This window comes from Emydura macquarii, unplaced genomic scaffold, assembly GCF_026122565.2.
Source record: "Emydura macquarii macquarii isolate MOO-44397 ecotype Brisbane River unplaced genomic scaffold, CSIRO-AGI_Emac_v2 contig_3671, whole genome shotgun sequence".
In the NCBI taxonomy this organism is placed as follows: Eukaryota; Metazoa; Chordata; order Testudines; family Chelidae; genus Emydura; species Emydura macquarii.
The window spans coordinates 5,704,409-5,848,587 of NW_027133808.1; the positions used below are offsets into that span (position 1 = coordinate 5,704,409).

Below are 144,179 nucleotides of genomic sequence, written 5' to 3' on the forward strand. Positions count from 1 at the left end.
AAAGAACATGACACTGCATCTGACACAACCAGGTTGAGGGAATGGCAGCCACAAGGCATGAAGAAAGTTCTTGCATTCAGTGCAAGGATCGTTTCCTGGATGCCACTATTTCTTCCCGTCATGTTTGCGCCATTGTCGTATCTTTGGCCGCAGCAGTCCTGAAGCTTTATTTTATTCTCATTCAAAACGTTCATAAACAGTTCTTCTGCTTTTTCCAGTACAGTCATCCACATATCAGAAAAAGATAAAGTATTCCTTCACTTGGATACAGCCATCCTCATAGTCAACAAATCTTACTGTAAATGACATCTTTTCACCGTGACTAATGTCAGGAGTGCAGTCCATTATTACGGCTTAGTACTTTGTTTTGCCGAGCCGCATCAATATGTTATCAGGCACCTTCTTTGCCATAAGGTCAATCAATTCGTTTTGAATTGTTTTGCTGCAGCAATGGTCCATAGCTTCTTTACGAACTCCTCGACGTAGGTGCTGATGCATGACATTGTCATATTTCCCAAGGAGCTCTACCAAACCGAGGAAATTACTGTTATGCTCAGTGAACAACTTATACAACGAGTCCCGGAAAGCCAAATTATTTTTTGCAAGGAAAAGGGTAATTGAGATCAGACACCCGAGCACGTTCCTCCAGTGCTGTGTTTCTACATTAATAATGCGCTGGTTTTCTGCATCTATGCATTTATTCAGTTTGAGCCTGGACTCGACCTCCTTAAAATGGCTGGGTAACTTTTCATGTTGCTTCAGAACATGAACTAATTCATGCCAGTAATTGTATCTGGAATGCACAAGCTACGATTTTGCATTCTTGTCATATTTTGCAATGAAAACAGAACACTTTGTCAGTAGATTTCAAGTAAACTAGCCAACGCCAATTCAGTTCTCAATATTCCCAACCACTCTTTCTCAGTGTAACTTTGAGAAGTGTTGCTTCTGCTCATTTACTAGAACCATCATATCCTCGATTTTGCCCGGCCCATTCAAAATTGTATGATCAATATCAGCAGAGTTTAGGATTGCCGGCCATAAAGTGGGATCTGATGTATTGATTTGTGGTGTGTAATTTTTCTCACTGCTGTTTCTGGCATCATGCGAGGCTGATTCTTCTTTATCGTTTCTCTCCTTTTTATATAAATCAGATTTTTCTTTATCATCACTCTCCTTTACACTACCAGGAAAACTGCACAATTCTCCATCACTTGTCTCACATTTCCAATCCTTATTTTCAGGTAAATCTGCTAATTCCTTAGTATAAGGACTTCCGTCATTTACACTTCACTCATCAATTTATTCTGCACAGGGACAATCACTACTGCCTAAAGCCCAGTCTATATTGTTCTGTTTCAGATATTTTCCAATCAAATTTCCCCTTGCTGCAAACTAGATTGTAACTGAACTTTTCACTTCCTATACTGAAGAAGCCTTCAGGAGCATCTTTTATTTTCTGTGGGGGAAAACACTATTAGAGAGAGCAAAAGTCTATGTTTCACAGTCTTAGAAAGTTATCAAACATGGCGTAATAAGCATGGCAAAAGAAATAACGGTATTTCTTTTATATTGTTGCATAGACAAGTGTTTGATAGATATCTCTGGTGCATCATTAAAAATGTCCTTTATTGTCACTACTTACAGTCTTCAAGTCTTAAAACACAAATACACTTTCACAATTACACAATAAAACAAGGTTCACAATGTCGCAGCTGGGGTCTCACGTCACTTCAGTTCATTCTTATATCTCACTGACTGACTGGCGATGACCCACCCCTTATATACCAGGAGGACGTGGCTGAGAACAATCTAGGAGGTTTGAGGAAATCTAGGAGGTTTGAGTTCTCAGAAAGTCTGGAAGGTTCCACGAGATTCTGCAAAGGTCTAGAACATTCTAGGAGGTGAGTGAAAATTGAATCCACATACGGAAACATTTTACTTCAAACATTCCAGCATCCTCCAAGCCCAGCACCCCAGGTGGTTGCCTGGGTCACCTGCCCCTGCTGGTAAGGAAGGAAACACTGAGGAAGATGCGCATTGCATCCTTCTGGCAGCAGAGCCAACTGACAGCCCCATGTGACAATGGGAGCCACCAGATGAATACACATACAACTGGCAATTGGTAGCACAGGGGAACCCCCACGATTTGCCCTAGTCCCCTCACCAATATACCATTACAGAAGCATGCTAGATGCTTCACAGGAATAAGTGAAGGCACGGACTCTGCCCTGAAGAGCTTATAGGCTAAATTCAGTATGATACAAAAAGAGAGGATCATAAATGCACAAGAAAGGGGAGGAAGGACAATAGCAAGGTCACACAGATAGTCAGCCATGTAGACAGCTCACTGGTTCCATTAGTTGGTTTATTTAGCTCATTTCTCATATGTGACATGGCAAAAGAGAGCTTTTTTTAAAGGGATTTGAATGAGCAGTATAGTCTGAGATCTCCTCCACCTCTCTTCCTCACAAGGGGTACCATGGAGGCCACTGAAGTGCCTGCTTGGGGAAATGAGGGAATCAAGGAGGGAACTGGGAGCTATGGAACTCCAGCTGTTCCATATCCTTTACCATGATAGCCTGGCTGATCAAAGGGTATTATCTGGCTAGTGTGGTGCTCCCCTTCTTAGGAATCTGAAGCCTCTGCAGCCCTTAGGGCTTGGGCCACCTGTCTGTCTCATGTGATTAGCATGGCTCTACAACAGAATTCCATCTGTAGTGCAGGCACACACATACACGGAAACAGCTCAACCCCTGACTCCCTCCTGTCCCTGTCCCTCTTCCTGCTCCTCTACAGCATGGGTTACTGAGCAGTTCTAATGTCCAAAACTAGCAACAAAAATAATGTTTTAAGCTATTGAACAGAGCGGGGGGGAGGGGGCAGGAGGGGAGCAGAGTAATCTGGCTCTGTTGATAAAATGACAGCAGGTGAATTACTGTAAACAAAACTTTAAAACATGCTCCTTGCCACCATCTAGTGGGTGGCTGGACATTTTATTTACTACAATAAATTACTGGGCTATCTTTTGGCAGAAGACACAGTAACACTTCACAAGACTAACAATAAATAGCTAATCATTTGTCCTCATAAATAGCTACTCTACTAATAGATTCAATAATATAAAATATGTAAAACTTTTGCATCATAAATACTTTGCTAAAAGCATGGCCTCTGTTTTATAGCTTCATACTATCAATTAAAAATAAGAACAATGTTGGAAACAGCTGTATACATTCATACTGGTTTTCATTGTTTCTCTGAACACTGCTTTCAGTTAGCCACTAGCATGCAATAAAGGGCTTCTTTTCATGTTCTTAATTTGCATTTTAAAAAGAGGGAGAGATTTAGGCTGCTTGTGTGACGTGGGCCAGATGCTGAAGTTCTTGCTATGTTCTTCCTGTGGCAATGCTGTCATTGAAATCCTGATCCCACTGAAGGACACTGGGAGTTTTGGCATTGTTTTCAAATGGGTCAAGATTTGCCTCACTGGGTCACTTGCCGGTATAAGAAATGAGTGAAAATGGAGGGCCAAATTCTGAGGTCCTTACTCACTTTTATCTCCATCCTTAATCAGGCAAAACTCCCATTGGCTTCCCAGAAGAAAAGCTGAGTAAGGACTTGAGGTTTCGCCTGTTTGAATCTGAGCTGGGTAATGGCTTTTCATGTACCCAGTAGTAACTGAAATCAAATTGGGAAAGTTCCCACAGAGATTGAAACGTAGATTAGCTTTGATAAATTTAACTTTGATAAACTGTGGTCCATCTCATTCCTCTCCTTACAGAAAAAATCACCTAGGAAACAGGAAAGTCTGCAAGGAAACAGAAAAAGACCATCAGCCAGAGCATCCTCCCAGGATCAGTAGGTATCACAAGCAGGTGATTCTTCAGCCCCTAATATCTGTGGATCTCTTGTTAAGCACATCGATAGCAGGGGATCTCCTGGAGCCCAGAACCAACTACTTTGCTTTTTGAACTGCTTCTACCCAGACGGTTCAGCAAGGCAGAACAGAGACATGTCAACGTTTATGTGGTCTCAGGCTGAGTTAACTATACAGGTTAGTATATTCTACCTCCTGCCCCATCTCAGTCGTCCTCTTCCATCCCCAACCCACCACCTTGCCACAGAAGGGCTTGCATAGGGACAGATAGGGTGGCAAGGCCCTGAGGCATCCAATCCATTCCCTTGCAGAGAATCTGCCATATTTCCAGAGGGGATGACACTCCCCCTTCCCCACTGTCAATAAGAGGTAAATTCCAGCAAAATGACGAATACTTCCCCTTCTCTGCATGACTTTTGCTCATTTTTTCTACTTAGCACTTCACACTGTAAGATTGCTGTAGCCCACAATTCAAATATTATCAACTCCACACAAGCATTGCCTTCTCATTCCCTTATTTGGCTTTGGAGCATAAATGCTTTTGAACTGCAATCGGGGATTATCCATTTTCTTTACACATGTACATTTCTTATATGAATGCAGCCCTTTACCAGTAAAAATTTGATTTTTCCAGTGATGCTTCTGTGTGTATAATCTTTGTTGATGTGGCTATTGCTAATAATTAGTGACTGGGCTCAGAACTGTAAATTTGATAGAGAAAGTAACAGGCTGAATTCAGAGATATTGAAATTGTTTTTATCATCAGTTAGTACTTCTATCCTGTAGTCCTAAATCATAAAATCCAGCAGGTGCTATCCTAAAAGCCATTTAGAGACCAGATTGTAAAAAGTAGTAATCTGTCACTCTGGGATAAGGTACCCACAAATCAGGGAGGCAATGAACTTTAGGGTTACAAAACAATGTTAATGTTGCATTTTAATAGCACATTTAACCACTGTTTAAATCTGACTGTGAAACACTTATTCATGTTGCTGAGCATTTACTCACACATGTATTGAAATTGACATCAATGCAATTTCTCTGGGAGTAAGTTTTAACCAACAAAAATGGTCCAATAATGAATTCCTACGTGCATATTCTTATTGTTAACATATGACTTCATTGTACTTGGCAGCATACACTCTCAGTTAATACTGAATGAATTTACTGTATTTAGGCTTTCATCTTTATATACAATGGACCCCAGGTTCTTGTATGGATAAGGCTTTCTGTTACCCCAGTCTAGAACACTGATGCAACAATGAGGATGGTTTAAATGCCGAGGTGCACAGACAGATCTGGGATTCTGACACTCCAGACTCCTCCCAAAGTCATATAGTGTGTGAAATGACAATGATACACTCTAGGGAAGATCCAAGAAGTCAAAATTCCAGATCTGATTTCAAAAACAGAAATTCATTTATCACTAAATAAATATCACTAAATAAAGCTTGGGACAGCTGTTGTATCTGTAGCTGGAAAAGATATAGTGGGTCATCAAACAAAAGAAATTTAACATGCAACTATTTATTCTTAATTTAATTCTTAAGGGATGGGGTAAAAACTATTAGATGCTAATTAGGTGGTACTAGTAATGGAGCTCTGCTTTATGTCTAGGTAATGAACTTCTGGTAAAACATAAATTCTAAGGCATTTACTGAAAACGAATACAGAGCCAACAATAAAATGCTTTGTTTCGGTGTAGTAGAGATAAGATGATACTTAGCATTTATATAATGCTGTTCATCAGTAGATCTTAAAATGCTTTGTCAAAGTTAGTAAGCATTATTATCTGCACTTTATAGATAGCAAATCTGAGGCACAGAGAGCAGAGGTCATAGAGTGGGTTAACAGCAGAGATGGAACAGACCAAAGATCTCCTGACATGCAGGTGAGTGCACTATCTGATGGACGATATTGCCTTTGTGTAAAAGGAAGAAAGGTGTGCATCCCTCTTTTCAAAGATTCATAGAGTTTAGGGCCAGACCGGACCATAAAATCATGTAATCTGTCCTCCCATCTAGCATAGGCCATATTATTTCATCCAATTCTGTATTGAGCCCAATAATTTGTGTTTGACAAAAGTATATCTTCCAGAAAGAAATCCAGTCTTAATCTGAGACTTCAAGAGTTTGAGAATCCACCACTTCCCTTGGTAGTCTGTTTCAATGGTTAATCATCCTCACTGTTAAAAATGTGTGCCTTATTTCTAATTTAAATTTTATTTGTCACATTTTAATTTCCAGTCCTGGAGTCTCGTTATGCCTTTCTCTGCTAGGTTAAAAACTCCTTTGGTGCCCATATATTCTTCCCGTTAAGGTACTTGCACATTGTAATCAGGCCACCTGATGATATTTTTATTGATAAACAACCAATGTGTCAATAGCAATGAGGCCACCACTGAACAGAGACCCATCAAACTCTTTTATGACACTGCTGGTGCACTGGAGTGATTTTCAGTTGTTGCTCACTGGGCTGGATTTTAACCACAGGCACAAAAGCAAGATGCTCCATGTGTTGTTACTGTACCCCACTGGGCCATCTAGTCCCTTTAAGAGTTTCCTCAAGAGATTATCCTATCAGGAGAGGGAAAGACCGTCCCTTCCCACCCCTCCAGCCACCAAAAATGACCTTCTTCTGAGGTAATTGTAGTCATTGCTCACACGGCTGAGGTGACAAGCAGTGTGTGAGGAGATGGGGAGGAGTTAGTGGGCCTTTCCTAAATCTACAAAATTAAAAAATATTGTTTGGTTTCTTTCTGAGCTAGATGAATAAGACCAATTCTTACATTGTCTGAATTGGCTTGTTCATCCTTGTTCTAATTCTTTGAAAATTAGATACAGATCATGATGCACCATCTGATAATAACACTTGCTGAACCTAAGCACAAAATAATCGTTCCAGAAGGAATTATAAAAGTGGTGGGATGGAGCAGACTGAGTTGCACAAAGACCTTTTTTATTACTGCAGTCAAGAGCTATTACATTTTCCCCAATATATTTAAAGAACCACTACTGCACTAAGGCAAATATTTAAAAATACACTTCATGGAACTTACTGGGATAAAATAATTGAATTATTGTCTGTGATACTAAATGTCTTGGTATTAGTTTTGTCTTCCTCCCGTCTCCTTTTTTCCCTTCTGTCCCCTTTTTTTTAAACCAGTATGATATGCGTTATTGTGATATATCTGACTGGATATTGTTGGTTTGACTTTTTGTGGTTTGCTGTACATTGTAATATGTCTATTATTTCCTACCATGTAATGTGTTAATAGAAAAATATAATAAAAATACTGTTAAAAATGCATTGACATTCTCAGAGTTGTACAGGGATTTAATCTCAGTTCTGATTAAATCTAATTTATCTGTAATGGGTATCATAAAGCTGCAAACCTACAATACTCTATATTTTGAACATTTACCAGACAGTACTAGACAAGCCCCAGCACTTTTTCTACATTTCTTTTCCCATTACTGTTGATTACCAAGATATTCATGTATAAATAGAAGCTGTCTCATTTTTGATTGGTCTATCCCTTCAGAATGATTCATTCATTTGGAAAAATTACCTACTGAAATTACTCCCTCATGTTATACCAGGACAGAATGTCATTGAATCTACAATCTTGTGTCTGTGACATCGTCATTGCTGCCACAGTCGTGAAATGTGAGGTCACAGACACTGGATAGTGGTATTACTGAGGATATGATCTTGTGAGGTGCAGAGACAGTATCTCACAAGATTGGACTCAAAATGAATCATGCTGGAAAGGAGACTTGAGGAAAAAGTGTGTATGTAAACAACTTGGGGCACAATCCTGTATGGTGATAAGTGCCTCCTGCAATGTGCTGGTCACCTTTTACCATCACTGAAGTCAGTGGTAGTTGAGAGTGCTTGGCAACTTTCACGGTTGGGAACTTGATCTGAGGCAAAAAATGTACATAATTGTAGGGGGAAGTGAGGTTGGCTGTAGCAGTTTAAAGATACAGAATGAGTTACACAATTTCTCTAATTAGTGAGAGCCCTAAAATTCGACTGAAAACAATAGGTAAAGGAAACGCTGAGTTCATTAGCCTTAGGATAGGAAGACATCTGTATAAAAACAACTGGTTGCTTGAACTACAAGAGCACTCCCACCACTTGCTAGCACTGATACAGCTGTATTGATGCTGGCCCAACGGTGGAAGAATTCCCTAAAATCCTCACTTCACTTGGAAGGGAAATATTACAAGAATGAAAAACAGAGGCAATGGTACCCCTCAGGAACCTCTTATATTCTGAGTCTGCCTGAAGGCTTCCACAAAATGTTCAAAGAGCCAAACTGCTGAAAGCTCTCCAGCATATTTGCCTGAGGGGATGGGATTGGAGTGTGTCTGTGTTATGTTTATTTCAAGTTGGTAAAGTGAAGTGTCTCTTTTTGGTTGACATGAGTTAACTGACTTGATGATATGTTTTAAAAAAAATGTACATGAACCCAGAAACAATGGCAATGGGTTGGTCTTTTTTTTAATACATCAAGTTAAATAAATGCTAGATATTGTTGATACTGACTTGGCTTCAATTTGTGCGGCACTAAGCTACTACCATTCTAATTATTTTCATTGACCTAGCTTGTTATAAAATCTATAGCAGCCCAACAATTCCACAGATGATTTGTTGGCAGAGGGCTCAGAATATAAATAATACTGAGAATGAAAGCTGGTATTCACGACAGCACCTTTTTCCATGTGCTATAATGTCACCGCCTGAGTGTATTTGGCAAAATCTATTTTCAACCACGAAACTTGCTTGCAGTAATTGCAACAGAAAATGAGTCCAACTATAAAGTGCATGCATAACTTCTACTGAATATGCGTGAAGTGAAGAGAATGCCTTTGAAAAAAACGTGCCGGAAATGTTTTAGTATCTATTCTTGGTATTCAATTATATAGCTGTTTGCAGACTTGGCAAAGAAGTATAAGTATCATTATCTCCATTCTACAGATGAGGTATGGAGTCGCAAACAGCTCTTAGGTTGCTCTAACTTGGGATAGGCCGTGAATCAGTCCCCAGTGACCCCAGGATAGAGAACCCCCAAGCAGTTCCCCTTCGTCCCTGAGCCAGACTCAGAACCAGTAGGAATGGATCTTACCATAATACCCAGAGGGTCTATCAAACATTAAATAACTGTAATATGTTTTTTTAGCTATAAAGGTCAAGCAGCCAGCATGGCTGACCAATACTCCTGTGACACAGGATAAGCTCTTCAGGGCACAGGCTGTCTTTTTGTTATATGTTTTCACAGTGCCTAGCACAGTGGGGGCTTCCTGGAGGTTGCACCATACCACAGTACAAATAAATAATTAATAGTAAGTTGTATATTCAAAATAACCTGTGGATAAGACATTGCTTGGAAGCCATACAAGCTGGTTTTATTCCCAGCCCTGCCACTGATATGCTGTGTAATCATGGGTAAGTCACTTTATCACTCTATACCTCAGTTTCTCCATTTGTAAAATAGGGATAATGGTACTTGCCTTTCTTTGCCAAGCTCTTTGAGATTTGTGGATGAAAAGAGCTACGCTATATCTAGTTCTTTTAAGCAGCCATAAATTACCCTTGAGCAAGAAAGTAGGGAAAGAGTAATGGTATTTACAAGTAGCCACTTTAATTACACTGCATAACAACTCATATGCACTACATTCCATAGTGCTTGCATAAGCAGACACAAAAATTTACTCATTTAATTACTGTATTCAGATTTATAGCTGTACCTACCTAGAACTCGAGGTGTATTACAAAATATCCATAAAGCACAATGATTTTAATAAAAATAACAAGACTGTCACAAATGCTGACGTTAGGGAAAGAAGCTTAAACACCTTCCTTTTACTTTGTAGGAGATTGTGCTGTCTGTCCTCCACTGGTGCTACTCACTGCCCTGCCTCAAACAGGATATATATCAAACAGAGGCAGGTTTAAAAACCTTCCCTCTGCTCTTTGGGAGAATGCTTTCAAATCCGTATATTTTGATTTGTGAGTTTCTAACTGGGTTTTTAATATTTTCATAGTGTTTGTATGAGTCATATTGCTGGTTTTTTGGAATTAAGAATTTTGAGCCTCTATTTATTTTTAACTATACTGTGGGGTATTTTATTATATTTATTTCTCAAATACTCCCTTATTATTTTTGGGCTGACCTTAAAAGACAATTTTTTTCTAGGGTTTTGTTTTGTTTTTTTTTTTTTTTGGGGGGGGGGGGCTCCAATACTGTAGCTTGGCAGGGGCAGAGATCCACTAGCATGGAACAAGATGCAGGACTGGAGCCTTAGTTTGTAATATAATGCCTAGCAAAAACAGGGAAACAGTCAGTACCAAACATCATCCTTCTGGCATACAGCAGTCAACATCCACTTTGATCTGGTGCAAATGGAAATACATGAGGTGCAGAGCAATAAAGCATCAGGCACCTTGGCTAGTCATGGACTTCCGTGCCATGGGAGTTTCAAATGGGTATCAAATGCTACCAAATCATAAGTCCCATTTCTCACTCACTTTGCATTGGTGTAAATAGTTACACATGGTGCACAGCAACAGTGAACCAAGCCGAGAACCTCCAATTTTGTAACACCAGAAATGTATGGAAGGCCAAGTGGGTTTCCTTGTTCTCTTCTCAGTCACAGTGCTCTTCCAAGAAAGCAGTTTTAATCTCTGCTGGACAGAAAACTGTCCTCTGTCCATTCTGTTCCCTCATCCAACACAGCTTTGGAGTGCAATCAAGTTTCAGTCAATTTTAGTTAGACAGATATAGCAGCCTTTAAAACTACCTGTATAAAAGAGACTATTAAACTGGTGGGGAAACATAATGATTTACAAATTATTTCTGACAGCACTGAGACTGTAGTAGGTGTTTTGATGAAGGATAATGCAATTCTTCATACAAAATTTAAGGTTTAGAAAATCATTTTAAATTATATAATCTTAGAATATTCGGTCTTTCTGAGACTTTAGATGATTCAAATCTCTTCCTCTTATTGCTTGAAACAATTTTGGGAAGAAAATCTGATCCCTTCTTTGAAAATGATTAAAGCACTCCTTTTTCCATTTAAATGTTCTCCTCCTTTATCTGCTTTGTTTTAAACACTCATTGTTATTTTCACTTCAATATCAGCCAGATGAGGTGAAATGGAGAAATAAGGGAAAAGTATCTTGATTGAGTAAAACTTTACATTTAACAATGCTACCCAGATGCACAGAAAGAAGTTGCTGATGCTTAATTCTGAGTTTTTTTTATCAGATGCTGTAACTGCATCAGTACTTCTCCTGCAAAGCTTAGATTTACTGTAGATGGGAAGAAGTTTGCCTTTTTTACTTTTGAGAAAGCTAAGGCTTGTTTTAGGCTATGTCTGAGTAATGGGAAAAAAGGGCAGAGTGTTGAGGTTCCGGGTGCTTCAGAGCACAATATCATGGCAAAGTCTAGCTGTCTGAATTTCAGAAAAGTATTTTGATATGCTGTGGTGTTTTCATAGTATATTAACATGAATGCATTTCCTAATCTCCCTGTAGAGGAATGTATTTCTTGCATTTTCTTATTACTTTTAGACACATTTGGTAGTTGTTTATATTTTGGTTTTGTATTTAAATATAGTATCCAAATTAATTTGAGGACTCAAGCCCCAATCCTTCAAACACACATTTAATTTTACACTTGAGTAGTGCCACTTCAATGGGTCTGCTCATTCACATAAAGTTCAGCATGAATGGAACTTCAATATCAGGGCCTAATACTTGACAAGTGATATTTTTATTATTTCCTTTTGAATTTTGTCTTTACAAAAGTATTACTAATCAATAGGAGTTTATTCCTGACTGCAATTTTAAAGGATACTGAATATATTTTTTAAATGAAATAAAAGACAGAGTGCCCAAACATTATATAATAATATACTATAAACACTTTGTCATGTTTAGAAAATACTCAGAAGGCATGTTCATTGGAAAGAGAAACTACTGCACTCTTATTAACTGCAAAAGCACCCAATTCAGATAGCGTTTCTTCAAGCTTTTAAAAACATGCAAATCATACGGTCAGAAACTTAATATATTATTAATATAACATAGTCATGCCCATACTAACATTACATCCTCATATTTGCATAATCATTCCAGTATGAGTAACATGATACCTATCCTTAATAATATCATGTGGTTTGCGCACTTTTTTTTCTTACAAATGTCTTTGTTCATGCCAGTCCTGCAACATTATATTTCTAAAACAAAGATGGTTTACCCAGTTAGGAAGATCAACTTAACATGCTGAGAAAACTACAGAGTAGGTAGAATCTCACTCCAGACATTCTCTCCCAGAAATTGCAGATTTGTTTTTGGGTTTTTTTTAAGTGTTGGGAACAACTGTTTTAAAATAAAGCAGTATAGTAACAACACTACTGTGAAGCCAATGAACTGGAGAAAAATTATGCAAATATAATTGATTTGAACCAGATTTTGAAGGAACTACAGAATTAACCCTTTATGAAACAAGTATTTGCTCTGTGACTCATCTGATTAATTGAAACAGAACAAAAGGTCAATGTGATGCATTACAGATGATGAAATAATAGGACTGAAGAAATATACCAATTAAAATATTCTGAAAACAAGAAGAAAGCAGGACTAATATGCGCTGGCCAGAATCTGAAGTGGTGTAAATCAACATACCTGTATTGACATAAATAGAGAGAAACTGATTTACACTAGCTGAGGATCTGGCCAAGGGTGTGTGGGTATGTATAGGTGTGTGAATTTGACCAGAGCTGATAAGACTTACATTGAACAAATGAAATTCCATTTACAAAGCATGGATTAAAGATAAGCATGGATTAAAGATGCACAGATGTATCAGAGTTGTGAGCAAAACAATATGGCAAGATAAGTGATGTGAATAGCCCATTAGTAGACAAAAATAGAGCAGCAAACAATAGTGTCAAATCCTCTTTAGAACAATATATAATATAAAATGACTCAATTGGTATAAATCTGCCAATTTTGAGAATTTATCCAATGGGAGAAACTGGAAATCACTTTAGCACATGATTAAATTCTATTGACTTCAGTGGGACTTAAGCATGTATTAAACATGTGTTAAACATGTCCTTAAGCCTGCTTCCTGAATAGGTGCCTTGGATGTCATTAAAGATGAAGTTGAAGATGTCTATAGGCAGTATGTCTTAGATGAGTGTTGGATTTGGAGAAGAACAGAGGAATAATCTACAAATATTTGAAGTGGCAGGTGGGAGGAGGAGAAGAGGCACGAGAAGCGCCTGGCGTGGAGTGGGGTTGGAGCGTGGGTCGGGCCTCAGGGGCAGAGGCCAAGTGGGAGCTTCTGGTGGAGGCTGTTTCGGGAGGCTAAGCCTCCCCAAGTCTCTTATAGCCACCGCCCATAGGCATACTCTCAGAGCGCAGAGCTTTTTACTAGCACACCCACCAGGGAAAGGAGATCTCATAGTCCAGCAGCCCAGCCCCTGGGAACAGTGCTGACCCCACGCACTTCCAGTGTAGCTTAAACATACCCTCTCCCAAAACCGCACCTAAAGGCATGAGCCTTTTGGTTTACAGTTTACTTTTTCTAGGGCACATGAGAGGTGTAACACATAATGCAGACTGCACAGAATTCTGAAACACCATTGCTCTTTTTTTAATAGTACAAAAAATGCACAAACCTATACAAAAATAAGAAATCTTACACACATTTACCTGCTTCGGTTTCCTCACCGCTATGGAGCATTCTTTGGTCTGAGGTCAGGATCCTTTTGCTGGAGCTCATGACTTGAAGTCTAAACCCTGGAACCTCTCTCTCCCTAGGTCAACTTGCTTTCTGTAGCCTGGGTGGTCTAGGAGATAAACCAGCCCCCACCACAAAAGCATGACCTCCCTCCCAAGTCGCTCTATGTGAGTTCCTCAAGTTTATATTTCCCACCAACAACACCTAGTTGAATTGCCCACTCTCCAAACTTCAGCTCCCACAGACAAGCTGCAAGAAATGGCTTCTCCCAGCTCCAGCCAGCCTCCTCAACATATTGACAACTCAGAGTACAGATATTCTCCATTGTATCTAGTCTGGGAGAGACAGGGAGCCTTGTCTGCAATGATGGATACACATAGACATAGACACATTCCATTGTACAGAAATTTTCATGACTTCATCATATCAACCAGAACAATAACATGTACAGACAGATTCCCTAAATTGTCAAAGGCACCATCCTGCATTTGCAAAGAGATGAAATGAAGGCTCAGATAGGCCTCTTCCATCTCTGACATTTTTCATTCTATGATTCTCCATTGTGTTGTGGGAATGCTGCATAGATATGTTGGAAGATTGCTAATTGTGCCAAATCGTTTCATGATTTTGTGAGGCTGGTAGCACAGATGGGGTGATCTGAAGTTTCAAAACAAAGCCTGCTGCTTTGCAAACATTGTCTATCCATGTCTGTTTTCCCTTCCATAAAAAGGGTAAAAAGTTTCTAAAATTCATCACAGAATCATAGAAATGTAGGGCTGGAAGTGACCTTGAGAAGTCATCAAATTCAGACCACTGCGCTGAGGCAGGGCAAAGTAAACCTAGACCAGCGCTGACAGGTGTTTGTCCAACCTGTTATTAAAAACTTCTAATGATGGGGATTCCACAACTTCCCTTGCAAGTCTAGTCCAGTGCTTAACTATCCTTATAGTTAGAAAGATTTTCCTAATATCTCACCTAAATCTACTTGCTGCAGATTAAGCCCATTATTTCTTTTCCTACCTTTAATGGACCTGAAGGACACCTGGTCACAGTCCTCTTTATAACAGCCCTTCAAATATTTGGAGACTTTCAGGTTTCCCCTCAGTCTTCTTTTCTCAAGACTAAACATACTCAGTTTTTTAAATCTTTCCTCATAGGTCAGATTTTCTAAACCTTTTATCATTTTTGTTGCTCTCCTCTGGACTTTCCAATTTGTGCACATCTTCCCTAAAGTGTGGCGCCCAGAACTGGACACAGTACTCCTGCTAAGACCTCACCAGCACTGAGTTGAATTGTACAATTGCCTCATGCGTCTTATATACAATACTCCTGTTAATACGCCACAGAATTATATTAGCTGTTTTTGCAATTGCATCACATTGTTGACTCGTATTGAATTTGTGGTCCACTATCACACCCAGATCCTTTTCTGTAGCGTTACAAACCAAGTATTATTCCCCATTTTGTAGTTGTTTGATTTTTCCTTCCTTAAGTGAAGTATTTTGCACTTATCTTTATTGAATTCCATCTTGTTAAATTCTGACCAATTCTCCAATTTGTCGAGGTCATTTTAAAATCTAAGACTGTCCTCCAGAATGCTTGCAACCCCTCCCACCACTGAGATTCATGACTGAAAAGTGCTATATATGAGAGAACTTCACTAATTTGCCATTTGGTAACACAAGCACCTTGGAATTTCCAAACCAAAATTGTGCACCACTGCTCTGCTTTTACAAGGATTTCATGGACAGCTGTAGAGGTCTCATATTATTATGACTTCACTATTTTTAGAAGATACTAGAACATTAAATAGTATACTTTGATGTATAATCTTAACTGCTTGAAATGAAAGTGCACTTGTGAAATGAATACATAAAGTACATTTTATGATGCATTTTCCTTGCTTTCCTTTGTTCACATGGGCCCCAATTAGTTCACATAGGCACTGTTCCTAAAAGGGGCTCCACATGGGAGACCCCTGTAACAACAGTTTGCCTGCACAGTTGTTGGCCCTGGTGGAGCTCATGGCAGGATTGGGGCCTTAATCAACAAATACAATAAGAAAGTTAGGAGAATGCATCCCGAAATGTACTAAGTATCTTAGTGCCTGTGTGGATCCTGTTAGTGAAATTTGGTAATTAGCAGATGTCCCAGTCAGTAGTGTAAGTGGGAAGGAAGAGAGCGAAGCATTTTACTAGCCAGGATGGAAGATGCTTTCGCAGAGGTGCCAAGCCAAAAATAAATAAATAACTAAATAAAAAGAGCAGCACAGTAGTACCGCAGGGCACTCCCTAGAAGCTGGTGCCCAGGGCAACTACTCTGATCACTTGTTCCTAGAACTGGCTCTTGTAGCCAGTTTCTTCTGTATTGTGATTTTAAGGGGTTTCTAACATCGTCTCCCAAAGGATTACTGTATGCCATGATACAGAAGAAAACTTATTTCCAAGGGGAGAGGCGTGTTATGAAGCAAAAGGGAAGGAAACAAACGATAACTTTAACCCTTTAAGGGCCTTTCAGATTGCAAGCTCCTGGGGGGATGGGGTGGGACCAGGCCTTCTCATAGGTGGCACCACTGTTAAATCTAAACATAACACAAATGACAGCCGCGAGTCAATAACAAAGCAGGGGGGAGGAGGGGGGAGCAGCTCAACGAAAGTACAACAGCCAGACGCCCACAGGGGCACACGCGGCACAGACCCCGCACAGCCAAGTGAACGCGGAGCAATGTGTTGCAAGCAAACGGGCCTGCGCAGCGCTGAGCGGGCAGCTACAAGCAACGCGTTCGCGCGCTCTCCTTTGTGTGTATGGCGCGCGCGGGGACAGGGATTAAAGGAGGGGGAGGAGGCTCCGCTCCGCTCTGAGTCTCCTTCTGGGCGCCGCCGCGGTGCCTGGCGGGCGGGCCAGCCCAGCTCTCTTTAGCTCCTCCCACTCCGCCCCTCCCTGTTCGCTCCGCGCGACGCGTCACAGCGGCCGCGACCAATGGGCAGAGCAGGGCGCTGAGTCGGGGCCGGGAGAAGGCGGGGCGGGGCCGGTGGCGAGCCAATGGGCCGTGGGAGGATGATTCCAGGAGCAGGAGCCCAGGCAGCCCCACCCCTCCCCCCGCAGCAGCAGCAGCGCAGCAGCAGCTCCCCGGCGGCGGCCGGGCGCAGGGGAGCGCGAGCGAGCGGGGCGCAGTTTCGCAGCCGGGTGGGAGCTGCTGCTGCTCTGGCTCCGTCTCCTTGCAGGTAAAGCTCTGCGGGACACCCGGGGCGGGGCGGTCGCTCCTGCCCCTGCCCCGCGCGCTGGAGGAGGCGGTGGCAGGGCTGAGGGCTGGTCGGGGGGCGCTGTAGGGGCAGGTGTCCTGTGCACCCTGTAGGTGTCTGGGCTGGGGCGGGGGATCCCTCACCAGAGCTGGCTGGGGGTGGCTCTGTACCTCGCTGGGCAGGGGGCGGGTTTGGCTCCCTGACTTCTACTGCAGTGGGGGCGGCGGCGGAGGCAACACAGAAACATCGCCGGCGTTAGTAAGAGACCCTGCGTGCCTGTGCTGCTGCTCCGCCCAGGACAAAAGAAACACACGGAGCCGCGGAGAGTGCGTGTGACTCGCTCCGCTTGCAGCGCTCGGCTGAAAACGTGTGTGGAGGAGCCGGCTGCCCACTTGCCAGGAGCGCTTCTTTCTGCACCGATCTCAGCCCACCCTTCTCCCCGCTCCCCTGCTGCCGCCTTCCCCAGCTGAAGAGTCCTCCTCTCCCCTGAGTACAGGCAACAGCGAGCGAGACCTGTGCCTTCCCCTGCTGTGGAGCTGGAAAGTAGGATTAAGTTTCTTGGTCCCCTAAACAATGCCCGTGGCCAGTTCTAGTCCGATAGCGGGGCTGTGTGTGGATAGCATTTACTGTCGTTCTCGTGCAGGCAGAATCCTCAATTCCTGGTTTTCTTTAGCTGCATAAACAACTGATCGAATTTGAGAAGGCACCGCCTCATTAATTCACAATTATCGAAGGAACCCGGTTTTGTTAAACTCTAGCCGTATGTTTAGCACGCTGCCAGCTAGTGGAATGTGTTATCTGTAATATTGAATACACAACTTCCCTTCTACATCTAAAGGATCCCCCCCAGACTTATATTTTGTTAGGCACCATGACATACCAGACCACAGTGACATCAAGATATGCGTTGTGAACATACCAAAAAGAGAGCAGGTGTTGTCCGACCCTACGTCCCCTGACTTCAAGCACACAGTTAGGTCCTGTTTAAACAAACAAAAGGTGTGTGTGTTATAATATTGTTTCTCTCCTTATTTTGGGAACATCCTTGTGTGGAACAATTCTGTCCCTGTAATGAAAAGCCACGCAGATTGACCTATCCTATATATAGGTATGATTAAATAATGATGATGATCCCAAATATAAAGGGGGAAGGGGGGAAGGACAGCAATACATGGGGAAACTTTCTGGGAAAGATGAAGTCTGAGTAGCTGCTGAAATCTGTTTAATTAGGCATTTCTGTAGCGGCCATCATAATATGTAAGCTGTTAGTAGCCATGTATGTGCTTCCTGCTGATTAAGGGTCACACTTTTAATCATTCATTAAATTGTAAACCAGGAGTGGGTTAGATTTGAAAATCTTTGTTTTTTTTGTGAGTGGCCCATTCTGCTCTGCTAGGTAGCATTTTCTGAATATTTTCCTTTTTCTTTCTTTCTCAGGTCCATACCACTCCATACTTGCATCTCAACAGAATTGGGTACCACAACAAGAGGGCTTGAAGGGCACACTTCAGGAGGGAGAGAGAGGGAGAGAGTGTGCGTGCGTGTATGTGTACCTACACAGGTTAGAAATGTGTAGAGGCTGTTTCAAGGAACTAATGCATTCCGCTAGTAACACTGACAAACTCTGCAAGCTGAACAGCTATAGAGCAAGGAACTTACCAGTTCTGCTGAACAAGCTGGCAGAGCTTGTATACTCCACATGACAAATAACTCTATACTTCTTTCCTTCTTAAAATGCATAAAGCTAGGAGACCAAATGCAAAAACCAACCACTAAGATTCCCCAGGTAAAAACATAAAGTTAAGAAATGCTAAACTTAAGGTTTTGACAGCAATAATTAAATTGGGTTGCAACGTGCATTTACAGTTCTTTTTCCTTGTTAAAGATGTGTATCTGGTTATGTGCTTATTTTATCTTTCTGTTAGTAAGATGTATATTATAAAATATGCATGATGTGCTGCATGACCCAGCGAACTTTGCTGTTGGAATCTTAAGTTTGTGTTTAGAGTTGCCAACCCTCCAGGATTGTCCTGGGGTCTCCAGGAATTAAAGATTGTGATGAAATCTCCAGGAATACATCCAACCAAAATTCTTGACTATGATTTTTAAATGCCAATTGTAGGACCTAGTTCTCTAGGAACTCTATGCATGTGTTTCCTGTTGAAGTCCATGTGAGTTCTGCAGATGGAGTCCTTGCAAAATTAAATCCTTCATGTTGCATTAACACGGTTGTATTTGGGTTTATTTTGCCCAAATTGGTATAATCATGTACGTAGTATTCATCATCCTCAAAACAATTTTGTAAACATTTACAAATCCTCACAAGGCATTTGTTTTTATGAAATGGGAATAATTATCCTTTTTGCAAAAATGAGGAAACTGTCAGGATTATAACTCAACTCTATGCTCAGACCATAGTCAACCATGCTTGTCTACTTTTCTCAATACTTTGTATTTTGTGAAATACAAAGTTATGTTCAAAGAGGTTTTGGTAACATTTTTAAAATCTTCCTTTTTACCTTAAAAGGTTTCAGATTTACATGTCACTGGTGTAAAATATTATGTTTTCCTATGCAAAACATGTCAGTATGATTTTCATTTCCTTAAGCAAAGCTAATGGTGTTTAAGTGTAATTGTACATTGGATGTTTTTCAGATTTGCAGCCAACATAATGCTGGAGCTCTACGCTTTGAACAAGCATTTCACAGAATGGCACAGTCAGAATTTAATTTGGATCATGAAATATCATGGTTTGTCCTTCCCTCTTATTGGGCTAAAATTATTGTTGGACTCATTTCCTGCATGTGTTTTGCTAACAGCTATGATGGAGATTTTGTCTTTGATGACTCAGAAGCTATCATCAATAATAAGGTTTGTGTTTTTTTCTGACTTAAATTGTAGTAGAAAGAAATTAATTGAAACTGATACCGCCAACTTAATGATGCTCAAAATGTGAACCTCACAAAATAAGAATTTTGGGTTGAATTTCTCACTCCTTTACCCCTTCTCTTTGTTAAAATTATCATCTCTTTCTGAAAATGGTTTTAAAAAGTAAGCCACTATTTATGTAAAGACTGCACAAAACCTATGCATTTACTGCTTTGTTGCAAAGCAAGCAGAAGGAGCACAAATAATCAAATGAACTTCCCAAAGCTGTATTGACTACTTGGTTTGCTGTTAGTGCACAAACAAGGAAGCAGCAGTGAACAAATTAATTAGCCCTGACTTAATTCTCTTTAGCCAATTGAGATCCATTGGACAGACAGCTCTGATGATACAAGATACAGTAGCAGCACCTTTTCCAAATGAAATGTGCTTTGCTCACTTGTGTACTGAAGGTGAAATTGGCTAGATTTGCACAATGTTTGGGCCTGACCCTGAAAACACTGGTGCACATGAGACTACTTATTCCCATTAAAGTCATTGGTGATTAGATCCATAAAGGGGACTTAGGCACCCAGTTAGATACCCAGGCTCCGCATACATTGTATGGAGAGAGTTAGGTACCTAAGGAAGGGATACACAGAAACCAACAAGCTGAGCAGGGAGCCACCTAAACTAAGCAGTAGAAAATGCCAAGGAGAAGGGCAGGGCTTAGCCCCACCCCTCAGAGATGGTTAGGCTCTTAACTCAGGACTGGAGAGAGTGCCTTCCTCTGACAAGGATTCACAGACATGAACCCTCTCCTGGAACTAGATGCCTAAGCCAGGTCAGTCTTGCTTGTGGAAAAAACAGGGCGAGAGAGTGCCCCGTGTCCCATTAATGCCGATGCCCTTGTGATCAAGACACTCACCTGGGATGGGTTCAAGTCTCTGTCCCAAATCAGCACAAGTGGGCATTCAAACCTGGGCCTCCCGCATCTCAGGTGAGGACTCTAATTATTAGGCTATTGGGTGTTAGGAGACATGCACACAACTGCAAAAAATCCTGACCTGTCCCCCAGCTGTCCTTTTTTGTGGCACCTGATCTGCTAGGCATGGTCTGAGCAGACCTACTGGATCGGTCCCCACAGACAAGTTAGGTGTGGGAACACCTAGTTTAAGATTTCTACCAGGGCTTAGGCATGAACTAGAGAACTGAGCAGCTTAGCATCATCAGGTGGTTTTGTGCATGCCCACCAGCAAAATCTTAAGCACCTAAGGGACTTTACCTACAGAAACTTAGGCACCTAGGGAATTTCAACACATCCAGGGTTAGGCAGCAGTTGAGTGGGGTTTTGTGGATCTCAGAAATAACAATAATGTAGGATTTAGGCACTCAAAATCCCTTTGTGGATCTAGTCCTGGGAGTTATACCATTGACTTCAGTGAATGCAGATTATGGACCTTAGTACCCAACCTAATATCCACTGAAGTCAGTCGGAGACTTTCCATTGACTCCAATGGGTGGTGGATGGAAGCCAGCTGAATAAAATTACTTTTGTGCAGAAGTGCTTGCAGGATGGACTGGTGGTGAGTTTCACTCAGCAAGGGTTCTCAAGGTTTTTCATAAGGTAAACCCCAGCCTAACGATTCATGTGAGACACTCTATCGCCCTTTTCTTACCGTTAATGATCACATAACATTTCTGTGGCAGCTACAACAATTGTTTGAGTAGAAAACAATGTTAAGAAAGTATTTACTTGTTCTAAATCACTGTTTAATACAGTGAGAATCTTATACTTTTTGAAAAAATATGTAGCCAATCATTGCTTAAATCCCATAGCCAGTTTTCAAGCTACATAACTTTTAAGTATAAAATCCCTAAAATAACTGTTTAGAGTGTGATCCTGCAAGTTGAGTGTTTTCAGTTCCTGAGGCGCCTCTTAAGGAGGCATGTAACAACTTGCGAGACTGGGCCTTTATTGGGGGCCTGGGCCTTATTTGAGTCGTCCTAGTCTGATCTAGGAGGTATGAGTGGTAGAGGTGGCAAGAAAGGCACATAGAAGCAAAAAGAAAAGGAATGGATACAGAAAGTCTGTCTCACCAAATGCTTCTCTTTCTTGACACCAGAAGAATGAAGAGAAGAATACCATAGTGGTGGTCCAAAAACCTTCTGGAAATAATGTAATCTACAGTATTTTTTTTTTTCACAACAAAAATATAGAGGTAGCCTACCACAATTGGCCTTTTATCATCCCACCAAATTGTCGTCCAAATTTGTAGTGTGCCTGAGTAAGGGTGTGTCTATACTCATGGCGGCAAAGTCACCACTGTCAGATGGATCTTTCTGGATCGATTGAGCGGTCAGTGTAGACCCGCTCAATCGATCAGGAAGTCGACGCAGTAAATCCACCTCCTCAAGTGGCGTAGCGCTGCGTCGGCGCAATGCAGTGAAGACTGCGCACAGAAGGGAAGCACAGCAGTTGATGGGAGTTACGCAAACTACTTTGCGTAGCTTGCGTAGCTCCCGTCGACTGCTGCTGAATTTCCAGGTAAGTGTAGACCAGGGCTAAGTCAGCCCAAGGCCCTAAGCTAGAAAAATAGGGGAGAAGTGTCTGTCAAATTGCAAATGAATGTAAATACATAGAAAGATTTTAGAGTGCATTGTAATTGTAAAATGACATAGCTCCTGAGAAAATCTGGTTCTGCAAAGTTTTATATGAGGGATAATGATGCAATTTTATTTTCTTAAAAAACTGACATTTAAACCCAGGGAATAGTGGATGTAGTTGTTTTTTTCAATGTCATTTCCACACTTGTAATCTTTCTGCACTCTCTCCACATTTACCTGACAAATGTTACTGTTATAAATTTATCAATACACACACGCAAATAAAAAAGCTGTGCTAAGATTCTGGTTGTAGGCAAGGAGAAAAAAATTAAATCAATTGCTTAAATAACCTCATTTTTCTTATACAGCCTGACTTGAAAATATAGAGACAGATTGGAAAATAAATTCAAAGTCTTGTCTACACTACAAAGATATGTCAACCTAGGTTAGGTCGGTTTACAGCCATTGCACTAATTACTGTGGTGGCTGACGTCTACAAAACCTGCCTTGAGTCAGTGGTGCTCGTCTTCACCAGGAGTATTTCCACCGACCTAAGAGAGGCAGTGTGGGGAGCTTAGAGCCCAGTCTCTCAGCTCCGCTGGCAGCTCCCTGCTAGGAGCCTGTGTAGGGCTTTTCCCCTCCCCGTTTCTGCAGGGAGCCAGGGGAAGCTGCCTGGGGGGTTCTCCCCAGGTTCTCCAAGCCGAACCAGCTGAGCCCTGAAATTGACAAGAATGACAGACAACAGCTGATGTAAGGAATGCAAGTGTCTTCATTGACACTGCCTCACCCTAACTACACCTAGATAAGCCCAATATCTCTCCTTGAGGTGGTTTTATTATGTCGGCCTAGCAGGGCAGTTATATCAGTGGGAGGAGCATTTCAATGTGTATGTCTCCACTGTTTTGTCAACAAAACTCTGTAGTGTAGACCAGCTCTAAATATTGACACATTACTTTAGAAATTGAATGGGATTTTGGTGCCAGTGGAACTTTTAATAATGGGGTTAGAGAAATATATAGAAATATTAAACCAGTACCAAAAATGTAGAGATGAGGGGTTATGAATTGATGGTGAGTGAAAGCAGCATAATAAATGCTGGTTTTATTAAGCAAGATACTGCATATTTTATTTTCATTTTGTATACGATACAGCAGATGAAGGCATTTTGTGGATATGTTGAGCATTGCTTTGCCAGTGTTTTCTTGGGTACCACACTGTGACCCTTTTGTTAACTTGAAACCCCCCTGCTTCCTGTTTTAATGAAAGATATGTTGTTAGTTGGCCCCATGCCTACCATATCATGGAGCATTCAGTTATTAGATTTTATTGGTGTTCAAGGCAGTTTTCCAGATGCTTTCTTGTCATTTAAAACCACGTTTTTACTGGTGCACAACAATGATTTTGTCTTTATTTTTTTGGCAAGACAAACAGTTGGGTTAGCAGGAATTTCATACACAATGCATCTTTTCCATAAGCCATTATGTAGAAGAACTGACCTTTCTTCAAGTAATGCACCCTGCTGTGCTTAGGCTGCTGCTAATCAAATATTTAGGGATTCCCTAGGTATCCACTTTGTTTTGATGGAGAAAATCATACATAACTTTTCAAATAGATGTGAAGCTCTTGCAGTGAAGGAAAAACACATAGTTCCTTTTTAGTGTGATCTCATTAAGGCGAACAAATTATTTTCTGTAGCTTTCTCCAAACTTCCAATGCTCAGTGAGTAAATTCACCACTTTTGAGCTCTGGAGAATTCAGGTAATAAGAGAAATTGAATCACAAGGTATTTCTGGATATTTTGCTTTGCCAGCTTGTTTCTTACTGAAGAAAAAACAACTTTAGATTAAATTGTGCAAATTATTTCCTAGCTGCAGTACTTAAAGACCACGCAAGACTATTTTATAGTTTGTTCATAAAATAGCATGTGATGAAGTTGAGTACCATCTCCCATTGTGATTAAAATCTATTTACAGCACAAATATATTTTGTACTTCTTGTTATTGACATAAGAGGTGGTATTCAAATTGTATTGCTTTATATTTTAAGGAAGATATTAGGCGTTCTGATGGCTTCACTCATTCTATATACTGACAAGTGCATATGGCAAACAATTGCAATGAAATGGAAAATCAGGCTCTAAGTGACTTGTAGTGGGACATGAAGGAAGTCTATTGTGGAGCTGAGAATTGAACTCGAGTCTCCACAGTCCCTATCCACCGCCTTAATCACAGGACCATTCTTTCTCTCAGGTCTGGGAATGCAATAGAGTTGCAAGTCAGTGCTAAATTTGGCCCTATGTAGTATTTAATAACCCAGAGAAAACTTGGAATCATGTGGTGGTGGGATATTTCTAAGGTATTGGGATTTTTGGTTTAGTTTTTGGTTGGTTGGTTCTGCTTTTTTTGTACCAAGTTAGTTGAATGTGAAACAGTGATTGATTGCACTCTTTGTATCAGTTCTCCTATGGAAGTTATTGTTTTTGGTAGTGATATCTCACTCTTAGGTGCTTTCATGGCTTTGTATTGGAATAAGGGCACATTTTGTTTTCCTTTATACCCCATGAGGTTGCATAAATAAGAGCAGAATTTTGCACATTGTGTGTGTGTGTGTAGGAGGGGTAGGGGAGCTGGGTGGAATGTGTCCTTTTCAGTGCAGCATCTTCAATTATTGATGAATATAAAGTATGATGTACTGCTGCATAGAAATTTTTCAGAGGCTGTGTAGATGGACATCTTTTTTTTTCTTTTACATATTTTTTATAGGGCTGTCTTTATGTCGATATGGGTTCTTCAGATTTTCACATGGTCCCCTATGGCACTCTTTACAGTTCAAATCGTCTAGACTACTTCCTTATTTTACGTATGATATTAAGCTAACTGTATGCTTCCACATTGTAATTGTTTCTTAAAAGTGTGATTTTATTTTTCCTTCATGATGGTACCTAATAAATTCCTTTCCTAACTACTGCTTTTAATCTTCTTGTGGAATAGTACATAGAGAAACTTGCTTATAGGTTTAATATGTCAGAAAAAAAAGTGCTAGTTGAGTGGTATGTGAAAGTTAAGGAAGCCACCCAACAGGATTTGAAAAAAAGCTAATCGCTGGTTGCCATCTTCAGTCTATGCCATATATCTTTCTTGCTTTTATTAATTGTTCTTGCTGGTGCTAGTGGGGAAAAATAGCAATTTACAATAGCTTGTGCTTGTCCTATTTCCAAAGATTCTAAATAAGAATCTAAAATAAGTTATTGTACAAAATATTAATATATTTTTAATATATTTTACACTATAGTCATTGGGTCAGAAATCAGCAGAGCTCCACTGAAATTCATGAAACTGTGCTGATATATGCCATCTGAGGATCTAATCCCCAATAATTAAAGGAATACGAGAGGGTATTAAAAAGGCTAGGGACTGTCAGGTTTTCAGTAGACAAACACTAAAACACTTGATAGAAAATGTTGTCTATAAAATATGCTTTGTATGTAACCGTTCTCATTCCAATTGCTCTAACTAAACTGAAATGTTAATAGTGTTGGTGCTAAATGTGTTTTTTCAGGACCTCAGGGCAGAAACTCCATTTGGTGACCTGTGGCATCATGACTTTTGGGGTAGCAAACTCAGCAGCAATACCAGCCATAAATCATATCGACCACTTACTGTCCTAACTTTCAGGTGAGACCTCGTGTTTTGTCCGTAGTACTGGGTTTGGGGGTTTATTTTGTTAGCTGACTTTTTTCTTTAGAAAATAAGAGACTTTGAGGGAAGTGAAATTTCTGCTATAGTTTATTTTGCAGTACAGCTATTACTTTGCTTAACACCAAAGACCTGACCCTGCAAGAAACTGCATGCCGGTGAGCTCCCATGTCCCACTGCTTGTTGCAGGTTCGGAGTCAGGGTGAAGTTCGCCCTTATGCAGAGGGCCAGCACAAGGAACTTAATTGATGCCTAGACCTTGTGTTGGTGCTCTGCATAAAGGAGAATTCTGCCCAGTAGGAATAAAAGTGGAGCCCTGATAGATGAGAACATTATTCACAATTGTTTATATAATTAATTATATAATACTTCCTACTTAAATTTACCCTAGAGTCATGTTTAATATATCAAGAAAAGTATCCCCACCTCAGATTCTGTAATTGTCTCCTTTTTCTTTAATCATTGTCGTGTCTGAGCAGTTTCCACAAATTATCTGTTTAAGGTCTGAAGACCCTTCTGTGATCTAATCCAGTTTCCTCATTTTCTCTGTTTCCTCTTCCTTTCTTTTTCTTATAGCAAGAGGTGCTGTGATATTATAAACAGCAGAAATGTAGCTGGAGCAGTATATTCTTTTCACCAGAACCGTTTGGTGGAAGTAGACTGACCTGTATAAATCTTGTTTCTTATACATAGCTTTGTTTCCTTTTTAATCTATGTGCCCGGCTCTCTGTGTGTTTATCAATCTATCTTAAGTATATAAAATATCAATAATCATAGCTTCTAGGTGCTAAAATGCAGTGAGATAAGAAGCATAAAACTAAACAAAAATGGGCTCTACTCTCATTTTCCTGGTGTTTGGTTACTTTTTGGTTTCTGACCATCCACCCGAACCTCAGCTTGGCAATTTTTTTTTTAACTATTTCCCCTCCAAAATACACACAGTTTTAATGTACTTTCCTGCTATATATTAATGTATCTTTATACAGATACTGTTGCTTTCTTATGATAGTTGTACTAGAGTCAATATGATTCAGTGAATAGAGCACAGGACTGGGAGTCAGTAGACCTAGGTTCTTTTCCCTGCTCTGCCACTGACTTGCAAAGTAATCTTGAGCAAGTCACTTTGCTTCTTTGTGCCTCTGTTTCCCCTCCCAGCCTTGTTCTTATCCTTTTAGATTGTAGGCTCTTTGGGGCAGGGTCTGTGGGACTATCTCATGAGGGGCTAGATTGTAGAAGTTTACACAGTTTACAGCCTATATAAGGGGTGGCATGTAGCTGCACTGTCCTAGGAGCAGACCAGGGACCCTGAGTTCTATCTATGCTCCCCAACTGCACTGGGGAAGGAGAAAGTTACTTCACCTTTTTCATGGAGTTGCTTACTGCATGCTGTGAGCCTGGCCAGCCCCTCCACCTGGTGAGTAAAGGGGGCAGAGGGAGGGAGCAGGGAGTATTGGGCAAGTATTTCCCAACTCAGTTTGTGACTCTAGCTGTAATGGTGAGAGCAAGGGCTGAATGGGACCTTACTCCTGTTCTTGGTCAAGGAAGGGCTGTGACCATCTAGCTCTGTGTGTTTGTACACTTAGCATAATGCGGGCCCAATCCTTCTAGGCACCACTGTAATACAAATAATGTGAATGGCTGGGTTTTTACAAGCCTATTACAGGCTTCCATATATTGCATAATGTGTTTTAAAATGCTTGCTTTCCTCTTAAGGCCTCTGAGGTGTGTTCTGACTCCAGTAACACCCTGATTAATTTAAACAGAAAACGTATGCACAAGTATTTAAAAATCTGAAACCGTAGAGGAACACACAGAGGTGGCCAGAAAAATGCTATTTCCTCAAGCAAGAAATTGGCTTTCCCTAACTCCCTTAAGACTTTGCTTTTATGTATATTACACATTTAGAACAGGTTAGATCATCATAATGGACTTCACTTAAGCCAGATGCAGGTTGGCTAGACATGCCAGGTGAAATCCATTATCTAAATTAAAGTTCTGTATGTTTTTAACATGTTGCTTATGTTCTACAGAAAATGGTGGTACACTTTTTCCCCTTCAGCTTTCCTACCCAGAATAAGTTCCTACACTGACCCTTCATCCAATCAACCTGGCTACAACTAATTCCCTCTTCACACACCTCTCCAGCCTACATTCCTGACCTCTTTCCACACACCCTCATTAGTTGTCCCCAAAAGAATGCTGCTTCCACTTACACCCTTTAAATAATAATTAATGTTGTGCCTTTTCATTGTGCAAAATCCCAAAGTACAACACTTAACTGTATGCATAGAGCATCATTAAAATGCAGCTGCCACTGGGATGGAGTATGAAAACCCAGCGATGAGTTGGCCATGCAGACTGTAAGGAAATTTTGATCAAAGATCCTGTGACAAATCTTTTTTTTTTTTTTTTTTTTAAAAGCCTGAAAGTTTCATGAGTTCTATCTTGGAGTGATTGCTCATATGCATTCCAATATAGGTGTGTGTGCACCCTGTGCACAGATTCCCGGAACGTTTTCCCTAGCAAGCCCTGCAGAGCCATCTTAGGCGCCCCCTGGAGTGCCGCGCTCATGTTGCATTCGTACCCTAGCTGTTGTTGATTCTTCTTTGAAATAATCTAGTGTTAAGTAGTAGTTAATAGTTGTTAAATAGTTTAGAGTAAGTACCCCTAAAGGGTTTTTTTTTCTCAGAGCTATGCCTGGCTCTACAGGCTTTAAAAGCTGCGACCTCTGTGCTAAAGCCTTCCCTATTAGTGATCCTCCTAACCGCTGCCTCCGATGCCTCGGAGAGCAGCATAGAAGAGACAAGTGCCGGATCTGTAAGGCCTTCAAGCCCCGGACGCAAAAAGAGAGAGACGCCAGGCTGAAGGCCATCTTGATGGAGTCAGCGCTCCGGCCAGCGTCTGAACCATCACGGTCCCTGACGGCACCGAGTGTATCGCTGGTGCGGAGCGCCGCACCAGCACCGAAGATGAAGGTGCCTAAGAAGAAGACGTGGTCTGAGGCCGCACCCATGGACTCTTCCCTGCTACCAGGACATCCGGGAGCGATTAAGGAGATGCCCCAGCCATGTGCCGTGGAGATCACTCCAGCACCGGTGTCTCCACGCAGGGAGCCTCCCCCGACTCCTGGGTGTGGGGGAGTGCCCCTGCAAGGGCCGTCGACACCAGAGGCGTTTACTGTGGCACGCGCCCTCATGGCCATGCCCACGCCTTCGTCCCCCCCTCAGCTGAGGGCTCAGGGACCTGCATCTCGGGGCAAACCCGCGCTGGGTGGCCCCAGTGGGTGGAGATGTCCACAATCCATGTCTCCCCCCAGACGGTCACAGAGGGTGGAGAGCATCGGCTCCCCTCTGAGCTTCGTCTCTAGGTCATCGAGCACCCTGGAACCATGGGCGGTCGCGAGGCGGGCACCGGGGTCATCAGAGATCCAGCTCCGACCCCAGCAAGGACTGCAGTTTGGGCTCGCATCGGAGCCCATCGCGGCACCGGTCCAGATCCCTGTCCTGCAGCCGCAGCTGATCCAGGGACAGCAGTCCACTACCATCAGCACCGACGGCACCGGGGATCCGGGTACCATCCTCCGCACTGGTCCCAGAAATTTCGGCACCGATGTCCTTCGTGGTCCCGCTACCTGTCTCGGTACCGACAGTATCGGCACCAATGGCCCCGGCACCGGCAGTAGTGCGATCCGGATCTGCTCCACGCAGCCATCACCGATGCCGCTCCCGCTCTCAAGGGGGCAAGCGGCGTCACAAGACATCTCGGCACAGGGGCAGGGCCACGACCTCTTCATCTTCTTCTACGGCCTCGTCCTCCTGCCTTCGGTGCCGGTCGACGTCCTTGTTGCAGAGCTGCTCTCCATGCCGGGGTGGCAAGTGACGTTCTGGGGGCTCAGGTGGCCGGCATGCTGCGGCGCATCAACCACAACCTGTACCGGTACCGGGATGGGGCCAAGGACCGTGGCAATGGCCTTATTGTGGGCCATGGAGTGCACAAGTGGCTCAAGGCTCTGCTTCGCTGCATTCCTCGCGGCTCCGCCAGCACCCCTGTTGCCCAAGCCAACCCAGGGGCATGATTTGGAAGGAGACTCAGACCCTGAGGAGGGACCCTCTACAGGGCCCATTCCTCAATCCTCCTCCTCATCTCCAGATGATGTTGCGGCCAGGGATCACAGGGCTCCCCTGTTTGATTTCCGGGCCCATCAGGACCTTCTAAAGAGGGCCGCTGAGAACTTGGGCATGGAATTCAAACTCATGTCTGAGGAAGAGGATCCCCTCTTTGGGCCATCAGGGTCGGCGGGCCCTTCGCGAGCGACCCTCCCCGTACATGACAAGGTCATGAAAATTGCCAGAAACCTCTGGCAAACCCCGTCCTTGGTACCTCCTATGTCGAAGGGGATAGAAAGGAAGTACTATGTGCCCAAGGAGCCCTTTGAGTTCCTTTACAACCACCCAACGCCCGGCTCTCTAGTGGTTGATGCAGCCAATCTGAGAGACCGCCAGGGGAACCAAGGGAATACTCCCAAAGATAAGGATGGGAGGAAACTAGACCTCTTTGGGAGGAAAATCTACTCTACTGCAGCCCTGCAGTTTAGAGTAGCAAATCATCAGGCTTTGTTGGGGAAGTACAATCTTAACCTCTGGTCATCGCTGCGGAAATTTGCATCGGCGTTACCACCCGACCAAGCAGCGGTTTTTGCCACGGTGACACAAGAGGGAGAGGCTGTGGCGAACTCGGCCCTGCAATCCACCAATGACGCGGCGGACACAGCTAGCAGGGCTATGGCTTCAGCTGTCGTCATGCGCCATTGCTCCTGGCTCCAAGCGTCAGGCCTGTCACAGGAGGTCCAGCAGGCCATACAGGATCTCCCCTTTGACTGCACTGGGCTATTCTTGGGGAAGACCGATGAGAAACTCCATGCCCTAAAAGACTCTCGGGCTACCCAGAAGTCCCTAGGGCTGTATACCCCCCCAGGCCTCGAGACGTCAGTCCCGGCCTCAAGCCCAGAGGCAACCGCCCCCCTGACCCGCCCAACCGAGGAGAGGTCGGGAGCGCTACCGGGGGCCAAACAGAGGAGGCCGGAAGGGTCCTCTGCTGGGGCCCAGCAAGGGCCTCCTAAATGGGGTAATTCCAATAAACGTTTTTGATAGTGTGCACGAGGGTGGCACTCTTCCTTTTCCCCTGGATCTTAACCGACCGTTTGCGGAAAGGATTCGACCTTTCTATGCAGAATGGGAAGCCATTACTACGGACCGTTGGGTCCTGGAGGTGATTTGCCAGGGCTATACCCTCCAACTTACGGCGCCCGCCGGCTCCCCCCCCCCCGGGGACCCTGCCCACGAACAGCTCCTTGTGCAGGAGGTTGATTCCCTCCTAGAGCTTGGGGCGGTGGAAGAAGTCCCAGTGACTGAGAGGGAGAGGGGATTCTATTCAAGGTATTTCCTGTTCCCCAAGGCCGGGGGGGGGGGGGGGGGGGCTTAGGCCCATCTTAGACCTACGCCGTCTGAATAAGTACATCAGACGCATCAGGTTCCGCATGATCTCCCTCGCCTCCATCATTCCGGTCCTAGATCCAGGGGACTGGTACGCTGCCCTTGATCTAAAAGATGTGTACTTACATATCTCTATATTACCTGCCCATAGGAGGTTCCTAAGGTTCATGGTAGCAGGGCACCACTACCAGTTTTGGGCCCTGCCCTTCGGCCTTTCCTCAGCACCAAGGGTCTTTACAAAACGCATGGCGGTGGTGGCAGCCCACCTGCGCCGCAGAGGGGTACAAATTTTCCCCTACCTGGACGACTGGCTGATCCGGGGCAAGTCCAGGACCCACGTAAGGAACAGCCTATGGCTTACTTGCGCAACATGCACCAGACTGGGGCTGCTCATCAACGAGCAGAAATCCACACTTACCCCGGTGCAGCATATAGATTTTATTGGAGCCACACTGGACGCTATACAGGCCAGAGCCTTCCTCCCACAGCCTCGGTTCGAGACAATGGTGGCCATTATATCCAATCTCCACAGGTCACCCACGACGACGGCCAGACGCTGTCTGCAGCTGTTGGGACACATGGCAGCCTTCACGTATGTGGTGAGGCTGGCTTGCTTCAGGCTTAGGCCTCTCCAGGCGTAGCTGGCCTCAGTGTATGCGCCAAACAGACATTCTCTAACTAGAGTGGTCATGGTTCCCCCACAGGTGCTGTCATCCCTCAATTGGTGGAGGGACCCAAGGGAAGTGATGAAGGGAGTCCCGTTCAGAGACTTGGCCCCATCAGTGACTCTCATCACAGATGCATCCGATGTGGGATGGGGAGCCCACATCAGTCACGACCTGGGCACCCAAGGGCTATGGTCACCCGAGGAGAGAGCACTGCACATCAACGTACGCGAGCTCAGAGCAGTCCGGTTGGGCTGCAAAGCCTTCCTCAGCTTCCTGAGGGGCAGGGTAGTCCAGGTCCTCACGGTCAATACGGTGGCCATGTTTTATGTGAACAGGCGGGGGGGAGCGCGCTCCTCGGCTCTTTGCCAGGAGGCTATTTGACTCTGGGACTTTGCTGTGAGGCACGATTTTCATTTATCGGCCTCTCACCTCCCCGGGGTCAGGAACGACGAGGCGGACCGCCTCAGCGGACCGCCTCAGCAGGTCATTTTCACCCCGCCACGACTGGTCACTGCACCAGGATATAGTGACTTCAGTTTTCCAAGAGTGGGGTGTTCCCCAACTAAACCCGTTCGCGTCGGCCTGGAACAGGAAATGCCCGAGGTTTTGCTCGCTTCGGGGTTGCAAGCCGGGCTCCCTGTCCGACGTGTTCCTTATAGACTGGGCGGGGGGTCTGATGTATGCATTTCCCCCCATCCCGCTCCTGCCCCAAGTCCTTCTCAAAATCAAGAGGGACAGAGCGGACATCATTCTGAGCACCCCGGCATGGCCGAGGCAGCATTGGTACAGCATGCTGCTCGACCTCTCTATCACCGTGCCGATTCTGCTACCCAGGCGCTACGACTTGCTCTCCCAGGACCAGGGGCGCCTGCTGCACCCAGACCTGGACTCCCTCCATCTGATGGCATAGAGACTCTGTGGCTGATGGAGGTAGAGAGAGCCTGCTCCTTACAGGTCCAACAGGTTCTGCTGGGTAGCAGGAAATCGTCCACACAGGTTACGTACAGGGCCAAGTGGAGGCGGTTTTCCTGTTGGGCGGAGTCTAGGGGTATACCGCCAAGTTTCTCACTTATACAGGCGATCTTGGAATACCTGCTGCACCTTAAGCTTCAGGACCTAGCTCTGGCTTCCCTGAAGATGCACCTGGCAGCCATTTCGGCCTTCCACCAGCCGATGGAGGGGCGGTCCCTGTTTTCCCAGCCCATGTCGGTTAGGTTCCTTAAGGGGGTGGAGAGGACCTTCCCTCGGGTCCGGGACCCGGTACCGCCCTGGGATCTCAACCTGGTCCTTACCATGTTGATGAAACACCCCTTCGAGCCCATGGCCACATGCTCCCTACTCCTCCTGTCTTGGAAGGTAGCCTTCCTGGTGGCCATTACATCGGCTAGGAGGGTCTCCGAGATAAGGGCTTTGACCTCGGAGCCCCCCTACATGGTTTTCTATAAAGATAAGGTTCGGCTGAGGCCCCACTCGGCATTCCTGCCGAAGGTGGTGTCTCAGTTCCACTGTAATCAAGATATCTTCCTCCCTGTGTTCTTCCCTAAACCACACAGTTCGGAGGAGGAGCGGAGGTGGCATTCGCTGGATGTCAGACGAGCCTTGGCCTACTACATTGAGCGGACCAAACCCTTCCGGAAGTCATCACAACTGTTTGTGGCAGTGGCGGACCGGATGAAAGGCTCACCGGTCTCCACCCAGCGAATCTCCAACTGGATTACCACCTGCATCAAAGCCTGTTACGAGCAGGCAGGGGTGCCCCTTCCTGGCGCTGTGAAGGCGCACTCAACCAGAGCCCAGGCCTCATCCACGGCTTTCCTGGAACGAGTGCCCCTGCAGGACATCTGCAGAGCAGCGACCTGGTTGTCGGTCCACACTTTCACATTGCACTATGCCATCGTGGAGCAGGCGAGAGAAGATGTGGGTTTCAGCAGAGCCGTGCTGACAAGAGCAGGTTACCGATAACTCCTACCCACCTCCAAGGTATGGCTAATTAATCACCTATATTGGAATGCATATGAGCAATCACTCGAAGATAGAAAACAAGGTTACTTACCAATAACTGTTGTTCTTTGAGATGTGTTGCTCATATCCATTCCAAACCCACCCCACTGTCGGAGTAGGCGGAAAGAAGGGACTGGGGACCCACGGGGCCAGCAGCGCCCTTTATACCGCAACATGAGCACGGCACTCCAGGGGTCGCCTAAGCTGGCCCTGCGGGGCTTGCTAGGGAAAAAGTTCCGGGAATCTGTGCACGGGGCGTGCACACACCTATAGTGGAATGGACATGAGCAACACATCTCGAAGAACAACAGTTACTGGTAAGTAACCTTGTTATCTTTAGGGTCAATACAAGTCAATTAGGATCTGTGTGTGTGGGTGCTGTGGACTTTTTAAAAACATTTATTTTAAGGTTTAATCGGAAAGAACTCACTTTATATCATTCTTCCTGCTAACACTCCCAGGAACTGGCATGAATACACACTAGCTCTGAACCTCAAAGATGCCCTCGAGGAGGTTGGGATGCTTTTCTGTAGGACTCTCCAACTTTCTAATTTTACACAGGGTTCTGTGTCCCGTAGTGGTTTACTGAAATGCAGCATGCACCTTGAGAGTTGTGGCACTAATTGAAAAGCAGCCACAGTCGCTTTGCATCCCAGTTAGGATCTTGTAAAGGTGATGGGGGTGCATTAAAGGGTGACTGCTGCCAATAGGACTGTTTTGAGGGTATTGGTGTTCTTTCATATGGCAATCCTCTATCTGGAAAAGGATCGGGGCCTGGTAGCTGCAGGCTATGGGAAGATTGGAGATAGAATCATATTAAGGTGGGTTTGTTAGATATTATTTAAAATTTACTTTTCATATTAAGCTTCTCATGTAAAGGCTATTTCTCTTTCTTCAGGAGCGTTTAATTTTTCTTTGTGTCTCTCCAAGCTCTCCTCTGACACCTAATCTCCATGTTCTTGTTTTTATGTAGAATTAATTACCTTTTTGCTGGAGGCTTTCACCCAGTTGGTTTTCATGTCATCAATATAATGCTGCATTGTGCTATCTCTGTATTAATGATTGACGTCTTCTCGATATTATTGGGTGGGCTGCAATACAGCAGTAAAGGAAGAAGGCTAAACCTTGCTCCAAAAGCATCTCTTCTAGCTGCTTCATTGTTTGCTGTGCATCCAGTGCACACTGAATGTGTAAGTACCTAATGCTTAGATCTTGTATAACGTTTTATATCTCCAAAATTCTTGACCAACGCTAATTAATCATGAAACACCCCTATAAGTTACACACTCTGTATCGTTGCTCCATAGAGTATCTATTATTACAGCTTTGCATATGTTACATTGAAAGTTGTGTAATATTATGGTTAATATTCTCACAAGTTAGTGATTTTACAGGACTACATTATTTAGGACAATAACATTAAATTACTTCAGTACAATAGATAAAGAAACATACTATTGTTTCAGGCTGTCCCTTTTTAAGTAGTCGATAAAGAACACAGCATGTTCAAGAATTTCATGAATAGTAGAGGAGAGGCACAAATAAATTGAATACAAGTGCTTAAACACTGTTAATTCCTTTTTTTCTTTTTTGGTTTACATGAACTCAACTAAGAGTCAGGGTGTTATATATTACCTCTGTGTTTGGCGCTGGTGCAACCACTGCTGGAACACTGTGTCCAGTTCTGGTGTTCACAATTCAAGAGATGTCGATAAATTGGAGAGGGTTCAGAAGAGAGCCAGGCTAGTGATTAAAGGATTGGAAAACATGCCACATAGCGAGAGATTCAAAGAGTTCAATATATTTATCTTAACAAAGAGAAGGCTAAGGGGCTGATTGATCCATCTATAATAAAAATACAAAACAAAAAATTGATAATAGGCTCTTTAATCAATCAGAAAAAGGAATAACAAGGTCCAGTGGCTGAAAGCTGAAGCTAGATAAATTCGGCCTGAGCTAAGGTGCACATTTTTAACAGTGAGGGTAAATAACCGTGGATGTTTTTCTAAAAGATAGGCTTTAATTCAACAGTAGCTATTGGACGTAAGCAGGAATTAATTCAAGGAAGCCTATGGCCTGTGTTATGCAAGAGGTTATGCAAGATTAGATAGTCACAAATGGTACCTTCTGACTTTAAAAATCTATGAATACTCATAATCCAACAGGAGTCATTTTAATTGTTTCTACGCTGTAAACTACTAAAGAGTTAGAATTAAAACTTTAAGTTTCTGCCGTAGAAGTAAGTGTTCTAAGTTTGGTACACGTTATTTTCCATGTATAGCAAAGCATACTTCACCACTTTGAGCCACATCCTTGGCCCTGTTCCATCCCTTTTGTACCATGCAGGTGGTGAAAAAGGGAGGGACAGCTGTATTCAACAGCCTGCTGGGGAATTGCTGGCATGTAGGGGAATCCTTAGGTGGCAGAGCTCTATATCAGCTTCTCCTGCCTCCCACCCTTAGTAGGGGGTATGGCCAGAGCATTCTGCATTTCGGTAATCTAGGGAACTGTGGCTGCCAGTGTAAAGTTACAATGGGATGAAAACGGCTCCTGGCTTCCCTGAAGACCAGATTTAGGGCAGAAGGGTCATGGAGAGCCCATCTTCTGTGCACCTGGGAATCTGACATGTAAAGTGAAATCTTAATGTGACCTGAATCTACTCCTTGATAATATTAGCTATTTATTTTTCTTCTCCTTCTGCGACTCTGTAAAACATCTTTATTGGGCCCTAAATGTTACTGACTAAGGCTCTGATTCCACAAGATAATCTGCATGCGCTCAGCAGTCTGTTTGCGTGTATGATCTTGCAGGATTGGGGATTTAAAGCATGTAATTTGTTTATATATAGAGGAGAAGAAGAACCTAGCATGCTGCATGTACCGCATGGCTTTTCTAAGATCAGATGCTCGTAATCTGTTAAGCAATGAATGGTAAATCATTTACACCAAATATTTTTAACTGTAACAATCAAGGCATAGTGTTGTGTGCGTCCAGCACACACACACGCATGAGTGTCTCACTCCTCAAACAGCGCTTCTCATGATTCTGAACCTCAATTGCTTTGAAATCAGGATAACCCATCTTTGAAATTAGATGGCATGTTTTGACATATGGTAACTGTGAAGAGTTTGTCAGTTTCCTGTTTCAGTGTGCGGTATGTACAAACACAAGGTGTCTAAAAGCTTTCATTTGTAAAATGGATATTGAAAAATTTAGTCTTGGAATGTCTTAATATAAAATTTGTCATGTTTTTTTGATGAGCAGGTAGGTAAGTACTGCTGCTGTATAGTTTTCTTTTAAAAAACAAACCAAAAAAAGTGTTTCTTCTTCTTGTTAACATTTGAATGATAAAATATTGCCTGTTGCATGGAACTTTGATAGCTAGTTTGATTGATCTTAAAATTTTAAAACTCTGTGTGTTACCTTGAAATCAGAGGTTATGGGCCAGATCCTGCACCACTGCTCTACACAAGTATTGCTGTTGAAGTCAATGATACATCAGGTGTTAGGGGGATCAGGTCCTTTGCTGAAACATGTTGACATTTATTTCTAGAATTGCCTCTTTTGTGGTGTTAGTTGAGAACGGTTCCTGAAACAGAACAGCATTTTAACTTTCGCTTTCAAAGTGCTTTACAGCTATTGAGTTAATCCTCACAACACCCCGATGAAGTAGGGAAGTAGTATTATCCTCACTTTACAGAGGGAGAAACAGAGGCAAATGTTAAGTGGCTTGTCCAAAGCCACACAGGGATTCTTTCAGATCTGGAATTAGAAGTCAGCTATTCCTAACCCTCAGCACCTGAATCAAAATCTCGTTTAAGGTCAAGGGGAGTCTTTCCATTGACTTCAGTGTGGCTTGGATGAGTCCTCCAGGAGTCCCCCCACTGCACTTAAATCACTAGACTTAATTCTCTTTAAGTGATGCAGTTTACTCAAGTCAAAATAGCACAGGCTTGCTTCAGAGTCTGCATTTCACTCTGAACCCTGTGCCTTACCCAAGAGAAGACTAGGGAACTCCACTGAGGCAAGTAAGAGAGGAATTCACCTCTTTCCCTTCCTCCCCCAAAAAACAGCAGAGTAGCAGCATAGCCTGAGTAACCTCTGTAGCCCTTGAGGCCACTCCCTAAAGGGGGTGGAGGGAGAAGAACTGGTGGGTTCTATCCTACTTCCAAAGAGCTTCTGTGCACAGCTGCTCCAGAGGCTCCAGCAAAGTTGGACTCATCACTATAAAGACTTGAGCCAAACCCGCTGAAGTCACTGGAAGGACTCCAGGGCTTTGGATCTGGATCTAAAGGTGCAGATCCCTGTGTGGGTTCTGACATTAGCAGAACTGTTAGTGAGACTAGGTGATTTTTTGGAAGGCACCCCAAATATAACTGATTCAGATGATATAAGAAATGTGTGTGGAGAGTGGCTGCAATAAGTGGAGCCCAGCTTATTCCTTTCAATGTGAACAATTGGTTCCCTTTGGTTTACAGGTTAAAGGCTGTTCACCAGGCTTGAAATGTACTCTTCCAAAAGCCAAGATTATTCTTTCAGTTACCAGCTGTAGGTTTGTTAGGGCCCAAAAGTTGTGTCCAAGAATTATTCAAGCATATGGTCTCATCCATGGCAGTCTTTTCATTTACTTGAATAGGCTTTGGATCAGGCCCACAATCCCCTCTTTAAAATATTGTCAAATTTTCAGTGAGTAAAAGCCAAACCATCTACCAGCTTCTTCGGTCACCAAACAAATATTCCATTGAAATCCGGGGAAATGCCCATGGTTTTACAAAAATTATTAAAACACTTTACAAAAATAAAAAATGACAGTGATATGTTCCATTTCATATTTTCAATGAATTATACTTGTACGTTTCCTCACATTTTCTTTAAAAACATTTTTTTGGTAATAAACAAAAACAAAGTAAATCCTTTTTTCTTTTCTTTTTTAAAGGTTGCAGGGATTGTTGGCAGAGCAGACCTGCTGTGTGCCCTGTTCTTTTTGTTGTCTTTCCTTGGCTACTGTAAAGCATTTAGAGAAAGTAAGCATTATGTTTGCCTCTTTTATATAATATATTATTATTTTATTCACCACTTCTGTACATTACAGTAAACTAAACCATCAGCTTGACATGAGCTATTGCTATTGAAGATCTGTTTTAACAGGTACAGGTCACTAGAGGAAATGAGAGAATTCAATATCTGGATCCTGTTGTACATTAGAGACACATTTTATGTAACAGATTTGTTTTGAAATCAGCCTTAGTTTTTATGGCCATAGACTCTAAGATCAGAAGGGACCAATATGATCATCTAGTCTGACCTCCTGCACAACGCAGGCCACAGAGCCTTACCCATCCACTCCTGTAATAAACCTCTAACCTATGACTGAGTTATTAAAGTTCTCAAATCATGGTTTAAAGACTTGAAGGTACAGAGAAACCACCAGCAAATGAGCCCCATGCTACAGAGGAAGGCGAAAAACCCCAAGAGCCTTTGCCAATCTGCCCTGAGGGAAAATTCCTTCCTGGCCTCAAATATGGCAATCAGTTAAACCCTAAGCATGTTGGCAAAACTCACTAGCCAGACATTCAAGAAAGAATTATTTGTAATAACTCAGAACCCACCCCATCTAACATCCCTTCACAGGCCATTGGCATATCTACCACCAGTAGTCAAAGATCAGTCAATTGCCAAACTAGGCTGTCCCATCATATCATACCTTCCATAACTTTATCAAGCTCAGTTCTGAAGTCAGCCAGGATTTTTGCCTTCACTGGTCCCCTTGGAAGGCTGTTCCAGAACTTCACTCCTCTGATCGTTAGAAACCGGCATTTAATTTCAAGTCTAACCTTCCTGATGGCCAGTTTATATCTATTAACTTTTTTGGCCACATTGGCGCTGAACTTAAATAATGCCTCTCCCTCCTTGGTATTTATCCCTCTGATGTATTTATAGAGAGCAATCATATCTTCCCTTAACCTTCTTTTGGTTAAGCTAAACAAGCTGAGCTCTTTGAGTCTCCGCTCATAAGGCAGGTTTTCCATTCCTTGGATCATCCTAGTAGCCCTTTTCTGCACCTGTTTCAGTTTGAATTCATCTTAAAAATGGGTGACCAGAACTGCACACAGTATTCCAGATGAAGTCTGACCAACGCATTGTATAACGGTACTAACCCCTCCCTATCTCTACTGGAAATACCTCGTCTGATGCATCCAAGGACCGCATTAGCTTTTTTTATGGTCACATCACATTGGTGGCTCATAGTTATCCTGTCATCAACCAGTATGCTCAGTTCCTTCTTTTCCTCTGTCACTTCCAACTGATGTGTCCCCAGTTTATAGCAGAAATTCTTGTTGTTAGTCCCTAAATGCATGACCTTGCACTTTCCACTATTACATTTCATCCTGTTTTTATTACTCCGGTTTACAAGGTCATCCAGATCTTCCTGTATGATATCCCGATCCTTCTTTGGATTGGCAGTACCTCCCAACTTTGTGTCATCTGCAAACTTTATTAGCACATACCCACTTTTAGTGCCCAGGTCAGTAATAAAAAGGTTAAATAAGATGGGTCTCAAGACCGATTCCTGAGGAGCTCCCCTAGTAACCTCCATCCAGCCTAACAGTTCACCTTTCAGTATGACCCATTGGAATTTCTCCTTTAACCAGTTCCTTATCCACCTTTCAATTTTCATATTAATCTCCATCCTTTCCAATTTAACTAATAATTCCCCATGTGGAACCGTATCAGATGCCTTACTGAAATCTAGGTAAATTAGATCCACTGCATTCCCTTTGTCTAAAAAATCTGTTATCTTCTCAAAAAAGGAGATCAAGTTGGTCTGGCACGATCTACCTTTTGTAAAGCCATGTTGTATTTTATCCCAATTACCGTTAACCTCTATGTCCTTAATTACTTAATCTTTCAAAAAATTTTCCAAGACCTTGCATACTAGTGAGGTCAAACTAACAGGCCTGTAGTTACCTGGATCACTTTTTTCCCTTTCTTAAAAATAGGAACTATGTTAGCAATTCTCCAGTCATACGGTACAGACCCTGGGTTTACAGATTCATTAAAAATCCTTGTTAATGGGCTTGGAATTTCATGTGCTAGTTCCTTTAATATTCTTGGATGGAGATTATGCGCCTCCCCCAATTTAGTCTCATTAAGCTGTTTGAGTTTGGTTTCTACCTCGGAGGTGGTAATTTCTACCTCCATATCCTCATTCCCATTAGCCACCCTACCACTATCTCTAAGCTTATCATTAGCCTCATTAAAAATTGAGGCAAAGTATTTGTTTAGATATTCGGCCATGCCTAGGTTATCCTTAACCTCCACCCCATCCCCAGTGCTTAGCAGTCCCACTTCTTCCTTCTTCATTTTCTTCCTATTTTTATGACTCTAGAACCTTTTACTATTGGTTTTAATTCCCTTTGCAAGGTCCAACTCTGTTTGGCTTTTGGCTTTTCTCACTTTATTTCACACGATCTGACCTCACAAGGTAGCTTTCCTTGCTGATCTCTCTCATCTTCCACTCCTTGTAGGCTTTCTGCTTCCTCGTAATCACCTGTCTGAGATGCTTACTCATCCTACTTGGTCTACAATTCTTGCCTATGAATTTTCCCCTTCCTTGGGATGCAGGCTTCAGATAGTTCCTGCAACTTTGACTTGAAGTAATTCCAAGCCTCCTCCACCTTTTGATCCATGAGTTCTTCGCTCCAGACCACTTCCCCAGCTAATTCCCTTAATTTTTTAGACTTAGCCCTTATGAAGTCAGAGACCTTAGTCACAGATCTATTTTTGTTTATTCTTCCATTTAGTTTGAACCGAATTAGCTCGTGATCACTCAAACCAAGGTTGTCCCCCACAACCAGTTCTTCTACGAGATCCTCACTACTCACCAATACCAAGTCTAAAATGGCATCCCCTCTTGTTGGTTCAGTAACTATTTGGGGAAGGAATCTGTCAGCTATCACATCCAGGAAAATCTGGGCCCTATTATTACTACTAGCACTTGTACTCCAGTCTATATCTGGGAAGTTAAAGTCTCCCATAAGTTCCCAGTAGTATTTACTTCATTAAAAGCCTTAGAGAGATCTCTATCCATGTCCAAATTGGATCCCGGAGGTCTGTATCACAACCCAAGCACTATTCCAGGAGAAACTCTAGTAGTTTTCTTCCCCAATGTGATTTTTATCCAGACAGACTCTGTCTTATCAATTCCATCACTTCTAATTTGTTTACAGTCTACCTTATCATTGATATACAATGCTACTCCACCACCTTTGCCTTTGTATCTCTCTTTCCTAAACAGCACATATACTTCAATACTTGTACAGCAGTCATGACTACTATTCCATCATGTTTCTGTTATCCCTATAATATCTGGTTTCACTTCCTCTACCAGTAGCTCTATTTCCTCCATTTTGTTACTCAGGTTCCTCGCATTGGTATACAAAGATCTTAATTTTTGACTGTTCGGCTTCGCTTCCATTCCTTACCTGATTTGGCATAGTCATGCTACTGCCAATATCGCCTCTTAGACTGGTATCTACACTACTCTTCCTCTTAATGTCCATTTTGCTCCGCAATGCTGTGTCCTTTACTTCATTTTCCTCCCTCTCAATGCTAAAATCAGGCGTGGAGATTACCTGGGCATCTCTCCCAACTCCCTAGTTTAAAGCTCTCTTAATCAGTTGTGCCAGCCTCCATCCTAGAAGTGCGTTTTCCTCCCTACTCAGGTGAAGTCGATTCCAAGAGAAAAGTCCTCTGTCCATGAATGCCTCCCAGTGACCATACATCCCAAAACCCTCCTTATAGCACCACTGCCCGAGTCATCTGTTGATCATCAGAATCTTGTCACACCTTTGTTGTCCTCCTCTAGGGACAGGCAGAATCCCACTGAAGATCACCTGAGCCTCAGTTTCCTTAAGAGTCTTCCCCAGCCTGGCATAGTCTCCTTTGATATGTTCCAGCAAGAATCTAGCCATATCATCTGTACCCACATAAAGGACAATCAGTGGATTCTTTCCCGCTCCTGTTAGGATCCTCTTCAACCTTAGTTCCACATCCCGTATCTTAGCACCCAGCAGACAGCACACCCTTCTATTCTCTGGATCAGATCTGGTTACAGACCTGTCTGTTCTTCTCAGCAAGGAGTCCCCAATCACATAGACCTGCCTTTTCCTGGTAACAGTGCCATTCTCCGGCCTTTCCCCAGTTCTTTCTGGCTGCAAGTCATCTCATCTACTATTCTCCTATGCAATCCTCTGCAACCGTTCTTGTGTCCTCCTGGTGCTCTTATTTCGTAGTATCTCCATTGGCTCATCCACTCTTTGAGGACTAACTGCTCTTCTCTTCTTCCTTGCCCTCCCACCTTCAGTAACCGCCTGCTGTGCCCCTTCTTCATTTTCCAAGTCCGCAGACCTGTTACTGAGCTTTATTTCTCCTTCACTAGCCCATCTTTTCCTCTGCCTGGTTCTCGCAGTCACATGAAGGAATAGATCTGTTTAAACTGATATATTTCAGGGTATAAATTGACAAGCTAACTTTCTTATTTAATTTTTTTAGTATGCTTGTCGACATTATGCCAGGATTGATTAAACAGAAATGAACTTAATAAATCCAACCTGTATTTTAATGTGCAGCCACGTCCCGCTCACCTTACTTACATGACGAGTCCCTCTGAATTCAGTGGAAGGTCTTGTGCACTTACTCCTTTTTGACCCAAGCAGTTACCCAAGGTACAGAGCTCTGGGGATGTTCCACTTGGGAGAAAAAGTTGATGATGGAGTCTGCTGATTTTGTTGGTGCAGCCTTGTTTGTTTACAAGGAATGTCCCAAGTCCTGTTTCTTCAAATGCTGGAGGAGCCAGCGGCAAAAGGAGAAGTTCCTTAGCTTAGAAGCCCAAGATTATTGTCAGCCAGCACCCTAACCCAGACTTCTTCTCTTGGGGGGGGTCGCACCATGCTTACAGTCTTGGCCTTGAATTTCTTCAGGCTCATGCTCGCATGCTCTCTTTCTCTCTCTCTCTCTCTGGTCCTGTGTTTTGTGTGCATGCGCTCTCTCGCTCTCACACTCACCCCTTACTCAGCAAAACTCACTGTGCCCACACAATCCAGAACTCCTGGGCAGGTTCACATAACCCTTTTTTCTTAGGTGCAAGTTTGTGATTAATACACCCTTACAGTTGTGTTAATTGGCGGGTGCATTTGCACCCAACAATCTTAATGAGCTTTTAACTCAACTTATAACAAGGTTCAGCCAGCTCATAACATGTGTTTATGTTCACCTTATAGGCTTTAGTTCACAGCAGCTGTATTATTTTAACATGCATAATCCTTTCAGAGACACTCTTCTAAGTGAGCTTGCTGTAGTATTGGATCTGAAAGTAATTTGACAGTACCGGTACTCTGAATTGAGAAAATATCTTGAGGTCCTGTTTAACAGAGTTTTATACAAGAATACATTAATGTATGATTATGAAGTTATACATATCTACAGAGCATTGTAAATCTGGCTGTAGCATCTTAATATGTCTTAGCTGGAAATTTGGGTGCACTAAAGGACCTATTTAGTGGCTTTGTGAGTGCTGTGGTAGAACTTTGTTATAATACTTCTCTGAAATATAATAACCTACTGGCTACTTAAATGAGCTTTTTAATGGCTCCTGTTAATATCTAAATGTTTGTGTGGGTTGCGACTATACCAACTAAAATGAGCTTACTCAGGAAACTACACCATCACTCTCACAATGAATGGTCCAAACACCATCTTGTATGGTTCTGTCTACACCTTTGTTGTCCTCCTCTAGGGACAGGCAGAATCCCACTGAAGATCACCTGAGCCTCAATTTCCTTAAGAGTCTTCCCCAGCCTGGCATAGTCTCCTTTGATATGTTCCAGCAAGAATCTAGCCATATCATCTGTACCCACATAAAGGACAATCAGTGGATTCTTTCCCGCTCCTGTTAGGATCCTCTTCAACCTTAGTTCCACATCCCGTATCTTAGCACCCAGCAGACAGCTGGGTCATTGGAAGCTGGGGAAAGGTCATTGGAAGTTTTTATGAACAAGTTAGACAAAAACCTGTCAGGGATCATCTGCCAATGCTTAATCCTGCCTCTGTATGGGGCAGTGGAGTAGATGACCTCTTGAGGTCCCTTTCTGCCCTACATTTCCATGATTCTATATGCTATATTTTCCTGTAATCACTCTGTACTAAATCAAATAAGTTAAAGACAACTTTATGCATGCAATAAGACCCTATATGAGACTTGTCTACCAATTTTTTGATGCTGATAGATATATGGCAGAGGTAGAACATCACTCGGAGAACACAGGAACAAAAAATTAGCATGACACTTGGAAACTTTAAAATAACAATTTTACTATGGTGAGTAGACTGAAAATTATTATAAAGGATGCTGAGGCTCTGATATTTGTGCAATACAAAAAAGACTAGCTTGGGTTACTTTATTAGCCACGTTATGCAGAAACCTTTAGCCAGCAATGTAGTGGGAGAAACCATTGTAGAGAAGGTTAGAGTACTGCTTAGACAATCTATTGGAAACAGTGAATTGCAGACAACTGTCTTTGTAGTACTACTCACAGGAGGAAAAAAGTAAAGCCAGAGAGAAATTCCATGAAAGAAACAACCTAGTCTTTCCTTAACCTCATCCTTGTCCCTTGAGGTCAGAAGATGGGAACTCTGTTTTCTGAAGCTATGTCTTGTGGTGGCTATGGGGTTAAAAAATGCTGATTCCTGTTCTTTTGGCAAACTCCTACAGAGTACTGGACAGCAGTGTATTGTGTGGGATAGATAGGCATTACATCAATACTAGTGACCATCTAAGAATGTTCTGTGTTAACAGATGTAGTAGTTATTAAGCTGGTTTATCAGAGGAAGCCCAATCTGCCCATCTGTTATCTTCCAGGCCAGTTCAGCTGTCCCAAAGTTCATAACGGCCCCTCATCACACCTTCTTTGGCACTGTTTAGGAAAAGCACTCTAGGCTTTCTTCATGCCCAGGAATTGTATCCAAGCATTCTACTTGTGGCTGTCCCAAAATCTCAACTCAGTTGCCTTCTCCTAGGAGCCTTTTATAACTGCCTCAGCTAATATGTCACAGATCCAGTCTGGGGAGTTGTAAATGAGAGAATATTTGTTAAATATGTAGTCCGATACTGTCGAAAGCATCATTGGCTATGTAGCAAGCTGCATGGAACTTGGAGGGAGGGGCACAGGTTGCAGGAAAGTGCTCCTCCCTCCAGGTTCCACACACGTTGGTGCAGGCTGGTTCTGATCTTAGTGTGGTTCTTAATGTTTGAAAAGTGACTGTAAAATGCAACTGTATGTTTTGGTGTTTCTCAGTGACTTTCAGAACAAATGTTAATTTTTGTAAGGAAAAGGATGCGGGTTCCACCCCACTCCAACCAAACATCCCTGCAAACACAGCCTCTTCCTTAAGCTTAAGCTAGGTTCCTTCTTTTCCCAAACCTTCACCAACTGACCTAATTAGGCCCTCAGTGATACCTATGGGCCCATTGCCTTAGTGAGTTTGCACACGGACTGGAGTCTGCAAACAATTCTGCTGCTGATGTGCTGGATGCACAAGTGAGTATGTATCCGGGGGGTCAGGCACGCTTTTGAAGTCGGCGCTGCAGCCTGCACTACAGTGTCCTCGCTTCATTTTTTTAGAGAGCTAGCTAGAGTACAGCTAGTGCGGCAGCTGAACTGCAAATCACATCTCTGGCTGCAGTATAGATGTCCCCTTAGCTGTGTTGGTTCTGCAGGGTTTGCGGGAGTGAAAAACAATAAAAACAGATTTTTATCTCTAATGTAAGCTGGAATGACTGAATATTTAGAATGGACCTGTTGAGCAAGGTGTCATTTTTACATAGTTAATTTTCAGAATATAATCACACTTGGAATAATAGAAACAGAAATATTTCCTTCACATAGCAGAAAAATATCCTTATCTCTGAGCCTAAAGTCCTCTCCTTATGTCTGCTAACTTTGTGTTTAATCATGTGGTCCAGAAAAGTGTGTGTCTCACTGTAATTGGAAACCCTGAAGAGAGAGTCATTGGGTGTTGGTTCACATCTCAGTTAACAGTTGGCATTACATCATCTTCTAGACCAGACCAAGATGGGAAGCCTTTGTGGGAAGTGTCTTTATAAATAATACAAAGCACAAACTTTTTTTGCATTCCTTTTTGGCTGACTCATGTTTTTAGCCATACGTGGATATTGTCTAGTATTCCTTGGGAGTATTCATTTCCACCAATCTGTACCAATGTGCCATTTCCTTTTCCCCTCCAAGGCTTGCTTATGTGCATCACAGTTAGCTGATCTTTCATAGAAGCTACAGGAATAAACACCTTTAGTAGTGTATTAGCACACATGGGAGTTGGGCCATTTTCAGGCAGCTTAAATGCAGATAAAGACTTTGTCCTTAGGAAACAGACCTAGAGAACACTAATTATTTAAAATCTTTTCTATCACAGACGAATATATCAGCCAGACTGGGCAGTGTGACGTTCTTACCTGATATCTGCTCTCTTAAGTGGATGAGTGTGAAGAAGGTTTTGGTTTGGGAGTCAGACCTGAAAACGTCCAGAGAGGGAGCTGGCACTGTCCTTGAGGGGTGGAGTATTGATGCTGTTCCAGGGGTGCGGGAAAGCAGGAGAAGTTGTCAGCCTGGAAAATTTCCAGGAGAGAATGTTTTTTGTATGATTTGTTATATTCTAGCACATTTGTCTGGTTTAGTTCATTTGTGGTTTTTGTCTGGATTGTCGGACAGACAGCCGCGGGCTTAACTGGAGTCTATTGTATTATATTTTTTAAAAATGCATCAAGATATGGAGTATAATTATGTCTTGAGTTCTACATTTCTCTTACTCCCTTTTCTCCTGGTTCTAAATTTCCCTTACTCCCTTTTCATGGTATTTGATGTTACTAAAACTCCTCCACAGAATGACATCATTATATTCGCATGGCTATAGATCTGCTGTTCTCATTTTCTCCCTCTCTTTTAAAATACATTTATCTGGGACTGAAAAATCTATTCTGGCTTTTGACGAAGGCAAGAGTTGACAACTGTTAGGATATAGTAGGTCCTGTAAAGCAGTTGTGGATTATTGACTTAAGGTTGTTTGAATTTTAATGCACTGTACTTGGGGGAATTAATAAAGAGGTCTATAATGCAATGTTCATGCTGCCTTGCTTTGTCTTCAGCCCTGTAATCAGTCCTGTTGTGGGTGTTTTTGCTCTGTGGATTTGCGATAATTGTGTGATGTAGGAGGAGGATGATAACTTATGAGATTCACTGCATGTGAATATTTGGCCAAGATATTAACCAAAGGATCATACCCTTGGTTTATACATTCTGCATGTCCTAAAAGTGACTTTGTTCTGCTTTTGGTTTTTTTTCAAAGTTTAAAGTTTCCGATTAATACTTCCACCTACTTCTTGTGATCTTTAATGTAGTAAATGCAATTGCATGGTTCTATTACTCATATTTTGTTTAGATTGGAAATATTCATCTCTTCTACCATTATAGTATTGAAGCAAACTTTGTGAACTACTTCTGTTAGCTATTTTGCATTTGGCAGATGACAGTTCTTTTGCCGTTAAACATTTGGGGCCTGATTTTCAATTATGTGCGCACAATTGTTCATGTGTCTGCACGTCACGTGTCTCCTTTGTGTATGGCTAACTTTGAAAATCTCTCCCGTTTTATTTCTCCTCTTCCTGTCTAAAACAATTGTGTAGCTTTTCTATGTAGTATTAAATGGGTGGTGCATTTCTCTCCTGACGTGGTTGCAGGCCAGTGATAGATGAAGTGATCCCCTTGTATAGCAGTTTACATTTGTATGCTTAGATTAGGGATTCTTGGCATGTCCAGGTCCATTAGGACTTCAAAAGGCAATGTAGCAATGGCACTCCTTACCCTAGTTTCATCATTAAGGGTTTATCTATCCATTGAGCTGGACGTGTGATTCTTAGCTCAAGGAGATATACTTGTGTTAGCTTTCATCAAGCTAGCGTGCTAAAAATAGACTGTAGCTGTGTCAGCACAGCAGCAGGACAGACTAGCTAGCTGCACTGATTACATATGTCGGGTCTTGGATGGGTACAGACTGGGGGAGGCTAGCCCCTCCCACAGTTCGTGCTGCTGTGGCTGCATTCTATATTTAGCGCACTAGCTTGTCTCCTGGGGCTGGGAATCTCACCTTCAAGTCGAAGTGTGGACATCTGAAGAGTATATATAGCTGAGCTGAACAGCGTGCTCGATGGAGTCAAATAACTGGAGATGAATGAAGAGGTCTTGGTCTTAGAAAAGATGTGAGGTTAAATCCCAACTGCAGATACTAACCTGGTCTCTTTGGACCCAGTGAATTCTTACCTCAGCTCTCTGAAGCTGAAGGAAAGTAGCCTAAATCAGTCATCTGAGACTTGTGTAATGGAGCTTAAAAATGGACAGGTCTTTTCTCAAGGAAGGAAGGAAAGAAACTACACACTCTAACCAGAAGGTAGCTGGGTTATGTACTCTAGAATGATAATACTTCCTTGTTTGGTTGGTTGGTTGGCCAACCCAAAAGCTGAGAGTGGCGTATTAGTTCAGGACATTGCTAAACTTTTTTTCTCTTGTTGAACCATGATAAAAATGTAAGATCTCTCCAAAAGAGAAGAGATAACGTTGCCAGCTTAAGTGCCGCAGTACGCAGCCTCAAAAACACGGCAGCTGTAACCTTAAATTCAAAGCTGTCCATCGATTGTTGTAGAAAAGCTGAGGATCAATTAGTTCCACAGCAAGGGGCACCCTGTGTATGCAGAATTACTTTTAAAATGTTCACCCACCACAGCAGTTTGAATGGATGACCATCCCAGAGTGGATTCTCTCCAACTCATGTGGGTTGTTCATTAAATCACCTGGACTCTCATCCTTAATCTAGTTCTAAGAAGGGGCAGCCTTAAGATCTCTTTGTGTATAAGTACAAAGCACATCGATTTCCAGCTTTTTGAACAAGAACTTAATGCACACTTTGTTCCTTTGGCTTATTAACAATCATGCCCATCTGTTAGCATGGCACTATGCCCACTCACAATGTGGTGTGCTACTTTCAACTAGATACAGGTGCCAACCAAAGATTGGTTTCCTTTTCTGACAGAAAATCTTCCTAGTGGGAAGTAATGCAATATTACGGGAATGTGCTTCATTAAATTGATTTCTCTCTGTTGGTATGTGTGTATCTTATAATAATAATTAGCGTTTATACAGTGCTTTATATTTGCAGAGCACTGTTCAACAGTTGATTGATTGGCATTGCTAAGTGCCTTTCTTCTGGATCTATTTTTCCAGCCTACCTCACTACTGACACTTCTGCACAAATAAAAAGTATATGCAAATATTGACCCAAGGAAAACCACAAGAAAATATATATTTAATTGAGTCTCCATCCTTGAACTTTACTCAAATTGATGAAGTCTTATAATATTACAGCCAATACTGTCCTTTAGAGAAAGCGAGAGGAAATAAAGGCACTAGAATTGCAGTTTTAAAGGAAAGGAATTTGATTTTTATTTCTCTTTTTCTGCTGAGCACTTTCAACATCTAGGAGTGCTTGTACTTAAACTTGGCTGTACCTGGAAAGCTGAGATGATTCTGGCTTCTGAGACTCAAGGTGTGCCCAAGAAGAAGTTTTTGCTTCTCATATATAGGAGAGCAAGAAAAAGTAACAGCAAATGTCAAATGGGTGGGAAATTAGCATCTAGCTGGGAATGTGGAAACTTGAGCTGGTTTTCCCTTGATGTCTGGCATTACAACACAATAGAAGCACACATCCATGCTATGGAGAAACATGAACTTTATTTTACTTCATGTGGAAATTTTGCTCGCATATGTATGTGATAATAGAAGGATGGAGAAAAAGAATCTTGTCTCATTGTGGCTATCAATTTGAAAACTTTCTTTGTAGTACAAGCTACTCAGATGTGAAGTTATTCATCTTTGAAAACTGGCTGCTGCACATATGCAGTTAATCCTTTATAATGAGGCTTTTAACTTTGCTTTTCATATTAGTTATATTACTGTAGCACCTGGAGGATCCAAGATTTGGTCCATTTTATGCAAGATATTATATCTACATGTAGAAAGAGCCAGCCCCTGTCCCAAATATCTTAGTCTAAATGGGAAATCTGGACAAAAAGTGGGAGAAAAGAAGTATTACTATCCCATTTTACAGATGGGAAATCAAGGAACACACACATTAAGGATCACACAACGAGTCTGTGGCAGAGCTAGGAACTTTGAACTCAATATCCTGAGTCCTCATCAAGTACCTTAATCACAAGATCATGCTTCCTTTCAAGTAAGCATAGTTGTTCAGTTTCCTAAGTGTATATTTCTATGCTGGACTTGAGTAACCCTTCAGTTGGATACTTACTAGGCCTGGGATCACTCATCAAAGTCTTCAGCATAGTTACCCCAAGAATGAATTTGGCTTATTTTAATTTTATTTGCTAGTATATTATACGTATTTCAAATACAGTTCTTTCTGTTTGGCTGTGACTGTCCAGGTGATGTCAGAGATCAGGGCCTGCAGCATAATCAGTCTACTAGCAACGCTACAAATACAACTGGCCTGCAGCAGGCTACTTGATAGTGCAGTCAATCTGATTGGTCAGGAAAGGTGGCTGGCATTTAAGCCCAGCAGCAGCTCTCTGGCTGCTCAGTGCATATCATGCCTGCTGCTCCACTTGCCCTTGATCCACTTCCTGCTTCCAGTCTCTGCTTCTGCTCTGCTCTGCTCTAGCCCCAGTTTCCCTTGAGCTCCTATCAGTTCAGTACTGATTCTCTGCTCTGTCCCAGCTTAAGGCTCTGGTTACCCTTTGGCTCTGGTGTTCTGCTACTGATTCTTGGCTCGTTCCTGGACCTAATTCTAACCATTTGGCCAAACTTTCCCTTTAAACACTGGGCCATACCTCTAATGGCCCTGTCTCTAATAGCTTGAGCAGCCCCCAAAAAACCATAAGGCTAGGGGTCCATCTCTCCAGCATGGATCCCACCCAAGCCAGTCCCTTACTAGCAGAATTGGTAGGGGCTGTATGGAACTTGCAGATGCAGGGGTCCACCCTGCAGGTGCAGGTGGCATAAGCAGCTGCCCCCCATTCCAGCCCTCAGGAAGCGAAGATCCTGCTGCCAGAAAAATTTGACAATCACAGCCAATTCTGAGGTTTCCTGAACCAGTGTCGGCTCCCATTCTTGTCCCGTCCCCCTTGTTTCCTGCTGACCAGGCTCAGGTTGGGCTTATCATTAGTTTGTTGATTGGAGAAGCCTTTGGCTTTGGCATCTGCTTTCTTGGAACAGTCCAGGCCTCTCGTAGGTCACTTGGAATCGTTTATTCGAGCAATATCTATGTTTTTTGCTGACCCTCATTGCTCCCAAACTGCCAAGGCTAACCGTCAAGTGCTGCAGTAGGGGTGTCAATCTGTGCCTAAATACTCAGCCGAATTCTACCTTCTGCCCATGGAACATGCTAAATGGAACCAGGCAGCCCAGCACCACCATTTCCAGCTAGGATTGCATGAAGATGAACTGGCGTGGGTCAAACTTCCATCCAGTCTTGAGAACCTAATTGATTTGTACATTCAAATTAGAATCATAGAGTTGGAAGGGACCTCAGGAGGTCATCTAGTCCAACCCCCTGCTCAAAGCAGGACTAACCTCCGCTAAATAATCCCAGCGAGGGTTTTGTCAAGCCGCATCTTAAAAACCTCTAAAGCTGGAGACTCCATCACCTCCCTAGGTAACCCATTCCAGTGCTTTACCACCCTCCTAGTGAAAAACATTTTCCTAATGTCCAACCTAGACCTCCCCCACTGCAACTTGAGACCGTTGCTTCTTGTTCTGTCATCTGCCACCACTGAGAACAGCCTAGCTCCATCCTCCGTGGAACCCCCTTTCAGGTAGTTAAAGGCTGCTATCAAATCCCTCCTCATTCTTTTCTTCTGCAGACTAAATAAGCCTAGTTCCCTTAGCCTTTCCTCATAAGTCTTGTGCTCCAGCCCCCTAATCATTTTTGTTGCCCTCCACTGGACTCTCTCCAACTTCTCCACATCTTTTTGTAGTGGGAGACCCAAAACTGGACCCAATACTCCAAATGCGGCCTCACCAATGCCGAATAGAGGGGAATAATCACTTCCTGTGACCTGCTGGCAGTGCCCCTCCTAATGCAGCCCAATATGCTATTAGTCTTCTTGGCAACCAGGGCACACTGCTTACTCATATCCAGCTTCTTATCCACTGTTACCCCCAGGTCCTTTTCTGCAGAGCTGCTGCCTAGCTCGTCGGTCCCCAGTCTATAGCTGTGCATGGGATTCTTTTGCTTTAAAAAAAGTAACATACGATTGAGAACGAGCATTTTTTGAAGAGGTTAAGAGTCTGGCATAGAAACCCCATCCATAATCCTGAAACCTTCATATTTTATTGCCGGCACCACAGTCTACAAACTGATGCCCTCCATTTGGTCCCTGTTGCACAATGAACCATTTGCAATTCAATTCCATTGGGCCGTAGAAGATACCAACCATCAGTCTGACTTGGCATTCACACGCCACGATGGAATCCTCTACCACAAGGAGTGCATATATGTGCCCGAGGTACCACCCAGGCTCCAAGTCCTAAGAGTACCGTGACACTCCCTTGTCAGGCCACTTTGGTACACTTCTGTAGCAACTTATGTGAGATCCTGTGATTTCTGTGCCTGGATGAAGACCCCCATGTGAGACCACTACATCTCCTTCAGCCCTTGCCCTCCCCATCTCAGCCCAGGACTATCATTTCCAAGGATTCTATTGTGGAACTGCTGCCTTTCTAAAGGACACACCATAATTCTGGTGGTGGTGGATCTTCTTATGAAGATGCTGCATTTTATACCACATTTGGAGCCTCCACACACCCAAGAGACAACCTGCCTTTCTGAAGAAAATATTTTTCACCCCTGTGGATTACCAATGAGCATAGTGTCTAACTGGGGATCCCAGTTGTTTCCCGTTTCTGGCAGGAATTCCTGTGCCTTCTGGGAATTGACACCTATACTTTAACCACTTACCACCCATACACCAACGGTCAGACAGAACAAGTCAGTCAGGTCCTGGAGCAGTACCTAAACTGCTTTCTTAATCACCATCAAGATGATTGGTTGTTGCTTATCTTTCACACAGAATTTGCCTACAAAAATGCAATATACATGTCTCCACCCAACAGTCCCCTTTTTTGCTAATTATGGATTCCATCTTCTTTTTCCCCAAGATCCCCACCAAGTCTCCAGTGTCTACCATTTCTGACTTCACTGCTCACATCCATCAGGTGCACCAAAAGGTTAAACACTGGTTGGAAGAAGCTAAGGCAGCATACCAACTATATGCCAATCTGCACTGTTAGCCAGCCCCCAGCTTCTCTGTAGGGTATAAGGTCTGGCTGTTTGCCAAGAACCTTTGTTCTACTGACCCATCTGTGAAGCTGGACCACCAGTACTTGGGGGCCCTTTCAGATTATGGAACAGATTAATCCAGTAACCTTCAGGCTACAGCTATTGGAATCCCTTTAAGGTCCGTCCTATATGCTATATCTTTCTGTTGAAACCACGTGCCACAAATCCCGTCTGTCCCCTGCCACACCGGTATGTGAATGAAGAATATGTGATTGGGCAAATTCTGGACTCTCAGACTATGTGGAAGGCTCCAAAACTTAATTGCCTGGGAGGGATGTGACTGGATCAATGCTCATGGGAACCTGGGGAACCTGACCTATTGAATGCTTTTCACTGCAGCTGCCTGAAGAACCAGGCCTTGAGGCCCCTAAGAGGCACTCTTAGTGGGGGATACTGTCAGGGATCAGGGCCTGCAGCAGAGTCAGTCTCCTGGCACTCCGATAAGTGAAGCTGGCCTTCAGCAGGCTACCTGATTGATTGCACCATCTGATTGGTCAGGGAGGGCAGCTTGGCTGGCTTTTGAGCCCAGCAGCTCTCTGGCTTCTGTATCAAGCCTGCAGCTGTGCTTGCCCTTGTTCCCTTCTTGCTCCTGCTTTGTTCCAGCGCCAGTTCCCTTTCCACTCCTGTCTCTGGTGCTGATCCTCAGCTCTTCCCCTGGGTTATGACTCTGGTTGACCTGCCAGCTCTGGCATTTGGCTCCTGTCTCTTCGGTACTGACCCTTGGCTTATTCCTAGACTCTGCCAACCCTGGACCCAGCTTTAACCAGTTGGCTGAACTCTCACTTTAACTACTAGGCCAGACCGCCCACAGTCTTGTCTCTAACGGGTATAAATAAAAGACACCCCCCCCCCATTGCCCTATTCTAGAAGCATATGCAGTAACGTCAGTGGTATCCTGATCACTATTCTCTTTCTTAAGTTACTCTTGAATATTGCAACATTTTCTTCCCCCTTCCAGTTTGGGAATGGAGGGTATGTATGTATGAGCTCTTGCTAATAGCATAAGGTTTTTCTGCTGCACTACTGGGGTTTGTGTTAATAACAATCTTTGAGTATCTCGTCTATGAAAGGTGCCATAGGTGCTAAATATTATACTACTTATTTATTATTTTAAGATCATTTCTATCCTATTTTAGCATACTGCTTTTTACTAAATCCTGATATTAATTTCACCAAAACAGTCTTGACAGATTGAAAAGCCACACCAAACTGCCTGTTTAAAAAAACCCCAAACACCTCCAAAACATCTCTTCCTTCCCACTACCACCCCCCTCCCCCCCAAAAAAAAACCAAACAAACAAACAAAAAAAAAAAACGCAAACAACCCAAAAAAACCCTGATCTGTCTGAACAAAATTATTCTGAAAACAGGATATGGTAAGGGACGTAACATTGAATCCTAAAATGAATTTGTCCTGGGTACTCTCAGAAACCCATGTCACTATGTTGTTATGAGCAATCAAGTGTTTGGTTATGCCATACGAAATCAGCTATACTTCTCTGAAGTCCAAACATATTGTATACATGAAAGACAGTGTCTTGAGACAGTTGGGGGTGTTGTGATTTAGCTATTGGAAATGCCTGCTTATGTTGCCCTGAAAGCATCAGCTATCAAGTAGTATAATGCCTTTGAGGGCACCTGTCCTCAATAGTATTTGCTGGTCATCCTCTGTTTCCTCCCACTGACATTGAAGTTCTCATGTTGCTATAATCTGTGCTTCCTGACTACAGATCTTAACTGCTGGACTACTGGTCCTCTACTCAAATCTTGGAGTTGCTGAGTTCTATGTTACAGTGTTAATGGAGTATCCTGATATACTACTTAAACAGAGCAGCCTTGGAGGTGCTTTTAGCTCAGTGCACCTTGCAGTTTAAGCAGCAGTTAAAATATGACTCATCTGGATGACACCTCATAACAATTAGGAAGAATTTTACTTTGTGATTCTCTGGCAGCCTGGGAGAGTGGCCAGTAATAACAGACTTGTAGCTGAGGATGATAAACTTGTGTCTACAGAGTGAGGATTAGGCTTTGAAGATAATACGTTGTGGAAACCTATGTGGAGCCTCTGTCAGTCTAGAATTTGAGAGAGTAGAATGTCTACCAAACAGGAAGATCACTAATGTGTCTATGGCAGTGTTTCCCAACCGGTGTGCTGTGAGGCCTGAGCAGGTGTGCCACAAAAGTTTTTGAAAAACTACTTGAAGAGTTCTGGATTGGCTCCTGAATATTGATGAGTTCATTTGGAGCCTATATGGTGGTGTGCCTCAGAATAATTGAAGGTATCAAGATGTGCCATGGCAGAGAAAAGGTTGGGAACCACTGGTCTATGGCACACTAAACAGCGACTGCCAAGGGACAAATGCCAGTATACTGTTGTTGGTGCCTTCTAAGATTCACTTTTTAAGACATCACTTGGCATGGGAGAGAAGATTTAAATAAAAAATTAACATAGTACTGTGTTTTTATAAAGATAAATTTCTAGTGTTAATTTAGGTTTATGAGCCATTATGTCCTATTTTACATTGACAGATAAGGAAAGGAACCATTTTTCTATATTCTGGATACTGGCGAGTGTTCTCCTTGCTGCAATAGCCATGCTGTGCAAAGAACAAGGAATTACAATACTGGTAAGGTCTCTTCATAATCATTAAATTCTGGCCTTAGCATACATAAGCTACTACTGCATATGTGCTGCTGCGGATCTTCTCCACCTTTGTAAACAACTCTGATTGTGCTTCTACATTAGTCAGTCTGTTAAGAAAATTGGCTTATGAATGTTAAAACATTGACCTAGCTGGGTTTTCTTTTCCTGTTGTGCCCAGTACGTATAATGTGACTCCTTTTGTGCTTATTTTGTGTCTCTGTGAACAGCTTGCGTGTACCTGTAAAATTCTCTACTTGTCTACTTTGTAGATATTATAATGCCAGTTTCAGTTTGTGCCACATTGGATGCCTGTGATCTTGGATTTCTGACTGTCATCTTGAGCTCACAATGCCAGCAAATCCGCAAAGGGTATTGGATTAAATGAACAAGACTGTTAATGGTTGATAAAGAAGTTTTCATTGCCCACAACCCTTTTGTTTAATGAACTGTTGACACTGTCTAGTTAGAAGTAGCTATTCTGCTTATGTCTCACTTTTATTGATTCTCTTCTCTCCAGTCTTTAATTTAAGCATAAATCTAAATAGGAACCTCCTTTTTTGAGTTCACGTGCTTCTGCATCTTTTTACACACCTGAAGTCCTCCTCTTTGTGATGACCCAATCGCTTCAATGGTAGCCTACTGAGATGCCAAAATTGGGGTGTATTTTTATAGCTTGAAGAATGGCTTCCCCTATAACTGGTAGGGATGGAGCAGTAAAACCCAGGAATTCTTAAGAAATGAATTATTATTATCATATATTATTATTCTTGGTATAAAGAAAACAAATTACAGAAAACATATCCTGGAGCATAAGCAGAATTGTTTTTAAATAGACGATCTTCTAAAGGCATGTGTGGGAGACATAAATAGCTCTCCAACTTAAGGTGTGCAGTGGTGTTTGTCACAGGAGTGTGAAGATAATGTTTGAATAGCAGCCTCAGCTTTTATTTTCTGGCTTTCTTTGTTGATGTTGCATCATTAGGATGATTATTTCCATCCTCAAGCTCAGGGACATGGGTTTCACAGTGCGGAAGCACAGGCCAAGATATAAAAACAAGGGTAAAGAAGCCATACACAAAAATGAATAGTGCCTCATGCTGAAATGCCACTTTCCAATTGGATTCCCGCCTCCCTGTCTTCCTCAGGAAGCCAACAGCCATATACTTCCAGCTGGCCTCCCTACATGGAGTCACTCTGAGCTCCATGCCAGTTTCCCTGTGTTTCCTGTGGCTGGCAGAAAGAGATTGATCTGGTCTTTGCCTCTAATGAGTAGAAACCCTTCCCCACACCTAGCAGTGCACTTCTGCTAGCTCGTTGTAGCCCTTAAGACACCTAGATCATCTTCAAAGATACTAGGATGCTAGCTACATATCCCTCGTGCTTAAGAGTTAAAGATTACTGAACATTTTTTGTGGGGGTGGGGTATATTTAACAGAATGTGCCATGAAAATAGCATATCAGAATAAAAGGGTTAACTAGAGCAGATGCATATATGGGACTTGATTCTGATCTCGTTTTCACCAGTGTAACTCCGTTGACTTCCGTGGAATTACTCCTGATTTTAAGGTCTAGTCCTGCAAAGTGCTGAGAAACAAAGTGCTGAATGCCCTTAAATCCTATAGATGTCTACAGAAATGTATACCACTCAGAATTTTGCCAGAGGTTTTCAGCGCCTTACAGGATTGGGCACTTACACTGGTGTAATTCCAGTGAGAAATCAGCCTGGATAGTCTGTAATTTTGTCTAAGCCATTGCTCTGGCAACCTGTGTGCCCTATTAAAGAATAAAGTGATTTGAACCCATATAGTCAAAATATGCTTGGTGCTTCACTGGTGGAAAGTTAGATGTAAGGGATGGGTGGGCTTTATAAAAACCCACTTTATTGCACTAGTCCCTATGACTGCAACCCCTGGGCTGCAAGACACACTAGGAGGGGTGGGGTAGTGTTTTCATGCCCCCCATCGCACATGTACAGGCCAGGGGGCTGGGTGGCCATGCACAGGGCATCCTTGACGTGCTGAGGTGTGTTCTCCTGCAGTGTTCTTTCCTTTCCTTGGAGCAGTGACTCCACATTGCCCCCAGCATCAGGACGTGCCTGTGGCTTGTGTCCATTTGTAACAGGTTCAGAATCAGCATTAAGATGCATAGTGATTCACTATAGAAGTAGGATTTTTAAAATACCTTTTTAATGAATGGGTTCTTCTTTCTCTCTCCTTTTCTTGGTTATTTAGGGTTTGAACGCTGTATTTGATGCTCTGGTGATTAACAAACTAAATATTTTGGAACTTATTCAAAAGGTACTACATAAAGGCAAGTCATTGGAGGTGAGTGTGCTCAATCTCAGTTCATTCTAGCTATCCAAGCAACAAAAAGATGCCATTTTTACAGTTTTGTATGTGCTGGGACTCTGGGAATGGAATAAAAAACTAGATATCATTCAGAGTCAGTAAAAAGGGAATGATCTGGAATGTCTTTGCAGCAACATGAGTGATCTTGGTAGAGCACTGCCATATCTAGCAAGATTTAAATGTGCCTGCATTTCATAGCTCTTCTCACAGCAATATATAGAGAGAGATGATGTCTGAGTATTTAGGGAAGCTAGCTAACGTAGGGAATTAGTCCAAGACCGTTCTCCCTAGTCAATAACCAGGAACCAGAAATGGATGTTGACAACATCCCATTCGCAAAGTGAAGAGAATTATTTATCCAGGTTCACAAAATAGATTTTAAAGCAGAAAAAAGCAAGAGTTACAGCATGCACAGAAGTACTTGTTAGTTAACAGAATCATTTTCTCTCTTGGCAGTCCAGCTCAAATGCTTTCTTGTCCTATAGAACACACATTGCCAAGAAAGAGAGAGAGACCTCCAAGTATGTAGACCTAGGAGCTGTGAATGAGAACCCTGTTAATCCATTGACAGTCACTGGAGGATAAACAGGTGACTACAGTGGACCCTAATTCATCCATTATCAACTCAGATGGAATCTGGCATATCATACATGCAATGATGAGCAAATCCCAGAAATAACAAGCATTGAGTAAACTTTTGACTGCAACTGGATAGTCCCTCAAGAGAGAAGAGTTACTAATGGCAAACTAGTTATCTGCCCCTCCTGTGGAGGGTTCAACAAGGCAGAAAAATCTTCATTGGACTTTGCATGGTGTGAAACTGCAGAGGAGTTTTGCTCCCATGGTGCTGTGGAGCTTCCATAAATTCTGCAAGAGTGAAATGTGAATGAAAGGTCCTTTGGAGTTTGTGGAATGTCAGTAAGTGGGAATGGACTCATTGCCCAAATTGGCTGATTCAATTCTACAGATAGCTAGCTCAAGGGAAAAGGGGTTGTTCTAACGACAAAGAGGAATGCCAGAGAGCTCAGCAGTGTAATTTGCCTGTCAGTCAGTTTAAGAAAAGTGAGGAGCCTGGGGATTAGTAGAGGACTAAAGCAGAACCACTTCAGAGTTTCATTAATGAAAATGCATCAAAGTTAAACCTTTTACAAGTGAGGCTCTTTAAAATGTGAAGCGCTTAAAGCATTTTTCTTTTTTGAGTGCTTGCTTATATCGATTCCATGCTAGGTGTGTGCGTGTGCGCCTGTGTGCCTATGTGCCCGGCTATCAGATTTTTACCTTACATGAGGCACTACCAGCCCTGTCTGTGCCCTCTCAGTTCCTTCTTTCTGCCCATGATAGTTAATGGAACTCCTTCTCTGTCTCTCTTCCAGTTGCAAGTGCTTCATAGTTGGCTTAAAACTATAGTTTTGTAAATTAATTGTTTGTATATAGTTAATAGTTGGAAAATTAGGGATTAGTGGTCCCGCTAGGGTCATTTCCCTTGGGACGGGGTGTGCTCCTTTCCCAGGTTTCAAGATGTATTTTGACTGCCATTCTGGATCAACGGTCCCCCATGATAGTTGTTTAAAGTGTTTAGGGAAGACACACACAAGGGATGAGTGCAAGATCTGTAAGGGCTTCAGGCCACAGACTAAGAAACATAGGGACGTTCACATGAAAGCCTTGTTGATGGAGGCGGCACTTAAACCAGCCTCAGAACCATCCCGTTCCAGCTCAGTGCTGAGTATGATGCACTGCCAGCACCGAGCCATTCTTGGTGCTATTCGACTTGCCTATGTCGAAGAAACATCCAAAGAAGCACTGTGCAGACAGAGTTTGTTCCCCTGCACCCAAGAAGGCGGGGTCAGGCAAAGGACCTTTGCTAGGTCAATTGCCTGCGTCGGCGTGGCCGGAGCCGGCTTCTTCATCTAAGGCTTCAAGCCTGTTGAGGGAACCATTTCCGACTCCCATAAACAGATGGGGGCTCATCCAGCTAGTGGTGTTGTTGACGCCAGAGGCCTTTCGGGCAGCTAGGGACCTTTCGACCCTCCCAGTGCCCCCAATCCATGGAACCTTCCCTCAGCACCAGAGTCAGTGAAGGTTTCTGTCTCCAGGGGAAAACACTCGATGGGACCATCACAATGGACATTTGACAGGCTCTGTTTTTCTGAATCCCCACGCCAGTCCATAACACCCCGCCCCCCCATTCGGCAAAGGTCTTGCACACTCCTGATCCTCAGCGCCAAGCCATGTGTCTCTGGCGGGGCATCGCTGATCTCGGTCACTCTGATATCGGTCTTCATCCTCTTTACGTTGGTCACCGGTGACGTGTCGATGGGCCTGGGACTCTCAGCACTGATCCCCAGCGCCTTGTTCCCCAGCACTGTGCCATTCACCACACTATTGGTGCTTCTCACCAGAGTGGCACTGCTCCTGGGAAGTCTGGCACTGATCTCCCTCCCCACAGCACTGTTTCCCGGTACCACATTGCAGCCAGGTGGAAGCACCATCTGCTCCGTCTTGGTGTCCAAGGGAAGATCCATCTGACTCGAAAGAAGAACCAAGCTCCCAAGCCTGAGAGCACCAACCATTGGGCGCACAAGTTTTTGGGGCAGGTCCCACAGTGGCAGGCTGACCCCAGAGAGAATGGCTGGTCCAGTGGTCATACTGGGGGATCCCCATGGTACCAGAACCCTATTTGTACTTGTACCAGTTGTCTGAGAAGCAGTCCATGGCACCGACGGCCCAGTGCCAGGTGAAGATTCAGCTTCCGATCCTGTCATTGGACCAGAAGACCCAGTGACCGGCAGCCCCCCAACAAGAGGAGGAAATGCCACCTCCACCCTAATCATCCCTGGATAAGGTGTTCATCGATCCGGCTTACACAATCCTCCTGGACGACTTTTGGGCCAATCAGGAACTCCTTAAGAGTTGCCTCCAATTTGGGTCTAGAGGCTGAGGAGCTCATGGACAGCCTCTTTGATGTGCTGGCTTCTGCGGTGTTGGCCAGGATTGCATTACCAATGCATGAAGGGGTGCTTAAGGTGGTCAAGGCCCTGTGGCAGACCCCATTCTCCCTGCCACCAACATCAAAGAGGGCCAAAAGAAATATTTGCATCCCAGCCAAGGGATTAGAGTACCTCTTCTCACGCCTGCCCCCAGGTTCCCAGGCAAGCTTGGCCCTGCCTAAAAATAAGGACTCAAAGAAGCTGGATCTGTTCGGAAGAAAGATTTATTCCACAGCCAGTCTTCAGTTCATAATGTCTAATTTGCTGGGGAGACATAATTATAATATCTGGGACACCTTGGCGAAGTTCAAGGATTCATTGCTACAAGAATTTGGACAGGAGTTACTCTCCTCTAAGTTAGAGGCAAAGGCTGTAGCCAGAGCCTTCCTGCAAGTGATGTTAGATGTGGTGGATTCAATGGCAAGGTCGATGCGCAGATGTTCCTGGCTGTAGTCCTCTGGGTTGTCCCTGCAATTAATACAGGACCTCCTCTTTGAGGAAAACACCCTTTTCCCTTTCCACCCAGAACAAACGGACACGAGGTTCCACAGCCTTAAAGAATTTTGGACCACCTTATGCTCACTGGGCCTATATACCCTGCAGGCTTCTAGGAAACAATTCTGTCCTCTGCTGCAATAGTCTAGATTCCCGGGCCATACATGGTACGGCTCCTAAAGGAGGAAAGTCAGAAAGACAGAGGCTTTAAATGTCACCGCTCTGCTCTGACCTCCTTCACGACTCAGCCGGGCCTCTCAGGCCACACAAGTGGGCAACGTCAGCTGTTTTGAGGGTGCGCTCGAGGATAGCGCCCCAGTCTCATTTCAGGATCCATCCCCCCTTTTGTTTCTGAACAACCTGTCATCTTTTCTGCATGGGTCCAGATTACATTGGACCATTGGATCCTCAATACCATATCAACTGGCTATACCCTGCAGTTTTCCTCAGTCCCCCTCAGTCTACTCCCCTTCCCTGTCCCTCTTCTCACGAACAACGTCTCATTCAGAAGGTGGAAACCCTATGGTGGGTGGGGACCATAGAGGAAGTCCCTCAGAACATGAAGGGAAAAGGGTTTTACTCCTGTTACTTTCTTATCCTGAAAGCAAACGTGGTCTCAGACCTATCCTGGACCTACGCTTCCTCAACAAGTATCTCAAGAGGTTGAAGTTCCGCATGGTCTCCCTCATCTCCATCATCCCTTCCTTGGATCGGATTGATATGCCACCCTTGACTTACAAGATATATATTTCCACATCTGTTTTTCCCAGCCACAGGAGATTCCTCCAGTTCATGGTGGACCAACGCCGTTATCAATTTACAGTGCTGCCCTTTGGCCTGTCATCCACTCCAAGGGTCTTCACAAAGTGCATGATGGTAGTGGCTGCTTGCCTGAGATGTTGGGGGGGGTACAGTTCTACCCTTACCTTGGCAGATGTACTGGACATCTAGGGCAGGTCGCAAGCTCAGGTCCAGCTCAGGATTGGTCTGGTAAGAGCCACCTGCCAACGTCTGGGCCTACTCATAAACAAGCAGAAGTTAACACATCTCCAGTCCGGTGAATAGAGTTTATAATTGTGGTCCTCAACTCCACCCAAGTCAGGGCCTTCCTCCCAGAGCCTCGGTTCTGAGCCGTGGCAAATCTCATCATGCACATTTGAGCCTACCCTCCCACTATTGCCCAGACATGCCTCAAGCTGCTGGGGCATATGGCAGCCTTTATCTACGTGGTATGGCATGCGTGTCTACACCTCAGACCTATACAGTCGTGTAGTCACAGTCTTGCTGCACATCCTGTCATCCCTGAGCTGGTGGATGAACCTGCATTCAGTGATGGGGAGGGCATGCCCTTCGAGAGATTATCCCCCTTGGTGACACTGGTCTCCGACACCTTGGACTTAGGGTGGGGTGCCCACCTCAACAATCTCAGCACACAAGGGATCTGGTCACAGGAGGATCACTGCCTCCATGTAAATGTCAGAGAGCTCAAGGCAATACATCTGGCTTGCCAGGTGTTCCTTCTCTGTGGCACAGGCAGAGTGGTCCAAATTCTAATGGACAATACCGCTGCGATGTTTTACATCAACAAGCAGGGGCGGAGCCCGTTTGTCAGTCCTGTGCCAAGAAGCTCTCTGCTTGTGAGACTTCTGTGTGCGGAACAACATTCATATCGTGGCTTCACATCTCCTGGACACCAGGAACGCGGACTTTCTCAGTAGGTCTTTCTCATCACGCCACAAGGGATCACTCCACCCAGAGGTTGCCCGCATGATGCCCCAGAGATGGGGGGCTCCCCAAATGGACCTTTTCATGTCCAGGCAGAACAGGAAGTGCCACCTGTTCGTCTCAATCTGCAGTCTCGACAAGAGCTCCCTATCTGACGTATTCCTTCTCCCATGGGCAGGCTCACTCATATATGCCTTCCTGCCAATACCACTGATCCACAAGGTCCTGACAAAGATCAAGCACGACAAGACAAACGTGATCCTAGTAGATCCCACATGGCCTTGAGAACACTGATTGATTTGGCACGTTATTGGAGCTATCAACAGCAAACCTGCTAGAACTTCCACTGTGGCTGGGCCTCCTTTCCCAGAACCACAGCCGTCTTCTGGGCCTAGCGTCCTTGTACCTGACAGCCTGGCAACTGCATGGCTAAATGCAGATGAGCAGGCTTGCTCAACTCAGGTTCAGCAGCTCCTGATGGGCAGCAGAAACTTCCACCACAGCAACGTATCTGGCCAAATGGAAAAGATTTTCCTGTTGGGCTTTGAACCAGAATCTCTCTCCTTACCGAGCTTCGATTCAGTCCATATCGGACTACTTGTATCTTAAACATCAAAGTCCAGCCTTCTTGTCACTAAAGGTTCACATGGTGGCCATTTTGGCCTTCCACTCTCTGGTTCAATGTAGGATTAGTCTTTTCCCATGACTAGGCTTAGAGAGACTTTACTCTCAAATCGGGGATCTTATCTTATACCTCCTTGGGACCTGAATCTAGTTCTGTCAATACCCATGGGTCCCCCCCTTCGAACTTGTTCTCTGCTTCTGCTCTTCTGGAAGGTCTCCTTCCTGGTGGTAGTGATCTCAGCAAGAGATCAGAGCACTCAGTTCAGAAATGCCATATACAGTGCTTTATAAAGACAAGATCCAGCTGCAACCCCAGCCAGCCTTCTTACCAAAGGTAGCGTCACAGTTTCACAACAACCAGGACATGTTCCTCCTGGTGTTCTTCCCAAACCCACACAGATCTAGTGAGAAATGTAGGTTGCACATCCTGGATGTTAGACGAGCCTTGGCCTTCTACATCAAAAGGACTAAGCCCTTCCACAGGTTGACACAGCTCTTTATTGCAGTAGTGGAAAGGATGAAAGGCCTGCTGGTCTCCTCACAGAGGGTTTCCTCTTGCAGCAAGTTCTGCTATGAACAGGCAAAGGTCTACCAGTGATCGTTACAACCCACTCTACCAGTTCATCCATGAACTCCAAGCCCACCTCCAAGGATACTGCTTGCAAGTCACTTAACAGGGAATCAACATGAACAAGCACTTGAAGAAGAAGAAATGGTTACTAATCTTTTGTAATTGTTATTCTTTGAGATGTACTGCTCGTGTCCATTCCATGACCCCCATCCATCCTCGCTGTCGGAGGTGACGGCAAGAAGGAACTGAGGGATGCAGGGCTGGCGGCACCTCATACACTGACACATGAGCACAGGTCTCCAGAGGGCGCCAGAGCTGGCCCTATGGATACCACTAAGGCAAAAATCTCCGGTAGCTGTGCACATGGTGCGCACACACCTAACATGGAATGGACATGAGCAACACATCTCGAAGAACAACAGATATGAAAGGTTAGTAACTTTTTTTCTGGTTTACAATTTTAAATCATTAGGGCTACATATGGAAAACGTCAAATGCCAGTTTTTTCATGAAAATATGATGGACAATGTTAATAGCTCACTAATTTTAGTTTTTCCCACCTCCAAAAAATTTTTTTTCCTGATCTGTGCATGTGAATTTATCTAAGTCTTCATATACAGATAGTTTCAAGTTTCTTACAATTCCTTTTCCTCTCCCCCCACCCAACCCCCAGGAGCCTAAATGCTTAGAGTACACTATCATTAATTCTCAGAGTGTTGATCTCTCCAACATGCTGTTTGCATACTTAGAGCTGTTCCTCAAATCGCGACAGAAACTGACTTGAGAAATAACAAACTTCCAGAGATTGTTAGAAAAGATGCTTCTTAAAGAAAAATTTTCCTTAGTAATTCATCATCAGTAAAATTTTGTTTTACTAATTTGGAAAGACTTACTGCAATGAAGACCACAAAATAAAGCCAGAGAGAGGGAAATTCTCAGCCTTTAGTATTTTGTTTCTTGGTTCTTATTTGTTTCCCAAAGCCCCCACAATATACCTGATGCTGTACAAACATTCAGAAGGCCCAGTTCTCCTCCTGAAGAGCTTCTGTCTTATTCTTTATTTATAATAAATATTATTGCCATAAAGCAAGTAAGATACCCATGTAACAGAGAATTTAGTTCAATGGCTGTAAAACATTTATTCCCTTCAATATTTAGAATGTACAAATACCATCTTTTCTCCATCTGTTTCGGTTTTAGGTGGGTGGGAATAAGATCTGAAGATGTTAATAACTTGTCCTGTTTCATTTTCTCCTGTAGAATGTCGGGTTGTTTAGAAAGGGACTCCTCTTCAGGATAACCCTTCTGTTGTCTGGAGGGGCCATGATGCTCTGCGTACGCTGGAGAATTATGGGCACAGGACCCCCCGCTTTTACTGAAGTAGACAATCCAGCTTCATTTGCAGACAGCTTGTTTGTGAGAGTAAGTCACAAACCTGTCTTACTGTCTGCAAGTTCAAAAAATGGGTCTTTAAAAGGAAAGTTCAATTTTATTTTAACGCTTCAAAAAAAAAAACACCAACCCAATAAAATGAGTATTTCTTGTTTTTGTGGATTGTATGATGAGCTGCCTTTTTGCTAATGTGATGATTTTCTGCAGGTAAGATTTTTTCCCGGTAAACCTTGTGTATTCTTTTACTTAATGTACTGTATGTTTTCCTCTCTTTTTTTTCTATGTTCATGGGAGAAGGGTTATAATCCTAAAATATAACTCCATGTTCCAACTAGCTATGTGTGTTTTTTTGTTTTGGTTGGTTGGTTTTATGCCTTGCCTGCAAATGGAAATGTCTGCATTGCGATAAGACCTGTAGCTGGCCTGGCTCTGCTAACTCAGGTTCGTGAGGCTTGGGCTATGGAGCTATAAAATTGCAATGAAGATGTTCAGGCTTGGGCTAGAGCCCGGGCTCTGGGACCCTTCCCATCTGCTGCAGAGCCTCAGAACTTGGGCTCCAGCCCAAGCTCAAACGTCTACACTGCAGTTTTTATAGCCCCACAACCCAAGACTGATACGGGCCAGCTGTCGGTCTTTTTATTGCAGTGTAGACATACCCAATAATAAAGTTGGGGTTTTTTTCATATTGCCTCATATTTCGAGAGATTGTACTACCCAGATCCAAATACTTAGAGGACTGTCTACAATTGGATCTCCCATCCTGAATAGGAGAAGCACCCTGTGTATGGAAGAGGTTTTTGATAAAAAAAATCATTATATTATTTTTAAAAATGCAAAATTAACGGACCTCTACCTAATTAGAATTGTGCAGTATTTAAATTAGGAACTTATTATTTTACAAGATACATTTTGGGGGTGAGGATGGGGGGGGAGGAAACAAAGATCACAAAGAAGAGAGCTGAAGTTGGTTATTTTTTTTCCCAAAGTTTAGTATCAAATAAATATTTGTTTTCCTTTGACTGACAGGCTATAAACTATAATTACTACTATTCGTTGAATGCATGGTTGCTGCTGTGTCCCTGGTGGCTGTGTTTTGATTGGTCAATGGGCTGTATACCCCTTATTAAATCAGTCAGTGACTGGAGAATAATTGCACTAGCAGCACTTTGGTTCAGCCTAATTGGCCTGATATGCCAAGCTCTGTGCTCACAAGACAGCCATAAGAGAAGGTAAGAGACAGTGCTAAATTTTAAATTCCACACTAGGTTAAGTACAGTATTATTTTGTTAAATCCAGTACTGATCATTTTAACAATTCAGTGGAACCAATATCTAGCAAATGTATTTCAAATAAATATTTATAGCTATTATTACAGTTTCATCCCAATTTGGGCACTGACTACTGGGAAGCAAACTTGTAGAAAGAGGTATGGATGGCTGCTTTATTTCCCTCCTGAAATGGCATTTTGAGATCCTTAGCACTGCAGGTGGTAAAAAGTAATTTGTGGTCAGAGCAGAGTGTAATTGATGTATGTTGTGCCCTTCTTTTTACATTTTTTTCTTCTTTTGTAATAACAAAAAGGGAGCTTTTTTGAAAAGAGGTAATGATTCTGGCCATTGATTAAAAATAAAATGCTATCCCAGAGTGATTACTCTTTTATCAATGAAGGGTTATTAAGAAAATAATTGGGGGGAAAATTGTACTTGATAGAAAAGAAAACCAACAACTTCTGTAAATAGAAGCCCTTCGTATGATAAAAGAATTTAACATCTCTTAGGATATGTTTAGGTTGCACTTTTGGATGTCCTTAACTGATTAATTTGCCAGCTCTTTAAAATTATATAAACAATGTAATCACAATGCCATGCATTGTTCAAATTTTTATTGTCTTCTGCAGTATCCATTTTCCCTCCCTAAATATTAATCCATTTTATACTTCCCTTTCCCCTGTGTGTGCGCGCGCACACAAGCACAGAGAGTATGGTTAAATGCAGAAGCTGCAATTTGATTAAACTATTAACCAACAAGGGACTCCTTCCCAAACTACCTGCTAATGTTGTTCCACTGCAGAATTTAACTGGCCACCAGTGGCCACCAGATCTGAGGATGGGTAGGAGAGCAGTAAGCCCTCTAAACTCCTGTGCCTGCTTAGGAATCCTGGCAGGAAGTTGGAGTCCCTACCGATTCCCCTCATCCACACGGGAGGTAGACGAGATGGGGGGAGTCCAGGCTGCATGAGGCATGAACCCCTTCACCATGCAGTGTTGTGCTTGAGGCCTAGACATAAGCCCATGGAGTTACAAGAACCTCACGTGGGGCTCTTTCTTAACTCCCCTTTGCTCCCCGCATCACTGCACTGGAACCAGCCAGAATTGCAATGTATGTAATGTAAATCCCTAAGCCAGGCTGCCGGGATGTTGGATGGAAGGTGAAAAAACCTCACAGAATCCTTTGCTGTGTGGGGGGGAAATATTCCTTCAAGATCTCTAATAAAATTTGGCCATCTGCATAGCCCCCTAGGGACTGAGAATGGGTAAGGGTGGAGCTGGAATAAAGCCAAAATGGCTACAGGCCAGCAGTGAGCAGAAACAACACTTCCTTTCTTCCTTCCCCTGCCACTGCAGGTGGGAGCCAGTCAGTGGGTCTGCCCTGATCCCAGTCATCCAACCCTCGCCCTCCCTCCTCCCCCTGAGAGAGAAGACCAGTAGAAGCCCAAATTTCCCCTCCCATTCCCCACCCAAGGGAGGTGCAGCAACGCAGAGTCAGTAGGCCAGCACTTATGATCACCTCAAAAATAACAAAATAATTTTGAAATTAGCATAATTTGGGGGACCCCAACTTTCAGTTTAAAGTTCCCAAAGGTTTATTATAAATAAAAATTAGTGTAAAAAATAAGTATTTTAAAGTAATGTATAGATACCTTTATGATGAACACAGCAGCTTTCTGACATGAACACTTGGCTTCTTTCATAGGTCTTCTACTGAGAAAATTGGTTATTTCAAGCACAGTTTGTTCTTTAACAAGTTTACATCTTTGAGGTGGCTTTTTAAATAAACTCTCAAATAATTTTACTTGATTGGTCACTTATTGGTCTGAAAAATTTGTAGATAGCTGCAATCAGTAATTTTATTGCCTGTATATTTGGATCAAGGAGAACAAAACTAATGATTTCCAGTTAATTAGGGTCACTTTGTGTCCTAAAATCATGGGCTTGGCTCCAGTTTAATTTTGTGGGAAGTGTGGCTGGATTTTCAAAGAAGCCCAGGAGAGCTAGGCACCCAAATCCCATTGACATTCAATGGGAGGTAGGCATGAACAGGTTATGTCCACATCATGGCTTCCAATAATTAGTAAACAATTTTTATATATTAACAGGAGCACTTCTTCATCTAAATTTTGTTGCTAATTTACAAATCTGTTTCTTATTTCCAGAATTCTTACACTGGGACTGGGATTTCTTATTATCCCTTTTCTTCCTGCAAGTAACCTGTTCTTCCGAGTAGGATTTGTTGTTGCAGAGAGAGTCATCTACCTCCCCAGTATTGGCTATTGTATGCTACTTACGTATGGATTTAGTCTATTGAGCAAACAAGCCAAAAAAAAGGTACTAACAAAACAGTCAATAAAACTGATGACCAAGACAAGTGGAAGAGCTTTAATACAATGGTGTTTAACATGTGTCTCCTTTCTTCAAGAAAATGCTTGCTGCTGCTGTACTAGGAATCTTGTTGATCAACGTGCTGCGCTGTGTTATCCGCAGTAACCAGTGGAGGTCTGAAGAACAGCTTTTTAGGAGTGCTTTGTCAGTGTGCCCACTTAACGCTAAAGTAAGTTGCTAAATAAAGTTTTTATTTAGTTTTTTTAATATTCTACATGGTAAATAATTACACTACAGCAACTCATTTACAATGCTAGCCTGGGGAAAGCACAGCATAGCAACACCTAAAGGACAGCTAAATTATAGTGGCAGCATAGTCAACCTCTCAATCAGTGCAAGTCACAAGAATTTAAAACTGAAAAAAAGATGAAAATAAATTAATCTAAATGAAGACATCCAATCAGATAAAAAAAAAAATACCAAACACTTAAATACATAACTAGTACTATCTATTGAAACAGTTGCATACATAAATGATGTTTTTCTGCAACAATCTCATTATTTGTTTAAACATAAAAATTAAACAATAAGTGTAGTCAATTGATTTGCTATCTGTGATTTTAGAATCCTATTTGCCTACTTCAGTGGCTTTAGTACAGTACTGCTTTTTCTCATGTTAGCTCTGCTGCCTCTACAAGGCTATGGGAGAATGAAATGAATCACTCATCTCATCAGAACTGCAGAGTCTTTGGATGAGCACTGATGCTCCATAGAGCAGCCTGGAGAGGCTGCCATAATTTAGCAGGTCCCTATGGCTTTCTAGATTTTGCTCAGGGCCTCTTCAACTCCTGGAGCAGCCCAGTATAAGGAGAGTTCTAAAGTGGCTAAAAGCCACTGTAAGCCTCCCATGTTCTTGGGCTGCAAGTTCTGTGCTGCAGGTCTAAAAGGTACAGGACTGAATCTTACTCTTTAATACTAGAGTTGATGCACACGCTAGAAAGAAAAAAGCTTGACTTTTGATCCCAAGTTGAGTTTTCAGGGCTGGCAGTGAGGAGGGAAAATCCCCCATCTCTTTATTGTAAATTATTACATTTTTGCTGTTTCTTTTTGGAGTATAGCTGTACTTTAAATTTCATTTACATTTTGCAAGTCCAAGCTGAGAGTTCCATTAGGCAACATCCCTGTAGAAAAATACCTTATCCACTTACAGAATTTCAGACCTCTGTAGTCTAGAGCAGTGTCTCAGAAAATATGAATCAGGACCCTGAGGTCTTATGGGGTTTAATTGAAATATTTGAACTTCCTTATTTAAAAAAATTAATATAAATATTCAACTTGGAAAAGTGGAAAAATATACAAATTAATTAAAAGTTCCAGAGGGGTAGCCATGTTAGTCTGTATACAGCAAAAACGACGAGAGTTCTGTAGCAAATTTGTTAGTCTTTAAAGTGCTACAGAACTCTCGTTGTTTATACAAATTAATGAAATACAGATATACGATGGTCACCTTTATAAAGGATCTTTTGTCAACAGTTACAGCACAGTAGTATGTGAGATAACCCACCCCCTAATCTCAATATATGAAAAAACCCTGTTATATTTGCGATCCTATTATGTGGTAACTGTAGGCAAACATCTGCTTTGTAATGATCACCTCAGTATATCTTATTCTGGAGGACTAGTACATGCTGTAAATGAGGCATATGCAATCTATCTCTTTGTGCCTGCTTGTACCCTTCTCAAAATGTTCTGCCATAATGGGTTTACAATCTAAGCAAAGGAAGAGGGTGGTGATGTGAACATTTCAAGGGAGTGTTCTAAATTCTGATCCCAATCTTGCACCAGAAATAACTTCACTGAAGTCACAGGGGCATGAAACAAGGGTTGGGAGATCAGAATCAGGCCCATAGTCTAACAGTCACCCTTAAAATAAAGAGATGACTCTATCTTCATAGTTACAATTCCTGGTACTCCAACCCACTCCTTCCCACTCCAATCATATTAGCTTTTCATGAGTTGTTTTCATAGTAACAGACTGTACCAATCACAGCATTTTCTGGAAAACTATAAAATAATGTAAAAAAACCACACCAGGGTATCATCATTCCATAAATGAAGAATTTTCACCTGTTACCACAAAACTGTGCTCCACGATCTGAGCTCTTTCTCTCTTTCTTTGATTGTTTCCAATTCTCATGATTACAAAAGTAAACATGAAAATGGGAACCAGTCATAACTGATGCTATGCTATCTTCCTGAAACTGCAGACAGCATGAAGCAATAGCTATTAAGGCTGTGACCTGACCCATTCATCTCAATCTGGTGTTAACACTGAAGACTTAATTTTGATATTTAAATGCCATCTTATCTAGTTCACTGCTTTTACTTCATTATTTTATCAGAAACATCTAGCTAATGTATTTAGCCCACAATCTAAATTGCCTTCCATACCAATCCAGGTTCTAAAACCCCCAGATGATTCTCAGTGAGCTACTGAAATTTCCAGCTTCCATCCTGACCACTCCTACAGTGCAGCTGTAGGATTTAATCTGTGGCATATTGAAAATCATATATGTGTGAACAGTGTAAAATAAGTTTAATAACAAAATAAATAGCAAAAGCACTGCTGTAGTGATGTTACTATTCATTTTCATGTTTAACTCACTCTTTCGGGGGGTGGGGGGGATGGAGCTGCCATATTTTTTTCCAATCTACTACACCTGACTGATGCAGAATTGAAGGCTTTGCACAAAATTTACTTCCAGCTTGCTGTAGAGTATGCCATGCCTTGTAATCACCCATTCACGACAGGGGAAGTAGGGTGACAAGGAACATAACAAGAATTCAGATTGTCCTGCAGACAACCCTGCAGATTGTCCTGCAGACATTTCCTCTCCGAAGCAGTGGATTTAGCTGGCTCAAAAAGATGAACTTTACATCTCCCAGCACCAGCTTTGATAAATTTGGCGCTGTGATTTAAAATCTGTTGTAAACAAATAAAAGCCTGTAAGTCACAAATATATTGATGTTTTAAAAAAGGGGTCACAACAGGAAAAAGTCTGGGAATTCCCTGTCGAGAGACATTCTAGACACAGGAGAAATGATTTAGAGCAGTGGTCCCCACACTGTGGGGCGTGGAGGAACATCTGGGGGAAAGAGGTGGGGCATTGGCAAGAACCACTTTCAGTACCGTGTCCTACCCTTCTAGGCCATTGCATGAGAATAATTCTTCAATTGAGAATAATATCTTCCCCTGTCTGGATGACAGGCTCCTCAAGGGTCACTCCTTCCTCAAGGTGCAGTCAGCAACCAACAAGGCCCTATTCTGCTTCCAGGTGGAGAAGTCTACTCCAACACTGTTACAATTCATAGACTTTGTTAGAGCCACTCTAAACTACACAACTGCCAGAGCATACCTGCCCTCAGACAGGTTTGCCACAATGTCCAGCCTCATTTCCACACTATGATACAGCCTACAAACCACTTCAAGGGTTTGCTTTCAGCTCCTGGGTCATATGACAGCCTTCATATTTGTGGCAGCCCATGCAAGCCAGCACTCTCAGCTGACTCAGGTCTGTCTAAGCACAAACTGTTTGTTTAAACTGGTAGTGTACCTGGGAGGTTCCTTAAATCCCTCAATTGTGGAAGGACCCTCAAAAGGTCTTGGGTGGAAGTTCCATTCTCATATCCTCTGCTCACAAAGATCATATGCACAGATGCCTCCCTGCTAGGTTGAAGCACCTGTACTGTGACCACTTCTTCACCTCCCTCTGAGAGCAAACTTCTGACCCATCCCAACCTTTCATCACTTCACCTCAAGGTTTGACTGCTGGATGGCTCTTAGACTTAGAACAGGAATGTTCTCCCAAGTTTCAGGCAGTGCTGCTGAATAGTAGAAAACCACCACAAGGAAAAATTACTTACAAAAGTGAAAGCATTTCCAAGCCTGGTGTGCCCAAGAGTCCACATCTCGTCTGTAGTCTCTCCTTACACACGTTCTTGATTACCTACTAAATTTAAAAACCATGGGTTTGTCACTGAGCTCTGTTAAGGTTCACCTAATTGCCATTACTGCTTTTCATCCTCCAGCGGAAGGATTTCCAGTTTTCGCTCATTCTACCATGATGAGATGCCTTAAGCATTTATATAACCTTTTTCCTTGTGTAAGGGAAGCTACTCTGCCTTGGGATCTTAACATAGCCATTAGTGCCTTAAGGAAAAAACCCTTTTAAACTCTGGGGGAGCGGTTTGTTTCTTCATCTCTCCTTCAGAATATTGTTCCTTGTAGCCATCTGCCTCTGCCAGAAGGGTGGGAGAGCTAGGAGCATTTATGGCTGATCTGCCATATAAAGTGTTCTATCCCAATAAAGTGACTCTGTGTCCCTATCCTCATTTCCTACCGAAAGCCTCTCCTGGCTTCCATATCAATCAGGACATTCAATTGCCAGTGTTTTTACCTGAGTCTCACACCTTCAGAGAGGAAGGTAGTCTTCATGCTCTGGATGAAAGCAGGGCTCTTGCCTTTTATCTTGATAGAACTAGGTCCTTCAGGGTTTCTCCCAGACTGTTTCTTTCTCAGAAGGATACAAAGGACACCTGATTTCCACCCAAAGATTACTGCAATGTGTTTTGGGATGCATTCTGGCATGCTGTGTAGTTTGGGTGGTACATCCCCCACCTAGGGCTGACTTGCCCATTCCACCAGGGCTCAATCCACTAACCCTGTTGGAGAGCGTACCCATCTTGGACATTTGCAAGGCTGCCACCTGGTCATTAATGCACACATTTTCGCAGCAGCATGCTATTGTGTATGCTTCTACTGACTTGGCTTTTAGCAAGGCTGTTCTCCAATCTGCTCTACGCTTGCCTCCTCAGCATCGTCCTCTATATTGAGGCTCTGTTCAGGAGTCTCTTCACAATGGAGCATAGGGAAAATAACTTGAAGGAGAAATTACTTAATTTTATAGAAAGTAGAGTTCTTCGAGATGTTTTGCCCATATGTGCGCTCCACCACCTGCCCCGCTTCCCCTCTGCTCTGCATTCCTTGACTCTGGACTTCGTGATTGAGAAGGACCTGGAGTGGCAGCGTGTGTGCCCCTCCCCATATGCTCTCATTCCAGAGGATATGCAGGCACGGACCTGCAGGCACAGCTGCCAAAAAATCTCTGATCAAGAGTGCATGAGTGCACAGATCCTCACATGGAGCACCCATGGGGACAAAACATCCAGCTACCGTACGAGTAAGTAACTTATGATCACCGTTCACATTATCAGGGTATTAAGCCACCTCTCCACCTCCTGAGCATTTCAGTCTGGGCTGCTGATTATCCTCATAGATTTTTAACAATAACACTTTTGGAAATGGTCAAATTGCAAACAATTTTAATTTATGAATGTCTTGTTACTTTAAAACCACAAGCTGTTTCCTTCCTTTTAAGCAAAACTGTAGTGGCCTACACAACACTGGTACCATGAACAATTCTCATTTCTGATTAGCTTTCTCTAATCAATACTCTAAAAATTTATAGTTCTGCAACAACATAACCATTAAACAGGTAGAAAATATTTACCCCTTTTTGCCTTTCACAGGATTAATATATCTGGCTGCAAGAATCATTTTAAATTTGTCCCAGAATTTTAACAGTTCACAGAAACTGCAAATTCTCTCCCTATTGCTGGATTGTCTTTAGAAAACATTAATTATTTAAAAAATTTTAAAAAGTCATTGCAATTCTTAACTATCGGTAACTCTTTCAAACAAGGAAGTTTTTGTTTATTCCCAAAGAGCCATTAGCTTCATAAAGTCCTCTAATGGAATAGTTTAGATGGCAATTAAGGGACAGCTGTCTTACATGTGTATTAGGCATCCAGAATTGGTTCGATTTGGCTCTCAATGCAAGCCTGTGTCTTTCGTCTGTTTTCAAGTAGTTGTTGACAAACGCTCTCAAAAGTATCTCTTTGATAGTGTCTGGCATTCTGCCTTTCCCTTTGTCCATGCAACTACCGAATGTTTGTGCTTAGTTTGTACCTCTTGTTGATTCTGGACACTTGGTGATCAGTGTGGATACCAGTGAGACACGGTACACCCGATTTGCAGATCAATAAGGTTTAATGTGCAAGGTTTTCTATAAATGTACTAGTTAGATACAAAGCCTAAAATTAACTACAGTATATCATACTCACTAAGCCTGGAGAGCTAAGCAGTTACTCAGAAGGCTGTATACAGGAACGGCTTTCTTCAGGGGCCCCACCAGGGAGTCAGTGGATCCTCTGGTCCAACCGGCAGCACTTCCCGCGGAGTCAGGTGTTGATAGAGTGCCCCCCTTTGTTTAAGTGATGAGTACTTATACCCTTCCATAAACAACCTTCATCTAATTCTCTCTCATTATCATATATGCTAATTACCTACATTGGGTTTCCACCCTTAACGACATTCCAGTCTCACCATAATAATTGGGGTCGTCAAAACAACATCTGGTGATAGGAGGGGTGGAGTAAAAGTATGCCTCTTGGCAATGAAACACTGTACCCACAGACGTTCAAGGATAACTTGTTGTTCCCATCACTGTTATCTGTGTGCAGCTGCAAGCAATACAGTATCTGTATTTTGTCTTATGTACCGTGCTATGCAGAAACTGAGACATCTATAAAGTTATTCGGTCTCTGCCACCTGGAAGATGTCATGCTACCAGGGGTCAGAATAGCCAAGCAAGCAACTGAAGCTATGCTAGGCCTGGAGAACAGTGGTCAAGCAACTCAAATTGTACTGGGCCTCCAACACCTCTCAGAACTACGCCTCCACTTCAAACTGTCACAGCCTAATCCCCGGTGAGATCGAATCATACACCTAGTCTTTATCACACTAATCTCTAGAATGTCATCTCATAACATCCAATATCATCCCAGTATCTCCACAAACAGCTATCATATAATGTCTAGGTCTTCTGTTTCTTCAGTGCAGATACCAGTTTCGTTTTAGAATATGTAGCAATCTATATGGATTGTTTGGAACCCTTTTCTGAAAAAGTGGTGGGCCTGCATGCTCAGCATTTCCTGCTGCCTTTCTCACATTTTCTCCAAATGTGTTCATATTTGCCTTTTCTGTTTTTTGTTTGCCTTCTGTTGTCTGCCTGCTCAGATTCATAGCTGAAGCTATGAAGCTAATTGAAGCTATGAACTTATGGAACTAATTGTCCAAATGCTGACTCCCAGATCCCTTCTGCTACACTGTGTTTTCTCTCTTTGGTCACACTCAAAGCCCTCCTCATTTTGTTTACATGATCAGCAACTGTTTATCTCAGCCAGTCCAATTCCTTTGCCAGTTTCTTAGCACTGTCTAGCATGGTTTTGTCAGTGCATGTTGACACATTCCTTTCTACTGCTCTGAAAGCAGCAGTGGTAGTTTATATCTCTCATTTTCTTTAAAAAACAACATTGATTGGGTCTTCCTTTATTACTTTAATCCAACTCCAGAATTTCTCAGTACTTAAAATAAAAATACATTTTAGAATTACTCATTTCTAACTTGTTTGCTGATTTACCATTTGTTTAACTTTTTATGTAAATCAGAACAACTTGTTAATATGGTTGACTCTATACGAGCTTCCTTAAGATTAATTTATTTTATACTTTTTTTTCCTGTTTTTCATAATAGTGAATGATCTCTAAACTTTTCCAAAGCTTCCGTCACCATTGGTCTAAGTGCCAGTTGCAGAACTGTATGTTGCTATGCAGAGCATCCAATCTTAGCAGTTTTATTGTACAAAAATCTTCAAATTAAAGTCCCAGGGCCTGGAATCAGGTAATTAAATGAGAATCTGAGCTGCTAACTACTTAATCCTCATGGAGGCAGAGAAAAGAACCCATTTATTATTTCTTTAAATCTCATGTTTTCAAGCCAAATCTCATGATATTTGAACACTTGGGATTGGCAATAGTGCATAATGTCAGTCTTGCAACCTGGTCAGACCTTGCTTTTATGCGTGATTAAAGCCATTACAAGATATAAAAGTAATTAACAATTTTTAATGTTAAACATCATGAGCACATTGGGCCCAGTCCGAAGTTGTAACAGTTTAATTCTGATGTAAGAAGAATATATTTCTTGGATAATCCTAACCATCTTCTTTTTATTCATTGCATATACAAGAAAAGAGCATGACTGAATGGATAACACCAAAAGCATTCTGTATTCTAGAAGTTGAGAATAAGTCGAGTTTGCTATGTTTCAAAGCAATACTGTAGAGTTCAAATACCATAGTGTGTTGTATAGAGCCTAACAGAATCAAATAGACTGTGTCACGCCCATACCATAAAAGTTGTAAAGCACAAAATAAGTATGTTAAAGCAATTCCAAATAAAGTCCATAATATGCTTACTCTGTCAGATAACAATATCCTCTCTCCTCAGATCTCCTAACTGGTGAAAGGAGGATACTGCTTGATATATGTTACCATCCATGATCTATAATTTCTCAGAATGGAATATCAATTCCCCTGTTTGAGGCGATGTACATTCCAAAAGTAAAATGAAAAATAAAACAAATTAGATATTCAGGTCATCGTCATTTGCAAAGTCAGAATCATATCTTCTGACACTTAGGGATTTTGGAATTTTTATAGGACTTTGCTATTAGTTTATCTAACAAAGCTCACCATAACACTCCACTTCTTCAAAGCGCTACACAAATGTTATTAATGTATCAGTCTCATGACACATATGTAATGGAGAAGGCACCTCTGTTCTTGGTGTTAGTTTATGCTAAAATTATATTTGTGTCAAATGCAAGCTATGATAACATTGAATATGTACAGTGGAGAACTAGTTTTCTGCTCCTTATTAAAATGGCTTGCACTATTTCTCTTCAGATCAGCATAAGATTTACAACTAACTGTTTAAAAATTTAGAGAGCTGATCTGGAGAGCGTTCCTTTTATTGACTTTTTCATCTTGTCTATGCTGCACATGAAAAAAATGTACTGTCCATGTTTTATGGAATAGCTAAACTCCATGGCCATGCTTGTATGACACAGTTGATGTTTAGATGTCTAACTTTCTCACATGTGGTCCACAGTCATGTTAAACCTCTAGAAGACATTAACTGCAGGCAGAAAAAGGGAACCTGGGGTAAGACCAGGATGAAAACTGCGTCTTTTTGTCGTGTATATTATTAGAAAATGTTTGATGAGAGAACACACACTGAAATTTTGAGCAGAAGCATCTGTATTCTTATTGCTGAAACTTCAACACTTAGTCATATTCATAGATTCCAAGGCCAGAAGGGACTAGTGTGATCAAGGCCGTTTTAAGACCTTCGTAGGCCCTAGGCACACTTGCCTTCGTAGGCCCCCCGACCGAAATTACTAATTTGATTTTAAGCTATTAATTTAAGCACATTAATTACGAGGTTTTGTGGCCCCTAATTATGCCACTCTGAGCAAAATATCAAATAAAAATTGTTCAAAATTGAAACCTGCATTTAATGCATTCCCTTTTGCTAATATTGTAACCATATTCCTTAAAAGCTTAGAAAATTTTAAATCTTGTCACAGAATTAAATTTACAATGGATATATGTAATAATATAGTAGTAATTTGTACCTTAGATAAATATATTTAATTTAAGATATTAATTTTGATTTTATCGTTTGCTTTTCAAATTTTTGGATACATTTTATTTTAGTTCACAAAATGTTTTGTAGACCCTGCAGGTTTCGTAGGCCCTAGGCACTGTGCCTATTGTGCCTAATGGATAATACGGCTCTGAGTGTGATCATCTAATCCAACTTCCTGTATAATGCAGACCATAGAATTTTCCTAAAATAATTTCTTTTGAATTAGAGCATGCCGTTTAGAAAACATCCAGTCCTGAATTAAAAATTTCCAGTGATGGAGAATCCACAACAACCCATGATAAATTGTTCCAATGGCTAATTAGTCTCACTTGTATATTTATGAATTATTTCCAGTATAAATTTGTCTAGCTTCAACTTCCAGCCATTGGCTCTTGTTATACATATCTTTGTCTGCTAGAATGAAGAATCCATTGTCAATTTTTATTTCCCATGTAGGTACTTGCAGACTGTGATCAAAACCCTTTAACCTTCTCTTTGTTAAGCTAAATAGAGTGAGCTCCTTCAGTTGATCACTATAAGGCATGTTTTCTAATCCTTTAATCATTCTCAAGTCTCTTCTCTGAACTCTCTTCTTGAATTTTGGAAACCAGAACTGGACACAACATTCCAGCAGCAGTTGCCACAGTGCCAAATACAGAAGTAAAATAACCTCTCTAATCCTACTGGAGATTCCCATTTGTGCATTTTGACTACATTGTCATACTGGGAATTCATCTTTAGCTGATTTATCCACCATGACCCTAAAATTTTGCACTCTGATTTCAGCTGTCTCCTTCTTTATATTCATATTTGTTTACAGGGTAGTCCAAAAACAGCCTAGAAGAAGGTGAAAGCATTGCAGACTTTATCTATATAGAATATAAATAAAGTGTTCCCTTGAATATCAGAGTTGATCATTGGTTTTCTTTCACAACTGAAAGGAAAGATGATAGTACTCATGAGCAGACAGTGCTTTGTAGGAGAGGGAATAACATGTAATATACCATACAACCAGCGTTCCAATTGAAGGAGGTGTGAATTTTTTTTTTAAAGAAAATTGTCATATTGCTGCCACTTATTGCCCCAGCTGAAAAAACATTGCTCCTGAGTAGGGGAATAACAGTGTTTCTCTCTGAAGCACCATGCTTCAAACATTGTGTGTGAATCTATCTTAGTATAGTATTCAGCAGTTACATTGCCTGCTTGCTAATTATTTGTATTGATTTCCTAATCCCACTACTATATTATGTAAAGACAAATATACGGGGCCAGTACACATTGGAGTAGCTTTATTAGCTTCAGTGTAGCCATACAGGCTTATATCAGATGAGGCTGTATCCTATTGTATCTCTAAAATATTCCAGTGCATTTTTAGACTACGTTTTTCTAATCACCCAGCTCTTAGAGAACGCTGTGTAGTTACACAGCCATAAGGAATGTTTCTCTTAGAGCTATTAATATAAGAAAATTACCTGTTAAGACTGGTAAAAGAGTGTGTGGGCATAATATAATAGGTCATTTCCCGTTAACAGCTTGCTTTAATACTGTTTTGATAATGAAATGTTACATCAGGTCTTACGTGTTTAAACAGATTATAAAATACTCTTCTGGAGCACACATGCACTATTCTCATTGAAGGCAGTTTTGTTTCTGAAGGCAGAATTTAAAATATTATAGTTTATCTAATTATTGACAGGAAAAATCTAACCTTTCACCCAAGTGCACAGTAGGGTTGTGGGAGGGGGATGGTATCAGGAGCTTCCCTTGAGCAGTGAACATTAGGGACCAAACACAATTGCAACTCTTGTGCTCAGAGGAAGAAGAGATTACTTTGTTCTTACTCCTCTGGGGGTACACAAGGGTGGCCAGGGGTCCCTTGTGCAATGGCCAGTGGATCTGACTGGCTGGCTACCTGGAAGAAGTAAGCTGCACTTCATAAATGTCTGTTTGTGCCTGAGAGCCTGTTGCTGTTCTCACTGCCCTTTAAAATGGGCCATGTCTACATGGTACAATTTAAGTTGTTAATCAGGCTTGAAAATATGTTCACATTAATGTACCTCTATTTTTCCCCATCCTAAATGGGATAATCTCACAGAAAGTGGTGTGACTTGATTACAATTAGGGATGTAAATATCAGTTACAAAAGGTAACCATTTAAACTATTAAATTGATATTGGTTGACGATTTACCTGATATAATTTTGTGTTCCCCCCCACACACAAACACCCCGCCCCCTCCCCTCAGCCCTTAGGTAGCATCCCCAGCCCAGCTCCCCATCTTAGAGCCATGGTCCCAGTGCAGTGCCTGTACCAGGGCCTCGGTCTTCCGGGGCAACAGTAGTGCAGCTGCCTCCGCCATGGCCCAACACAGTCACCATGGAGATGAAGAGCCTGCACCACTGGTTAACCAATAAGTATTAGTCTTAACGGTAAGACTAATACTTAACGGTTAACTGTTAAGTATTTTACATCCCTAATTACAATATCAGGAAGCAAAGAGACTTGCTAATCATAGCTGGTAGAATTATCCCAACTTGTCCATTTCTTCCTCAGACTTTTTTTGTGACCTCTTCATGATAGTCCATATCTCAGGAACCAGCTGTAATCTTTCCTAATTCTGATTTCTAGCATGGGGAAAAGAAGTCTTAATGACATGAAAAGAAAAAAGTAGCCTGAAAAGATTTAGCACTGAAAGACCCTGAATACTAATTTTGCAGCCAGAATCTTTAGCAACTTGGCCCCACAACATATCTGTCTGCGTGGAACATTTGGGTAAAATTTTGATCTGCATTTCCAGGTGCACTACAATGTTGGCAAAAGCTTGGCTGATAAAGGCAACCAAACAGCTGCAATCAAATACTACAGGGAAGCTGTAAGGTATTTCCAATTTATTGTTTCACTAAGCTGTTCTAAAAGTACTTTAATTTCTCAGGCATAGTAAGACTGAGAAAATGTTGAGGACTTTGGGATTTCAGCTGCAAAACGGTGCAGTGTTGCCTAACTAATCATCTAGCTGAAAGGAAAGGGAATGACCACAGTGCCTTGTTTCCTACAAGTAACTAATTTCTCTCATATTCTAGGCTGAACCCCAAATATGTACATGCCATGAACAACCTTGGAAATATCTTGAAAGAAAGAAATGAGCTCCAGGAAGCAGAGGGGCTGCTATCCTTAGCTGTGCAAATACAGTACGTTAAAACAATGTCAAGCATTGTTGCATCAATTGACCACAAACAATACCATGGGATCTTGTATTCCAAAGGCTAAAATGTATTTTAAAAATTTGCCTAGGCCTGATTTTGCTGCTGCATGGATGAATCTAGGAATAGTACAGAATAGTTTAAGAAGGTTTGAAGACGCGGAACAAAGCTACTGGACTGCAATTAAACATCGGAAAAAATATCCAGATTGTTATTACAATTTAGGACGGTTGGTAAGTGGGTTTTTTTTTTTTTAATGAAATTGTGCATGTGATTAAGAAATGATTTAAAGTGTGATAGCTGGATTTTCAATGTAAATTCTGCTTTATCACTTAACACTGACAGTAACTCAGATTTGCTTGAATGTGGATTGAGGGTGAGCTCATGTTTTTAAGACCATCTCTTGTCAGTCCCCAATCTACCTCTCTTACCTACAAAAAATGCAAAAAGAAGCATACTTCCTGAGTCATCATTACTTTTTCATCTAAAAACATAAGAATAAATATGTATGGGGGAAAACAATCTAGCTTCTATGCATCACAAAACTACCTTTTCCTCCAGAAGATAATTAACTAGTTACTCTTCAAAATGGCTTCAGTTCTAAAAAATATTAGTATATTTCAACAACCTGTTGTGTAACAGCTATACCAAAAATGAGAAAAAAAGTTCAATGTTTTCTTTAGCTTTTAAATAAAAATGTATATAGCCATCCTTTTCCTCTAGTCTCATGTACATCTAAAAACCATACACAATTCATACAAGAAAAGCAAAAGTAAAAGATGAATTTTTCATAATTCCTTTTTATCTCTAAAGATTTTAAAATACCATCATCTCTTAAACACTTTATGCCCTCCTTAATGCATCCCTGTCTAATGAATAAGATAATATTCTGATACTAGATACAGTAGTGTTTGTTTCTTTTGTGAAAAGAACGTAGGGAACGCTGAACAAGACAAATGGTTATCTCTTTAACATCTTTTGCATGAACTGTATGACAAAAGCAAATCAGGATGTAATTACTATGGATTGTCTTACTTTCAGTATGCAGATTTGAATCGCCACATAGATGCATTGAATGCATGGAGGAATGCTACAGTTCTGAAACCAGAGCATAGTTTGGCTTGGAACAACATGATTATACTGCTTGATAATACAGGTGCAGTATATTAATGGTTTTGATGGTTACTTACATAACAGTTCTTGTAAATCTTGAAGCTATAAATAGAGGGGTAGCCCAGAGATGCCAACCTTGCTCTGAGACTTTTAGAGATATTTATGAAAAAAATTAGACATCTGGACCTCTCCCCCCTCCCTCCCCACCCTCTGCTCCCCTCATCCCACAGAAACCAGAATCTTCCTCTCTTTCTTCCCTAGAGAAACAAGGATCTCTCCCCCGCCTCTCTCTGTGGCGAAGGTGAGGGCCTGCCGTGTGTCCTCCTCCCCTATTGTGCCCAAACAGAGAGAAAGGGAGGTTCAGCACTAGGAAAGCTGCCCTCCTATGTCACCTAGAGCCTTAATTATTTTGGTCAGTTCCAAGTGTGGACCTCCTTCTCAGAATGATACTCCTATTCTTCTCCCTCCTCAGTCATGTTCCATCTCATGCTCCTCCTTCCCCTCTCCCATAGACTCTGCAGTGAGGGTCAGATAGGAAGCAAGTCACAGCAATTGTCAATGGAGTTTGGGGTGCTGGATTCACACCGTCCAAGCCACAGGCTGTATGTTGCACTCTGCTTCATATGCTGGCGTGCTGTAGGTACCTAGTGAGTCAGGCTCCACATGGGGCAGTAAGAATGCAACACACAGCCTGTGGCTTGGGTGATGAATCCAGCAGCGCCCCGAACCCATTCAAAATCGTCACAGGTTGCCGCCAATGAGACCCTTACAGTACGTGCATGATTTGTGCAATGGAGGTGCTGGAGAAGAATGCCCCCTGTGATGCAGCACTGTTTGCTATGTTTGTTGGACCTGAGTGGTGGTAAAAGTGACACACGCATTTTTGTTCATGTGTGCGCGCTAGCAAAATTAGTTTTAAACCTGAATTAGTAAATTCATAATTACATGTACAAATTGGGAGGATTATGGAAAACTTAGGGACAGTGTTGGCATCTCTGGATATAGCTACAGTTATAGAACATGGATATTGACTGGTGTGGCTTAGGGTGCATGCTTACAGTGTTACCTGACTAACTGGGATCTGATATTAATGCATTCAGGAGTTGATATGATACGCGTTCAATAATGACAGAAAAGCTATAATTACTACACATATAAATGAGCCCCCAAACCCAAAGTCCAGTTTATATACTAGCTGCAAAAGAAATTTTTCTCACCAATGCAGGCGGTGGTTTCAATTCTTGACAACTTTTCGAAGAGCTTAGATCCGTAGTCTCAGAAGGCAGCTGGGCGAGACAACAGTTCTGTGTCTGGAATGATTTCTCAGTCTTGAAATGCACTTGCTAGTGGGATGGCTTCCCTTTTTATACTCTTAAGTTCAGTGTTTTCAAAGTATTTTTATTAATTACATGAGAGAACAAAGGAGATCCAAACAAATACAACAGGGGAAAGACCTACATGTTTTTGCTCAATTCAAAATGTGTTAGCTGTCTGGATTTTATTTAGCCAATAATCCAGCACTTATTTGTCACAAAGTTTCACCTTTTCCTAACAAAAGGGGGTTGGAGTTTGCTGAGATGAAAATTGAATAATAGCTGAGGTGGCACCCATCAGAAAATAGGGGATCATAAGATATCCTTGAAAAATACAGAGCTATTGAGGTATAGATGAGTTAATTACAGAAGATAATTTCATTAGGGAGACTGGTCAGTCAAGAGGGGCCATTAATCATAGGAAAGGCAGTTACCCTGATAAAATACCAGATATGCTTAAAGAAAAACAGCACGTGTGATGCAATAATAAGCAATCACTTCTTTTCAAAAAGAATTTCCAACCATCACCATACTTTTGCAATATGCATTTTATTAGTAATATTTGGTAGCTTAATTTTATAAGTAGACCCAGCCTAGCTTGAATTTCATAGTCTACAACAGTTAAAAAGCCTAGTAGCCTTTTGAAGCAGATCCATGCTTTTGCTTCCTCTTTACCTACTAGAAACTCTATACACTTTAGAATCTGCCCTGAAACAATGGAGCTTTGAATGATGCATTTGTATATGGGAGAAAAAAAAGTAAATTTAGTTGCATTTTAGAAGCAGTATGAAGCCACAAAACATTGCTGCTTGGAGCCTCTAATTTTGCAGGCATAATTTTGCATCTGCAATGAACTGTGCGGAAAACTGGTAGCACTGGATGTGCCTCTCTGTACAAATCAAAATTATGACAATTAAAGTGAGTTGAAGTAAATGAAGTGATGAAAATTAAGCCCTTAAATTATATTGGTGTTTCCTCAGTTGGATCAGAGTCATATGAACATGTCTATACTACAAACCAAACACTCAGAAGCATTACATGGAAGGAATTCAGCTGCATGCTTTCTATTAGTGTTATATGTTGGAAACATGAAGGTGTTTTGGTTTGTTTTTGAAGTCTCACTTTAGCCAAATTGTCAAATTTATTTTGTCAGCAGGAAATACACAGCATGGGTCTTTACTAAAGAAAAGCAGGCACTTTGTAATTTGTGTGTTCAACATTATTTAGAATATGCATATGGTCACAGTGTGGAAAGTAGCTAAAATATTAGTTATGTAAAAAGTTTTCTTTTCTTTTCCCCCCTCTCTTTCCTCATGCTATGCACTCCCAGGCAATTTAGCACAAGCTGAAGCAGTTGGAAGAGAGGCCCTGGAACTGATACCTAATGATCATTCTCTTATGTTTTCTTTGGCAAATGTATTGGGAAAATCACAGAAATATAAGGTATGTGAAGGGAAGTTATCTGAATTTTTGCATTTAAAAGTGAAATCTGTGGGAGGAAGGCACTGGACTGTGACTCAACAGATCAGGAGTCAGTGCCCTGCTATGTCACAGAACTCCTGTGTGACAATGGGCAAGATACTTAATCTCACTGTGCCTCAGTTCCCCAAAAATAAAATAGAGATGATGATGATTTCTTAACACCCATTGTGTCACAAGAATAAATCTAAATAGTTGGGGGCATCCAATCACTGTGGTGAATACTTTGAAAAATAGAAGACAGATAAGGTAGTTAAGCCTGTAAATAGGATGGGATTGAAAGAACAAACCCAGTCCTTGTATTTGGACATAAAGAAAACCTCTGCAAATAAGGAGGTAAACACAATTCATCTGGTAAAGGTTAGATGTTTGTTTCTGAAAGTAAGTGACTACCCGAAGTAAAAAGAATTAATCTCTTAATTAAATATTCTCATCGGTATTTGTCACCATTGCTACAGCATGAAGGAGAAATAAAACACACATTAACAGGAGACTACATAATGGAAAGGCAGGGAGGAAAAAAATGCAATTAACTGTTCCATTTGGTCTCATTTTCTGTAAGGGGTAGTTTAGGAGCAAGGACTCAAAGTCAAGTCATGCATCTGTGCAGTGTTTTGCATCTGGATCAGCAGTGGCACACAGCTCTGCATATGTGGCACAAAGGTGTGTTTGAGTTATGTTTGCTTGTTAAGGAGCCAAAAGTTAGACTTCTTTTGTGGAATCACTGACTGAGAATAAGCCACTTACTGTGAATAAATGTAGTTGTCCTCACTGCCTCTGTGTTCATCCTCATCATCCGAAATGTATGTGAGAGGAAGAGATGTATAATCTGGGAAGCTTTTAGGATTCTTCATATAAACAATGTTTGCTGCACCTAAGTCCTTATTTGTAGCAATAATCTAGCATTGAGGTAACATCCAGAGCACATCTTGAATAAGGGTCTTTATCACCTGGATGGCCACAGCAGTTTTAGTTGGTTGTTTTTGTACTCCCTGATTTTCTCCAGAAGAGAGTCTATCATAAGGTATCATAATATTTTAACCATGTCCCAAAGGGTGCTAATTGCCCTTCAAAACAGTAACAGACAAAATCCTGCTCTGAGGAGATTACAGTTTAATTTTGGGCATGACTCATGGATGAGAGACAACAGGGGCAACACCAGTAGGATTATGTAGTTATTGTTAAGGCTAATGTACAGTATGATGGAGTAAAGCATTTTTTACAATGAGAAAAGAATAATAAGTACAAGACTAACTGGCAAGTTTGCTGTAGTTGTCAGAAGAAATGGGCTTTTAGAGAGCACTTGCAAGAGAAGAAGGGAATAGGTTTGATAACCAGCTCCGGAAAGTCATTGTTTGCAGTGGGGTAGCATAGAACAAATGGCAGAGATGGCTGTGCGCGAAAATGGGGCTCTGAGGTTGACACCATTTATGGAGTGGAAGGAACAAGAAAATGGTAGTGGAGGAGAATGTGATGAGAAGCTCAGTGTGATCAGTGGGGAAGTGTGGATTTATGCAGGGCATAAAAAGACACTAACAGGTCATTTAAACTTGAGGTGATGTAGCAGGGGGAGAACAAGTGGAGGGATTCAATGAAGGGGACTGATGTGGTTTGTTCAATAGGAAAGGAAAATGATCTTAGCAGCTGCATTTTGTATGAACTGGGGGAGAGGAAGGTAGGTGTCAGGAAAGCTAGGGAAGCAGTAGATTACAGGAATAAAGATGGGAGATGATGAGAGCCTGGACAAGAGTTGTAGGTATAAGGACAGAGAGAAAGAGATGAATCTTTTTCCTAGAAGAGATTTCTGAGATACAAGATTAGGATGTGTTGAGTGCCTAGACATGTGGAATGAAATTTGTGTTGGGGAGAAAGATTGAAAGATGATATGGCTTCCAGCACTTAATGGATAGATATGCTCATAAATGTGCCTGCATAAGAGTTGCTAAGGTGTCAGTTCTGCCCTTGAAATGCACACTAAGCATATTTTTTTCAATTCAGAGTCCTTTTGAAACATTCTGTTGATTCAGAAGCTTGAAAGCTAGGTTTTCATTCAATATAACTGCAGTAACGTTCCCTTAGTTACAAATTCACTTTGCATTTTTCCAAATGGATGACTTATTGTTAGAAATGTAACTCCTAAGCATATGAAAGATAGAACTTCTTAATTGAGATCTGGTTTTAGCAAATTAGTTTCCTTCCTTAAATGTACTCCCTGTTTGAAATAGACAAAGTAATCACAGATCTCGGAAGCCATCTCTAACGCTTTGAAAGTACACGTCTATTATATGTATACGCACGATGTTTTTGTTCCAGAAATACAAGATGTTAGCCCCATTGGCTAATTCAACAGGACTCCATATTTGAGGTAAAAACAAACTCCAGTTTTGTACTGCAACTCTGACAGCAGATGGAATGCAGCATGCTTTTTCAAAACCTTGGCTACCCACAGTGCTGCAAGTATCCTGACAACACTTAATTTAAAGATTTGGCCATCCAGACCAACTGAAATTTATATTTAATCCACATCTCTGGTAGTATGAATGTGATGTTCTTCAAACTGCCTTTAATCATCTGATTCTTGTCTACTAACTGCTGAGTAAAGCAATGGCAATAAAATCTTTTCAATAAATCTATGCCAGAAGGCATATGGTTAATGGGAGTCAGCTGCAAACATGTATTTTATTAAGTCTTCTGGAGAACACCATGCACAGTAACTGTATTCTATAATACTTGGATAGAGGAGGAATGAGTTCCTATGTTTTCTGCTCCTACTGTGTGGCTGGTGACAATTTACTGTGAGACTGGCTTAACTGGCAGCAACACATCTGTGCACTCTGATGGCTGTATCTTCACAATGGAAAAAGCGAAAGTCTACATCTTAACTAAAATCTCCAAAATATTATATAATGCAGCAAAAACTGCAAAGAGATTCCAATATTTGGGGAAGTGTAACTTTACTAATCTTTTACTTTTTTCCTGCTCCTGATGTTAGGGCTGGTTTGTTTGGAGGATTTTGCTGTGTGTGTATGTGTAATCAACTTGGAGACGGATGGAGGTGCCAGTCCTGCCACTAAAGGCCTGTTTTGCCCACTTTAGAGAGTTCAGACACCCTGGTTCAGTAGCTTGTTCCCATGCAAGGGCATAGTATGCCTTCATGGCTGTGGTTTATAGAACTTTTTTCACAGGACAGCCTGTGTTTGTTTTTTGGACCTAAAATGTAAAGGCCTCGCACACTAGACAATCATCTGGGGAGTGGCCTTTCCTGAGGTGAATCAGACAGTGACTGTGTGCATTAAGGAATGCCTACACAGCAGTTGGGAGGTGCGATTCCCAGCATGGGTAGACGTAGACACACATGCGAATGCTGCTTGAGCTAACACCAAAGAATTGCAGTGTGGCTGTGGTGGCACAGATGGTAGCTTGGGTTAGCTGCCAAATACATACCTAGGGGGTCTTGTGGCTAGGCCAAACCACTGCCTGTGCAGCGGCAGCCACGCTGCTATTTTGAATGCTCCAACTTGAGCAGAGCTAGCACGTCTGTCAGTTCACACTGGCAGTTGCACCTCCCAGCTGCTGTGTGGACATACCCACAGACTCAGGTAGCACAAAACAGACCACTTAAAGCTGGCATTTTTCTCGAAGTCTTTTGCCTAGGAACTGAGCTGGAGACTGTCCCAGAAGCTAAAATGTGCAGCAGCACAGAAACTACCTAAAATTACCTTTTTAAAACACCTAAACAAACAAACACAAGTTAATATGATAACTTTTAACGAGAGATTCTGTGGACACAAAGCAAAGGCGTATACACTGACAGCTAGCTTTGGGAAGATAAAAATTGAAGTGGTTAAGAAATTGACCAGATTCTTATGATCTTGGCTCTGAAGGTTTGGTGCCATGAGACGGCTTTGTTTTTCCTAAAAGGTTCCAAAAAGTTGTCAATGCTGGGGGGACATCCCATAAGTGGGAATATTCAGAGGCCACTTGTAGAAGTGATTTTTCAGTGATTTGTAGTTTTTATGTTTTAAAGTAAAGAGGTACTGTTCCTCAATGTGGACTATATCCAGACCTCAGCTTCAGATGTGTTTGCTGTAACTGTGTCTTAATAAAATGTGGTTAATTTTATAACAGTGGGAAGAATGTAACTTAAAAAAAGGTCAAAAGTTTTTGCTTAGAACTTAAAAACAATATGAAATATATTATTACCTCGTGTCAAGAACAACCAGGGAAAACTTCTACCTAAAAGGTGAATATTTTGAAACGTTAGGAATATGTGAACATTTTATTAAAACATAAATAAACTGCTTTGCAAACTTAACCATAGTGGGTACTGCTAGTTGCTTGCTATAATAGCAATAGCCTATGAAACATTGGTGCCTGCATAGCAAGTATTCTTCTTCGAGTGCTTTCTCATGTCCATTCCATTGTAGGTGTGTGCACATCTCCATGCACGGTTACCGGAACTTTTTTCCCTTTAGCAGTACCTGTAGGACTGGCTATGGCGCCTCTGAAGCCCCGCGCACATGCCACCCCAGTGGCTGTATTGGGGACCCTGGGGATTTCCAGTCGGTCCAGGTCCACAGTCATTCAGGTCATCTGGGGTGCAGTCCACGCCACAGGCACCAGAGAAGGGCTATCATTTGGCCTCTTACGACTATTTAGACCCCCATGAAAGGACTTCTGTTGGGGCTCCTTGTCAGCGGGATGCGCAACCCACTGCTCCCTTCCAGTTCTCCTCCTCTTCCCAGACAAGGTGGTAACCCAGGGATACTCATTGCCCATTGGATGATTTCATGGTGCATCAAGAGCTTCTAAAGAAGGTGGCATCCAACTTGGGGTTGGCATTGTCCTGGCAATGGCCACCCCAGCCTGGGCTGCCTTTCATGTGCATGAAGGGATGTTGAAAATAGTGAAGGCCCTGTGGCAGACTCTTCATCAGTGGCCCCAACTTCTAAGGGGGGCTGAGAAAAAATATTATGTCCTGGCCAAAGGATTGAAGTACCTTTTCAGCCACCCCTCTCAACTTCAATCTCTGGGACTCGTTAAAGCGCTTTGCGGATGCTCTGCCCCAGGACCAGGCGCTGGACTTTAGCACCATCCTGGAGGAGGGTGTCACAGTGGCCCGGGCAGTGCTGCAGGTGACTTTGGACACAGCAGTCTTGGTGGGCAGAGCCATGACCTCCGCCATGTTCATGTGCAGGTGCTCATGACTGCAATCCTCGGGGAAGTTCCAGGAGGTCCAACAGTCCATCCAGGACATCCTCTTTGACAGGTCGGCCTTGTTCTCTGACCAGAGAAATGCGAAGTTTCATGGTCTGAAAGACTCGAGGGCCACGCTCCACTCCTTGGGTCTGTATATGCCCCAGGCCTCTAGACATCAGTTCCTTTCCCAGGGCCAGCAACAGCAGAGGTACCAGCCACAGCGGTTCACGCCTTACAGACAGAGGGACAGAAATAGGAGGTCTAGGAGACGTCATCCAATGCCAGGGTCCTCCTCAGCCCTCCAGCAAGGGTTGTCTAGGTGATCCGGTAATCAGAGGAGGTCATTTTGAAGGTGCGCCCAAGGGTGGCATCCCAGCCTGTTCCCTGGATCCCTCCCATCTCTTCTTAAACCGCCTACCTCCCTTTCTGTCCGAATGGGCCAAGGTCACTTCTGATCACTGGGTCTTTAGCGTAGTTTCAGCAGGCTATGCCCTCCAATTTGCTTCTACGCCTCCCAACAAGCCTCCCTCCCCATCCCTCTTCAGGGACCCCTCTCATGAGCAACTCCTCATGCAAGAGGTAGAGACCCTTCTCAGCCTGGGAGCCGTAGAAGGGGTTCCACCGGATATGAAGGGAAAGGGTTTTACTCGAGGTACTTCCTCATTCCCAAAGCGAAAGGGGGTCTAAGATCCATACTAGACCTGCATTGTCTCAACAAATATGTCAAGAGGCTGATATTTCGCATGGTCTCCCTTGCCTTCATCATCCCCTCCGTGGATCCAGGAGACTGGTATGCTGCCCTCTACCTAAAGGATGCATACTTCCACATTTCTGTCTTCCCCAGTCACAGGCGTTTCCTCCATTTCTTGGTAGATGGCTCCCACTACCAATTCGCAGTGTTGCCCTTTCGCTTTTCCTCGGCCCCAAGGGTGTTTAGAAAATGTATGGCAGTGGTGGCGGCGCACCTGAGGCGCAAAAGGGTCCAGATATTTCCCTATGTGGATGACTGGCTAATTGGGCAGATCCAGGGCCCAGGTCCAGAACAGTATAGATCTAACATGCACCACCTGCTGTTGGCTGGGCCTGCTAATAAATGAGCAGAAGTCCACATTAACCCCAGTGCAGCAGATAGAGTTAATCGGGGGCATCCTGCACACATCCCAAGCCAGAGCTTTTCTACCCCAGCCACGCTTTGAGGTGATGTCTGCCGTCATTGCTCGCCTGCACCTCTGCCTGATGACTTTTTAGGAAAAAGTTTTTTACTAGAAGGGTGGTGAAGCACTGGAATGGGTTACCTAGGGAGGTTGTGGAATCTCCATCCTTAGAGGTTTTTAAGCTGAGGCTTGACAAAGCCCTGGTTGGGATGATATAGCTGAGGTTAGTCCTGCTTTGAGCAGGGGGTTGGACTAGATGACCTCCTGAGGTCCCTTCCAACTCTAATATTCTATGATTCTATGACAGCAGCCAGGCACTGTCTCCAGCTGTTACGCCACATGGTAACCTGCACTTACGTGGTGAGGCTGGCTCGCCTAAGACTCAGACCACTTCAGTCATGGCTGGCCTCGGTTTATGCCCTGAGCAGACATTCCCTGGATTGGGTGGTCACAGTTCCCCCCAGATCCTGGCCACACTAGACTGATGGTGGAGCCCCCGGGCAATGTTGAGGGGTGTGCCGTTCGAAGAGCTAGTCCCCTCGGCCACCCTGATATCAGACACCTCGGACTTAGGGTGTGGGGCCCATATCAGCACCAAGCTCGGCACAGAGGAGGTTTGGTCGAGGGAGGAGAGGTGCATTCACATCAACGTGAGAGAGGTACGGGCTATTTGACTAGCATGTGGAGTGTTCTTCCACTTTATTGCAGGCAAGGTGGTGCAGGTACTGACAGACTGTACAGTGGCCATGTATTACATCAACAGGCGGGGGACTGTACAGTGGCCATGTATTACATCAACAGGTCACTGCATCCAGGTGTGGTCTCTATGACTTTCCAATGGTGGGGCTGTCCCCAGGTGCACCTGTTTGCATCAGCATGGAACAAGAAATGCCTGCAATTCTGCTCCCTCCACGGTCTGGAGGCCAGTTCACTCTCCGACGCCTTCCTTCTGCAGTTGTCAGGGAGCTTCATATACGCGTTTCCACCCATTCCTCTCCTTCACAAAGTCCTGCTGAAAATCAAGAGAGACAGGGCAGAAGTTATCTTAATTGCACTGACCTGGCTGCACCAGCACTGGTTCAGCACGTTGCTGGACCTATTGATCTCTGGAGCTTGAGAGGGCATGATCTCCTGTCCCAGGATCATGGTCGCTTACTGCACCCGGACCTGGACTTCCTATACCTCATGGCGTGGAGCCTTTGTGGCTGAGCGCAGACGAGCAAGCCTGTTGGGCACAAGGTCAGCAAATCCTGCTGGGTAGCAGGAAACCTTCCATGCAGGTCACATATCGGGTTAAAGGGAAACTATTTACCTGTTGGGCAGAGTCCCAGGGGATTTCGCCTGGGCTGTCGCCGATACAGGTGATCCTGGAGTACTTGTTGCGCCTAAAACTCCAGGGGCTAGCCGTGGCCTCCCTGAAGGTCCACCTAGCAGCTATATCGGCGTTCCACCAGCCTTTGTAGGGAAGATCAGTTTTCCCCCACTCTGACAATTAGTTTCCTGAAAGGAGTGGAGAGGCTCTATCCACAGGTCCGTGACCCGGTGCCTCCTTGGGCTCTCAACCTGGTCCTCTCGCAGCTCACAGGGACCCCCTTTGAGCCCATGGCTTCATGCCCTTCACTGCTGCTGTCTTGGAAGGAGGCTGCCTTGGTGGCCATTACCTCAGCAAGGAGGATCTCCGAGATTGGGTTGCTGACCTCGGAGCCTCCTTATACTGTGTTCTATAAAGACAAGGTTCAGTTGTGGCTGCACTCGGCCTTCCTGCCTAAGGTGGTTTCCCAGTTTCATTATAACCAAGACTTTTTTTCTCCCTGTGTTTTTCCCCAAACTGCATGGTTCAGAGGAGAGGAGGTGGCACACGCTAGATGTTAGATGGGCGTTAGCATTCTACATCGAGCACACAAGGCCGTTTCGGAGATCCACACAACTCTTCGTCGTGGTGACTAATCAGATGAAGGGCTTTCTGTCCATCTCATTGTGGATAACTTCCTGCATCAAGTTCTGCTATGAGCAAGCGAAGATGCCGCTTCCGGGGATAATTACAACCCACTCAACCAGAATTCAAGGTTCATTTACAGCCTTCCTAACGAGTGTGCCTGTGCAAGACATCTGCAGGACTGCCACCTGGTCATCTGTACAAACCTTCATGTCCCCCTACACCAGGGGTGGCCAACCAGTCAGAGACGAAGAGCCGCAAAGAGCCACATTTACCTTTTCAGTCTCCCCTTCTCTCTTACCCTCCACCGAAAAGCTTGTCAATTTCAAAGAGCCGCGAGCCGCATTTGTATGACCAAAGAGACGCATGCGGCTCGCGAGCCGCCCGTTGGCCACCTCTGCACAACACCATCATCCAGCAGGTGTGGGACAACGTGGGCTTCGGCAGAGTGGTGCTGCAGGCAGCTCATCCATAACTCCAATCCACCTCCAAGGTATTGCTTGAGTGTCACCTATAATGGAATGGACATGAGCAAGCACTCGAAGAAGAAAAGACAGTTACTTACCTTGTAACTGTTGTTCTTCGAGATGTGTTGCTCATGTCCATTCCATGATCCACCCCCGACCCTGCTGTTGGAGTTGGTGGCAAGAAGGAACTGAGGGGGCATAGGGCCGGCAGGGCCTCATATACCGCAGCATGTGCACAGGGCTCCAGGGGGCACCAGAGCTGGCCCTACAGGTACTGCTAAAGGGAAAAAAGCCCAGAGGCGTGCCCACACCTACAATGGAATGGACATGAGCAACACATCTCGAAAAACAATTACAAGGTAAGTAACCATCTTTTATAGTTTCTATTTTCTGGAGGCTGTTATCACCAGACAGCAACAAGTGCAGGTACTGTTATATATAACATTGTGGGGAGGTAATGTATTGTATAGATGAGAAAATACGGCTACAACTTTAATACAGTTTGTAAAGTCTTTGGTGCACTCTGCATTGTATGTACTACAAAAGTAACCTATCGTGTGGATATCTTCTTCCAAATTATTCAGGAATCTGAAGCTTTGTTCCTCAAGGCAATTAAAGCCAATCCGAATGCAGCGAGTTATCATGGTAATCTGGGTAAGAACCGTTCTAACTCAAGTGCAAATTTTTTTAATCAAATGCACTGTTTGTTCCCTTATGTTCACTGTGTATAAAAAGCAGTGTTTTGAGACTTGTTCTTGCTGGGTGGATTTCTATTCTGACTAATTTCTAGAAAGCCATCAACAAGGAAACGGGGCATCAAAAACTAAAAGCTGTCATGTGGTGTGATAGATCAAACAAGCTGCATATCATAGTCCAGAGATGGCTGAACTTCAGTGGTTGCAAATTGGTTCATTTGAGCTATGCTTGTAAACCCCTATGAGCTCACATCAATACAGTAATTTATGGCCACGACATAATTCATTTCTCCATCATTCCATGGCCAGTTCTTTCCCCAGCTATACTCCTGCAGCTGGCAGAAGAACAAACTACTACTGTGCCACTAGCCAGCAAAAAAAATCTTTATTGGAACCAAATGCTTTGATTTTGTTTTCCAAGTGATTGGCAAGATTGCACATTATTCAACAATATTGCTAATGAAAACTCCTCATTGCTGTTTCAGCTGTGCTTTACCATCGCTGGGGAAATCTTGACTTAGCCAAGAAACACTATGAAGTCTCTCTGAAGCTTGACCCTGCCGCACCCGGGACCAAGGAAAACTACAGCCTCTTAAAAAGAAAACTGGAACAATTGCAAAAGAAAGGCGATGTTTGATGTTTCTTTTCAGGCTGTCAGCACATGCTGCATACCTTTAATGTTACCTGGCTACTTTTAACCATGTAATTGATTCAGTCACATTGTTTTTAAAAATAATAATTACAACACCTCTAATGCACACTCAAATGCTTCATTTGGTCTTATATTGGAAATTTTTTTTTCAGTTGACTCAACTGTAGATTCTAAAATTTCAGCTCAAGGATTGGGTATCTTCTCTGGTTTTGTTTTTTAAAATATTTGACTGTTTTTAAGTCCATTAAATACACTCAGACAGGTATGTGAAATTAATGTATGGTGCAGTTTCACAACTGTACTTCACAACACAATCAGTAAATAGCAAAGTTCCTTTTCACATGAAGTTGACTTATTCATGTGACTCTTAGTAGCAGTATAGAATATTGAAATGCAAAAAATGACTGAAATGGCACTTTCCTAGTTGAAAATGTGATCTCTACATGTATGCAGAGTCATAGCTATTCACTTCAGAGAGTGAAATGGATTCCAGTCTATCTAGCACTTTAACAGAATTGTTAATTTAGACCTAAAATTGTAATGATTATGTCCTCATTTATGCCAGTGCAAACCCGTTAAAGGCAATTGGTTGGCAAAGGTGTAAATGAGAACATAATTTGACAAGCATAGGCTTATTGGCCACATGTAATGCTGCCCTCTGTCAAGGTATCTTAGGGTGGAAGGATCCCGAGGAAAGTTTACTGGTACAGGAGGGCAGCACAGGCTAAGGAGTGAGTGTGTGGCTACTATGGTCCAGGAGATGCATTGATGCAGGACTCCCCTAGAATCACTCCCCAAGCAGCAGGTTAAAGTTGCCTTAACGCTTGTGGCAGGATGGTGGGGCAAACAGTCTACTCTGCCATGGGTTAATCCCTATCTCCTTGGGCATAGCAGCTGCCATTGGTTCAGGAAACTTCAATGTGGAGTCCTTGCGTCAGGGATGAACCAAGCACAAAGCCTTTGCACATGTGTACCTGACACAGAAACTGGCCTGCGGAATCCTTTGCTACTGACACATGAGCCAGAAGAAACCCAGATTTGCTTTCAGATCTCAGGGTGAGTCTGCTGAAGTGGAAATTAGGAGAAAAAAGCATCTTTTAAATTTATAAACTGAGGAAATATTATATGAAAATGATAGAGATGCAAGAGACCTTAGTATGCCATTCGTACAGCACCTCTTTTGGAATATGCTGCCCTTTAAACTTTTAATTAGCAGCACTGTGTGCAGAGTCAAATGCTATTTTGTGTTATTTACTTAGCTCAACATAAATTTACTGAAGCAGCAATATTATCTTTTTAAAAAGAAATTGGAAGAACAGTTTATTGGATATAAGTATTGAAAGATTTGACCTCTCTCTTCATGTTCCTGTATTCTATATTTTTTTTCCCATAGGAAGAAATTGATTCATGCAATATTTGCAGCTTTTCTAACTTGTGTGATAATATCGTACAGGCAGTTCTGGAATATTCTTAATACGAAGCTGTTTAAAATGTAGGGCAAATGTCTGCCATCGTACAGAATATTACATGACCTTGCTTATCTGTATACCACATAAATGTTTTACATCTACAGTACTTTACTTTTTAAACGTTATTTTGCTTGGAAGAAGAATGCTACATTTGGAACTAAAATACAAGTGGCAAGTTTTTATAGATTTTTTTTTTATTCTGTTTTACAATTCAGCCTAATATGCATCAGATGTAGAAGGCATTGTGTTAAATAGGCCTCTACACACACTAAAAAAAAACAAACCTTGGATTTTGCTATGGAAACTAGTTTCTAACAGGCAAAAGAAATGACTTTTCACAAAAACAAGCCATATTTGTATATTAATGTCTGATGTAATTTCTAAATTATTATTCTGGTCATGCAATTCACATGTATGATCATCCTTAGTGGCATGTATTAATCCGATAGATCAATATTATACTTAGGGCATGAAATCTCTGCCATTTATTATGCAGCAACCCCATTACATGCACTCCTCTGGGGATGCTGACTTATCCTTTTATTCTGAGTTTCTGATGGAAAATATATGCCAAAAAAAATTGGACCTCCTATTTTGCACTTTGTCAGTATTTGAAAATGTTGATTTATTCTTCTAGTACTAACTCCATGATCTCTTCTTGATTTATTTTCACGCTATTTAATATGACAACTTTATATTGGTCTTTTTAATTTATAATTAATTATTTAGCACAATAAAAATGAAAGGTCACTTATATGACCACAAAAGCAATTATAAACTTATGGCAGAGTATAATGTCAGAGCTCAACTGGCTTTTGAAGAACTAATGTGCAAGATTCTGTTTATATAAAATACTTCATAAATCTTTCAAGAACTCTAAATGTTCTATGGCTAATCCCATATCTTTCACTTTATCCCCTCAGACAATTTGGGAATACAACTCAGGTGTGAGGCCTATTAAAATATGTATGAATTTACCTTTTAAAAATGTTTAATTTTCCAAACCTGATAATTAACTCCTCGGTCAGTATAGAGAACTCTGCCTGCGAGACAAAAAGATACAAAGAGAGAGATTTCATAGGAAGGGGATTTTTATAAGCCTAAACCCATTATTTAATTTTTTTTTTGGCCACCACTGCTACTTTATGGAAGTCTAGTGCTTTTTCCTGCTGACCAATCCTTTCCTATGTTGTTATGCAGTGAAGTCATAATGCTATATTTGTGACATTTTATTAATTTCCATGGCAATAGACTCTGATGTCACAAGTGCATGATCACATCACCTCACTTGTTCACTTATTTAAACAAAATTCCAAAGACAGGCAGCATGCGCCAGTGGATAAAGCACAAGATTGGGAGTAGGGTCTGTACCCCACTTACTGTCAATCACTGTAATTTTGACAAATTCACTTGTAGAAACATTTCCAAAAGCATCCACTATAGGAGCCTCAATTTAGGAGTGTCATATTTAGGGCCTGACCACTTGCCGCTTCTGTTGATTTTAACTACAGTTGACTACAGTTGTCGGTACTTAGATCAAGTCCTAGGTGTCTGTTTCGACACTCTGAAAGCGAAGTACTCAGCTTTTGAAAATGTTGGCCATATTGTGTCTCTGCTATACAGTATGCATTGTAAAATTGGAGCCAATTATATGTGTTAGGCACCTCTATAAAAATAGTTGTAATTTAAACCACCTATTTAATATAAAAAATGATCAGCCAAATGAATGGCTTTGTGTGCATATTCTCTCCATGCTGCATCAGGCTCTCTCTTAGGATACATATAGTTCCTACAATTCATTGTAACAATGAACGAATCTCAGAAGAATCTGAATCATATCAAAGCATCCCACACAGCCAACTATACCTATAAAATGAAGTAAATTTCCATCTTCATATGCAGTTCTTTCCTTCCAGAGAAATCCCCTACTGGTTAAAGTTTCTTCAGACCTAACTACTCTTCCCTTCTCCTTCAACTAGTCCCTTAACCCTGAGGTCTGGCTTCCTGAAACTTCTGGTCCATTTGGGTACTAGCACATGGGTGGGCACAAAAGGCACAGGTATCTGGCCAAGGGGTGAACTACACCAGGTACACACCTGTGCTTATGGCTCCAGAAAAGAGCTGCCAGCTAATGTCCCCAGCGGGCCATGGGGGTTCCTCACACTCGACAGGTGGCAAAAAGTCCCACCACTTAGTATCAGGGCAGGACACAAAGGTGAAGAAATTGAGAGCATGGAGCACAAGCGTGTACAGATGTGCCAGTGGCACAGTTCAGAAATGAAAAGGTTGCAAATCTTGAAGCCAGCTCGTGGTGTGTGGAGGGGGGGGCTCTCGGGCAGGTGCCTGAAGAAAAGATCTGGAGGGTGAGGGGGGAGTACCCTCCTGCAGGACCCACTCAAGGTAGGCCCAAGAGGCAGGCAACAAGGCTGTCCTCACCTGAAATACCTGCTGGGGGATTTGAAGGGTGGAGAGCCCGATTCACAGACCTAGCACTTGGAGATCCATCCAGTCTTCCCTGGTCATAGTCGAGGAGGTCTCTGATCTTGGTGACTCCTGCCAGGCCCAACCTCTGGAGCACCGAGGGGGACTCCGCCACATACACCCCAAGATGGGGATTGTATAGCAGGGGCTCCGCGAGCAGATCTGCTCCCTCTTGCTACCATGGACCAGGTCCAGGGGATATACTGGTGGAAGAGTGGCAACTCTGTCTCACGGAAGACCTCTTGGATGAAGATAAAAGAGCTGCCAGTCACATCAGAGCCCTCAGAGGAAGGTGTCTGCCAGCTTTCTCCACCCTGGCCTTCCTGCACTATAAAGAAGTCTCTGCAGGGCCTGGAAGTGGAAGGCATGGACTTGACTGTGGAGCAGCATAGGCCCTGTCCTCCTTCCTCAGGGGGAGACTCAGGACCCTTGCAGAAACCCAGTGCTGACCTGGCCAAAAATACTCCAGAATTAACTTCTGGAGGTGGGCCAGGAACCTCGGGAGTGGGACCAGGGTATTGAGCCAGTGCCAGAGCCTGGACAGGGCCAGTTGGTTAAGCACCAGTGCTCTTCCGCCACAGAGAGAGGCACTGGAACAGTCCTGTTCTGCAGTCATTCAGACATCCTGCTCTCCAAGTCCTGCCAGTTCTCTGGCAGAGAAGGATGGATGGTATAAAGGTAAATGCCCAGATAGAGCAGTGGACCCACACGCCACTGAATGGCCTGAAGCATGGCTGGAATGGCACTTACATGCCACCTAGCCCTGAACATCAGGTCAGAGCTCTTGACCTAGCTGACCTGGGCAAAGGAGGCTGCCAAGTAGACAGCCTGGGAGGTCTTCATCTGCACCAAGTTTCCTGGGTTCTGGACCATAGGATCATTAGCGTACACTGACAGCATCACACACAACTTTGGCTTGCAGAGGACCCTGATACTCCTGGCGCTTTATGGATACACATCCTTATAGCATTCGTCCCTTACATCAAGAATCCTAAAAGTCCTGAGCTAAGGCTGAATGTGATATGAGCAGCAGGTATGCCTGGGGAGGTCAGATGGCAGCAGTCACTGATTGAGGGAATAAGACTGTAAAAGAGAAGTGAAGGGAAAAAGAAAGCGTGTTTGGATTATTTTGGGTTTTTTGGTGGTTTAGAGAAGGGGGGTGGTTTTACTGTTCATATAAAGTAATCTGAACTTCACAGCTTTGGCTACCCAAAAGAATCACAAGTTCTGACTAGGACAGTTTATTTCCTGAATTAGTTTTGCCTATTGCTAGAGTCTATAGGATCATGTTGTGTTTTGCTAAAATTGTCCTTTATTTCACTGTGTCCAGTCCCTCACCCACTGTTGAAAAGTAAGCAAGCAGAAAAATGTAAATTTGTAAAACTCTCGATGAGATTTTTTTTTTCAGTTTAAAACCCTCTTGGAAGTTCACGCTCTAAACTGCAGAATATTGCTAAAAGAACAAAACCTTTGAATTAAAAGCATCTAAAATACTTTATTTAGACGTTGGTTCCTTTTTGCATAGTTCTGCTGCTCTGCGCCTGTCCCTTAGGCTCACGCCAGCCCCCTCCTCCCGGCCGTCGCACTCGCTTTTTGGGAGCAGGCGCCTGGGCTGCTCCAGCTGTTTTTCTGTAAGAAGGACCCTTCCTTCCTCTTCATTCCCGCAGAAGCTCGGGTAGCTGTTTCCTCCCAGGGGGAGCAGCGCTAGGTGGAACTTCTGCTTGGCTCAGGCGGCGGCAGCGCCCAGACCGGGAGGATCCAGCCAGACTCGGGGCCCCTTCGCACGGCAAAGGGCCAGCGCAGGGGTCCCGGGGGAATAAAGCGGCTCGTGGCTCTGGCTAACGCCGCCGGCCTCGCCTCCGCGATGCGCCACGTGCAGACACGCACTGGGGGTCCGCGCGCAGGTAGGCCGGCAGGCAGGCAGACCCCTCCCGCTCTCACACAGGCGGCGGCAGGGCGGAGCCCGAACAGCAGGTACCCGGCGACGCTTTGCCATCGGTGAAGTGCCGCCCGCGCGCCCCGCGCAGCTGCACCAGGTTCCCGCCCGGCCCTGCTGCTGCGCCCACGCCGGCTCCGCGCGCGCACTGCAGCTCTCCGGCAGGGGGAGAGGGAGCAACGGCGTTTCCACAGCAACGCGCTTCTCTCCTGGCTCCGCCCCCTACCTGGGCTGCCCGCAGCAAGCCGGCCCCTCCCTCTGTGCGCGCTCCGGGTTCTCCGCAGCCGTAATGGGGCGGGGCCAGAGCTCGCCCAGGCCCCGCCCACCAACCACCCCCAGTGGTCCCGAGAGTCGAGCCTCTATCTGGGCACGGACGGACAGACTCCCGGAAGCAGCTGAGGGAAGCGGGTCCCAGCCGGGCGGCGGGACGCTGCGCGCAGGGGAGAAGCTTCGAGCGCAGCTAGGCTGGCGGGTGAGCAGTCGCGGGGCGGTTGGGCTGTTGCTGCCGTTAACAAGCGGGACGAGACTGGAACTGGGACCCATCCAAATTAACCTCCCCCCAGCGAGGGAGCCGAGCCGCCTGGACGGAGTTTATTGGCCCAAGTGCGTCACACGTGCGTGAGCCGAGACCCGCCCCTAAGGTCACGTGCTGCCTTGTAGCCAATTGCCAGAGCCCAAAGATCGCTGTGTTAGATACGGGCTAGGGCGGATCCGTGAGGGAGTGGGGGTGGGGCGTGTCACGTGATGTGGGCGGGGCGAATGTGAGTGCAGTTGTCATGGCAGAGCTGCTTAGGACGGGCCTTGCTCAGGCTCCTCCCGTAACCTGGGAGGCCGGGTGTGGTTTGGTGGGAGGAAGCTGCATCTGCTGGGACCCCCCTCCCCCCTGCTGTGTAGCCACGTCCCACCCATCCCTCACTCCGGGGCACTGACTGACCCCTGCTTCGCTGTGTGAACCTCCCATTCCTGGTTCAGCCCACGCCCAGCCTCCTGCCAGTAATCGGTCCCTGGACCAGTGAAGGAGCATGTCTGGCTAGCCGCTTATGGGCTAAACCCCCAGCAAACACCTCCAGTCCCAGATGCAACTTTGAGAACTGCATGGGTAGTTGCCAGTCTTTGATGTTGCTTGGAAGATAGATTCCAGGGGAGACCCCCTGAGACAGACACCTCAGCTTTTAACAAGTTTCCTCAGTACCCCCTGGGGGGGGGGGGTCATGTGATCAGCCATGTCTGGCAATGGGCATGGTTTCTTCCACTTGCGCCAGAGTGCTCATGGGTGCTTAGGCCAGTCCATTGTTGCTGTATGCATGCCTCTGCTGGGTGTGGAAATGCAGTTTTGTGTTTGTCTGCATCTATTCAAGCCATGTGAGACACATTTGGCGATATAACGGTTTCATATCTGTAGATATGTGTAATATTGCAGGAAACATGGCACCAGAACAATAATGTTCAGTATGTCATGAGCATTCCAAAAACACCTTACATGACATACTTTGCATTAGATAATACACAGTTACACTGTAAGAGTGAACATGAATGATATACAAATTACAATATAAGGGTGTACATGGGGTACAGCGTGTCACACCTGCCTTGTGGCGGTTCCCTGAGATATTTATGTATCCCAGGGTGGGTGACAGCGTGAGGGGGCTCCATGTTTGTCCAGACTTTGGAAAACTGCTCAAAGAGGTGTGGCAGCTGCGCTTCAGCCTTGTGCACACAGACTGACTCCCTGGTGCCTACACCTACCTACAGCCTGTGCTCCTGCTGCTGAGTTCTGTGCCAGCTGTTACATCTTTCCTTTTAATGACTTCTTGTTGTGTCTTTTGCAAGCAAGAGGAAGACCAGGGACAGAGTAGGTCCATTACTCAGTGAGGGGGGAAAAACAATAATAGAAAATATAGAAATGGCAGAAGTGCTCAATTACTTCTTTGTTTCAGTTTTCACCAAAAAGGTTAGTAGTGATTGGCCATCTAACATAGTGAATGCCAGTGAAAATGAGGTAGGATATGAGGCTAAAACAGGGAAAGAAAAGTTAAAAATTAGACAGGATAGATGTGTTCAAGTCACCAGGCCTGATGAAATACATCTTAGAATTCTCAAAAAGCTGACTGAGGAGATATCTGAGTCATTAGCAATTGTCTTTGAAAGTCATAGAAGATGGGAGAGATTCCAGAGGACTGGAAAAGGACAAATATACCAATTTATAAAAAGGGGAATAAAATCAGCTCAGAAAATTACATACCAGTGAACTTAACTTTAGTACCCAGAAACATAATGAAGTAAAAAATTAAGCAATCAATTTGCAAATGCCTAAACAATAAAGTGATAAGTAACAGCATGGATTTGTCAGAAACAAATCATGTCAAACCAACCTGATAGCTTACTTTGACAGGGTAACAAGCCTTGTGGATGTGGATATCTTGACTTTAGTAAGGCTTTTGATACTGTCTCGCATGACCTTCTCATAAACTACTACTTCTTTACCTTTGTGCCACTTTTCCTGTTGAGTCGTGGCGGCAGCATGGAGAGTAGGAAGGACCAGACCTCCTTTTCTTCCACAACAGGTTCCAGTTGCTCCTGGGGAATTCCCAGGCATTCCCACGCCATCTGAGAGATCTAATCTCTGCAGCATGCCTGGGTGGGACTCAGGACCTCCTCCCAGTGGGAAGAGCACAGTATGGTTCCAAAGGAAGCCTACCGCGGGTATCCTTATCAGGTGCCCAAACTACCTCAGCTGACTCCTCTCGATCCGGAGGATTAGCGGCTCTACTCCGAGGCTCTCCCAAATAGCCAAGCCCCTCACCCTGTGTTGGAGAGTCAGCCCAGCCACCCTTTGGAGAAACCTAATTTCCGCCACTTTTACCCATGATCTCATCCTTTCAGTCATTACCCCAAGTTCATGAGTGAGGTGAGGATGGGGACATAGACTGACCTGTAAACCGAGAGCTTCGTCTGAAAATTTAGCTTCTGTTTCACCACCATGGATTGGTATACTGCCCACATCATTGCAGCTGCTGCACTAATGTCACCTTCTCATAAATAAACTAAGGAAATACAACCTCGATGGAGCTACTATAAGAGTGGTGCATAACTGGTAGGAAAACTGTTCCCAGAGACTAGTTATCAGTAATTCACAGTCAAGCTGGAAGGGCATATCGAGTGGGGTCCTGCACGGATCTGTTTTGAGACTGGTTCTGTTCAATATCTTTATCAATGATTTAGTTAATGGCATAGAGAATACACTTATAAAGTTTGTGGATGATACCAAGCTGGGAGGGATTGCAAGTGCTTTGGAGGATAGGATTAAAATGAAAAATGATCTGGACAAACTGGAGAAATGGTCTGATGTGAATAGGATAAAATTCAATAAAGACAAATGCAAAGTACTTCACTTAAGAAGGAATTGTCTTTGCACACATACAAAATGGGAAATGACTGCCTAGGAAGGAATACTGTGGAAAGGGATCTGGGGGTCATAGTGGATCACAAGCTAAATTACAGTCAATAGTGTAACACTGTTGCATAAAAAGTAAATATTTTGGGATGTATTAGCAGGAGTGTTGTAAGCAAGACATGAGAAGTAATTCTTTTGCTCTGCTCTGTGCTGAGTAGGCCTCAACTGGAGTATTGTGTCCAGTTCTGGGCACAACATTTCATTAAAGATGTAGACAAAATGGAGCAAGTCTAGAGAGGAGCAGCAAAAATAATTAAAGGTCTAGAAAACATGACCTGTGAGGGAAGATTGACAAAATTGGATTTGTTTAGTCTGGAGAAGAAAAGACTGAGGGGAAACATAACAATTTTTAAGTACATAAAAGGTTGTTACACCTTCCTCGAAAAGGTTGGAGGAGGGAGAAAATTTTTTCTCTTTAGCCTCTGACAATAGGATAGGAAGCAATGAACTTAAATTGCAGCAAGGGTGATTTAGGTTGGACATTAGAAAAAACTTCCTGTCAGGGTAGTTAATCACTGGAATAAATTGCCTAGGGAGGTTGTGTAATCTCCGTCATTGGAGATTTTTAAGAGCAGGTTAGACAAATGCCTGTCAGAGATGGTCTAAATAATGCTTAGTCCTGCCACAAGTGTAGAGAACTGAACTAAATGTCCTCTCAAGGTCCCTTCCAGTCCTACGATTCTATAAGCACTTGCTGACTGTCTGGGGCTAGAGGTTACCCTGGACATGGGTCGCCCTGAGACATGCCCTTTACCATAACCTTCACCGCCAGCCCAATGTAGCCTGTTAATCCTTATAGTCTTTCAAGTGTGCTGATCTTCAAACCAGTCTCCCACTTCTTGTCTGGGCAATAGCTGTTGATGGGTGACTTGTTTCCCTCCCCATTGCTGCCTTATACTGTTGGGTGATATCCTGTGGTCTTTTGTATTTTTCACATACCTCCTTTCTTCTGACTTTCCCATGTCAGGCCAGCTGACGGCTGAGACTTGTTCTAAGTTTCCTGGCCTTGTCCCTATCTTTTCAGTTGTGCTGTCTGTCTGCCACTACTACACAGTCGTCTTTGGTTTTTGTCTCCAACTGTCCTGAGACTATAGCTACTTCATAGGACCTATGTCCTGCTGCAGCTTGGTCTGAGGCTTTTGTCATTGTTTTGTGCTGCTGTTTGTGGTTGGACTAAGATCTGTTCACCTGTATGTAGAATCCTCAGATGCTTGGGTTATTTGTTGTAGTGGGCTGCCTGCTTGGCTTGGTGTTCTCTTATCTGCTCCTGTGTACTGTCTGTCTTTCCTGACCTTGGCTGCAGCAGACTAACCCTCACTGGACACAGAGACTTGATTTTCTGTCTCTTCAGCCTCTGTGCTAGGCTACTGTCTAGTCCTGGGAGGATGTAGTGTGATGGTCCAACATCCTGTCTGTTTTGCTTTTGCCATCAGTCTCGGCTCTATGTCCTGTAGAGTTTGCCATCCTGTGGCTTTGTGGGTGTCCAGGGGAAGATGTCTTGCTCAAACTCCCATTTGGTGCTGAATTGTTTGAATTTTGCTACAGTGTACTGTGGCCCATTGTCTGAGCATAGCATGTCAGATATGACATACCTTATAAAATGTGCCTTCAGTTTCCTGATCACTGTTCTTGCCTGAGTATTCTCCAGATAGTCCACCTCCTAGAAATTAAAGTAATAATCTACTGTAACCATGCACTTCCTGTCATTAAAAGTGAAAAGGTCTATTCTGACTTTTCTCCAAGCCAGTAGATACACAGCCTGGCTCATCACAGTCATGCCTCTTTATCCGGGTGTATCCATCTCTTGATAACAGCATTTAGATCTGCTTGGTCCTCTTTAAACATAATCCCGGTTTGCACACACAACTCATTTGGTAGTCAGAGGTAACCTCCTGTTGCACTTGCTTCTTGTAATCTAGACTGGAGTATGAACTCTTTTAATGCCTGTAGACCTTGTTCTGTTCTCTGCTTTTTTTGAGTTGCCTTGAGCTTCCCATTAGAGATGTAAATATATTGTAGCATATTGACAGAATCTATTTCCTGTTCCATGGAGCCATTAGTGTTGTACTCTGGAAGGTATGCCTTGCTCAGTGTATCTGGGTAGTGACTTTTCTGGGCAGTGTCGTATTCTTTCCTCATAGAGCTGGAGTTTCAGTGACATGTGTTCTGGTCATATGGGTGCACTCAGCAGTGGCTTCTTCACAATGCCTTCTAATGGTTTGAGGCTGAACTGCATGCCCACCTAGTGCCCAGAGGTGAACCTATGGAATTGTTAAACTTCTTCTATATGGATATATTCCATTTTTGTGTCTGTCAGGGCTGTACTAGCAAATTCTCTGGTCTGCTGGCTTTGCAACACTAACATACTGCTCCTCTGTCTCCTTGTGAGTTATCGCACTAAGATAATGTGCAAACGGTAGCTCTAGCTTTTCCTCTGGGTTGTAGTACTTTAGAACTTCACTTATGATTTTCTTTGTTTTCAAATACATGCTTTGGGGTCTCTGACCATTCCCATGCTGAATCATTGTGTGTTAACTATCTGAAGGGTTCACAGGCTTCTCATAGATGTACACGGAAACTGGAGATAGTTGGACATCCCTATAAATTGCTGGACTTCCTTCATATTCTTAGATCTGAGCATTTCCTTCATGGTTTCTCAGCTTTCCAGGGTCTATCTGTGTCATGTGACGGGGGTGGGGTGGGGTGGGCAGTTGTGTCTAATGGTCAGAGCAGGAGTCGGTAGTCAGGATTTAGAGCCCAGGGTCACAGCTAGAGTCAGAGGCCAGGTACCAGAAGCAAGAGTCAGAGTCACAAGCCAGGAGTTGAGCCCACGGTCAGAACCAGGTTACCTGGAGTGCATGAGGCAAGGCAGGAGTAGGGCTAGAACAAGGGGGGAAGAAGCAGGCACAGGAGCTATCACAGCCGCGGACAGATGCTTTGAGCAACTCCTGAACTGCTGCTGCTGGGTTTAAGAGCCAGTCAGGTGATGTAGCCAGGCAAGCAGACTACTACAGGCCAGATGTGCTCATTAGGTTGCCTGGAGACTGGCTTTGCTGCAGGGCTTGATTCCTAAGATTACCCCACCTGCCTTCTAGGGTCTTTGAGGCCTGGTACTTCCACTGGAGTACTTCCACTGGAATTCTCATAATAGATCTGGAGTGTGGATGTTTTTTACCCGTTCCCAAGACCACTCATCTAGATCATAGCCTTCCCAATCCACCAGGTACCAGTGACTTCCTCTTACTCACTGAGCTGAGGATTTGGTTGACCAAGTGCTTCTCCCCTCTGCAGACTGTTATGGATGGTGGTGGTGGCAGCCTTTCTCATTCAATACGAACTGTATTGAGAATTTGACGTGTAGCCTCCAGCCACACGTGCTCCTACTCCATCTGGACTTGATCTCACAAGACCATGGGTGGATGCTTCATCCGAAGCTTGCCTCACTACACCTGATTGTCTGGTTGCTGCTTGGCTGAACCCTCAAGAGAAGACCTGCTTGGATCAGGTTTGACAGGTCATGCTAGGTGGTAGAAAGCCTTCCACCAGGGCTGCCTACCTGATCAAGTGAAAATGTTTCACTTGTTTCCAAAGGGAATCTCTCTCCATCCTGATCTTCTCTGCAGTCCATCTTGGACTATCTGTTCCACTGAAAATATCAGGGTCTGGCTCTCTCATCTATTAAGGTTCACTTGGCAGCCATCTCAGCATTCTACCTTCCAGTGAATGGCAGATCAGTCTTCTCCCACAAGATGATGGTCAGGTTTCGCAAGGATCTGGACAGATTCTACCCTCAGGTTCACGAACCTGTCCTTCCATGGGACTTGAACTTTGTCCTGTCGAGATTCATGGGGACGCCCTTTGAGCTGTTAGCAACATGCTCCCTGCTTATTTCCTCTTGAAATGTTGCCTTCCTGGTGGCGATCACCTTGGCCAGAAGGGTCTCTGAGATCAAAGCCATTACGTCGGAACTCCCTTATACGGTGTTCTTCAAGGACAAGGTCCAGCTGCGCCCCCATCCGGCCTTCCTACCAAAGGTGGTGTCACAATTCCACAATAGCCAGGACATCTTTCTACCTGTCTTCTTCCCATAACCTCACAAGACTGCTGAGGAATGTTGGCTTTGAACATTGGATGTTAGGCAGGCCCTCGCCTTTTATATTGAAAAAACATATGTAAATCCACGCAGCTCTTTGTAGCAGTAGTGGAAAGGATCAGAGGGCTACCTGTGTCATCCCAAAGAATCTAGTTCTGGATAACTGCCTGTATCTGAGCTTGGTATGAACACGGGAAATTTCTGCCTCTGGCCATTGTGACCACTCATTCCACAAGAGCCCAGGCTTCATCATCAGCATTTCTTGAGCAGGTACCAATCCAGGATCTGTAGGATCGCAACCTGCTCATCTGTGCATACCTTCACATCCCACTACGCCATCACCCAACAGGCTCAAGACGACGCTGGTTTCAGAAGAGCAGTGTTACAGTCAGCTCGTCCATGAACTCTGATCCCGCCTCTTAGAGTCCTGCTGGGAATGGACATAAGCAAGCACTGGAAAAAGAAAAAACAGTTACTAACATTCCATAACTATAGTTCTTCGAGATGTGTTGCTCATGTCTGTTCCATGACCCACCCTCCTTACCCTGCTGTTGGAATAACTGGCGAGAAGGAACTGACAGCATGCGGGGCTGGCAGCACCCCTTATACCAGCACACACTTGTGCAACTCCAGAGGGTGCTAGACCCAGCCCAATGGATACCACTGAAGGAAAAATCTCCCGCAACTATGCACACGGCACACACACACCTAGCATGGAATGGACATGAGCAACACATCTTGAAGAACAACAGTTACAGAAGATTAGTAATAGGTTTTTTTCCTTCCTTTCCAACTTCCTTTTTTTGTTTAAGGTTATGCATCCTTTCTGCTCCTGTGCTATGGGATGCTTAAATAGCCTCTGTGCAAAGTCTAAGGGCCTATCTACATGAATACCTAGTTTGTGGCAATCAGAGGTATAAAGCTACACTACTGATGAAGTGATGGTTGATGGTTGTGATATGAGGGTTAAGTCCATATAGAAGTGCTTTTGTTAATAGAATAAGTGAATCTGAGGATTGTTTTGATGAAGAGGAAAAAATAAATGGCGTGTGTTTATAGGTAGGTCAAGGATGGATAGGCATCAAGGTTTGAAGCAGTAATGGAGTTTTGTGTATTGTGACCAATTCCATTGCAGGGTATCATTAAGTATTGTGGCACACCTGTTTCTTCTAGATGTCTGGTAGCATGATCTGTATACTACAAACTCAGAACACAGTGTTTCTCAACAACCAGCACTGTTCCCTGAGATCTCCCTGACACAGTATGGGAAGCCGGTCCCTGGTATCAAAAAGATTGAAATACAAGAAAATTAATTAAACCGCCAGTTCCTAACTCAGTTCTTGGAGGCAGTCCATTAAAAAGGTATAAGTTCCCCTCATTGAGACCCCTTCACACCATCATCTTACTGCAGCTAATGCTGGCTCTCTGCCAGTGCAGGCTGCTTCCTATGTAGCCTTCCCTCTGCAATCAGCACCCATGCTGCTGCCAATGCCCTGTGGTTCCTGTTTTCACACAGCCACTAGAACTAGTCTGAGACTGAACCCTTCTTACTTCAAGATGTTACTTCCTTTTCTTTCATTCGAGGGGTTATGAAGCCCTCCACTGGCAATATGTTAGACAGAGTAACAGTGCTTTCTAGTGGCTAGATCCTTCCATCCCCCACGCTGAGCAGTACTGAATAGAAGTTATCTGGTAATGAAGCAGCAGGTTCTTTTATGATTTTCCATATGAAGACTGAAAATACTGTAAACTCTTCACTATGTTCAGTGGAAAAAGATGGAAGGAAAAGTGTGAAGAAGATGAAGGTGATAACAAAAACATCTTTTCAATGATGGATGACAGAAACTTGGTTGGACTGGAGCCCACCTTTGAGCTCAGGTTTATGCCAGCAGTAGGCCTTGAGTTCAGGAAGCTGATCTGTGTATGTTGTTGTGTGTGTGTAAAAATCAGTGAGAGCTGAGGCATGGGTAGAGTTGTAATCACCAACAGTTGGGTGAAAGGGCTATGGTCGGATCAAGAAAAATGTATTGCTCAGGGAGAAGTGAGGGAAGGGATAGGGTGTTCTAGGAAATGATAAAAGAAGAAAGAAGGAAGTATTAGAATGGGTAAAGCAAAATCAAATCTGAGATGGAAGTGACCACCCCTGAAAAGGGTCAGAAAGACTGAGAAAGAAGAGCACTTTGAAATGATGATGATGATTGATGATGATATACTGAAGGTATGATTCTTGGAATAGGTGCAAGAGCTGATAAGACTAGGAGGAAATGGAAATTAGAAGTTAGATGGAAGGGTCATTCATTGACATGGCTTCTGTCACTGAGATCTTTTATGATTAAATTGCAACGGGAGAGGCCAGAAGTAACAGTTTGTCTATTGTAAATAAAAAGCCTAATCTTTCATATTGCACAGTAGGTTCGCTAAAATGGGACAAAGTACAGAAGAAATGTGGGATTTGTAAACATGAACTTTCACACTAATGGTTTTCAAAGTACTCTTGCCCATTTGTGCTATGCTGCTTCATCAGAGTGCTGCTTTATTTCTCCCCTGTTGTCTGAAGTGTGGATACGTTGTTTGGTAACTATTGAAATATTGGGGGAGGATAGTAAAATAGCTAAATTAAATTTAGATGGGATTGTACAGGAATAAGGTTGTATCGCATAAGGAAAATGTATAAATGACTGTGAAACTATATGAATGAGAGAAAAATAGTTTGATACCATTTATAAAAATATCACTCCAGGTTTAATTTTGTCCTATCTGAAAATTATGTAGGGAGTAAAACCCAGCAAGATATTTATCATATACATACAAGAAGTTTTTCACAATCAAACCAGTAACTGGCTCCACATTTGCAATGCTTACTGTGAGACTGCTTAAATATATCAACTGTGAGAACTTTTCAGAACGTGAAGCCAACCAGCTTTATGAAGCTCATTGCACCCATGAAAAATAATAAAGCTATATTCTTCTGAATTTTGTGCCCTGGGAAACAATGTTTTGGGGGAAGGAAATAGGAATGGCTAAAATAAAAGAAGGTCTGGCCGATGGACACTCCATTTGTCAGATAGGAGCACAGGTCTGTTAACACTATAAAATATGCTCAACAAAAGAATAACACATTGTTTTCCCGAAGAGTACAAATGGGTATAGTGCAATGGACGGCATGTCATGAGGATGTTAATGCTGATATTGTCCCATCTTTCTTAGTGTGGGACTCTGTTGTGATTACAATATATACTGACTGTTTCCTCCCCCTTTCATTTTTGTCTATATTTATCATGTGATTTGTCAGATAAGAGCATAAGGAAGTTTAGTTCACAAAACCTATCAGGGTTCATCTAGTCTGTCTCTTTGTCACTAGCAGTTAACTGATCTTTAATTGCATACTTAGTGTCAAATAGCAATATTTTCAGTTATGGTATTAAGCACCTTCTACTTTTTTTATATTATACATTTATTTATGCCCAGCAATTTTTTCTAATTATTGCTGCCAAATTTCTGTTTCTTTAAATTAAATTTCTTATAAAAACTATGACTTAATCTCTCTAATTTCTGTCAAAATGTAATTTGTTTTTTATGCGTACAGTTCACAACTTCAGTTATGATCACATTTCCACAACAATAAAATACTGATGATAAAATGTGAATTAAGAAAATAATGCTTATTTGCCTACTCAAGGATCATTTCAGTTTTGTCATAGTAGCTTTAATACTTGTAGTTTAATTTTTAACATAGGACTCCTAGGCTTATCATGAAAGTCTATCAAGTGTATCTGATTTTTAGATATCAGGGGACTGGTCCATAAATTACGGGTTCCACCAACTATTTCACAGGTATAGTTTTTGTCATGCAGATTAGAAAGTAACCTGTTTATTTCTGTTTTTAAAAATCTATTTTCCCCCCACAGCGTTTGCTGCTTCTTTTAAAACCACATAATCAGTTGGAGTCTTTAGATAATGGTGATTCTGTGTTAATGCGTTCAAGTTGATCGGCTAGCCATCCTGCAGAATGGAGAAAAGTGTTCATAAATATTTTCAGGGACTATGGAGAAGACATTCTTAAACTTAGTGATTTTATCTCTTACGGGGAATAAACTCCCCAGTAATTTTGTTCTTGTGTTATCTATAAAAACACAGCAGTATGAGCAGCATGCACAGAGTTTAGTATTTAGTTGGGCAGCTGTTCTTGGATCTGAACTTCTAATTATTTCTGGGTTGTGGGGAGAACTGCTGCTGATGCAATTTGTGTAGCATATTGTCTGAGATGCAACAATATAATCATTTATTTAACTGTCTGTCTAGGAAACCTTTGTTGACCTACATTGTTCTGTTTGTTAGAAACTATGGCTCTACTCTTGCTTACACCCATGCACATGTATAGCTTTACTCATGTGAGTAGTTCCATTGATTTCAATGGGATTACATATGTGAAGAAAGTTAAAATTGTATTTTTGTAGGATTGGGTCCTAAATTTGCTGAAGATATAAAAAAATAGTGCATATCTTGTTTACAGTTATTACATCAACAGCTTGGGAAAAGCCTCTATACTATTGGTATAGATTTCCTCTATTAGTCTTTCACCGCTGTTCTACATCATTGTAATCTAGTTGACAAGGCTGCTATCAGCAAAACCAAAAAAATGTACACTTAAAGCAGATATAAATCTGTATTTTGAAAATCCCTCATTAATACACATCAATAAGATCATTTAAAATTAAACGCATGTGTTGTTCAGAAGAATGTCAGAGTAGGGATGCTGTTAGGCTTATTTCCACCAATGGTCTCTTATACATACTGAACAGGAGGTGAGAGAATTAAACCCTGTGGCACACCACATCAAAAAGCCCTTGGGTTAAATGTTCAATGCTACCTTACATGTCCTCTCAAAAAGAGAAGAACCTGCAATAACAAGCCAATGTATGCATAATGGAGAAGAAAATAAGTAGAGAAACAGATTTCAATGAAAGTTTGAACATGTACATTGTTCTAAACAGTTCAAAAGTATCTTAACAATCCCTTTAATTGTAGCTTTTGATTTCCTTGTATATTTTCTTTTAAAAAGGAAAATAAGTCTCTTTGGAAGGTTCTAAAACAAGCCTTCACTTGTTACACCACGTCTCCAGTCTTCAATGTAAATTTAAACACAGTAAATAGTTTTATTAAATTTATTTTCAAAGCTATGGGCATTTGCAATGACTCTTTCAAAAGCTATTAAAAAAATATTTTCTGTTTTCTGGATATTCAAGCCGATTATACCATTTTATGGCCAAATTGCCTGCCAAATTTCAGTTTATGTTTTAAAATGAGCAGTGAAACCTGGGAAAGATTTCAACCTCTTGTACCTATTAAAGTAATATAAAAAGTACACGTGTTTACTAGCTTGCGCCTCTTTAGTTAATGAAATACAGGGTTACCAGTTCTACCTTTCTTCATTATTTCTACAGGGTTGTCAATTTTCTTTGCAGAAAGTAGTTAAGGGAAGTTGTGTTCTTTAGAATTCTGATCTGTAGAATTATTATTTTGAAGACACAGGAACTCCAGACAAGCAGAAAAATACTCCTACCTCTATATTCTTAACAGATCTTTCAAGAGACCTGACTAATATAGCCGCAGATTATGTAGAAAAGTCATAATTGACACATACTTAGAAAGCAAGGATTGATCACTGTGGGCCAAATTTTAGTTTAGCTGGATTCAATAGTAAAGCTTCTTTTGCCTTTAATGGGACCAGGATTTAGCCCTAATCAAAATATGAGGTTTTGACAAATTGTGTCTCATTGCTTTCGACCTTTCTTAACATCAGTCAGACCCTAACAAAGACACTTGAAAATGTTTAGACATGTAAAGTTCATTGCTAAATGACCTACCAAGGACAATTGTGTGGTAATGTGGCCTGTTAGCTACTAAAGTCGTGTTCATGCATGATTCCTTTTAATTTTCTATTGATCAGTTTTGGATTTTTTGTTTTTAAATACTAGCTGGCTTAAAATCAAGGCATATACAAGTACAGAGCATTTATAGCAATGCACTGTGTTTCTGGTGACACCAGGTGTTGAAAGTAAAAAATGTAATGCATTCCATATTCAGAAATGTGCATTTTTGTTTTTGACGGTTATACTGAATTAAATATTGAATTGTGAAATGACAAACTGTTTCACTAATGTTTTTAGCAATCCATTTTTAAAAAATGGTAGAAGGTAGGGATTCAAAATGGTAATTTACTCTCTTTTCACAGTAATGACCTATTTTGCTATAAATATTTTCTTTTTGTAATGGCTTTAGTATTTTATATTGTTTCTCTTTTCCTTGTATCTTGAATTTTATGCCTGGTTTTCTATTTTCAATTGAATTTAGCTCACTGGTTACATTGGGCTAAATTCACAAAGGGGACTTAGACTCAGTCTTGCAACACCTAACTTTTGGTATCCTTCAACCTAATGGAATCCACAGCCCTGAGTTAGCAACCCATGTTTCCTGTACAATACATAGGGAATGTTAGGTGCCTGAGAATGAGATCCACAAAAGCCAACATGCTAAGTGGGAAGCTGTCTCAGATAGCCCATAGGAAATGCCAAGGAGAGGTGTGCAGGTCAGAGGAAGGCACCTATCTCTGCTTGGAATTCACTGCCTTAAATGCTCTCCTACAGTTGGATGCAGTTTGCCAAAAAACAAACAGGTGAGGGTGCCCCTTTTATAATTTTTAGCTGAATGGTTGAAGCATACCCTCGGATGAGGGAAACAGAGGTTCAAATCACCCCTCTGTTTGACATATCTTCCACCTCTCAGGGAAGTGCCCTAACCGGTAGATTATGGGGGTATACTGGGGTGTTCTCTCTCTCTATCCCTCTTATTGAATCTGTTCTAATTTGTATAAATCATTAGTTATTGGAAAAGGGACTGGAATTTAGGTCTTCCACAGCCTGGGTGAGTAGCCAGTGGACTAAAGTTTATAAAAGAATCACCACCACCACCTCCTCTCTTTTGTGCGAGGCGCAGTCTGTTGGGGAGGGGCCCTCTGATTGCATTCCCCAGGTGAGATAGACAGGGGAATGCCTAGGTTGAGGATCCCACAGTAAAATAGGTACTGGGTGTCAGGACTTAGGTGGTTGTGCAGTGATTACTGGCAGATTTTTAGGCACCTGCTGGACTTCATTAATGGAAATTTAGGTGCCTATAAGTTTAGGCACCTACTGGGGTAGGTGGCAGCTGAGTGGGATTTTTGAGTATCTAAATTTTCACTGCCTAAACTGGCAGTTAGGTATCTAAATCCCTTTGAGGATCTGCTGCCTTGTACTATTTTGCTTTCTCTTTCTCTAGTTAATTAGCACCAATAAGTAAATGTTTGCCTGAAGATGCTGGTGTAAGATTAATACAAGCTCATAAGTAGTCATAGATAATTGCTGTTAAATATAGAACAAATTCTATTAAAGATTTTATCATAACCTTCACATCCCCAAGTAAAATATTATCAGTGATTTGTTTACTTAATTGCATCAGAGTCCAATGTAAATTGATTAGGGGAGTAAAGTCCCTTTCCACTAAATTGTTGGACCGTGTACTCCATTTAGACAGTTATAGTTGGTAAAGTGAATGATTATCCTTAATTCTGATGGGTTACTAATTTCTCCAATCCAAAATAGTATAATCCCTTTTGGTTAGATTATTTTATATGCTTAATAATATAGTTGTAAAATCTAAATCAGTATTGTATTTTGCTTCCGCTTTCTTAGAGTCCTGCTGACCATTGTGAAATTATGTTCAGCATGAATGGCTATGAGTGCTCACCTGATCTAATTATTCCACCTGCTCTAAGATATAATTCACACACCTTGACTAGGATCAGAACTATCCCCCTTCATGGCATTTGAGTTTAGTAACAAACAAATGAACAATCAGTCAACAATGTTCAGTCCATTCCTCTCCAGGCACAGCCGCTCCTCAGGTTCCTAGCTCACAGCTGCTCAGCCCACTCCTTAGGTACTCTGTGCCTAAGAGCCAAGAGCCCTTGGTTAAAGCAGCCAGTTTGCGAAGCAGGCTGCTTTCCTTTTTATACCTTCCTTAAGGCTTAGTAGTGTTGTCAGGTGCTGAGGGGTTGGATTCAACACCTGCCTCTAGAACAGACCATTAAACTCTTCCTGCCCTTGTCCAATGTGAGGCGTATCCCCCCTCTTCATAAATGTGAAACACCTATTTTGTGGGCCAGATCCAGCGCTCTTAATAAATTAAAGAGATCTCTAGCAGATTAAGATTTTGCTCAGTGTGCACTTCTATTCAAAACTAAAATAAAAAGTTTCTAGCCCTTAAGACTGTGAAGAAAACCATCTCATTGTGAGTAGATGAATTGCTTTCTACCTGAATCAGTAGCTAATAGGCCTTCCTTACACTAGCTACATTTTACACATCTTGCGTCTATACACAAGAGTTACGTGTATAACAGCCATCATTTGGATGCAACTTGCTTCAAGAAAAGCTGTTTGTTGTGTGGTCCTCATTGGTTCAGCCTCCAGGGGAGCAGAACCAGTGCAGAGAAAACTGTCGGCATAGCAGCCACATGGTGCAAATAGAACTCTTTCTATCATCACTGTGTAGGTGGGCTCTGTGGTCTGCTTTCTGCACTCCACTGCATGGGAGTCAAGTTTGCTGAAAGTTTCTTAACTATACAAGTTGTGCTGCAAACACCCTAGATCTCCGTTGCATACTATTTTCACAGTGATATACATCATCCTCGTCTTTGACCCAAAAAGATTCTGTAGCCAACATGCCTTAGATAAGACTATATTACAATATTGCTGCTGCATGGATTGATGTTAATGTGTGGCCTTGGGTATCTTGGAAAGAGGAAATCGAGGGCTAGATAGACTTGGTCATGTGCAATATCTATATCAGCGTATGACTCAGTGTGTGAGACTGGCAAAGATAGGCATCACCAGTAAGCAGTACTGTGAGTGTAAAAGGATCAAAGATCTTGTATTTTGCTTAGAGCTGGACTGAATTCTTAGGACTGGCTCTTCACCCTCAAGACCACCTTGCTTCTCAGTAGCACAGAAGCATTGTGCAATTTAATCACAAGAGATGTAAAGGAAGTGGGAACCAGCAGGGGGTCCATAAACTGGAACAATTAGGGATGTGAGGAGATATCAGATGCAGTGCTTGGATCCTTAGGAACTCTTGTGGGATGGGGAGATCCTGGCATAGCTACAGAAACAACAGCCAAGCCAGCTCAGCACAAGGAGAAGGCAATTGGGCATGAAGGGCCTACTGCAGCAGATATGAAACTCTTTTGATGTTGGTGGCTATTTTTGCAGCTCAAGGAATGGGGAAGAGTTTCTTGGTTTTTTTTAAAGAGTGGCTAAAATCTCACATAAAGGAGCAAGTGTCCATCTCTCTCTGCTGTCACCCCCCCAACCTCCATGACTTAAGAAGGAAATACTGACCCCATTACCAGCACTCCTGGGACAGGTGCCTTTTAATTCTAAAACCTTTGCATCCCTCTTGGGCTCCCCTTCTGACTTTTGATGAAACGAGCCTTACTTCATTCCTTGTCAACCATTCCACCTCATATGGGAGGTGTGACAGGGCTCTTGTTGTCAGTGTAAGTTAGAGCAGTCTGGAGGATATTCTGACTTGTGCTGTGGGCTAAAAGTTACCTTTAGTTGGATTCTTCTCCAAGCTTAGCTTACCCAGACCTGAGAATCTGGCCCAAGATATCCAAATTTTGCTAGGTGACCCATGAAAGACTTAACTTGCCTAGTAGCCGGGTTTTTAGCTCCATATTAGCAAAGTTCCTTCCCTGGAACAAGTAACCAAGATCAGGGAGCTTGTAAGGACTTTACTTTGACACCCCAAGACTGCCATCTGGCAGGAACACCATTTTTTAGGATTATGATTTCCCATACAGACACTAGAGTAGGCTCCTCTATATAAGAGGTCTCTGAGGGACTGCTGATGTCATTATGGGATCACTGACCTAGATCCCTGGATGACCACTTCACCTTCTCTTCAACTCCCATCCAACCTCTGAAATGGTGGGACCAGACCAGAAATCTGACACACACCAAGCTTCTGACAGGTTCTAGGATAATGATCAATTCCTGGTTTTGAGGAACACCTTGAATCCCACTGTTTCCAAGGGAAGTGGTCCCCCTCAGAACGCAAGATGAGCTTCAACTGCTGAAGATGAGAGCAATTGGAAATGTCATGAGATACTTAGTTATCCTCATGACAGCCTCCTCCTAACTGATTCAGAGTGTCAGCTGGTGAAAGAGACAAGTTTTGAAGTTTGTGTCGCTAGGTAGAGCTCTGTGTAGTTCTAAAGCTTGTCTCTTTCACCAATAGAAGTTGGTCCAGTAAAAGGTATTACCTCATCCACCATGTCTTTCCACTATCCTGGGATGAACATGGCTACAATAACACTTCAAGCTACATTATAGTCATGTGCATTGATCAACAAAGTGAAACTCTCAGCTGAGAACCGAAACCATTTACGATCCCTCTTTTGAGCAAAAGAGAGGAATCTTGCAGTCTTGGCATTCTATATATATGACAAGCTCAATTCCCAGGTTATCTTGTTGATTCCCAGGACCCTCTCCAGGGGATTGGGATCTGGACCGTCAATTTTCGGTGCTTCAGTCAATTTTTCTCAAGGAGAGAGGACTTTCTAGTTTGGCTTACGGGTATCAGACAACAAAAAGTTGATATTTTGTGCTCTAGGCATTGGAGAGGAAAACAAATAAACACATAGAAGTTAGATACATTTTCTTGTAATTTGTCAAACTGTCACACACGTGCTTTTCTTCCATTTCAGGTTTTAGTTCTGGTGACCAGGAAAATCAAGGATAGTGAGCTCTGTGTAGCTCCACAAGCCTTGGTTCTCCTTTCCAAAGGAGGTGTCAGTCCATTTTCCATAGTGATTCTTCTTCATCAAAGATCACATGATGTGGTTACGAGTAATGCTGCCAAGATTCAGGCAAGTTCTTATTGGTGGCCTGGAAAATAGAAATTAACTTTAATGAATTTGGCTACTCTGAGCAGCTGATTCTGTTAGTCCAGAATGTAAGGCCTGCTACTACATGGTATGTCTTCAGTTTCTGGAGTCCTGAACATTATCTCAGTATTTTCATGTGGCTCTGCTGGGTATTCTACAGGCTTCTTCTGGAAAAGAGTTTGGCATGCCATACCCATATTTCTAGAATCGTAAAAGCAGTGGTGAAACTCTGCCAGCCTCTCAAACTACCCAGTACCAGCTGGAAGTTGAATTTATTTCTGAAACATTTAAAAGAGCAGCCTTTTGAACCTACGGCTCTTTGTATTTCCTCTGTTTAAAGTGGCCCCTCTTGTGACAATCTTCTCTGCAAGATGTTTCAGTGAGTTAAATACTTTGCCAATCAAGAAACTGTTCCTACAGTTCTTTCCTGACAAAATAGTTTTATGAACAAGTATAGAATTCCTTTCTAAAGTTGTTTTTCACTGTTAAATCAGGACATTACATTGCATCAGACCCAATCAACCTCAAACTAAAGATTTAAGATGGCACCACCTGAATGTTTGCAGAGTTGTTAAATTTTAGCTGGATGGAACAAAGTCTCTCAGGCAATCAAATGCTTTGTTCATCTTTTTATGTTGGCAAGAACAAAGGTATGAAGGCATCCAAAGCAACCGTCTCATGGTGAGATAGGCAGCTGTTGTTCAGTCTTAGCCTGGAAGAGTTTTAACAGCTTCCTATAAGTGCCCATTCTAGGAGATCTGTTTCAACTTCTTGGACAGAGAGGTGTAGAACTTTGCTGAGCTGTGACCTGGCCATCTCGCCATTCTTTTCTGAAGTGCTATAAGATAGTTATCCTATTCTCTTTTAGTGCTGGATTGGGTCACTGAGGGCTTGTTTACATGGTGCATCAGTCTGCAATTGAGAAAGGTAAATTCTACTGTGTACTACTGTGTCGCACACTCTCTGGCCCATGGAGACCCTGTGGGTGCACACTAAAAGTTCCCCAATTTGGATTAATGTAGTATTATTTGAAATTGAGCACTAGGGAACTTTTAGTGATTAGCAGCGGGATCCACAAAGGTCAGGTACTGTGTGTCACACCAGTGACATTGGAATTTACACCTCTCTAGGGCGGACTAATGCACCATGTAGACAGACTCTGAATCTTGAAATCTGCTGTGCTCCCTTGACCTGTATCCTTTCCATTTCTCTCACCTTCCCTTTTTTCCAGACATACTCAACACACTTGCTTTGTTCCAAGAGCTGAGATGCTAACAATTCTATACAATAACTGGAAACATTTTGGGTAATGATATGTAAACTCATGTGCAGACCTGGCTGCAAAAATTCTGTTCCAGGTTTTAAAATGCCTGTATTCTGCCTTTAGAGGAGTTGGCACTTACTTCGAAGCAATGTGGGATGTGTGGCATGCTCTGCTGCATGCAAATACACATAGGAGCATTTGTGTCTGCACTGGGAACAAGGAAAGTGTGGTGCTCTGTGCAAAGTTCTTTTCTGTCTTTAATACTTGATTTGGCTTTAAACCCACTCAACCCTTTTTCCTGCTGAAAATAAAACAATGCCCAGGCACTTACGCCTTTATGGCAGATACATCTCTATATAAAACTGAAGCCTGATATACTGTAGATTCTGAGCCGATTACTCTGGCAGGTTTATATAGCAGGATCACAAGATGGACATTTCTTTTGTTTGGTGACCTTCACTGAAGATCATCCATACACTTTCATATTTGTTCATACACTGTTAACTTGGGGGGGGGGAGTTCATGTTTTATAGTATCTGAAAAAATATTGCACTGTTTCTGAATGTGACAAAAATGTTTCAGATTATTACAACACTGGTAATGAATTAATGCTAGGAACTTTCACAACGTTGTGATTCCTGACAATTAGAGGGGACATTGTGGCTATGGTTGCTAGTTGTAAATATCTTCAAGATAGTAGTGCTTAGGTTTAGATATGCTATAATATCTAATGCTGGAGCGAAAAGGAATCTGTAAACTAGGTTAGTGCAGTGTTATAGGTACTCCCCAGTAGTATCCAACATGGCATTAGTTACTATAATGCTGTTGTTTGTTTTCACAAACCAGCACTTCATAGTTTGAAAGAACGACTGCTGAGAGGAGACCATAACCTCTTGATTTCAAAGGAACCATCATTTCACTGGTGCCTCTGTGGTTAATGTAAGAAAGGTGTTTTGCCATAAACTTTTCTGAGGTATTCAGTGAGGTTGGAAAGGGGTCGGCCCAAGCAGGAAGCCCTTGTCTGTGCTATAAAGAAAATAGCAAGTAACAAAATGAAAGCATCAAAGAACCAACAGGATGCAGTCCCAAGAGTCCTTTCTGGCATGTTGGTCCTTCTTGAAAGTTAGCATTGAGTGAAGAGTGACCTTAAAACTCATTTCATTCAAACAGCCTGAGCTCAAGTTTAAAGTTCAAGGCATTTTGTTTTTTCACCTGTTTCCTACAGTTTTAAGAAACTTCTGAAGAATTAATGTGTAACTATATCTGGTCACTGAGCCAACACTAAGAATTTTTCTCAAGGGAAAATAATGTTACTGTATAAAGGGAGAGAAATGGATACTTTTCTTAGTTGCAAGAAAATATTTCAACAAAGTAAAACCAAACCGCTGTTAGCATGATCCTTAACATCCATGGTGCTGCCGCGCTAGCACACTCTCTTTTTAAAATCCCTAGCAGGATGCAGTAATTGTCTGAATAATCATGGAAAGGATGTTTATTATGGGATTTACAGTTGGGCAAGTGAGGCAGTGGTCTTGTTTTAGAGACAACCTTGGAACAAAGAGTCTAATTGTGACAGTTTAGTCTAATCTGCAATTACAGGTTGACTAAGCCAATGTTTAGCAATAGGTCTGGCCATCACTTTCACATAGTGTTTGAATAGTTAGGCAGTAAGGTGGGGAAGTACTAAACAGAGACTCAGTCATTAGACAGGTTTATAAGTGAATACAGTATTTAAACCTTGTTACTGCTAATGTTCAGCTCCAACCCTGTTTGTTTTCTAGCATTGTTTATAGCTGGCTTATACTCTAACCCCATTACAGTTTTAAATTCATGATCCTAAAACCCAGTTACTTTAACTTCTAGTTTTTTAAGTCTAGTCCTGACAAAATGACTAGTGATAGGTTGTATCAACAGTTTGACAGGCTGTCACTCATAGTTAAAAGAAATAGTTTGAAGAGATGACATACAGATTTCACTCACATTTTCCCATGTCATTAAATTTTAATGACTGTAGTATGAATATTTCATGAAAGTACTTTTGAATGGGTTTGTTTTGCCCAGGAAGCTAGTGTACATTACAGGGTCTGATTTTCTGTAGGGTAGGGTAGTAAAGGTATGAAACTGGATTACCTGAAGAGGCACCTTTTTTTGTTTTCACTGTTGAATATTCAGTCTAAGGGTTTAGCATACAACTGTTTTTAGAGTGTGGTTTGTCAGTTTGTTAAAATTCCTAAAATTAAATACTGTTCTTTAGTCTCTTGCCACAAGGTGTCTAAAAATGTATTTAAATCAGACAAAATATAAATATAATAAATTATGCTAATCATTTGTAACTGTTTCTGTGATGCAGTGACAAGGTGACCAGATAGCAAGTGTGAAAAATTGGCACCTATACGGGGGTAATAGGTACCTATATAAGAAAAAGCTCCGAATAGCGGGACATGTCCCTATAAAAGGGGACATCTGGTCACCTTATGCAGTGAGCAACAAACAGGGTGGGAGAATGGATTTATTGTTTATTATGCAGCGAATTGTATAACTTGTACTTATAGGAAACTACATTCAGCAACTATCTTCATCAAGTTCACATGTTCTCTGCTCTTCTTGTTGGATTGTGGGGAATTTTTTTTTTTAACAAAAGTAAAATCCAGTTTGGCCAGGATTAATGATTAATTTTAAAGTGAATTTACCTGCAAGGCAGGTCAGCCCTTGTTGCACTGGACAGATATGTTACATTTAGATACTGTATGTTGAGGGACTGTGATTGAAACTTCCATTTCCTAGTTCATTTATCCGTATTGCATGGTGAATTCGCTCTTTTAAACATGTTGTCACAAACTGGAACTTTGAACAGAAATCAAAATGGGAAATGTAAGCCATTCTGGGACTACACTAGATGCACCTATTGATTTTTAAATAGACTAAAATGAAATGATATTAAACATCCAAGTACACTTTGATTGATAGAAGAAAAAGTGGTGTGTATATTTCTCATTTCAAGTAGTTTTAACAGTCCTCCCACTAGAAACTTTTTCAAAGAGTAGTTTCAGATGTACAGTAGGGAAAATCGTTTGTTTAATGGGAAATGAAGCATATCTTTTTCTTACAGATGCACCATTTACTATTGAGCTTTGTGTGTGCATTTTAGTTTCCCCTTTTATATTTTAACTTATTAACTCTGACAAGTAACCTCTTGGTTGTGAACAATTTAATTCACAATTCATTTTTCTGATTCAAAGTGAACACGAGTGCCCTAATCCCCTAATGGGAATTAATTGCATGTTTCAGTGCTTAACTCTGATCCTTTCTCAATCCCCACTGGGACAAGTTTCTTCCTGAAGGATCTGTGTTTGTTATTCAAAACACAGTCTGAAAGGTAATGATTTTTCTTATAAAAGGAAGCCAGAACAACTGAATATTAATGTTCTTTTTATTGTGAGGGAATGAGCTGTATCCCAAAACTCATTTGATGTCATGAATGGTTAATTATACTGAACTAAATTATACTGTATTTTCACAAAATACAGAGCAAATCAGTGTGATCTTTTTCCCCCAAGTGGGGGAGGGTAGGAGTTTGTGTGTGTATGTGTGTTTTGTTTTGGGCAAACAATATGGTATTGTGGAAGTAGTGATTTTTTCCCCCTCACTGACGTAAAAACATCATGGCAGTGGTCAAAAGGGCTGCTGGCCATTTTAGATGAAAAGTCCAGTAGACGAATAATGTGCCCTTCCGAATAATCCAGCTCTACCTCATCTGCCATAAATATTTAAAGCTCAGTAATAAGAAGAATTAGCAGAAAACATGTTAATTTAATTTTGTTTTTCAAGGTTTTCTTACTATTTGAGTTTTGTTTAATAAACCTCTTTCAAAAAGGAGTGTGAGGCTCTCCTCTGTGTCTGGCAATTAGCTGCCAGACTGCTGTGTTGGGTAAAAATGAGACAGTCTCAAGGCAGCTTAGTGACTGATGGTGAAATTTGGAAGAGCATCAAACAGTTCGAAACTGCTTTTGTTACACACACACACGAAATGGGGGAGGAGGGGCTAGTCTGAAAGATAGCCAAGGAACACTGAAGCTACTTGTAGCAAGGTGCTGTGGCCTTCCTCGGACCCTGGGTCTGCGGAAGGGTTGCGATGCCCCTGCTGGGCTGAACAGGGCCCTACAAGCCATACTGCCTGGCAACAGAGGGGCGGAGCCAAGGCAGGAGTGGGGAACTATAAAAGACCGGCCTAGCAGCTCAGTAGGGAGGAAGTTGCTGCTGCAGGCACACGTGTCTTCCCGGAGGCTATGGCCTAGGCCTGACCCAGACTCAGTGGCTGTGGGGAGCAACTGTCCCACCGAGCGGAGCATCCAAAACCTGCCTGGATTGGCAGGCCCGAGTGACTGGAGGGGGCTGCTGGGCCCTAGTAGGTGGAACAAGCTATCCGAGACTCCTGGATGGGAAATACCCACTGAGGCCGGCCTTGACCTGGAGGAGCTGCCTAACGCTGGGGACCCCCGAGAGCTGACTAAACCCTGTGGACTGGAGGAACCCCTGGGACTCTCTGACCTGGAGGAGCTGCCCTCTGCTGATGACGCAAAGGAGTTCCCAGACCTGCCACTGGTTGATGGTGAGGGACTTGTGGGACTGCCACTTGCCTCCTATCCCAGCGACCCAGGCGACTGCTTCCTGCAGTTACTCAGGGACAGGGTGGGAGGAAGTGGCCCAGGGGCAGCCAACTAGCAAGCGGCTGAGTCAGAGGCTAAACCCCATCAGCATGTTGCGGCTGGAGCCCTGCTGACTCAGTGGCAAAGCCATTTGCCACTGATAAGGCCCTGGGCTGGGATGCAGTAGAGTTGGGTGGGCCTGCGCTCCCCTCCCCCAACCACCCCAGGAGGGAGTGCTATCCTCTGCATTTGGGAGACAGAGGATCCTGAGCTCTATTTTACTAGCCCCATCTGTGGGAAGGCTGGGGGGGCCATAGACTGCTTTGCCTGCCCTGCCTGAGGGCCAGGGGCACCAGACCATTTGGTAGCCCAGCCTGCCAGGGACTGGGGCTAAAGACTTGTAAACAGACACTGTTTATTCCCCTAAACGAAGGCGCTGTGGCCTTCCTCAGAGCCTGCGCCCGAGGAAGGGTCGCAACACCCCAGCCAGACCGTGCCACTGGCCTACACTACTTTTTTAATACCTTTTCATAAAATCATCCCTTAACTCCTACAGACTGTTATACTCAAAAATAAAACCAAGTGAAAATTTATTCAGTCTGTGTTCAGTTTGGACTGGCCTAAGAAAGGTAATATGAGTCAAGGTTATCGTGCATTGGCTGAACTGCGTTTGGGAAGGGCTTGAACACCACACACTGTACGTACCTGCTACAGAAGCTGAAGTCAGGCCGCTTCACTTTCACGAGCACTGAAATTCATGTTTTTTTCTCCAAACAATGGGTGTAAATCATACCATTTGTACTGTTCACTCTTTTTTTTTTTTTTTTTTAAAAGGACTTCTGCTGTAGCTGTTTGTGAGAACACAGTCTTCTGGTACTTTCCATTCTGTAAATTGGTTGTCATTTAATTGTTGTTACAAGCATCCCAGAGCACTTTTTTTCTAAATGTATGAGTCCACCAGGTCCTTAGCAGTGACTCATTTGTGATCTAATTTTTCCCTGCATTTCCCCCACAAATCTGGTATTCTTCTTATTTTCACTGTTTGAATTCACAAATGCTGACTCACAAAGCTTAGGTTACAGACTATTCTTTTAGCACATTACATGAAACAACCCCATGTCATGCTATGCTTTTGCCACTACACGTTTGATGTGCCGCACTTTGAGACATTTCCTCCTGTTGCTGAGCCTAATGGCACACGTTTGTAAAATCCTCTCAAAGTCACTGGTGCTTCTCATCCTGTTTCCTAAGGCCAGAGCTCAGGCCGTATATTGAGGTTACTGCTTCTATAAATATTTTCAAGGATCTGCTCTTGCTTTAATGGTGGGACCAAACCTACAGCATCATATGGGAGAAAAAAGCCTTATGGTCATCCCCTCATCTAAATGCCGTCAGACAACATAGCCTGATATGTGTTCAAACACTTGGATTTTGCTTTTACTTTACTAACGCTATGCCACTGTATTACTGTGTGACAACCAGTTATGCAAACAGTCATTGTGAAACGTATCGCTTCTGTTGTAGAGCAGAAATAATGCTATAGAAATAAGGATGCTTAAATGTGGTGTGAGGGTAGCCACACATTTTTTTCTGCAGTTGATGTGGAAAGCACTCAAGTGGCCATGACTCAGTCATCTCTATCACTACCCCCAGTAAATCAAATGCTATCTTAAATCATCCTGCACCCAACCCTCTAAAAATGTAACTGCTACTGTATTGTACATGAACATAACTGAAGGATTTCCATGTTGTTTTTGATATAGCACATGGAAATTGTAACTCAGTTGTTTTAGTAGCTGAAATGACTCCGAGTGTTGCTTTGGGTTTGTCAGTAAGCCTCACACCTCAGTAACATTAGCACTGCAGTAGCAAAGGTCATGAACTCATGTGAAAGAAAGAACAAAGAAATGATATAATTTCATTACTGTTCAGAAATAAATTTGGTCATTGTTGTAGTGAAAAAATAGGCATTAATCTGATTACAAGAAAGAAAATTAAAAGCTAAATAGAATTTTCCCCACAGAGACTTTAGATGCTGCTGCAATTTGTATGTTTTAAGGGGAATTGTAAGAAAATTCCCTTGCTCAGTTATATGTCGAAATAGTTGTCTGTACATGTACCCTTAGTGCACATTGTACACTGAATTTTCAACTTCATATAATTATTAGTAATACTTATTTTTGTCTTTCAGTTTCTTCTGTAGGTAGAATGGCCCATGTCTTTGTGTATGGAACCCTCAAAAAAGGCCAGCCCAACTACCAACACATGATAAATAGTATCAATGGGACAGCAAAATTCCAAGGCAGGGGACGCACCGTGGAGAAATACCCTTTGGTGGTTGCAGGAAAATATAACATTCCTTTTTTGCTGAACATCCCAGGAACAGGACACCATGTGACTGGAGAGATTTATTTTGTTGATGACCAGATGCTGCAATTCCTTGATGAATTTGAAGGTTGCCCAGACATGTATCAACGTACTCCAGTGAGAATTGAAGTAGTAGAGTGGGCAGGTAAAAGCAGTGCACCTGAAGAGAGGCCAGCTGTTAACAGCATTATGGAATGCTTTGTGTACAGCACAACTACCTACCACCCCCAGTGGATAAATCTCCCTTACTCTGACAATTACGATTCCTTTGGGAAACATGGTCTTTATGTGCTACGTGAAAATAGAGATTAAAAATGGAAGATAACACAATGTATTTTAAGAAAATGCACTACACATGTTGATCACAATCCTCTCTCAAGTAAATCTATAATACTTTTATTGAAACAAGACCTTTTGTAACCTTTCCAACCGCAAAATAATTTATTCGAACACCATTACCATAGAGATATAGACTGACACCATGCCTGACAAAATTTTACTTTCCCTTAGCCAAGATGAATAATTGTTCTTGATTGGTGAGTACAATGCTGTGTTTTGTTTTTTTTAGTAAAATCAAGATAAAAGGGCAGCTGAGTAGGAGGATTTTTCACCGTAATTGGTAAAATTTCATGTCAGTTTTGTAAGACTGGTTAAACAGTAATGCTACTGCAACAGCAGATAATGAAATGTGGCTGATTTTCAGTACATTGGAAAAACAGCTCAGATTACTGCATGACAACTGTCAGCAAACGTTTCAAAAGAAAACAACTACATCAATGTCAAGTGCTGTAAGAAAAAAAAAATGATAGAAAAAGTAGTAAAGAGAATTAGAGACTGAAAATAGAATAATCTCACTGTGTGGCGTAGCAAACTGAGCTTTAATAGACAAAATTCAGAAAACTTGATTGTAATAACTTTTGTAAGATCCACTGGGCTTGTATTAGGATAAAATCTTGAGAATGCATAGGAGTTAAATTTAAAATCATGTTTTATTTTGTCCCACTAGATCATACCAGCACTTTTGATGCCATTACAGTCTGAGTAAATCTGTGCTTAGGGACTTTTAAAAAAGCCGCCCAATACCTTATAACAGATAGGAGCTGTTATGAGCTATTGTATCAGTAATTACTTTGCTAATAGTTTCTAGGAAATCTTTAATGCAAAAATCACAACTCTATGAAAACTGAACTGCTTTTTCTAAGCAAAAACCTTTATTTTTAAAATACCCAAAGGCCTTGAAACATTTAGTTTGTTAAAAAACGATTTAGTTCCTCTTTTTTTCCTTTTGCTGCTTGAAACCTAGTAGGTCCTCTACTTTGCATGTATCATTCACAGAGCAAATGTTACATGAATTATACAAATCTATAAAAGTGGGGAGGATGCATGTGTGTGAAATGTAGAATATCCCCACTGCAAGGAACCTCATTGAAAATGTAACATCAAGGCTATCCAACTTGCGCTCCACCGCCAATATCCCACTGAGGACAATGGGAGAGTTGCACACCGATCAAGGGAAAAATAACTCAATTTTTAATTGTAACATTGTTGCATGCAGCATCACTTGGGAAAATTATACAAGGTACTTCTAAATAGGCCACTGAGAGAGAGGGCTTTTATTTCAGGTTGTCTGACACAGATCTACACTGAGGCTTGGTCTACACTTACCTCGGCGATTTGGTGGCAGTCGACAGAAGTTACGCAAAGTATGCAAAACTTGCATAACTCCCGTCGACTTCTGTGCTTCTCTTCTGCGTGCCGTCTTCATTGCACTGCGCTGATGGGAACTGCGTTTCCGTCGACGCAGCACTACGCCACTTGAGCTAGTGGTTTTAGTACTTCGACTTCTCAATCGACTGAGCAGATCTTCACTGACCACTCAGTCGATCCAGATAAATTGATCTGACAGTGGTGACTTTGCCACCGTCAGTGTAGACATAGCCTCATAGCCTCAGTCATACTTAAAAGGTTTTTTCAAAACTGTAAGGGCTGAAAACATTTTTTACCAGAAATCTGAAGATTCTCATGGGGGTTTCTTGCTCAATATATAAAGCAGGCTGGGAACTTTATCATACAGTGCTCTAAAACTAGGATACTGGAATGGATACACTGTAGAATATTGAATTAAAGGATAGTGATGCTTGACAAAGTAAAGTGGTTTGAGAATAGGATGAAGGGTAAAATTTTCAAAATCATTTAAGTGACTTAGGTTCCTCTTTCTGTGGCTTTGGGCAAATCACTCAGGGCTTGAGGTAAAAGGAACTCAGAAATCAAGGAAGTACTCTCTACCAGAATATCTCCAGTTTGGCCATGTGGTCTAATAACTGAGTGGAAATAGCCCACTAGTGAGGCTCTAACTACACTTTCACCCTGAAATGAAAATACCTCTTGGATCAAACATTTCAAGAAAAGTGGGCCTTTGGGGAAAATCTCCAACTGAAAATGTAAGGTACCTTAATCCTATTGACTAAGTCATTTAAATGATTTTGAAAATTTTACCTTTCATCCATTTTATGGAAGGGCCCCTGGCATGCTGGCTAGGTGGATGAGATCTTCCTAGTAATTATTATGGTTAACTACTAAAGACACCATGAGAGAAACTGGTGGCATTTTTACCAAAACAAAAAACCTCTAATCCCCTCTTAGGGACTTATTCTTGGGTAGCAGTACAGTCCAGAGCAGGGTTGATGACAGAATTAGGCCCATGGGATTAAACACTTGGATTGAGAATGCAACAACCAGGTTTGTGGGAGCTGCACACAGCAGGCATAGAGTTTAATGCATTCTTGTAACCGTGTGGAGGAAGGAGGGGAGAGAAATCTCTGCAGAACTACCTAGACAGCTTCATGGCAGATTGTGGGACCTGTTTACTGTCAGAGTGATCTCTGCTGTTCAAGAGAGCAGGGATGCTGCTGGTAAAAGGTCAGTAGCCACTATCTACAGTGGTATGTTTGGAATAGAGTATAATTTCTTCAGAATCCTGACTAAAACTAAACAAAGATCCAACTCCCAATGATAATTCAAAGTAGTTTCAGATGATGTACAACTTTCTTTGCTTCTGGTTATTTGTAGTGACTAAAGTAATGCAATTCTTGTGCTTGTAAAGCTGCAGTATACATTATCATTTGGTAATAATGTTCAGTAAGCACTCGATCACACTGCCTTTAGCCCTTTAGTACAAGATAATCACAAATCTGAAGCAAATACTCTTTTCATTTCAAATAAATTGAAAATGTTCTACACAAAATTCACTTGAATACCACCTCATCTGGCCTGATGCTCTAGAGGTAATGGGGAGAAATGTGGGGTTCTTCACCAGGCATCACAGTTCTGTCAGCATTGTAAGAACCTGAAAAGATTACTGGAGACATATATAAATTCATTTTTTAGCAGTTCGGGATGTAGACTTGCTTCTCTTCCTTTATAGCATCGACCAATGACAGAAAGTGTCTATACATCTGCAAATTGGAAAATGTGGAACAAGTCTACACCACCAAGACAAAAAAATGCAGCAAATGTTCTACATCTAGAGGCTTCAAATTCTAAGGAATTCTACCAGTTACAATGCATTTGAGCAGAAATCAAGCACTAAGTAGTTATTGTATAGGGAAAATTGCTCTGTTGGCTCACTGATTACTCTTTCATTTTTACTAACTATTTTGTACAATGAGGCTCATGCATGATTTGAAATTACAGTGGCTGAAGTTGAATGTTATCTACTTTAATATATATATATATATTTACAGAGGCTTTTAGTTAAGCAGAAATGTTCAATTTTTATTGATTTGTATTTGATACTGAAAATCAGAGGAGAATTACAAATCTTATATGTACAAATATTTATAGAAATAAAAGTCAGATCCATTGGCAGTCTTAATATCTGTCTGCTGGATAGAGAATGTCACTCTTGCCCACTTATGCAATAAATAAGACTGTATAAAATTTGCTGCACATGAATGTGTGTTTTACACATTCCTCTATTATTTTTATTTTACATTATGGATGGAAATAAAGAGTTAATTGAACTGTATGACGACTGGAAGGAAGCAGGTTTCATTCGAGTTCCACGAGCAGATCTCCTTCCCCAACAGTCTCACCAGCTTTACAGTGCACAGCTTTCACCTACAGTGTGAAGGTGGAAATTATTATTAAATCTTCCCTGAAAACATGGCTTTGAGTTCTTTAGCTTGCACCACTTATATTAAAGCATATGCCAAAACATACAGTACATACACAGAATAAATGATGGATTGCCAAGTCAGTAATACTACTGTAATAATACCTAACACATTATCAGTAGATCTCAAAGTGCTTCATTATCTTAAGGTGATGTTTTATGCTAGACACCCCCACAACCTTAACTCTACCACAGAGAGATGTCAGGAACAACTCAGAACATCACTGTCTCTTAACACTTCCTTTAAAAAAAAAAGTGCCATAAGTAAAAATAAAAAGGTTAAAAAGTCAAGGAATCATAGTTGTCAAATAAATGCAATTGTATATTTAAGTTGATTCTCATGTTCACAAAGTCATAGTTCCCTGAATGTTTTTTATTTTACTTATTTTTACCAGTCCTACATACCCAGTATATGGGATTGCAGAGTATAGAGGATGCTTTATTTCAATATGGGGAGCTCAACATGTAGTAGTAGTTGAAGACCCTACACTGACAAGAACACGATGGCATTTTTTTAAAACAGATTTTTATTTCTAAATCGGTTTTCTTCAGTTTTAAAAGTAGATAAAACCAAACCATTACTTGTTTTAGCAGGTAAGAATATAAAAGCAGGTCTTAGATGTGGAAGAAAATTCAGAGGAAAAAAAGGAGACTGAACATCTTCCAGCTGAAGACAATGGAATTGAACTGCATGAACTACATTCAAATGGACAAAACCTAGTCGAGCACCAACACTATCAAAACACGCCATCTCCACAAAGGCGTCAAGTTGCATTTGCTGTGGGAACCATAACTCTGAATTTTAGAATGTTTGACCATGTCTTTTTCCGCATTAGAATATTATTTATATTCATCTAATAGCTTTAATAAACTGACTTAGTAAAACAGTCTATTCACATCCCACTTTTTTATTTTTCTCAAATTACATTATATTATAAAATGGAGACTTCTAATAGCAAAATGATGCTGTGGGGGTATACAAGGAGACCACTTAGAGCTTATACCGTACTTAAATCCTACTTTAAAGGTATAAGAGGGACATAAATGACATATAGGGCCATTGTACAGGCCAAATTTTACCCATATGCAGGAGGTAAGGGCATCTGGACATAGGGAATAGAAGATTATTACTAGCAGGAGGTGGGCAGGGAGGAAGCTCAGAGATTGTTTCACATTGTGACCCCCATAGCCAATCAGAGCGAAGGCAAGGGTGTGAACATGTAAAGATTAATTTAAACTAAGAAAGACGGACAATAGGGTTTATGTAACAACCGCAATTTGAGAAATGGTTTAAAAAATGAGTAAATAAATGAGAATTAAGGGGAAACAAATAAGTAAAGATCAAGACTAAAACTACAAATATTAAAAATGAAAAGTAATAAATATAGAAGAAAAATAAGCAAGCTGTTATAGCAAAATAATTAATACCAAGAGGTTAATAATCAAGGGACAACGTTACAGTAATAGGCAAACAGGAAAGAATGAGAAAACAGTTCATGCTGCTCTCTTCTCTTGCCTGTATTTTGTTTACCTCCATCTGGAACTGCTAGTATCACAGTGCATGAAGTTAAGCATGTATGTGTTTGCAGGACTGAGGTCTTAGATTATTTACTATTTGCAGCCAGGATCTGTCGTAATGTATGTCCGTAAAGAGCTTAGAACAATTCTGGACCCTACACGTTTAACCACCTCATCAAAAAATGCTCGTTCTCACTCCTATGTTACTTTTTTTAAAGCAATAGTCTCTTCTACGGTAAATGCTGTTCATCTACACTACTGAAGTATTTGCCATACCTTGTTCCAAGTAGCAAGACAATGTGAAATTACTTGCATTTAATTGCAAAAAAACCTTACATCTTTTAACTGCTCTATGGACTTTGGAGAACTGGCTGCAACATCTTCAATACAGTCTGAATGGCTCTATCTTACGGAACAAATCATTTTGAAGAACACATTTACATTTATTTTTTGCAGCCTGTAAAACCACTTCATACTGTGTATTCTAAGACTTGTAACTATTTAACAGCTTTCCAGGCAGATGTAAACGTTAAAAATTAAAGGCACCTCATTTTGAAAGATCTAGAAAAGGAAGAACAGTTGCACTTCTACTACTTTAACTACCACAACCCTCCTCTCTCTTATTATTGTTTTTGTAAATTCTGTCCAATTTGACAAGTTACATGCAATTTAAAAAGATGAGACAAAGCATACCTTGCCACTTTTAGCAGCGATCAGACTGTTCTGCATTTTCATAGCTTCAATTACACAAATCTCCTGTCCTTCTGAGACCTGGTAAAATTAAAGCAATACAAAAATGAGGATAGAAGACTTTAAAAAGCTCTAAACTTACACCATCTTTCTGCAGAATAAAATGATTAATGTCACACAGAAGTCCACAAAAAGTGTGTCATGTCATGGTTACCTTTAGCTAATCAAAATTAAAACAAAAAGAATCAATTATGTAGTGGGGGAAGAAAAGAGAAACCGAAAGTGATCCTCTCCAATCCCACATTTGCAACTTGAACTTTCCAAACTCACACTTTACAACAGCCATCACACTCGGCCATCAATAAAGGCCAGAACAAAATTTAATTTGTGTGGTTTTTGACTGTGGAGCCACTGCTGTACTTCCCTGGCTCAGATCCATATGGATACTAATCCTGATTCAGGAGCCAATAAGTTTCTTGGCACTAGTCCTATGGAGCACAGACAAGGGCCTTTGACAATACCCAGCTGACTAGTGCAGAGCAAGGCGGCACATATTTGCACATGTCATTATATGGATGGTAGCTGATGACTTTGGACTTCTTAGAGGGAAACACCAATTTTTATCTGAGGGCTCTTGGAGGCAAAAGGACAATTTTCACCACAGCTGATGTGTCTTAAAGGGAAACAAGTTTCCTCTTTCTGCTTATTTGCACTCTGCTAACAGACATATGCAAGCTCAAGGTCATAAGCAACCCACTGTGTAGCTCTACTTCTGGGCCAACTATGGCCAGGAGTCAGATTCTCTCTTCAGTACCTTTGACTATGCTGCACAAAGAAAATAAACCACTTGAGGTTTTTATCCTTGTTATGCAGATTACCCGTTTATGGGGAGTAAAAGGGGGGAACAATGTGGTCCAAATTCATCCCTGGCACAATCCACAGACTACAAGAATTGTTTTGGAAACCCTGTGATGATGATTATTGGAGATGGCAGTCAACAGATTTACACTTTGGATGAAGCTCCAGTAGTCATGCCTTTGACAGTGATGCCGTGTTGGGCACGTTGCTTGTCTCACCTGGTATATATCCTAGGACCAGTTAGTGAGGGTGTACCATCCAACAGACAGGTAGGAGGGCAGCCAGCAAAGAGACCATATATATGAATACATTTTGAGTGTCAAACTTTTCTTATGAAATTATGTATTCAAGGTATGCATCTCCTCTTGGCTGGAATTAACTGTATTTTTAAACAATGGCTACAAAGCATCAACTCATCCCATGCTGAAACAGACAGGATCCTGAGGCAAGTCAGAGAGAGATTCATTATTTCTAGACTAAAAGAAACTTCTGCACTCTCTCTGACAGACTTGACTTAGCAGTATTGGATTTTTGGAATAAGAGCACATAATATTTGCTTTAAGAACCCTCTAACTAGTGTGCTAAACAATGAATATGAAACATTGCAAATACAGAAATTCCATCATGAGAGTCAGGTGACCAGTTTAAGTCTTTAACGCCCTGAGATTCTACATATGGTATCAAACACTTGTTGTTTATTACCAGTTATTTCTTCTCTATTCCATCTCTATCTAACTTTTGTCGTCCACTCTCCCTATCTAGTCTTTTTCTAGCAGTTCTCTCTGCTTCCTACTCCTCCTCTTTATTATTCCCTTCCTCTGCTCTAGACCTTCCAGCCAATTCTAGAGTTATTAGTGAATTTATTAGGGTTGTGGAAGCTATTAACATATACTTTAGTTTAAAAAAAACCAACAACAACAACAACAAAACTAGTCGTGATTTTGGTAAGTTACTCATGGAAGATTTCGTGGGAGTACAAACGAGAAATCAAAACCAAACCCACCCACATTACAGTTTAGTTATAGTTGAGACACCAACCTACTAAGGAAAGAAAATTCAGATATTTAAGACCATTACACAACTGCACTCTTAGAAACGTACTGCAATCAGTGACTGTGAACTAGGCTCCAGGAATTCATAAATGCTAATCCCAGCTCTGCTACTGACTCACAGTGTGACCATGAGCAAATCGCTTAGGCCACAATTTTCAAACCTGAGTTCTCAAAGTTAGACATCTAAATCAGTGAAGTCAGTGAGAGCTGTGGCTACTTGAGCTCTGAAAATCTGGACATTTAGGGGCCTGAATCTGGATTTGGTGCCTAACTGCAGGCACACAAGCTGTCCCGAACCCTACACGATTCAGTTTCCCAGTCTGCAAAATGGATCACTTGGTCAAATAGTCTGCACATTAATCAGTTAATGTTTACGCACATCTTTAAAAATGTATATATAAATGCTAAGTAGAGTTGTTTCTGTGCACCTCAGGTACTGCAGTGCAAATGGATGGAAATGAGTGAGAATCTATGTTCTGAATTTCTTGGCTTCTGTTTTGGTGCCTCAAATTTAATGTAGTATTTTTGTGTTTTGATACAGATATGTGTTAACAGGGATGGCAATAAAAGAATTAGTCTTTATGAAGAAAAAAATCCAACACACAAAGTACCTTAGTCAACATATAGTATTCTTATTCATTTAGAAAGCAGTGCACTTTTGATAGGTACCTGAAGTTAAAATGCTGTGACAGTACTTTGGATAATGTGCAATTTGTTTAAAACTATTCAGGTGAAAATGTCACTTAAGCACAGAAGTTTAATCACTATTCTTACATTAAATCTTTACGATTCCTTTCATTGTCCAATTCTAAAATTAGGCATTTATATCCCTCTATTTTCTTTCACTCTTTTGGGCTTTGTCCAATTTCTTTCATTACATAATTATGTGTCCTTTAGCCTGTCCGTATTATGTAGCCTGTAAATGAAGATCTTAGTGGTGTGTACAATTTCTTCCTTCCTCACTTATTTAAGGATTAATCGGGACTTTTTAAAGCACTATGCTTTTTTTCATATGCTGTTTCTTCTCTATGTATGTTAAACCAATGAAATCCAATTCTCATTCACAATCATCTTCACATTTTAAATTTATAGGGAGGGATCAGTGATGCCCCAAATCTGTCAAAACAAACAAATAAATAAATAAATAAACCCCAAATCCTGATTAGTTTGCACTAGTTCAGATGAATTTGTTCCTTTTCTTAAAAGAAACAAAAACAAAAACTAAAGAGTTTCTTTGTTTTGTTTTAATAGATTTATGCTTTATAAAATCTGCCTTTAAATAGCTTGGCTTAATGTGAATGAATACAAAAATGAACAGATTAGATTTAATTTCTAGAATGCATGTTTAGTGGAACACTGACCATTTCAATGGTTCACTTTTTCAAATTCATTTTTTATTTTTTAAGCAGATTCAAAAATGAAAAGAATTAAAGAGAAGGGGAACCTAATATCCAACTGCTTCTAACAATCCCGATATGAAATTTAGGAATAGCAAATACCATTTTAATTCTTTTTACAATTTAGGGACTTTATGGTCTTGTTTATCCAATCTTTAAGGAAGATTACACACAATAAGTGGAACTGTCTTCAGTGTTTTTCTAACCAAATAATTCATGACGAGGAGTGGAAGTGGAACTTGAAAAGTAGCAGCCTTAAACTATTTTCATTATGCATACAGGAGGAACATAATAAGGATTAATTGTACTCCCAGAGATAGCTCTTTAAAATTCAGAGGTACAATAAGACAACTCACATCTGAGGGCATTACTACTGAGAGATCTTTGTGAGTATAGTACACGTCTCTAAGACTTTTGTGAATCATTTGATAAAGACTTAATGATTGTGACAGGATGTCTTCAATGTTAGGCTTACGAAATGGTCACAAGTCCCACAAGTCTTTTTGATAAACCCAATCAGCACTGATGTATTTCTCCACTCTATGTCTAATTGGTGTAAAGTTTGTAGATCTGAATCTTGTATCTTTCATCCAGCTTACTGCGTCCTCTCCTTTGACATAGGGTCAAGGTTCACATTCGCATCCGATTATCAAAGTGGCACTCATTAAGCAGCAGCCTGCCTTGCACCAAAATGAGTTAGCTTGAAGGAAAACTCAGCCCCATTTACTCAGCAGATTTTAGCATTTTAAGGAGGCCTGAATGTCACACAGTATTGCTACATTTTGAAGAGTTTCAGACATCTCCAGCTGATGATTAATTGTAAGTGATGGGAAATAAAATCCAGTAAAGCCAGCTGCTTGCCATGGTCGGCAAAATTACTATAATGGATATAGGCTGCCAATTTTCCAGTTTTACTGGCAAGTCTTCCAAGTGTAATTAAGGGAAGTTATAAATGATATGGAAATCTATCAAGTCCCATTTATTTTCAGAGGACTCTTTCCCCAGAGACTTTTATCTTCAAGCTTATAGTTTGCTTTGTTGTGCTAATGATTTAAACCACTTCTTATTTTTGATTAAAGCCCCCAATATCCTTCATAAGAAGTTAGATCCACTTCTTTCACAAAAATTTAAAGAAACAGAACCCTTTTTAAGTTGTGTTTGTGAAATAAGCTCGGCTCTCGTTATCTCTGTGGAAACTTAATAGAATGTGCTGCATCTTGGGCATCTACCTTCCTTTTGGATTTCAAACACTGAATGAACTTGAGCTCACAAAGATTTTTTTTGGGGGGGCGAAGTTTACTTTTTTGAATTTCCTTATTTTAAAAAAATTAAGATTATAGAAGCTACCTTTCATGTTAGACATTTAGCAGAAGGTGGTTTTGCTCACTAATGTTGTTTGATTTGGAATAAAAGCATGAAAATGATGTGCAAAGGCCTAAAATTGGAGATGTAAAGGATGACTGCACAGTATTCCATTTCTCAATTTCATCCTTCAGAGCCACAAAATGGGGGTGATACAGTTACTGGATGAGATTTACAGTAACAGCTGTGGTCTTCCCACACAAGGGAGGACCTTCTAATGGGCTACGGTCTGTTTTGAACAGACGGGGAGTAACAAAACAAGGTTCCCTATTAAGGATGAGCAGTAATATTTCTGATAAAGAAAATGAGAGTAGTAGTCAGATTGCTTTTAAGAGACCCAAAATACCCTTGGTGTTGTTAAAATATAGAGCTGTGTTAGAAAGTGCTAACTGATAAATAAATAAAAGACTAAAGGGATGTAAATGCAGGAGATTTTTTTTAAATTGACTCTCTAGCAACTGTAAAAGATGCATAGGAACCAGTGCCAGTGGCATATGGCTTTCTACTGTGCTAAACATTCATACAAAAGACAGGTTCATCAGTCATTGGTGTATCTGGATAAAAAATTAGCTTCTGATGGATGGTATTTAGAGCTTACCGCTGCTCAGACATTACCAAAGAAACACAGGTTTTGAAACCCACATGACATTAGAAACTGCAGACCATGAATACAACACGTGCAAGCACACATAATGTATGCCAGGTTATACAAAATAATAAATAAGCTATTTAAACCCTCTGCCTAAAATTGGGCCCACTGCAAGGAACCCTGGGTCAGTCCTACACAGGCCAATTAATGCACAGCATCTGCTGTATAGAAGCAGTGCATGAAGCATTTCCGAATGATTTCAGCAATTAAAAGAAAACTGTTTCCTGCCTGTTCTGACAGCAACTGTGTTCAATGCAACAGTGAGCACCAAATCATTGTGTGCAGCTGAAAAATTAAGTTTGTTTTTTTTTTTCCAGAGAAGGGGGTGGGCGGATGAAGATTTCTTATGGAACAGGATAGTTCTTTTGTTGTCCTACATTCTGTGTTTTTCTGCCAAATTAGACAGAAGGCTCAGAGGGCTTGCGGGGCCCTCTACAGTATCACCTTCTGGTGCACTGTGGCTCCCTAAAAAGATGGATCAATATCAACCCTGCTGATTTGTCTACAAAAGTGAAAATCCTTCAATTACAATTTTTAATACCATTATATTTAGAACACAGGTGCTTGAAGGCAATACATTTTAAGACTCTTAGATCGGAAGAAATGCCCAGTAACAGCCACAAGCAAAAAGCATCTCTGATTTGCTTAAAAGCGCAGTCAGAATCTGATTTTAATCCTGTGTCCTTTCTGAGACCGAGAGAGAGGCTGGTAAATATCCCTCAATATTCCCATCATTTTCACACTCGCATCCCCACATATTTATATATATTGAGAGCAGACAAGGGGAAACTATGCAATAATGAAGCAACACGCAAGCAACCTTAAAGTTACAAAATATTGTATATACTCTTGCAAAATTCTTACAAACACATACAACTTGTAATCATTATGGTTGCAAGAGCATTATATATGGCACAATAAAGCGGTGTTCCTTTTGTGTACCGAGGTATTAGCAAGTGCTTGAAAATAATGCTCAGTGTTTTTTGTTTTTTTTTTAAACATAGTCCATTTTGGTATCATTGCCCTTCCTTGATATTCTTTCTCTATGACTTGTTGGCATTCTGGCAGCAAGCACTTAAGTAGAAAACAAATCAGGAGGAATTGGGTGAGCAGCAATTGAAATTCCTTGATGTTGTCCAAATCTGTGTAAAATAATTAGTGCAGGTTTTCCCTTCCTTCCAAATCAACTTGGAAACAGAAGCTATAGAGTTGAAAATATAATTAGCAGCAATTAACAGTGCTTGACAGATGATTATTAAACTTTTTATGCCACACTCCTTTAATGAATGAACATAGGTATAGCACATCCCAGATTTTCTGACCTCTGATTAACAGAAGGTCAGTGATGTCCTCCTGACAGCAGTTAGCACTGGTCATTGCACCTCCACTTATCCCAAATACTAGTTTTCCCAAAGATTTCAGAAATGTCTTAAACTTTTTGGGGGAACCTGATGTTGTGCTATATATGTATTTTGGTGGTAGCAGTTATGCTACCCACATACATGGACTTGACAGCCTAAGACAAAGGCCAGTTTCTGTTTTAGACCCAAATATTTTGATTTATCAGTGGATCTTTTAAAAATGCTTATGAATTTGGTAAAAGTCATATGAGATTTCAAAACAAATAAAAAATATCCACCATTATTTTAGAGGTACCTGAACATTTTTTTAGTAAATCCTTCTAATTATTTCTGAATTGTTTCTTATTGTTACAATAAAATTTCACCTTTAATAAAACTCTCTCTGAAACAATCTTCAATCTGTGTGTTTACATAAAGAAATATAAATAAAATTATTAAACACAAATGTATATAGAAGAATGCAATCTTAGGTCAATATAAATATTACATAAAACAACGAACTTTTAACAAGTAATATATTTTG

At 42.1% G+C, this 144,179-nt stretch overlaps 3 protein-coding genes across 14 annotated transcripts in view; 2 read left to right on the forward strand and 1 right to left on the reverse strand.

Annotated features, from left to right (window-relative positions):
* Positions 1-16,778: 16,778 nt before the first annotated feature.
* TMTC4 (transmembrane O-mannosyltransferase targeting cadherins 4) lies at positions 16,779-98,009 on the forward strand. Of its 4 annotated transcripts, XM_067536860.1 has the most exons (19): positions 16,779-16,867; positions 18,323-18,446; positions 19,541-19,756; positions 25,916-26,031; positions 35,187-35,403; positions 39,150-39,237; positions 57,224-57,321; positions 59,570-59,662; positions 67,352-67,513; positions 68,510-68,712; positions 70,917-71,088; positions 71,180-71,311; positions 83,491-83,570; positions 83,774-83,881; positions 83,985-84,126; positions 84,935-85,049; positions 87,650-87,762; positions 97,139-97,208; positions 97,735-98,009. In XM_067536860.1, the coding sequence occupies exons 3-19, from the start codon at positions 19,595-19,597 to the stop codon at positions 97,884-97,886; spliced, it is 2,223 nt and encodes a 740-aa protein (XP_067392961.1). In that variant the 5' UTR covers positions 16,779-16,867; positions 18,323-18,446; positions 19,541-19,594; the 3' UTR covers positions 97,887-98,009. The 4 variants fall into 4 exon arrangements, with proteins under 4 accessions (XP_067392961.1, XP_067392959.1, XP_067392960.1 ...); XM_067536858.1 differs by lacking the exon at positions 18,323-18,446 and having other exon boundaries at positions 16,817-16,867; XM_067536859.1 differs by lacking the exons at positions 16,779-16,867; positions 97,139-97,208; positions 97,735-98,009 and adding an exon at positions 90,112-90,660 and having other exon boundaries at positions 18,334-18,446.
* A 5,509-nt stretch (positions 98,010-103,518) lies between these two features.
* GGACT (gamma-glutamylamine cyclotransferase) lies at positions 103,519-139,285 on the forward strand. Of its 4 annotated transcripts, none has more exons than XR_010917771.1 (3): positions 103,519-104,259; positions 130,420-131,131; positions 135,361-139,285. XR_010917771.1 is itself a non-coding variant. In XM_067536825.1 (2 exons), the coding sequence occupies exon 2, from the start codon at positions 130,437-130,439 to the stop codon at positions 130,905-130,907; it is 471 nt and encodes a 156-aa protein (XP_067392926.1). In that variant the 5' UTR covers positions 103,519-104,390; positions 130,420-130,436; the 3' UTR covers positions 130,908-131,509. The 4 variants fall into 4 exon arrangements, 2 of the variants coding, with proteins under 2 accessions (XP_067392926.1, XP_067392927.1); XR_010917770.1 differs by having other exon boundaries at positions 135,364-139,285; XM_067536825.1 differs by lacking the exon at positions 135,361-139,285 and having other exon boundaries at positions 103,519-104,390; positions 130,420-131,509.
* Positions 133,660-144,179, reverse strand: part of PCCA (propionyl-CoA carboxylase subunit alpha) — a 415,109-nt gene continuing 404,589 nt past the window's right edge. For 3 of the 6 annotated variants that reach the window (XM_067536820.1, XM_067536821.1, XM_067536822.1), the window contains 2 exons: positions 136,981-137,058; positions 133,665-134,714 (listed from right to left, as the gene is read on the reverse strand). In XM_067536820.1, the coding sequence (XP_067392921.1) occupies positions 134,646-134,714; positions 136,981-137,058 (147 nt within the window). In that variant the 3' untranslated portion in view covers positions 133,665-134,645. Of the gene's footprint in view, positions 134,715-136,980; positions 137,059-144,179 lie in introns of all 6 variants that reach the window. The other 3 variants (XM_067536817.1, XM_067536823.1, XM_067536816.1) reach the window with 2 other exon arrangements.

What these genes read in the sequence shown, in the direction of transcription:
- TMTC4 (XM_067536860.1), top strand. Translation starts at nt 19,595, where the DNA reads ATGGCACAGTCAGAATTTAATTTGGATCATGAAATATCATGGTTTGTC. An exon ending in AACAAGGAATTACAATACTG is followed by an intron (nt 57,322 to 59,569) that starts GTAAGGTCTCTT and finishes TTGGTTATTTAG; the next exon opens with GGTTTGAACGCTGTATTTGA. An exon ending in CAAGACAGCCATAAGAGAAG is followed by an intron (nt 68,713 to 70,916) that starts GTAAGAGACAGT and finishes TCTTATTTCCAG; the next exon opens with AATTCTTACACTGGGACTGG.
- GGACT (XM_067536825.1), top strand. Translation starts at nt 130,437, where the DNA reads ATGGCCCATGTCTTTGTGTATGGAACCCTCAAAAAAGGCCAGCCCAAC.